At 43.1% G+C, this 144,179-nt stretch overlaps 1 protein-coding gene across 1 annotated transcript; it reads right to left on the bottom strand.

The window, feature by feature from the left end:
• Nucleotides 1-32,656: 32,656 nt before the first annotated feature.
• On the bottom strand, nucleotides 32,657-101,960 carry MEOX1 (mesenchyme homeobox 1). The gene is made up of 3 exons (XM_066586555.1): nucleotides 101,243-101,960; nucleotides 38,631-38,803; nucleotides 32,657-33,427 (listed from the first exon to the last, which is right to left on the bottom strand). The coding sequence occupies exons 1-3, from the start codon at nucleotides 101,688-101,690 to the stop codon at nucleotides 33,305-33,307; spliced, it is 744 nt and encodes a 247-aa protein (XP_066442652.1). The 5' UTR covers nucleotides 101,691-101,960; the 3' UTR covers nucleotides 32,657-33,304.
• Nucleotides 101,961-144,179: the final 42,219 nt, after the last annotated feature.

The raw sequence follows: 144,179 nt of genomic DNA, 5'->3' as shown, positions 1-144,179 counted from the left end.
TTCTATCAGCACGGAATCTCTGGGGTCACAGCTGTGGTGCAGCATACAGATGGGACAAATTTGTACCTTGATGGTGATAGCATGCAGAAAGTTATCTTATCTTAACCCATTAAAAAGCTGTTGTTCTTCCTATCTCAACACAACAAAATCCATTGAAAAGTAATTTAAAGTGTAACTAAGCCACCCTGATAGCATGGCACACCATAATCTCATAAAGCATTAGGATTAGAGATGAGCGAACGTACTCGGTTCGGGTGTTTTTGCACTTCGGCACCGCTTTTTCCGAATAACTGACTACTCGGACGAAAAGATTCGGGGGGCGCCGGGGGGCAGCGTGATGGAGCGAGGAGTAGCAGTGGGGAACAGGGGGGAGCTCTCTCTCTCCACCCCCCCACCCCCACTCCCCTCTGCAACCCCCCGCTCACCCCTGGCGCCCCCCGAATCTTTTTGTCCGAGTAGTCAGTTACTCGGAAAGAGCGATGCTCAAGTGCAAAAACACCCGAACCGAGTACACTCGCTCATCTCTAATTAGGATGCTTTTATATAGAGCTACTATCGTTCTCATGAGCGGACCAGTAAACGATGTAACGGTTTGCTCATTGACTCACACAGTCAGTTTAGGCACAACAATAAATCTTTTTTTTTTTTTTTTTTACAGGATCCTCCAGTTGCTCAGTGAATGAGAATGACAGAAGAATCAGTGTTTGAATCGAACAATTAGCGAAAAAGCCAGTGATGATTTTTATGCTTGCATGAAATGAACAATAAGCGACAAATTATCGTTCATCATTAAATTGTTGAACATTATTATTAAATGTTTACACTGAACGTTATCGTTTGTTTTCGCTTGTTTAAACTATTTTTTGAAAGATAATTGTTCCACATAAAAGGGCCTTTAAGAGTGAAGCTAAAGAGTAATCTATTTGTACCAATCCCATGGTGAGCATGTGTCATAGGTCCTTGCAGGAAATAACCACTACCTCCTAAGTACAGACTCAATACTTTACTTAACAACAAGGCCGTGTTAGAAATACCAAAGTTCAACAAAGATTGCATTCAACAATAGCCTCAATCAGTTGGCATCCTACTCTACCTTATATCTAGCACAATCTCTAGTACCCAAAGGGGTGACAGGTTGACTTGAGGTGCTTCCATTGGTACCCACAACTACTCGTCAGTCTGCTGACTCTGGCTCCATACTCTGGTTCTTTGGTTCTACCTCTCTGAGTGCTCATTTAGCATCTCCTTTAAAGACTCCACCTCCTAACTTCCTCTCGCTGTCAGGGTTCCCCAGGGTTCAGTCCTCAGCCCCCTTCTATTCTCTATCTACACAGCCGCAATCAGTCAAACTATCTGCAGATTTGGCCTCCAGTACCATCTTTATGCTGACGACACCCAGCTTTACACCTCTTCCCATGACATCTCTGCACCTTTCTTCCAAAATGTCACCGACTGCCTGTCTGCTGTCTCAAATACAATGTGCTCCCTCTTTCTCAAACTTAACCTCTCAAAAACTGACCTCCGTTTCTCTCTCCGCCCTCTGCCAGCCAACCTCCCCCCCAACATCTCTGTAACAGTATCCGGTACCATCATAAACCCTATACAGCACACCCACTGTCTTGGGGTGACATTGGATTCTGAGCTTTATTTTACCCTCCGAGATTCAATCCCTGGGCCGAACATGCCACCTGCACCTCAGGAACATTGTAAAAATCCGTCTGTTTCTCACCACAGATGCATTTGTAGTTGCCCTCATCCATTCCCAGCTGGACTACTGCAACTCGCTGCTAATTGGCCTTCCCCACACCAGACTCTCCCCTCTCCAATACATATGAAATGTGGCAGCTAGACTCATATTCCTATGCAGCCGCTTCTCGGGTGCCTCTGTCCTGTGCCAGTCACTGCACTGGCTGCCTATCCACTATAGAACTCAATTCAGACTCTTTACCTCTTGGCAACGAAGCTCTACCATGGCACCGCGCCACCATACATCACTTCCCTCCTGTCCATACATCACCCAGCCTGCGCGCTCCGATCTGGTCAAACACTCAGACTAAACGCCTCCCTAATCTGAACTGCACATTCTTGCCTCCAAGACTTCTCTAGAGCAGCACTGGTCCTCTGGAATGCACTACCCCAAACCATCTGAACAATCCCTGACGCACAGTCGTGCCCTGAAAACGCACCTCATCAAAAAAGCATACCAAATCCCCTGAACTAACTCCATCCTTTCAACCCCTACAACATCCCCCCTTCTCCCACCTATGCTGGGGCTTTGCTCTATCTTCGGCACCGCACACTTCTCCATTTTGCCTATCATGTACATCTCCCACCCCTGTGCCTCTTGCATCACACTCTCCATTTGTATGAAAGCTCATTGGAGCAGGCCCAACCTCCCCCTTTTATTCCTAATAACTGGTTACTACCTGTATTTGTTGTATTTTCTATGTCCCTCTGTGTTTTGAAAGCGCTGCGGAATACATTAACGCTATACAAATAAAGTTTATTAATATTATTATTAAACTTGCCTCCATGTGCCTTGCACCCAGATATTGACCCTGAGCGCTAAATTAACAGTAGGCCCCAGAAATGCATCAGAATTTGAGCTTCCATCTTTTAGTACACCAAGTGCCCTGTTGGTACTGGTCTTTTCCTGCAACATTTTGGTTCCTATACACACAGTGAATCTTCTGCTCACCTATGCTCTAGTACCCTCATGGATACAGGCTAACATGAGGTGCTTCCATTGGTCCCCACAATCACTCGTCAGTCTGCTGGCTCTGGCTCCACACTCTGGTATGTTCCTTGCAGTACTCCAATGCTCTCTACAGCTGACTTCCGACTCCTCTCCCCATGATGCCTTTTATTGAACTCTGCCTTCCTTCTCAGCTTCCTATTCTCACCAGAATTCTTCTTCCAGTCCCCTTTTCGTGCCCTCCGATATTACCTCCAATATTAGACTATATCAAGGAATCCTCAACAGACTGCATCCAGTTAGCATTGAAGGTCATGACCCTATAACCTATTCACCATCTGCATTTTTTGCAAACCTATGCTATAAGTTCTATATATGATCAAGGGGCTGCCGGCCCCTCTGGGCATGGGCCATTGTGCATGGCCTTAGTGCCTAAATGGTCAGTCTGTCCTTGATGATGTAATGCTGTCATATATAGACTACATATTTGGACGACATGCAGTTCTGATGTACAACTCCATTTCTATTACGTTTTCTTTCCTCAATGATGATAGGATGAGTTGCTCAATTTTTGGTCATTGAGTTTCACTTAATAATCAGTAAACGATTATTGCCAATTAATGAGGATTAAAGTCATTTCCCAGCGGCTTCTCGAATGTGGCCATAATTACAGCTGGTAATAGTTCATTTTCCTAATAGGAACCATTACGCAAGGTGTTTCCTATGTATAGAAATATCTGAGTAACGTAATGTCTCCTCCACTTAAACTGCCCAAATTGTATAAATTGTTTTGACGTTCACCCAAATCCCATATTTCACATGCTCCGTAAAACGCTGACTTTTTCTTTTTGTTATTCTGACAACTTCTTGCTTTGCAGATCTCTCTAATCTTTATGGAGAATGTAAAATTGACAAAACCACCACAATTTTCAACAACTGTACAAGCAAATTACGATATGGCTTAGTTGATAGATTTTTGACAAACTGCTTTACAATGTGCAGGTTTATTGTATAAATGGCTTCTAAAAAATAGCTGGCAAACCTAAAAAGACGACATAAAGGGGCTGTTTGAACAGATAAGTGAGAGTCAAAATCTTCTATTTTCTGCTGAATTGGAATTGAATTGAGTTATTTTGTCTCCATTGCCAAGTTGATTGCCGTAGAAATGGTCAGTTTCCGAGAATGCCTTTGAACTTCTCCTATTTTGGGATGGATCATTTTTAGGTTTACCAGTTTTTATTAAAAGTCATTTTTAAAATAAACCTACACTTAAAGACCATCTATGCTTCGATGTGGATCATTCTTCAATGTATGCAAAGTATAGGACCATATAAGAGAAAAACTAACCGAAAATTTGAGGGTAAATTTTTACTTAAAGGGTAATTCTCATTTTCAACTTCTAGGTTGGTGGTGCGGGTCAGGGATGATGTCACTACATCAGCCCCGGACCACGTGATGTGCTATGTGATACATTCTGCACTGGACATTAAGGGATCAACATTTCTCTTTGGTTCCAGCATTGATTGGCTGGCTGGGTCGTCTTTCAGAGTTGATCACTGAACCATGTCACCTCTCATACTGATTTTAACATGGTTTAACCCTTTTCAATCCACTGTCTGACGTCTGAACACATTCTGATTGAAGCCTGTACGGCTCTGATGTCGGAAGATGTCCGGCAGGGTATTCTTACTGTATACTACTGGCTGCTCTGTTGTCAGGGGCCTCTCCAGCATGTCCCATACCGCAGTACTGGCTCTAGCCAGCTGATGGTGCCATTGTATAATGGCAGAAAGAGAAAGCCCCCTAGAAAACCCTGAATTCAAAATTGGATTGCAAAGCGTTAATAACGCAAGACTTTTTATGGAATGTTGGATGTGCCAGAGTTTTATTGTCTGCCTGGGTTGTCTTTCAGCCTAGTCAGCCTATCAAGCTCTAAGTAAGGGTATTTAAACCGACCCTTTAGTTCAAGGATTGCCGGTTATACATCCTCTGTTCTGGCCAGCACTATGTGGCAGAGTGTTCTGTTCTTTGTGTCTGTAGTGCACAGTGGACCTGTGCTCAGAAGTTCTGTTTAGTGTTCTGAACCATGCTTTTGTACCACATTAGTCTGTAGATTGATATTCAGTGGCCGGTGTTACCTGTCTCGGACCAGGTCTCAGTTTCTCTCCCATAGTGGGATCGCCCATTTCATGATGCGTGCTCCACCTAAGGGGCTGGTCCTGTTTGGGCAGTTCAGGTAATGCTTGGCTGCCATTGTCACAGTTTCTTGTTGTAGTTCATTATAGCCACTTACATTTGACTGTAAATATCCTATTCATCTATCCTCCAGCTTGGCCATGCGTACAGCTACAGAATTTTTCTCAATTGTTTTTCAATCTTACATTCTATATTTTTTTAAATCTTGCAGTTTTTGCACTGACCACTAAACCTAATAATAGTCTGACACTTCCTGTTCTGTACAGATTACTTTCTGGTTTCAGGGACAGTTAAATTGCCTACTATTGATCTTCTGTGTTGATGCCCCTCTGATCCACTGGTTCCAGGTCCCATTTTCAGCTGTCCCCACAGTGCATTGATAGTGTTAAATTACCAATGAACTATATGCACTATACCTGCTCTCTGATTGGCCAACCACAGAGCAGTGCTCAGTGTGGATTAGGTAGCTAGAAAATTGCAGTGGTCATCTTGGGTAGCTGAAAAAAAGGATCCTGAACCAGAGGATCAGAGGGACATTGACACAGAAGAACAACAGCAGGTTATATATACCCTTCCCATCAGTCCAGGAATAGAATTTTGTCCCAAATCCGGAGGGTTGCTTTCATTTTTTTACATAGCAAAATGGAAAAAATAAAATAAATAATCTACAAAGAAACTTTATTTAAATATCAGTTCATTATCTCACAATAGGTTCCCTTAAGAGATGTCGGCCTTGGAGATGTATCTTTGATTTATATATAAGGATAAGTAATTTTTACAATGGGTAATATTTCCCTTCTCCGTTCTAATATAAACTGACAGACTCCTTAACAGGAGTTGAAAGGTCACCACATTGTTGGCTGTTATGGGGAATCGAATTGTACATTCAGCATCTGGTCTTCTGTTGAAAAACAGAATTTTGAGGACAAGATGAGAAGATCCATCCATATGTGATCCGTAACTTATTAATCATGTAGAACCAGTACTTGCTCATTTTTTGCCTGAAAGATGTGATTTAGGATTCTTCTAAAGCTTCCTCTTCTATGAGTCACTTTCCCCTGCAAATTTGTTAACCTTTTTCCCAAGAGTTTGAGCTGTATTTCCTGTGCAGCAGAAGGCATCTCTGTCTGTGCACCGGTAAGGAAATCCCAACATCTAACTTCCAACCGAGCGGAACAAGATCAACAAATGGCTGTACAGTAGAGACATAGTTATTAACTTAGTGGTGTCGGAGTCATCACTACATTGCTCACAAGAAAGTTCAAAACATGAAGAAAACTTATAGAAACCTTAGAATTTCTTGATCCTGAAATCTCTTAAATATGTTTTATTCTTAACCCTAGTGAGGTTTATGGAATTGATCCATAAATTGTAGTTCTCAAAATGTTCTACCTTAACATATGGAATCGGATCTAGGGTCATGTACTGCCTTCTATGTAGATGTACACATGACATTTAGGTATGAATATACAAAGATTCCTCAAGTTAAAATGGGCTCAAGATACAATATTTTCAGTGATATTTCCTGGGCCATTGTAAGTTGTAACTAGACTCAACATACAATCTCTTAAAGAGTCAACGTTGTGGCACACCGGACGCATTTAGAAGGTAGAGTCACAATGTCAGCCCCAGTCCACTTGACTGTTCCTTCAGCACTGGACACCAATGAGTGCCTGTTTCCTGTCACTGCAGAAGTTCACTTAAGTGTCATCTGTTGGGAATCCTTCAGTGTTTGATGTTCCCTTCCTTCTCTTCCCAGCTTCAATATTTCCTGTAGTATATGGTCTGTCTAGCCAACAGGGATGTATTTTCCTTAGCTGGCCAATCAGCCATAATGGAAGTGTATTAGTTCTAGGTCCACATCTAAATGGGTGCTGGTTATTTTCCTGCCTGAGGTGTCTTGTCTGGCAGCGGTTGTCTGCCAAGTACCAGTGGTGCTGCTTTTACCGTGGGGCCTATTCAGCTGTGTCTAGCTCTGTTAGCATTTCTATCTGCTATATATCCTTCATCTAGGGACAGCCTAGGTCCCCTAGGTTCAAGATGTGGGGCCGTCCTGATAGGGATGATCACCCTGTTTTTAGTCATCATTCAATGGTTGTCCTGGAACCAATTAATATTGTATCTTGGGAGACCACCATACAGCGATATGGCCATAACTACAATTCTAACAGTCATAGCAGTTACTATGGGGCCCAGTGCATCATAGAGACCACACTAAGGCAATACTTAAAAGGTTGTCTGGGACTAAGATATTGATGATCCATCCCCAGGGTAGCTAAAACTGCATTTGCTCATAAAATTTATTTGGACAGACCAGATGGTCCCATAAGGCAATGTTTCAGGCTCAAATGCCCTTTATCAAGCATATGAGGAAACTTGAAATATTAGGGGTTATAGATAACAGAATTCGGCCTGGATATGGCTAATATTCAAAAGTGAATACAGTCAAAATAAATCCTGAGACTTGTTATGAAAAAGGAGACCTCAGTCGCCTATGAGCATTCAAAAAAACTACAGTGTGTGCTGTCCAACCGTCTATCCTCATCAATATCACATTGGTGAGGTTCTGCCACTTGGGACCACTATTGATCAGTTGTTTAAAGAAGCTGCAGCATTCTCTTGAGTGCTGTGCCCTCTTCTTGGGCATGTGATGTCTTGCTCAATGATCACATAGCCTGAGAGCAGCTCAGTCCCATTCAAGTGTACGATGCTGTGCCTAGTAAGCACTGAAGCTGCCCGGTTTTCACCTGAGCACCATGGTCACTTTAAATAGCTGATCAGTGGGAGTCCTGAGCAGTGGACCTCCATTGTGATGAAATATACATAATGGGGACTTTCTACTTGTTACCTTCATGCAGGTTGTGTGAACAGCAAACTCGATGAATGTGATCTCTAGGAAAAGGCTGGATGGGAAATGGTAAGGGGTATGCACTCGAATGGACAATTACACATAAGCAGATGGGATTGCTAATAAGTACAAGGTACTTGTTTGTATTTTAGCCAGAATACATCAACTCACAAGCCCATGTCAAGGGTTCCCATGCCTACAAGCAGGACGATTGTCCTGATGGGTACGGCCCAACGCTGGAGCCTAGGGGCCACTGTCTCACTCTAGATGGTAACAGGCAGGAACAGAGCAAATACAAACAAGACAGCAAACCACAAACAAGACATCGATCACACAAGGCTTCTGCACACAAAACAAGACCCTAGCGTCTGTCTACCATTGGACAAAGGGGATAGGACAATGCTTGGATGTCTGCCCACCAACGAATGTGTAGGAATAAAAGACATAGACAGGGTGTCTGACCAATGGATGGGTAGATGAGACATAGGATGTAATTCAGACATAAACTAAAACTGAACATCAGACAGAGTTCAGACAAGGGAAATACAGACAAAAAATTAGCTGAACCGTATGCATACAGACCACAAAGAAGACTGACACAGCAAGACACAAACAGAACAATGGTCTGCACAGCATGCTTCCTAATTTCTAGGTAAGTTAGGAGATGTTAAAGGTATACATGACCAGCACCCTTCACCATTGCACAAACCAATGGTGATTGGCTGGCTGGAGAACTCCACACCATCATCAAGCCAAATCAACTATACCTGCAGCAGTGTGCTCCTGGAAACCCATGGTACTACCAGTCCCAGGAGCCCAACATGCCACTACTATTTCCACTATGAGTTTTCCTTTGCATAGATAATCTAATATATAACACAGCTATTCATCTTCAGGGAAATCTATATGGATGCAAAGGTAGTTGCTGCGCCAGGGGACTTGGTGACTACGGGCCAAGAATTCCTCTACCATATGCCATAGGAATATCCCAGTAAATGGCACATAAGAAGTTGGGGTTGGCAATAGAAAAGGCTGTGCAACATAGCAAAATGTTTAACTATACCCACCCCCGTTCCAGTATGAGCATTTACCAACCTCATCTAAAAGTTATGTAAAAGTTCATGTAAGGAAGGATCTACTTTTCTGCTGGTTTGAGTTGAAAACAAAAATATTCTGTTGAGTGTGCAGGTTGAGGAATGGTGTAAGAAAGATCTAAATACAGATATGCTCTACCAGACTAGACTCATAAATTATATTGCACACCATATATAAAAGGTGACAATATTCATATTATCACCATTCATATTACCTTCATGCTGAACCTGAATAAAACCTACTATACTAAGAGGCCTAGAATGCCAATAACACTTTATAAGGCCCAAATAATACGCCCACACTATGCTTACATGTTACCACCACATAGCCAAATAGAAATGATACCAGCAGCACAATTGGCATATATGCCCTGCTCAGGGGAGGCAAAGACTGCACAGCCACTCCTGGAAAACGAACACCACTTTTCCAATTTCCGCAAACACTCAAATGCAATATGGATGGCAGGACAACTCCAGTGCATAAAACAGGTCTTTTTATTTCATCCTTTAACCCCTTAATGACATGACCTATTTTGGGCTTAAGGACGCAACGATTTTTGGCGGATTTTAATCTCCATTTTTCAAAAGCCATAACTTATTTATTTGTTTATGTACGGAGCTCTATAAGGGCTTATTTTTTGCGAAACGAGCTGTAGTTTTTATTGGTACCATTTTGGGGAATATACGGCTTTTTTGATCACTTTTATTGCATTTTTTTGGGAGGCAAAATGCTAAAAATTAGCATTTTGCCTCTGTTTTTAGCATTGTTTTAAACGCTTTTTGCCGTACAAAATAAAAAGTGTGTTCACCTTTTTGTACACGTCGTTACGGACGTGACAATACCAAATATGTGCCATTTTAATTTTTTTTTTTACCATTTTTTATGCTAATATTAGAAAAAGCACAAAAAAGGGCTTTTTTTACATTTTTATTAGAGATGAGCGAACACCAAAATGTTCGGGTGTTCGTTATTCGGAACGAACTTCCCGCGATGCTCGAGGGTTCGTTTCGAACAACGAACCCCATTGAAGTCAATGGGCGACCAGAGCATTTTTGTATTTCGCCGATGCTCGCTAAGGTTTTCATGTGTGAAAATCTGGGCAATTCAAGAAAGTGATGGGAATGACACAGAAACGGATAGGGCAGGCGAGGGGCTACATGTTGGGCTGCATCTCAAGTTCACAGGTCCCACTATTAAGCCACAATACCAGCAAGAGTGGGCCCCCCCCCCCTCCCAACAACTTTTACTTCTGAAAAGCCCTCATTAGCATGGCATACCTTTGCTAAGCACCACACTAGCTACAACAAAGCACAATCACTGCCTGGATGACACTCCGCTGCCACTTCTCCTGGGTTACATGCTGACCAACCACCCCCCCTCCCCCCCACAGCGCACACCAAAGTGTCCCTGCGCAGCCTTCAGCTGCCCTCATGCCACGCCACACTCATGTCTATTTAGAAGTGCGTCTGCCATGAGGAGGAACCTCAGGCACACATTGCAGAGGGTTGGCATGGCTAGGCAGCGACCCTCTTTAAAAGGGGCGGGGCGATAGCCCACAATGCTGTACAGAAGCAATGAGAAATAGAATCCTGTGCCACCGCCATCAGGAGCTGCACACGTAGGCATAGCAATGGGGAACCTATGTGCCACACACTATTCATTCTGTCAAGGTGTCTGCATGCCCCAGTTAGACCGGGCTTTTTAATTCATAGACACAGGCAGGTACAACTCCCTATTGTGAAGTCCCTGTGGACCCACAGCATGGGTGGGTGCCAGGAAGCCACCGGCGGTACATAGAAATATCCCATTGCATTGCCCAACACAGCTGAGGTAGTAATGTCGTGCGTAATACAGGTGGGCTTCGGCCCACACTGCATGCCCCAGTCAGACTGGGGTTCTTTAGAAGTGTACAGATGTATTAAAAACTCCGTGTGCACCTACAGCATGGGTGGCTCCCTGGAACCCACCGGCGGTACACAAAAATATCCCATTGCATTGCCCAACACAGCTGAGGTAGTAATGTCGTGCATAATGCAGGTGGGCTTCGGCCCACACTGCATGCCCCAGTCAGACTGGGGTTCTTTACAAGTGGACACATGTAGGTTAAACTCCCTGTGGACCCACTGCCTGGGTGGGTGCCAGGAAGCCACCGGCGGTACATAGAAATATCCCATTGCATTGCCCAACACAGCTGAGGTAGTAATGTCGTGCGTAATACAGGTGGGCTTCGGCCCACACTGCATGCCCCAGTCAGACTGGGGTTCTTTAGAAGTGTACAGATGTATTAAAAACTCCGTGTGCACCTACAGCATGGGTGGCTCCCTGGAACCCACCGGCGGTATTCAAAAATATCCCATTGCATTGCCCAACACAGCTGAGGTAACGTCAGCTGTAATGCAGGTTTGCTAAAAATTAATTTGATTACACTGTAGGCGAGGGCCCACAAAAATTGCTGTATCAACAGTACTAATGTACATCCCAAAAATTGGCCATGGCCAGCCAAGAGGGCAGGTGAAACCCATTAATCGCTTTGGTTAATGTGGCTTAAGTGGTAACTCGGCCTGGAGGCAGCCCAGTGTAACGAAAAATTGGTTCAAGTTAAAGTTCCAACGCTTTTAAGCGCATTGAAACTTATAAAAATTGTTCAGAAAAATTATTTGAGTGAGCCTTGTGGCCCTAAGAAAAATTGCCCGTTCACCGTGATTACGTGAGGTTTCAGGAGGAGGAGCAGGAGGAGGAGGAGGAATATTAGACACAGATTGATGAAGCAGAAATGTCCCCGTTTTGGATGGTGAGAGAGAACGTAGCTTCCATCCGCGGGTGCAGCCTACGTATTGCTTACGTATCCTTGCTGTCCGCTGGTGGAGAACAGAAGTCTGGGGAAATCCAGCCTTTGTTCATCTTGATGAGTGTTAGCCTGTCGGCACTGTCGGTTGACAAGTGGCTACGCTTATCTGTGATGATTCCCCCAGCCGCACTAAACACCCTCTCCGACAAGACGCTAGCCGCAGGACAAGCAAGCACCTCCAGGGCATACAGCGCTAGTTCAGGCCACGTGTCCAGCTTCGACACCCAGTAGTTGTAGGGGGCAGAGGCGTCACTGAGGATGGTCGTGCGATCGGCTACGTACTCCCTCATCATCCTTTTACAGTGCTCCCGCCGACTCAGCCGTGACTGGGGAGCGGTGACACAGTCTTGGTGGGGAGCCATAAAGCTGGCCAGGCCCTTAAAGACTGTTGCACTGCCTGGGATGTACATGCTGCTCGATCTACGCACATCCCCTGCTACCTTGCCCTCGGTACTGCGCCTTCTGCCACTAGCGCTGTCGGCTGGGAATTTTACCATCAGCTTGTCCGCAAGGGTCCTGTGGTATAGCAACACTCTCGAACCCCTTTCCTCTTCGGGAATCAGAGTGGGCAGGTTCTCCTTATACCATGGATCGAGCAGTGTGTACACCCAGTAATCCGTCGTGGCCAGAATGCGTGCAACGCGAGGGTCACGAGAAAGGCATCCTAACATGAAGTCAGCCATGTGTGCCAGGGTACCTGTACGCAACACATGGCTGTCTTCACTAGGAAGATCACTTTCAGGATCCTCCTCCTCCTCCTCCTCCTCCTCAGGCCATACACGCTGAAAGGATGACAGGCAATCAGCCGGTGTACCGTCAGCAGCGGCCCAAGCTGTCTCTTCCCCCTCCTCCTCATCCTCCTCATGCTCCTCCTCCTCCTGTACGCGCTGAGAAATAGACAGGAGGGTGCCCTGACTATCCAGCGGCATACTGTCTTCCCCCGCCCCCGTTTCCGAGCGCAAAGCAGCTGCCTTTATGGTTTGCAGGGAACTTCTCAAGATGCATAGCAGAGGAATGGTGACGCTAATGATTGTAGCATCGCCGCTCACCACCTGGGTAGACTCCTCAAAATTACCAAGGACATGGCAGATGTCTGCCCACCAGGCCCACTCTTCTGAAAGGAATTGAGGAGGCTGACTCCCACTGCACCGCCCATGTTGGAGTTGGTATTCGACTATAGCTCTACGCTGTTCATAGAGCCTGGCCAACATGTGGAGCGTAGAGTTCCACCGTGTGGGCACGTCGCACAGCAGTCGGTGCACTGGCAGCTTAAAGTGATGTTGCAGGGTGCGCAGGGTGGCAGCGTCCGTGTGGGACTTGCGGAAATGTGCGCAGAGCCGGCGCGCCTTTACGAGCAGGTCTGACAAGCGTGGGTAGCTTTTCAGAAAGCGCTGAACCACCAAATTAAAGACGTGGGCCAGGCATGGCACGTGCGTGAGGCTGCCGAGCTGCAGAGCCGCCACCAGGTTACGGCCGTTGTCACACACGACCATGCCCGGTTGGAGGCTCAGCGGCGCAAGCCAGCGGTCGGTCTGCTGTGTCAGACCCTGCAGCAGTTCGTGGGCCGTGTGCCTCTTATCGCCTAAGCTGAGTAGTTTCAGCACGGCCTGCTGACGCTTGCCCACCGCTGTGCTGCCACACCGCGCGACACCGACTGCTGGCGACATGCTGCTGCTAACACATCTTGATTGCGAGACAGAGGAGGAGGAGGAGGAGGAGGAGGGTGCTTTAGTGGAGGAAGCATACACCTCCGCAGATACCACCACCGAGCTGGGGCCCGCAATTCTGGGGGTGGGTAGGACGTGAGCGGTCCCAGGCTCTGACTCTGTCCCAGCCTCCACTAAATTCACCCAATGTGCCGTCAGGGAGATGTAGTGGCCCTGCCCGCCTGTGCTTGTCCACGTGTCCGTAGTTAAGTGGACCGTGGCAGTAACCGCGTTGGTGAGGGCGCGTACAATGTTGCGGGAGACGTGGTCGTGCAGGGCTGGGACGGCACATCGGGAAAAGTAGTGGCGACTGGGAACTGAGTAGCGCGGGGCCGCCGCCTCCATGATACTTTTGAAGGACTCCGTTTCCACAACCCTATACGGCAGCATCTCAAGGCTGATGAATTTTGCTATGCGGACGGTTAACGTTTGAGCGTGCGGGTGCGTGGCGGCGTACTTGCGCTTGCGCTCCAACAGTTGCGCAAGCGACGGCTGGACGGTGCGCTGAACTACACTGCTGGATGGGGCCGAAGACAGCGGAGGTGAGGGTGTGGGTGCAGGCCAGGAGACGGTAGTGCCTGTGTCCTGAGAGGGGGGTTGCATCTCAGTGGCAGGTTGGGGCACAGGGGGAGAGGCAGGGGTGCAAACCGGAGGCGCTGAACGGCCTTCGTCCCACCTTGCGGGGTGCTTGGCCATCATATGTCTGCGCATGGTGGTGGTGGTGAGGCTGTTGGTGGTGGCTCCCCGGCTGAGCTTTGCGCGACAAAGGTTGCACACCACTGTTCGTCGGTCGTCAGGCGTCTCTGTGAAAAACTGCCAGACCTTAGAGCACCTCGGCCTCTGCAGGGTGGCATGGTGTGAGGGGGCGCTTTGGGAAACACTTGGTGGATTATTCGGTCTGGCCCTGCCTCTACCCCTGGCCACCGTACTGCCTCTTGCAACCTGCCCTGCTGATGCCCTTGACTCCCCCTCTGAAGACCTGTCCTCCTGAGTAAGCGTTGCACACCAGGTGGGGTCAGTCACCTCATCGTCCTGCTGCTCTTCCTCCGAATCCTCTGTGCGCTGCTCCCTCGGACTTACTGCCCTTACTACTACCTCACTGCAAGACAACTGTGTCTGATCGTCATCGTCCTCCTCACCCACAGAAAGTTGTTGAGACAGTTGGCGGAAGTCCCCAGCCTCTTCCCCCGGACCCGGGGAACTTTCGAATGGTTGGGCATCAGTGACGATAAACTCCTCTGGTGGGAGAGGAACCGCTGCTGCCCAATCTAAGCAGGGGCCCGAGAACAGTTCCTGGGAGTGTTCCCGCTCCTGAGCAGGTGTCATTGTAGTGGAGTGAGGAGGCTGGGAGGAAGGAGGAGCAGCAGACAGAGGATTCGGATTTGCAGCAGTGGACGGCGCAGAACTGCGGGTTGACGATAGGTTGCTCGAAGCACTTTCTGCCATCCAGGACAGGACCTGCTCACACTGCTCATTTTCTAATAACCGTCTCCCGCGTGGACCCATTAATTGGGCGATGAATGTGGGGACACCAGAAACGTGCCTCTCTCCTAATCGCGCAGCAGTCGGCTGCGACACACCTGGATCAGGAGCTCGGCCTGTGCCCACACCCTGACTTGGCCCTCCGCGTCCTCGGCCGCGTCCACGTCCTCTAGGCCTACCCCTACCCCTCAGCATGCTGTATTACCAGTGATTTGATTTCACAGGCAGCTAATAAATTGGCGCAAGACTGCAGGCCAAATATAATTTTTTCCCTTTTTTGAAAACGAAAGGCCCCACTGCCTCTAGTGAATGCATAATCTAAGTTTAATAACTGTGCTGTGTCCCTGCTAATGTGTCACAGAACGTGAGGGTAGCAGAGTTATTAACTGTGGCAGAGCAGGTATTTTTTTTCCCAATTAAGGAAAGCAAATGGCGAAGCCAGGAGTAAAACGTAGCTGGGTGCGTCTGATTTTTAAAGGTTGCACACGCAGCCGAGACGTGTCCACCGCCCTTAGGACGGACAGAGGCAGGACAAATAGAATTATTTTCCGTTTTTTTGCACCAAAAGGCAGCACTGCGTATATTCTATGAACATGAGAAGTTTAATAACTGTGCTGTGTCCCTGCTAATGTGTCACAGAACGTGAGGGTAGCAGAGTTATTAACTGTGGCAGAGAAGGTATTTTTTTTCCCAATTAAGGAAAGCAAATGGCAAAGCCAGGAGTAAAACGTAGCTGGGTGCGTCTGATTTTTAAAGGTTGCACACGCAGCCGAGACGTGTCCACCGCCCTTAGGACGGACAGAGGCAGGACAAATAGAATTATTTTCCGTTTTTTTGCACCAAAAGGCAGCACTGCGTATATTCTATGAACATGAGAAGTTTAATAACTGTGCTGTGTCCCTGCTAATGTGTCACAGAACGTGAGGGTAGCAGAGTTATTAACTGTGGCAGAGCAGGTATTTTTTTTCCCAATTAAGGAAAGCAAATGGCAAAGCCAGGAGTAAAACGTAGCTGGGTGCGTCTGATTTTTAAAGGTTGCACACGCAGCCGAGACGTGTCCACCGCCCTTAGGACGGACAGAGGCAGGACAAATAGAATTATTTTCCGTTTTTTGGCACCAAAAGGCAGCACTGCGTATATTCTATGAACATGAGAAGTTTAATAACTGTGCTGTGTCCCTGCTAATGTGTCACAGAACGTGAGGGTAGCAGAGTTATTAACTGTGGCAGAGCAGGTATTTTTTTTCCCAATTAAGGAAAGCAAATGGCAAAGCCAGGAGTAAAACGTAGCTGGGTGCGTCTGATTTTTAAAGGTTGCACACGCAGCCGACACGTGTCCACCGCCCTTAGGACGGACAGAGGCAGGACAAATAGAATTATTTTCACTTGTTTTACAAGCAAAAGGCAGCACTGCGTATATTCAATGAATAATAACTGTGTTGTGGCCCTGCCTATACAATTCTTTCCCTGCAGTATCAATGGAGGGTGCAACGCTCTGCAGAGGCGATTTTGAGAAGCAAAAAAAAAATGCAGCACAGCTAACAGCAGCCTGGACAGTACTGCACACGGTTAAATGTGGCCCTAGAAAGGACCGTTGAGGTTCTTGAAGGCTACACTCACTCCTAACACTCTCCCTGCCTATGCAGCACTTCTGTCCCTAATGCCGGGTGCAACGCTCTGCAGAGCCGATTTTGAGAAAAAAAAAATTGCCACTGCTAACAGCAGCCAACACACAGCTATCAGTGGCCCTAATAAGGACCTTTGGGGGGGTCTTGAAGCCTACACTAACTACCAATTCTTTCCCTACAGCAGCTCCGGTACAAACAGCACTGTCCCTCATCTAACTCACACGGCATCTGAGGCGAACCGCGGGAGGGGCCGACTTTTATGTTCGGGTGACACCTGATCTTCCCAGCCACTCACAGCAGGGGGGTGGTATAGGGCTTGAATGTCACAGGGGGAAGTTGTAATGCCTTCCCTGTCTTTCAATTGGCCAGAAAAGCGCGCTAACGTCTCAGGGAAGGAAGTGAAAGTAACCAGAACACCGCATGGTGTTCGTTACGAATAACGAACATCCCGAACACCCTAATATTCGCACGAATATCAAGCTTGGAAGAACACGTGCGCTCATCTCTAATTTTTATTTTTATTTTTTTTACACAATTTGAGTCCCTCTGAGGGACTTGCAGCACTGTACCTATGATCGCTGTGATAAGGCTTGGCAGGGCTACTGCCCTGCCATGCCTTATCGCTTATACAGCGATCATAGGCATTGGCACTACAGGACGCCAGTGTCTGGCTTCCTGTTGCCATGGCGACAGGCCGGGCTCTCGCGATAACATTGCGAGAGCCGGCTCGAGACACAGAGGGAGCGTGCTCTCTCTGTGAACTCTTTCCCTGCCGCGATCTACTTAGATCGTGGCAGGGAAGGGGTTAACAGCAGGGGGGAAACCCGGTGCACCCCTGCTACTGAAGCAGGAGGCCGGCTATGACTGACAGCCGGCTCCCGCTGTGGGATAGCGCAAGATCAGTCATGATCTTGCGCTATCCCGATAACGTAAGGGTACAGCATTTTGCGGGAAGTACCAGCCTGCCATGACGTACCCTTACGTCATGGAGCGGGAAGGGGTTAAAATGATACAGGCAACGCTTCGACCATTCAATGGTCTTTGTCAAGCTTGTATTACCACCAAAACAACCCCCTTAAATAATACAACATGTGCTCTTGGCCAATCATTAACCCCAATGTCACTCCTCCTTTTCTTAATTATGTAGACAGTTGTGTCAAATACCTGCCCACCAAGACCTTGAAATTAGGGGTAATGCACCTCTTTCAGTTCCCTGGTCCCAGTACCACCATCCATGACATCCACACATATCCACGGCGTTCAAGATCTTCTATGCGCTTGCGTGCGCTTACACACCCCACGTCATCACGTCAGCACGCTGCCTCCTGGCACGACGTGCAGCAAAACTACACTGTGCATGTCCATTTCCAATACTTCTCTGCCCACGCTGTCGTTCACACGTTAGCACTTCTGTGCATAACGTCATCACGTCTGCGCTCACTATCAGTGCCAATGCAATACCCGATCTCCAAAACCAGTGCGCATGCGCCCGCGTCCCTAACAACCCCCGCCGCTCTGCTAAATGTTACTACATCCATCACCACCTATAAACGCACAATCAGATGTAACCTATACAAATGTGGCTATCCATAGACTATCGCCCAAACATATCTAACCCCTAGCTTCATCAGCGAGGTACTGTGGCTTTACCTCACTTATTCTCTGCAGATATCATAAAACATAATTCTTACACTGCAATTGATAGTGTTAGGGAACCATAAGATTCCTCTCAAAGTATCCCTACAGTCCCACTCTAGCCATCAGCGTATGTGGCAGTTACTTCCTGCCGCAAGTGGTCTATAAACTTTTTATCTACATGCATATATTTCAACATAAAAAAACCAAGTACAAGGTGCATTCTAATCGCTCTTTATTATACACTTTAGCAACCTATCAAATATGCATACAAAATAGGCAATCGGCCAAAAACATTTCATCCGGCAAGGATCCAGTGGATACTGTGAATGTCATGATGTGCAAAGATACACCAGAAATCGAGAACTGGAGAGGCCCAATCCTAAAATGACAAAATAAACACTGAGTAAATTCCATCCTCTATAAAGCACATATGATTAAAAACAACTGATACTCTACCAAAGATCTTGGCTTAAATGTGCGGCAAATAACTGTACTCCATATTCAGTCCCCGAGGTGTCATGGTATCTAACATATAAATCCATTTTAATTCTTTACGTTTAAGCAACAATGCTCTATCTCCCCCTCTACTCAACTCCGGAACATGGTCAATGACCCTGAATCGTAGTTGATTGACAGCATGATTGTACTCCAAAAAATGGCGGGGAACAGGTAACTCTTTATTTTTTGTGCGAATTGTGCTTTTATGTTGAAAAATCCTCTTTTTCACTTCTTGCGTAGTCTCCCCTACATAACCTAGCCCACATGGGTAGATCAGAAGGTATACTACGTAGCTGGTATTACAAGTGAATCTCCCCCTTATGGGGAACTCCTTTCCAGTAAGCGGGTGTCTGAACGTATCCACTTTTACCAAGTTGCCACAACATGCACATCCTAGGCAGGGGAAGTTCCCCTTACGCTGGGGCTTCAACAACCCCTGCCTAGGACCTCTCTCTCCTTCCACTACTGTATGGACCAAAACATCCTTCAAGTTACTTCCCCTCTTGTACGCCATCATCGGGACCAACATAAATTCTCGTACTTCCCTGCAACCCCTCCGGACTATAGTCCAATGCTTCCTAACTATGCCAGCTATTCTCTGACTCATATTATGGTAAGTCATGACACATGGAATTCTCTCAGATTTAGTCCTGCTTTTAGGTTAAAGTAGTTCACCTCTCTCTACACCTCGGACTTCATCTTTTGCTTTTTCTAAGATGCATTCAGGGTGGCCCCTCTTTCTGAAGCTTGTGCACATTTGTTCAAGGCGTTCATCTACAATCCCCTCATTTGCAATCCTTCTTACTCTCAATAACCGACTCCACGGTAATGATGCAATCATCGGTCAAGGTCAAGGATGAAAACTCTCGTATCGCAAAAGATTGTTGCGATCCGTGGGCTTTCTAAAGATATCTGTGAACAAGGCATCCAATGTCCTAGTTACCACAACATCCAAAAATTGGATCTCTTCGGTAGAGTAAGAAAGGGTGAACTGCAGTTCAGGTTACACTGAATTCAGAGCTTTCTGAAAGACTTGAAGCTCCTCAACCGTGCCCTCCCATATCACGAAGATATTGTCTATAAATCGCCACCACGATTTCACAGACCCACCAGTACCTTGAGGTATAGATGAAGTCTTCTTCAAAGGCCCTCATATAAATGTTGGCATAAGTGGGGGCCACATGGGACCCCATAGCCGTGCCCTGTCGCTGCTGGTAATACACCCCCCCCCCCCCCAAAAACAAAATAGTTATTGGCAAGGATGTACTCCAGCAGTGACAGGGCAAAAGTACCACAACGTGTAGATATATCTGATCTATCTAAGTAACGTCCAACCGCTTCTAGACCTTTGGTATGCTTGATTGAGGTATAGAGAGCCACTACATCAAACGTTGATAAATGCGTATTGGGCACCGTCTTGAGGCTGCAAATTTTTTACTTCCATTTTCAATCAATCCCATGATGCATCAGCACAGCATTAAACTGTTTCCCCAGCAGGCTATACCATTTTTGCCTGCTGGGGGAACAGTTTAATTATCATTACTTGCTATGTTCACCTCATTAAGCTACAAGCCGTAAGTCCCCAGCCAAGAGGATTGTCTGTGATCTCCTCTAATATGACAGTTTGATCATCATCAGTAACTGTGGCAGGAGTGTCTGTCTACCCCTCTAGGCAGTTTTTGTGGTAGGATTGTGTAACAGCATCACACAAACTGAGAGTCTGACTAGAAACTGAACACATAACCCATGTAGATCAGAGCTGGTCAGAACTGAGATCACATGACCATCTGAGCTAAAAGTGGCCAGGAGTTCGAGACAGAAATAAATAAGTAGCAAAGGTAACACTAGCTCACATACATACTGGGCGGCCAACTACATAATAAATTAATTTAAAAAATTGGAATAGCTCTTTTAGTACTGTAAGTTCTTATGTGGAAGCAGTGGTAAGGTCCCTTTTACACTGCTTGATCTGAGTCATGTAATGAGTACGGATTAACAAGACTGATGTTCATTTAAATAGGCCTTCACAAAGGTTATTGCACACTCTATAAGGGATGAACGACCATTCATACAATCATTTGTCCCCTATAGAGTATCATCTCCTTTGCATGTCGTCAACCGAACACTACCCTGTGTACATGGGCTATTAGTCAAGTGAATAAGCATTATAATGAATGCTCATTCACAATTATTGGCCCATATAAAAGGGCCTTAACTGAATATGGTATCATCCCTTGGGCTATAATATTAATGGAGGTCTCAATGCAGCTGTTTATAAACCAATGCAATGGCTGTGATTGGTTCATCGAGCGCCACATTGATTAGCTGAGCAGTGCTCGAAGAGCCAATCACAGCCATCGCTTCCTGGAGGTGGGATTTATGAACTGGCTGAGCCACGGCTCAGCCAATTCATAAGTCCCACCTCCACATCGCGATGGCTCTGATTGGTTCTTCAAGTGCTGCTCAGTCAATCAATGCAGCGTTTGATGAACAAATACAATGGCTGTGATTGGTTCATCAAGCACTGCATTGATTGGCTGAGCAGAGATTGAAGAATCAATCACAGTCAGAGATTTATGTATCCCGTAACCAGAAAGTGATCTTGTATGAGCGCCCGAAGACTGCAGGAACCGCACTGATGCTTTGGAGAGCAGCGAGAGGGACCTGGACTGAGGCTGCTAGGTAATGTATTCTTTTTTTAATATAGTGCAGCTGGGCTTATTTTCAGGGTAGGGCTCATACTTAAAGCCTCCTCAAAAATCCTGAAAAATCAGAGTAGGGCTTATTCTCGGGATAGGTCTTATTTCCTGGAAAATACAGTGTTTTATCACTCAAGAAGGCCCCTCTTGAACTTTTTTAGTGAGTTTGCCATCACCACATCCTCAGGCAGAGAGTTCCATAGTCTCACTGTTCTTACAGTAAAGAACCCCCTTCTATGTTGGTGTAGAAACCTTTTTTCCTCAAGGTATAGAGGGCGCCCACTTGTTACAGTCACAGTCCTGAGTTTTTTTCATAGAGATAAGGTGCATTATTATCTGTAAATAAATATACACTTAGTGGTTGAAACAAGTGCATACTACAGATGCCGACCATGCAAATGCTATGGGGCTCTTGGAGAGAAGGGGTCTGGGTTAGTGTCATCTCCTAGAAACCCTGTCTGCAAAGCAGCTTTAGAATTTGCAAACAGCGCGGTGGTGAACTGGTCCAAAGTTAATTGAAAGGGTGTGGAAGAGGAAATCAACATCAGGTGATTCTTCCCTGGGTGGCAAAAGCAAAGCACCATAATGTGTGGGCGATTTTAATCTTTGTTATGGGGCCAACGCTCTTTTATGTATACCCCAGTGAGGAAGAAATAGAAAAACGTAAATGCCTGATTTCATGCATTGCCTGCCGGTGGCTCTGAACCTACCTGGTTTTGATTAACAAACATTTCAACTCTCCAGTTTCGGGCTCTGACTGCACAAAATAAATCGATCTAAAATATCATTAAACATGGATCATGCGCTAACATTCAAAGTTAAGAGATTATATGCAGAAAGCACTTCATTTTCAGATTTATTTAACCGCGGAGATTAAGCGAGATATTATATTGCAAACATATTTTGTTTCTTAATTGCTGGAAGACCTTCCATTATCATGTGTGTATAGATATGATCGTGTTATGGCAGCGCACGAGAAATCCCCTTTATGCTATAAAAATCATTATTCAAAGACAGAAGTAACATCACACCAGACAAAAATTGTACCCAGGGGGACCACTATCTTCCAGCATCTGGTTTTGTCCTCAGCGGAAAATCCACTGACTAGATAATAAAATATAAATGTTTCGAACTTTGAAGTAGGATTTATCAGAACACAATCGTGCAGCAGGTGGATTAGGTTTCAAAAGACGCATTAGAACTAAACCCAAGACTGTCCAAGCTTCCCATTACTCTTCTAAGGTCGATGACATATAGAGTAACTGAAAGGTTCATAGATTTAACCTGTTTATTGTTGGGTGTATGCAAGGTAATGGGGTTTATTTTTATTAGTGCCATCCGTGCTAAGATTTAAAGGGGTTGTCCATAATTAGAAAAGTATGGCCGCTTTCTTCCTTTAACAATGCCACACCTGTTCACTGGTTGTGTGTTGCGGATAGAAACATTTTTGAAGACACAAGCATCGTGAGTAGAGATGAGCGAGTATACTTGGTAAGGCACATTACTTGAGCGAGTAGTGCCTTAGCCGAGTATCTCCCCGCTCGTCTCTAAAGATTCAGGGGCCGGCGCGGGTGACAGGTGAGTTGCGGCGGGGAGCGGGGGGGAGAGAGGGAGAGAGAGATCTCCCCTCTGTTCCTCCCCCTCTCCCCCGACGCTCCCTGCCCCCCGACGCCCCCTGAATCTTTAGAGACGAGCAGGGAGATACTCGGATAGGGCACTACTCACTCGAGTAATGTGACTTAGCGAGTATACTCGCTCATCTCTAGTCGTGAGTGAGACAGATGGCAACATCGTCCAGAGCATAGCTAGAGTTAGAAGTGGTTCCAATACTTTAGATGGCGATGTTCACATTCCAAGAACAGTGTGTGATCATCCATCTTCTTCACTTGTGTGGAATACATTCATTGATATTCATTGTGCGGTGAAGATGTTATGGACATGGAAACTACGAAGGCCGAACATTATGTGAGAATGAACCAAAAGTACATTGGTCGCTGATCAGCCGGTCCAACAACATGATTGTGTGAGTGGAACAAGTGATTATGGAGGATGTTGTTCAAAATCACAAGTCTGCCCACTATAAATTATTTGCAGACCTTATGCAGCTAGCAAAGGGGTGAAGGGAATTAAATTATGCTGTGCAAAACAGGGACAATTCACAATATACAATCCATACTGTGTGGCCTTCTGTTCTCATGTATCATGCCTTGCAGGGATTTTTGCTTATTTAGTTGGCGGTGGTTTATGTTGAATGGAAAGTAAAATCAAGCAAACAGGGAAACAGCAAATACATATAGTGTGTGTCAGCAGCCTCAGACATTGTTCAAAGCCACTAGTCCAGCCGCTATGAATTATTTGCAGGCCTCACACAGCTTACAGTGGGGTTGAGGGGATTTAACTCACACTGCACAAGGCAGGAACAGATCACAATATAAAATGTGTGTTGTGTAGTCATCTGTCTCACATATCGTCCTGCCGAGGGATTATGGGCTATTTAGTTGTTGAGGTTTTTGTTGAATATGCAACAAAAAGTAACCTAAACAGGGAAACAACAAATACACATAGTGCACGTGAGCAGATTTAAACATTATTCAAAGTTCTGAGTCCAGCCACTACAAATTATTTGCAAGCCTTATGCAGTTAGTAGTGGTTATCCGCAGTGTACAAAGTTAGCTGAAAAGTTACAAAAATCCACACTAAAAAGGGAACAAAAAAAATGAAGTAAAAAAAAAAATGGAAAGATGAAGAAAGCAAGGGGTGGAGGATGTATCAGTAGTAGTGGTGGTGGTAGAGGATGGGCTAAGTTGGCATTTTAAGTGTCTCCTACTGAAGAAACAGCACTACGATCTGCAGGTGGCGAGGGGAGCCAGCTGTCTTTCTTTAGAATTGGTTCTGCCTGGGTGTTGCATCGACAGTACTACGAACAAGTAGTAGACTGGATGACATGGTATGCCTCAAGTACTACCACCCACTCTTCCCCCCCAGTCACAGGCACACATCAGTCAGTCTGCAATAGTCAGCCATGAGCTTTCCCCTCTACTTCACCCCATGCCAAATCCTCCTATGAAGCAGTTCACATGGATTAGTCTGAGGAGCTGTTTTATCATTCACTATCATGGATGCTAATGGGGTAGTCCAAACAACCTGACTGAGAAGATCAAGACATTGACTGCACTGAGGCCCAACATTTTTTCCTTCCAGAGAGGAAGATGAGGGTGGATCTTACCACCCTGACCTTCTACGAGCACAGAACCTAAACTCAAACATTGCACAGCTGCTTGCAATTGAAATGCTACTTTTCAGGCTAGTGGTCACAGACATCTCCGCAACGTGATGCTCCATGCTAACCAACATTACCCAATGCCCAGCTAACATTTCTTTGCCTAAAAAGCTGTCCCTGCCCTGCACCGCCATGTGACTGATAATGTGCTCCTTGCATTGCTGAATGCTGTCAGTGGCAGGGTGTACCTGACCTCAGACATATAGTTCAGCAAGCATGGCCAGGGGTGTTTCATATCTTTAACAGCACACTGGGTCATGTCTTGTTAGTGAGGCATGAAGCTGAACGTGGTGGCATACATTTCATGATACCCCAAAGACTTGCGGGACATTTATGCATGTCTGTCCCATCCTCAACCCCTCCTCCTGCTCTTCTTTCACTTTCTCTTCATCCAATTTTCAACACCCTCCACAATAGCACAGATATCTGTATGTGACAAACCCAGCCTCCATACAACACTGCTCGTGGTAAACGCCAATATGCTGTCCTAAAACGTACATGTGTAGAGGAGTGTGGTCACATTGCCAAAGAGCTGTTGAAGGCTTTGCAGACCCAGGCTGATACGTGGCTGACCTCACCCTATCTGAAGCCAGGCAATATTATATGTGACAATGGAGCCAGCCTGCAGGCAACCCTTCACCTCGGAAATCTCACACATGTACCTTGCCTGGCCCATATGATGAACCTGGTAGTGCAGATTTTACATCCACTCCTGGAAAAGGCCAGGAAACTGTGCTCATAGCTTTGGCATTCACACCTAGCTGTCTCTTGTCTGGCAAAGGTGCAGCAGCAGATTGGGCTACCACCCAACCACCTTATCTGTGACATGCCTACACAGCGGAATTCCACATTGCATATGCTGCAGAGGCTAAGCCAGTCGCAGAAAGCAATTTTGGAGTTCCAAATGGTGCATGCCATTAGCAAGCACTGGATGGAGATCGGTCACTTGATGTCTGTGGAGTGCCTGCAGATATGTGTGCCATTATAGTCTGCTTTCAGGAAGTGACCAAAATGGTCAGTCATGATGACGAATTGATCAGTATGACCAATCTTGTTGTCTGCCTGGTTGAACAGATGCTACAGAGCCTCAGGGACAATAACTGTTGTTGTCATAGGAGGAGGAGGAAGGGATACCAAACTCTCAACTGTCTCACCAGTCTGCAATTACTCAACATTGCAGAGAAGTTGGCTTTAGGCAAGAAAGGGAGGGGTGTCTTCTCCAACACATAGAGGAGGAAGAGCAAGAGGAGGAATAAGAGGAGGTAGAGGAGGAGGATAATATAAGTCCAAAGGCAGGAGAGGGGGCAATGCAATATTCCTCTCATCCAACACTTACCCAGCTATTCTACATGGATGGTAGGACCAGCTTGAGGACACTCTTAGGCCTGACCCAAAGGAATGTGGGCTATCTACCTTAGGCACTTTCAGGCATATGAGTGCTTTTATACTGCAGTGCTTGCAGAAGGACCGTTACATAGCCCACATCAAAACATCAGATCCTTACTGGGTTGCCACCCTGTTTGATCCTTGCTACAAGATTGAAATGACAAATGGAGAGGGACCTCAAAATTCAGCAGTATCAGGACAGATTGTTAAGCAGCTTGAGCAGAGCATTTCCTCATGTCCATTCGGATGCATCCGCAATGGATCATAGCTCTGCAGCTCATGGCGGAAACACAAGAAGCCACTGCAGCAGCACCACCACCAATGGCAGGAAAAGTCTAACAGAGGTGTATAATAGTTTTATCAGCCTGTTGCAGTAAAGCAGGTGGTGGTGTTATATAGGGGGTGGCAGTGAGAGGCAGAGGCGGCATATTTTATAAAAAACAAACTTTACTAAACAAACTGGAATTATCCGTCACTCCAAGGGAGGGTATGAATATGTTTAACGTTACATGTAATTAACTGCAATCTCATATTTGTAACATACAGTATGTCTCCTTAGAACAGTCTCCAATCAATGCACCATAGGTGCAGGATACATCTCCTCTTGCCACTATATCATTACATATAAGGGGATGAGTTTGGCGGGACAAGGCACTTCCTACTTGTTCTTATATCCTTTGTCACTTTCTACTGTTCTCGTGGTACTTCATACTCATGATTGTACTCCGCATTACCAAAGGTCCGTGGCATGTCAACCTCATGACCTATTGCATAGTAGGTGGCAGAGTATGTCACTAAATTTAGGAACACAGTGCCACTGTGGGATCACATGCACCATAGCTGAAAATATCATCTCCAATAACTTTAATCTCATATGAATCTAACATCATCTCATATAAGTATGTAGCGCTGTCTTCCCTGGAGTGCCCTGTTCCTCGTCACACCGTTTTAGACTTCACATCATATCACTGAACATCCTATATCATGTAAACATCCTATAACTCCCACTGGGAAAACATCATTATACTCCCATTATCTTACTAAACACAAAACATCACACTGTGTCATTCCAATTTTTGCACTCCCATATCACAGTCCCTGAGGAGATGCTCCTTCAGTCTGAGCTTGTCTGTCATAGTCATTATCCCTAGTGTGCGCACTTAACTCATTAGACTGGTCTTACATTTCTTACAGCTTTCGTTGATTACAAGTTCACAGTGACGTTATCTTCTTTGTGGATGATGTCCCTGCCAGAATGGAGATTCCCTCTACTTCTGTGGGGTCTGCAAACTTTTAGGCCCCAGGTCATCGGGTCCTCTCGCTGACATCTCTGCTGGTCTCTTATAATGGCTGCTGCCATCTCCTTCACAGCCCTGCATGCAGCTCTCACACTGCTGCTTCCCACACAATAGTCTGGAGTCTGCCACTCTCTGCCTCTGTGAAGCAGCTCCTGCTGTTGTCACACACACCACTGAAATCTATGGGCCAAGATGGCCACCATTACATCACCTAGGAGTGAGGTTAAGTCCTCATGCACAGATTCAGCACACAGAGCTAGTCCTAATGACTTTCAGGACCTACCTGTATTACAGTTGCTTGCCGGTTCTGCTGACAGCATGCTATCCGAAAGGGTGTTCACCACAGCTGGGGAGGTGATAACTGACAGACGTATCCGCCTTTCCACAGACAATGTGGATCACCTGAGGTTTATAAAGATGAACCAGGCATGGATTTCACCGGACTTCTGCACTACCATGGCAGATTCCACTAATCAGTTATCATGCTGACAATTTTTAGTCACATATGACTGACCATAGATTTATATCAAAGACCACACTGTGCCCTCAAGTTGCTGTTGCTAGTTGTGAGACTGCTGCTGCTCTTCTTCACCAGCTTCCATCATGTATCCTCCTCCTCCTTCTTCCAAAACAAAAATTTTCTAAAGCACAAGAAACAGTTGCAGCTCTACAGCTTTTCCTTGCAGGAGGCCCGTGCTCGGCTGTTCTGCTCACCTGGTAGAATTTGTCCTTTGTAAATATGATGACATTGGTTTTAAAACAATCATCACACGATCTAGGAGCCCCTATGTAAACCCTCTTTTGTTTTCAGTGACATCCCTATGCTATGATTGACCCCCATACTACTGTATGTTTGCCATTTTTTGGGAGGAACACAGTGTTCCCCAGATGTGTGGCTATATTCCTATGCAAGCTGGGTGACCTTGGCTGCATTGGAGACTTTTTGGAGGGCAAATTAGTAAAGCAGATTGTTACTCCCATTAACTTTAATAGGTGTCTGAATCAACCGTCCTGATTCATGATGCTTTTGGTGAAATTGGCTCAATCCCGACACAAACCGATTATTCCACTGATTGCTCATCACTAGTTACCACCAAGCTTATTCTGCAAGTATATTGTGAGTTATTTCTGCCTTCCCTGTTCTAGACTTTGATCGGGGTCATTTTGCATCGCAATACCACACAAAGTGATGGTACAGTCCGGCAACCCCACTATTTCACCGTGATAGCTGGTTTTGGGGAGCAAAACAGAAACAGTCACCATGGAATTGGAGTTGTGTGACAGCTGCTCTTCACATTCCTGGCCAACACATAGTAATCAACTCTGTATAGTTTTTGATTCATTTTGATGCATTCTCTAATTTTATTTGAGTCCTGAAAGACCATTATTGATGCATGTAGACCCTGGCCTTTGTGTACCAAAATTGTTTTGAAATATTGCTACATGTACCCAGAGGTGAACCCCTATAGTTATGCCCCTGCACATACCATTTGCACTAGATGCAATACCTGATGAAGAATGCATGGCGTATATGAAAACTAGGCTCAGCAACCATACAGGCACCTGCAAATAAAGCATAATAAGCTTCTTTTACTTGAGCCGTAATTGTGCTTGAGGTGAAAACATCTCTAATACCACTTTATTGTATTATTCCGGCCATCCTATAGGAGTCTTGTATCTTCGCCAACAACTTTATCACAAGGACCCGTATCCTGATCAAAGGCTGTTCTAGGTCAAAGTCCTGACTGGAAGTACTTGTACTGTGAGTGGAGGAAGAAGAGATCATGTTCACATGTGACCTCAAAGTGGAAACCATGTCTGTGGTATGTGTCTGAGAAATGGTACAAGTGGTGGCAAAGGGATTGAGTGTAAGTTACCGCTGAGTTGTGTGCTGGTTAAAATGGTACCCTGAAAGAGCCAACTCATCAAACATCTAAGCTCCAGCTCATCCCGTGCCGGGTTTCAGATGCAGAACTATTAAAAGGGCTCATGCATCACAATAAAGTCTATTAGTGATCATGGTAAAAGGGCATATTGGCGATCACTAATGGGTTAAAGCATCTGACTAAAGCCAATGGCACACAGGCGTAATCCAGACACATTTATGTTTCTGTAATACGTTTGAATATCCCAGTCTGACTGCAGATCTGCAGACCCGAATTGGGAGCATCAAATTGTCCTATGATGCTCAGAGTCCAGATCAAGTCTCTTGTCCGTATTACGGATGCATAAATGCCACCAGAATACTTGTGGGGCAAAGGCCTAAGAGCACCGCATCTGTTCGGAGTTGTGTCTAATAGTGAATTGCAATACCTGATTCTGCCTTTAGGTAAAAGTGGCATGGTTCCTGGAATAGAAAAATACTTTTTTTTTCTAACTCTGACCAATTTTTAGCATCCATGAAGAACTGATAGAAAAATATAAAGAATAATACATCTTTATGTTATACAATGAAAAAATCCATATATTTTAGATTACATGTTATAAAAGTATAAGCCGCATTTGTACACCTTAGTACTGACCTGGTTCATAGCAGTTATACATTCCAATAACAATCATGTATTACTAGCTGAGACTACTGATAGAATTCTATGTGTGCGAAGTGATGCACAAAGCCCCATGAAGCCCTAGTAGTGGCCTTAGTTTTACATACACTGGCAATGAGGTATTCTCTTTTTTAGGTTTAGGCTACATAGCTATTTTGGCACCAACGATCTCTGTGTAAGGCCGCCTGCACACGAGCGGAAATCCCGCCGCGGGATTTCCACCGCTGAAAGTTTGCATAGGAGTGCATTACAATACGCACTCCTATGCAGACGGCCGCGGTTTGGCCGCGCGAAATCTCGCGCAGCAAACAAACCGCCGCATGTCCTAATTTTCTGCGGGGCACGCACTCACCCGGCCACCGGCTCCGGTCTGCGCATGCGCCGGCACATGAAAGAGCTGGGGCTGCCAGGCGCGGGTGAGTACGCGCTCGTCCCTGCAGGCGCTCGGGTCGGATCGCGCGGCGAGAATTCTCACTGCCGGATCCGACCTGCTCGTCTGCAGGCGGCCTAACACTGTGACATTGCACTGCCGTTGAACTAAATGGAGTAATAGGCAGCTGCGGGTTGCTGTGATTGTGATGTCATGGTCGGAAAAAGTCCAACTTTGTTTGATATTTTGGGATCACAACATCACAGTCACGGCAATGCTTTACTCACACTGTCACTATATTGAGTTCAATGTCAGCGCAATGTTGCAGTGCTGCACAGCGATCTTTAGTCATACAACTCCCGTCATGGCCAAAGTTGCCTAGTAGACCTAGGCTTACACCACTATCACTGTGTAGTCTTGTTCACCTGCAACAGAGTATACACACTGCTTCATTATTTATATATTCAAGTGATTTAGTTATTACCCCCCCCAGCAAGCTGGGTACTAGCAACCTTCAGGTCATGAGTGTGAGCTTAGGACTGCCTTTCTGCTGCCTTCGCAGGGCTCAGTCACACGCGCGCCGATCCGCCCATGTTTCTGCACGAGAAGACAGCTGCACAGCGTCCGGATAACTCTCTGAATGACCAGCTCAATTGCCGGCCATGTGTTCTTTCACCGGCCGGTGCGGAAAGTTGTCCACACCTGCAGTGCAGCGGTCAGAATCGTACAGAAACACAGGCGGATCAGCGCCCGTGTGACTGAGCCCTCAGAGTGTTAAGGGATAAGTTGACGCTATACAAATACCAAGATTTCTTTCTTTCTTTCTTTCTTTTTATCTCTGCTCATTCTGAGTTGAACAGTCCAATGGGCGGTCTTATCAGTGATTGACAGCTTTATGTGTATGACTGTACATACAGAGGTAGTTTTCACTGATAGGACGGCCCATTGGACCGTTCAGCTCAGAGTGTGTAGAGATATAAATGAATAAAATACAAGTTAGGGTGGACACCCACTGGCAATATTTTCTTTCTTGCGCTGCGAGAGCATTGGAAAACTCGCGCCTCACAGCGAACGGGCATATCGCTAGTGCTTTCAATGGGGCCAGCGGCAGCAACATTAAAAACATAGGGAGAATGCCGCGGACATCTGCCACAGCTGTGACAGGAGTTTCCTAAGTTATAGCTAAGCTATAGCTATTCATGAATGAATACCTAAAGGCTATCTGTCAGTGGCTGAGCGCTCAGCCAATAGCTAAGCACTAGCTGCTATTGGCTGAGCCCTCAGCCAATCAGCACAGCCCTTTCAGGAGGCGGGGATTTTTAAATCCCCGCCTGCTGAAAGAGCTTAACAGCAGTGCAGGAGAGCCAGCTGGAGGACGCGTCCGAGCGCAGGAGAGGTGAGTAATTTTAAAAAATATATTTTTACCACTTACTGATGATTATCGGGGAAGGGCTTATATTTCAAGCCCTTTCCCGATAATCATACTGCGGGGCTTGCCAGAAAGCAGTGCTTTCAATGTGATCGGCAGCAGTGCCGATCCCATTGAAAGCAATGGGATAGCATGCCGCGGACTTCTGCCACAGCTGTCACAGCTATGGAAGAGGATTCCTTCCACAGCTGTGACAGAAGTCCGTGGCATTCTCTATCTCTTTTTAATGGGGCTAGCGCTGCTGCTGCTGGCCCCATTGAAAAGACTGGCGATATCCCGGCGTGATGCCGTTTGTTTTCTCGCACTGCACTCTTGAGACTTTACCTTTACTCTCGCAACGCAGTGGAGAAAAAAACGCCAGTGGGTGTGAGCCCTTATACTGGATCTTTTCCAAAGTGTCACAATCCTGTATTGCATTAACTATATGTACCTGAGAGAAGAAGAAATCATGCATAGTGAGTAATGGCAGCAATCATGTAAAGTATATCGCCCTACCATCCTCAAAAAGGAAATCATTAAATATTAGCTGTTGTTAGGCCGACTGCCCACGTCCGTATTTGCACTGTAGGATCCGGAGCGCGCGTTCGCCTCCAAATCCCACAGCAAATATTGTCAATAGGACATGCAAGGAAAATGCTTTTCCGTGGCCACAAGCAGAAATCAACTGTGATTTTCCGCTCGTGGGGGAAAATGGCAGGATGTCCTATTCTAGTGCTAGGCTTGCATGGCAATCAATGGAAGCTGTCCGTTCTGCCGCGAGTTGCGGTAGATCCGCAAAACAGAGAGAGAAGACAAGACAGGTAAGCGGTGGGGTCAATGCTGGGGCACAGGGTCTGATTCCGCTGTGAGATTTTGCAGTCGGAATCCAACCCGGCCATGGGCATTTGACCTTATAGTGGTATGGCATGCCTCTTAATGTCTATGAGTTTGTGTATTCCATCTCATCATGACTCAAGTTCAGCCACAGATTACAGTATTTTTATAAATAAATTATTACAACTACTTTGCAAACGGCACATTTTATTAATAAAAACTTGTAATAAAAGAGAAGCTTTACACAATATTTCTTGCACTTGAATGCAATTAAAAAACAATGTAAAAAAACAACATAAACAATTAACTGTCTCAAGGGTAAAACAAAAAATTACGGAATTATCCTGGCACTTTATTCAGCTGAACAGTTAAACAATATGAGATGAATGCTTGTTTGTACATTAAGAAAGACAAAGAAATTGCAAAGTGAGATCTAACGGAAGTAGAGTCATGGTATGGGTTGGTTTTTGATGCACTTTCATCTTCCTTGGGATAAAGGAGCCTTGAGGGAAAGTAGTAAAAAAATATTATTACAATAGCAATTACAATATACATTTTCTGTATACAAAGATGTCTGAGACAGCTTCATTAATATCTTACAACAAGTCGGCGAACTTTTATGATTGTCAAAACATTGAATAGTTGGATGATGCAGAATCCAAGTTCCAGTATCCTATCCGATTCGACAATTGTGAAACATATAAGTGTATCTGCAAGGGCAAGATAGTAAAAACATACTAGTTGGGTTAACCAGTATGATAGAACGTTGGAAAACCAAGACGACCAAGAATGGAGCAATGTCTTGTGAGAGTAGGAGATAATAAAGTTCACTGAGCATGGCGGAGCTATGCTATTCAGAGCTGGGAGATGCTGTAGAGTCTAAGTCATCTGCATCTTGATCATTTGGAGACACTGGTTGTCCACCTTTCACACGTTTCCACTTCATTCTTCGGTTTTGGAACCAAACTTTAACCTGCAAGAGCAAAACAAATATCTCAACACAAAGACAGTCTCAGGTATTTTCAGGACCAGCTCCAATATACTGTCTGCCCCACTCTTGGTATGACAAGTGTGCTTTCCCTTATGATATTGGCCACTCAACCCACGTTTGGTGCTGCTGAGTATGCTTAGAGGGGTTGTCATATTTGGATAATCCTTATACATAAGCCCTATTAGGACATACGGGCAACATTGAATGGATCCATGCTAGGGAGCCCTGTCTCTTAACTGCAATAGAGAGCCTCAGCAATGAGGGACTCTTGCTACGGCAGACATAGTAGGACTATGTATCAGTTGAATGGGTACCATGAAATACCATATGTCCCCTTCAGTGGTTACTGTACGGTATGACTTGCTCAAGAGACTGGATGATCTATTTAAGTCAATCCCTTTGAATAGATTTTCTGATCCTGTTTTCTTATATATTGCTGAGATAGAAAATAATATCAATGAAGATCTGTGAGCTAGAACACCTTAAAGGAAAACTAAACCTAGAAATAAACTGTAAAAGTAGACAAGAATTATAGTTCCCCTCACTGTTTGCTGAAATAAACAGTCTCATTGTAACCATGCAGAAAACCTAGGATTTGACCTACTGCGGATGTACTCCATTTTGGACTGGTGGCCAGCTGGGAGTTGGTGCTTGGCAAAGAGGTGGGGCTTAACAATCTTTTTGTTCTACTGCTGAGAGAACAGAAGGGGGGGGGGGGGGGGCTCCTGCTGCAGGGAGTTATTTTGCAGCTTACCACTGTACAGTGAGGAGGGAAGGGGCATGGCTGATCTCCTGAGACACATGGAGAAGATTTGTTTATCTGTTTCTAAGTTTAAATTGCATTATCAGATAAAATAGGATCAAAGAAATAAGGAGATCAATAGAGGAAATTGCTGGTATATTTCTTGGGTATTTCCTATGCATCATCCTCCTTTAGCAAAGCCATCCTAATCGTTGTCATGGCTCCACTGAAATCAATTATATAAGTAAGGGTTGGTGACATTTTTTAGAATATTTACCAGTATTCTTAAACCATTCAATTCTGATCTGCTCATGGATTTCACTAGTTTTTCTTGTGCATAGACAGTATTTCACTCCTCTCAAGCTTAACCTCTTAGGGATCGGGGTGTTTTAACCCTAAACGACCAGACACTTTTTACCCATATGGTGGTTTTACTGCCCTATTTTTTTCTTCATCTACCAAAATTATTTTTGCTGCATTTTTTCACCATCACATGGCTTTTTTCTTTCTGCTTTTTAGCTTTATCAGGGCTCCTACCCATTTGAGTTTTTTTTAACGCGATTGTCAATGGGATTTTCTAATGTTAAAAACACATCGCACAAAAATCACAAAGCACAAACTTGCATTGTGTTTTTAACATGTGTTTTAAAGTCCCGTTGACAATAGTGTTAAAAAAAAATGCAGCGATATAGTAGTGTTAAAAAAAAATGCAAGTGCGTAGGAGCCCTCAAGGGAAAAAACGCTAAAAAGAAAAGATTTTTTTTAATAGGTAGTGTTTATTTTTAAAATAATATTTTACGCTAAAATAAAGTAGAGGAATGGGATCCTCATTTTGTTTTGGACGTTCGGTATATAATTTGTATAATCTCGGATTACAGGGCACATGTGGTGACAGTTTTGGGTCATTTTCTTATTTATGTATATATTTTTATTTTATTCTGTAATTTTTTGCCATCTATGTCTATATAAGATCTTTGAGGGTCATTTACGTAGTCATTTTTATTTTTAATCTCACACTTTTCCTCTGGAGCTGGGGCATCCATAAGAGTCCAAGCTACAGGGAAAAACATCCCCTTAGTGTGTCAGTAGCCACTGGCAGAGCTGATCAGAGTCTGCTAGGACTCAGCATCTCTGCTGTGACAGAGGGTACCCGGCGATCACATGACTGCCGGGTTACATAGCAGAACTAACACTTGTAGCCTGGAAAGGAGAAAGCAGGAGCAGTAAAAATGCTTCTCCCTTCTCCTCTGGGTCCTCGGCTGTGTAAGACAGCTGAGGACAAGACTTGCTCCTGCTTGATTGCACAAGCAGAAACTTCAATCCTGTGCCATAACTCTACTATTGGCCAGTATTAAAGCCTAGGATCAAGCACCATATGTTTACCACAATTGGTCCTTAAGGGTTTAACGGGATTGTCTGCCTGTTTTTGTGGATAGGTCATCAGTAGTTGATGGACAGAAGTCCGCCACTCGAGACCCCATGTATCAGTAGATCATCTTGCTCACTGTCCAGTGCATCAGACATAAGTTGTCAGGGTTGGGTGTGATGTCATGACCAGTGGAGGAGCAGGAAATGCTGTATCAGCACGAATCTCCCATTGATTTCAATGGGAATGAAGCCAACACCAGCAATTTTTTCCTTGTCTGCTATTGACAATGTCCAGCCCACTGCACTAGTATGTAAGCAGGATGAAATGAGATTATATGCTCATGTCGTGGAATTGTATTCACCTCCAGTCCTTCTGGGATAAAATTTAGAATTTAATAGATTTTTTTTAGTACTATTATCTGGAATCTCTTATTGTTTGTCTGTGGGTAAAAAATTTTACAAAAATTGTTGCTCTTACATGAATGTCCTGGGACCATACCTCTAAAACATTTTGGATTAATTATTTAAATAAACTTAAGGGATAGAAAAAAATCATTATATTGAGCAAAAAAAGTCTAAATGCTCCGGAGTGATTGGAAAATGTGGATTGATGGGGGGATTTGGAATACATTAGGAAATTATGTTAGCCTAATTTATCAGAATTTTCTTTTCTTTCTCTCTTTCTGTGCCTCTACTATTATTTAGGGTGGAGGAGGATTGAGAAGGACATTTAATATTGTTGGATCCCATCACAAGGTGGCTAATTTGTAAATACTGTCTTAAAGTTAGACAGACAGTCTTAAAATGTGCCAAATTTATCATAGTGGATCTGCTGAATGATAAATCTGTATTTTAAAACTGTCTAGTCTAAGTTTAGACTATATATTAGTCTTAACTTATGCCAAAACTGCGGCAAATTTTTGAGACAATTCATGGCACAATTTTAGGAGCAATTTGGACCATGCCCGTTTTCCAGACAAGTTGGAAAAAAATGGAAGTGTCTAAAAACACATAGTAAATATGTCGCAAAGTAGACAGTTTTCTGGTGTAATCTGTGTTAGAAAACTTCCAGTTTAAATAGTAAATAGGCCCCAAAATGACTTAATGTAATGTTTATGTGATGATCTTATTGACTTAGGCAATGCCATTTTTCTATGCAGGAAAAAATTTAATAAAAAAGAATATATAAGTAAAAAGACAGACAGTGAAGTTGGTTCATGTACTAAGTGCTGGGACCATTTGGCTTAATCCTTTAACAACCTATGATAAATATATTCATCAAGGGCCACAAGGGCAGTTATAGAAAGGACAACCACCAGCAACAGCGATGATCGGAGATAACTCTGATTGCAGCTGTTTAACTGCTTAAGTGCCATGGTCAATGCTGACCATGGCATCTAGGCAGCTAGCCTGACATATTGGGATTGTATTATTGGATTGCTATGATATCCTGGGGCCCTATGAAGGCTCTCGGGGCTGCCATGTATTTCAGTGTATTGAGTCCTGCCTGTGGCATGGCTTAATAGGTTTTTATCAAAAGTACAATATGATGCAATACTGATGTATTGCAGTATATTGTAACAGAGAGTAGATGATCACAAGTTTAAGTTCTCTATGGGGACTTCAAAGGAAATTTAAGCTTAAAAATAAATAAATACTGGAAGAAAGAAAATATAATTAAAGTTAAAAAAAAACCTTTTCCAGTTTCCAGTAAAAATGTAAACAATAAAGAATTAGCATTTTTGGTATCACTGCATGTGTAAAAGTTCAAAATATCAAATGATTGTATTACTTATCATACACAGTTAATGATGTGCCAGAATTGTGCTTTCTTTGTCACCCTGCTACTCAAAAAAAAAGATTCAAGAAAAAGTGATCAAACAGTAGTATGCACCCCACATTACTACCATCAAAAAACAATCTCAGATTGGTAAAAGCAAGCTGTCATCAAGCTCCACCACTGGAAGAATAAAAAAATTATGAGGGTCAAAATGGGGTGACAAAAAGCATATTTTTACTTTTATATATATATATATATTTTTAAGTAGCAAAACATAATAAAAAGTATATAAATGGCCTATAAAACCTATATAAATTCATTAGATTTGTTTCGATTTGTATGAGTAAAATATTTTTTGCTACCTTTAAATGCATATTATTTATTTGTCACAATCAAAAATGTAGATTATGTTTGTAATTGGGAAACCTAATCATTTTTTTGCATTTTCTCTTGGATTACTAAGGGTTGATATCTAAAGTGGATGGTTTTCCATACATCAATTTGATTGGCTCTTTGTTTTTATTTATTCTTTAATCACACCGTTGTATATTATGCCATGAGCAAAAACTGTTAGTGCAAAGCCCGTTGAATTAAATGTATGAATATTGGGTTTTCCGATCATTTTTAATATTTTATGAAAAAATATGAAATAACAGTTCTTTGAATTTTATCCCTGTGCTGGAATATCCTTCATCTACTCTGTATACCTCTGTGAAGGCCAGCGCTTTTTTCAAGCAAGGATTTATAATGGAGTTGAAACCTATTAATGAAGCGGGTGAGCCTGTCTCTATATGAGCTCTGCAAATTTGGTATCGCTGTAATCATACTATCCTGCAGAATAAAGTTAACATACTATTTTTTACCACAATGTAAAGGTCATAAAAGCAACCCCCCCCCCCAAAGAATTTTTATTTTCATTTCATCCCACTTAGAAATGTTTTTCAATGCACTGTATGCTACATTCAATGATAGCATTTAAATAAACAACTTGTCCCACAAAAAACAAGCCCTCATACTACTCAGTTAATGAAAAAAATGGAGTTTTAAAAAAATTTAAGTGGCTGGCCCTTAAGGGGTTAAAGTATACCTTGTGTTTAATCAATCCCATATTCCACCAGAAATTGCAGCCCGTAACCTGAACGGGAGGTCCCATCTACATAGAGCTGTATACAGCTTCTGCTGGCCTTGACAGTAAGCTTCTAGAGAACCAATATGAAAGTACTTGAACTGATTCATATCGATAGTAGAGTGATCCACCATGTGATCCAGCTAAGAAGCCCCCAGATTGGACATACCTGTCTTTCAGTGAGATCGAGGTTCACAGCTATCTCGTATCTTCGAAGTCTGGTCAGGTAATTATGATGAGCAAATTCAGCTTCCAGCTCCCTGAGCTGCTCTTTGGTGAAAGCTGTTCTTTCTTTTCTGGCTTTGCTGTTTGTTTCTGGTTTAGTGACCGAATCTCCATTTTCTGTAAAAGAGAAATTAAAAGGACCCGTAAGAAACTATAATATTTGGTAGACGGGTTAAACTGCATTAATAAACTGCTATAATAGTGAATGAGTCATAACTTTAAATCTTGAGTAAGATGGTCCATGAAGCAGCTGAGAAATTTTTGGAAACTAAAGAAACAATAAACCATCTACGGTGGTCTGTAATTTTTCTATTAAGGACAGACGTCAGAGTATCACAGGCAGCTGAGACAGGCAGTAAGGAACTGAATTTCTCCAGCACAGCTCTGCTTCAGATCTGTTAGCATGTGTACAATATATTAGGAATATTAGCCAGTCCAGGTACTTGTGTTTTATCTCAAGCACACCTGATGCAACTAATGAAGCCCTTGATTAATTATATCAGGTGTGCTTGAGGCAACACCTGATTTGCACCTGATATTCAGGGAGTTGAATAATTCTGAGACTGCAATAGCCATTAAGGGTGCATTCACTCAGTCGATATTCACATGCGAGTTCTGTCCGATAGCGATATAGATGGAACGCGCACCTGTTAATAACACATTTATTTCAATGTGTTAATTCACGTGAACAATTTTTTTGCTTGCAGCGATGCAATGCGAGCATGAAAATAGATGAGTTCAAGCACTCTAAAATCCCCAGCACTCTCATTGAAATGAATGGAGTGGTGGCCGAACATGCACGCTGTCGCTTTATTACCTTTGCCAGTCTCTTGGGGGACATTTGGACCCCTGTTCTAGCAATCAGTGGGAGTCCCAGCAGTCGAAACCCCACTAATGAGCTAGTTATCTTCTATCCTGGGGCTAATTTAATGTCACCAGAATGTCTATTTGCTGTTGATGCAAAAGTGTGAAATAGAGTTAATACTCCTGATAGTGTCTTGAAAGTGGATTTAACCTTACAGGATAAATGGTCAAGACACTGGAAACTGCAGTTTAAGGTTTCAAAATGTAGAATAATACGCGTAGGGAGAAGAAATCCTTGCAATGAGTATGGAATTAGACTTAGGACTTCAGAAGAGAAGGATTTAGGGGTTCTGATTTCTGACAGCCTCAAAATGTGTCCACAGTGGGGTCAAGCAGCAAAGAAAGCAAGCAGCATGCTCAAGTGCACAACGAGAGGTATAACCAGCAGAAAGAGGGAGATTGTGATTCGGCTGTACAGCACTCTGGAGTATTGTGAGTACAGTAGAAAGTCCAAAAAACTATAAAAATAGTGGAAGGTCTCAAGAACAAAACATTTCACAAAAGACGTAAAGAATGTAACTGCATAACCTGGAGGTGAGTAGGGCGAAGGCAGAATGATGGGACATGATGGAAACCTTTATACATGTTACCGGAGAGATGGGAGAGAGGGGCATGATGGGAACCATTATATATATGATACAGGGGGAAAGAAGAGAGAGGGGGACATGATGGAAGTCTTTATATATGTTACAGGGGGAAAGAAGGGAGAGGGGGACATGATGGAAACCTTTATATATGTTACAGGAGGAGAGAAGGGAGAGGAGGACATGATGGAAACCTTTATATATGTTACAGGAGGAGAGAAGGGAGAGGGGGACATGATGGAAACCTTTATATATGTTACAGGAGGAGAGAAGGGAAAGGGGGAACATGATGGAAACCTTTATATATGTTACAAGAGGAGAGAAGGGAGAGGAGGACATGATGGAAACCTTTATATATGTTACAGGAGGAGAGATGGTAGAGAGGGACATGATGGAAACCTTTATATATGTTACAGGAGGAGAGATGGGAGAGGGAGGACATGATGGAAACCTTTATATATGTTACAGGAGAAGAGAAGAGAGAGGAGGACATGATGGAAACCTTTATATATGTTACAGGAGAAGAGAAGAGAGAGGGGGACATGATGGAAATCGTTATATATGTTACAGGGGGAAAGAAGAGACAGGGGGACATGATGGAAATCTTTATATATGTTACAGGAGAAGAGAAGGGAGAGGGGGGACATGATGCAAATCGTTATATATGTTACAGGGGGAAAGAAGGGAGAGGGGGACATGATGGAAACCTTTATATATGTTACAGGAGGAGAGAAGGGAGAGGGGTACATGATGGAAACCTATATATATATATGTTACAGGAGGAGAGAAGGGAAAGGGGGAACATGATGGAAACCTTTATATATGTTACAGGAGGAGAGATGGGAGAGAGGGACATGATGGAAACCTTTATATATGTTACAGTGGGAGAGAAGGGAGAGGGGGACATGATGGAAACCTTTATATATGTTACAGGAGGAGAGAAGGGAAAGGGGGAACATGATGGAAACCTTTATATATGTTACAGGAGGAGAGATGGGAGAGAGGGACATGATGGAAACCTTTATATATGTTACAGTGGGAGAGAAGGGAGAGGGGGACATGATGGAAACCTTTATATATGTGACAGGAGGAGAGAAGGGAGAGGAGGACATGATGGAAACCTTTATATATGTTACAGGAGAAGAGAAGAGAGAGGGGGGACATGATGGAAATCGTTATATATGTTACAGGGGGAAAGAAGGGAGAGGGGGACATGATTGAAACCTTTATGTATGTTACAGGAGAAGAGAAGAGAGAGGGGGACATGATGGAAACCTTCATATATGTTACAGGAGAAGAGAAGGGAGAGGGGGGACATGATGCAAATCGTTATATATGTTACAGGGGGAAAGAAGGGAGAGGGGGACATGATGGAAACCTTTATATATGTTACAGGAGGAGAGAAGGGAGAGGGGTACATGATGGAAACCTATATATATATGTTACAGGAGGAGAGAAGGGAAAGGGGGTGTTACCATACAGCGCGGCACGGGATCCCGCAGTCGGCGCGCGTCGCTCCGGCGTCGGCTCCAGCAGCCTGGAGCCCTGTGTCGAGGTTATCCCAGCAGCTTGGGACGGCCGGTGGGCGGCGGCATGGGCGTGTCCACCCGTAGGGTGCCGCCCGCACTCCTCCGTTCGTCTTATACAGCAGTGGGTGGAGTTGCCTCCTCCCACTCTCCGCCCGGGGGCGGAACCTTGTGGTTAAGAGACTGGCAGTGATGTGAGCTCACTGCCAGTTATTGGTTCTGCTTTCAGCTAGTCAGTCTGTCTGCAGTTTACCTCAGCCAGTCACTAGTTGTCTGTCAGCCCTGCTATCCTTTCTCAGCCTGTTTCTGTTGGTCCTGTTAGCCCCTAGTCTGGTCTGTCCCAGTCAGCACTAGTTGCTATTCGGGTCCTGTCTATCTGCCTGTGAGCTCCATCTCCAGCCCTGCTTGTACTTGTAAGTTTTGTTGGTTTGTTACACCTGCCTCTTCTGTCGGCACTCTGTCCCCTGTTAGTAGTTCCAGCTAGGCAGTCGCCAGGTCCCTAGCCAGTGCAGGGACTGCCGCCCAGTTGTCCGCCTGGGGTTAGCCAGGGCCGAGGCAAGTAGGCAGGGACAGTGGGGTGCAGGAGATCAGGGCACCCCAACTGGCGCTCGGGGGGCAGAGTGCCGTAACATAATAACTGGCCCTTAAAATACCTTTTTTTTCATGGCGGCGATCAGCGCCCTTGCAAACCAGCTGCAAGACCTGGTGCCGGTGATCCGGGATTTGTCAGCTCGCATGGTGGCCCAGGAGCAGTGGGCGTTGTCGCAGGGGCAGAACGCCTTTACCAGTCCCGAACCCAAGTGCCCTCTCCCCGAGGTGTTCTCTGGGGAGAGGAACAAGTTTTTCGTTTTTCAACAGGCGTGTCGCCTGTTTTTTCGGATGCGTCCCCGTTCTTCGGGCTCAGAGGCCCAGAGGGTCGGGCTTATAATGTCCCTGCTGCGGGGCTCTGCCCAGACTTGGGCCTTTTCTATTCCCGAGGGTTCCCCCTCCCTGCAGTCGGTGGACTCCTTTTTTCAGGAACTCGGGGGCATCTTCGATGAGCCGGACCGAGTGGGGTTGGCGGTTTCACGGTTGCTGGCGCTGCATCAGGGGTCGCTTTGTGTGGAGGATTATTGCTCCAGTTTCAGACGCTATGCGGGCGACACTGCATGGAACGAGAGTGCCCTGAAGGACGTTTTTCTGCAGGGTCTCTCGGACGCGGTCAAAGAGCTGTTGATCTCCCATCCCATTCCCGGGTCCTTAAAGGAGGCCATGGAGCTAGCGGTGAAGGCAGATAGGAGGCTCAGGGCTGGGAAGCAGGACAGGCAGACCAGTAGAGTCAGGGAGGTCGTTTGTCCGGTTCCTTCCTCTTCCGTACCAGTCTCTGTTCCCGAACCTATGGAACTGGACCCGCTGGACCCCAAGGAGCGACGCCGAGTTCGGTTATTGCATCATCTCTGCCTCTACTGCGGGAAAGCTGGACATCGGGTGATAACCTGCCCCCTGAGGCCTCAGCGCCCACAGTCCGAATCGGCAGAAAGACTCCCAGTCCTAGGCGATTGCAGGGAGGGTCGCCTAGGACCACAGGTACGTCCTAGACTTCTAATACCCTGCCAGGTTAGATTCCGGAACTTCTCCCGCCTAGGGCAGGCATTTATTGATTCCGGAGCAGCCGCTAACCTGGTAAGCATGCGTCTTGTTGAGCCCCTGAGGGCGGAATTTTTGGCGCTGAAGACGCCAATTCGTTTTGCTAGCATTGATGCTACTCCTCTGGCTTCGGGCTTGGTACGATGGAGGACCCCAGTGTTACAACTCACTGTGGGGGGTCGCCATTCGGAAGGTCTATCATTCCTGGTAATGGAGAAAATGTCGGTAGACATGGTACTAGGGATGCCGTGGCTGGCGTTGCATAACCCCCAATTCGATTGGGCCACTGGGGAGCTAACCCAGTGGGGCCCGTTCTGCCATAGCCATCGCGCTTCCCATCCTCCCTGCTCAGTCGAGACCGCACTCAGTCCCCGAGGTCCCACTTACCTTCACACCCCGTCCGCCTGCCCTGCTGCTGATGTCGCCACCGATGCCCTGCAGGGGGGACGGAAGAAAGGGGTGGGGTCTCGTATGCAGTTGCGTTGTGAGGAGAGTCTGTCGGTGGTTGAGCCGTACAGGGCGGGACAGAAGGGGTACCGGTCCTCTGGAAATCGCAAAAGGAGGGGTCGCAGGGGGTTCCATAAGTCTGTGTCGAAACCTGTTGTCCCTTCGGTGATGCCCACCTCCGGTCCCCCGCCGCCCACCCCGGTCCGTGATGAAGTTGAATACGAGGCCCAGGAGATCCTGGATTCTCGCCGGGCTACAGGAACCTTACAATATTTGGGGGCCCGGAAGAGTTTTTTGGAGTATGATAGCTCAGATGACAGTGATTTTAAAGTTGGAGATGCCTCAGATTTTGAAGGCAGCGTCATTGGTAGCGAGGATGGGTCAAAAGACAGTGGTGAATGGTTGGACATTGACTCGGAAGACGACCTGAAACATGACGATATGTCAACGGTTGGCCCTGAAGGAAATGGGGCAGCCACAGACTACCGAAGTCATGGACCTGAGGATCAGCCCATGGTGACCGCCCAGGTGGGTCACATTCTCGGGTTGGTACAGCGTTTTCGCAGCCGCCTCCTGGATAAGCCTGGTCGAGTTTCCGGGGGCCCGGAGGTCCCCCGTCAGAGGGGGGGTAATGTTACCATACAGCGCGGCACGGGATCCCGCAGTCGGCGCGCGTCGCTCCGGCGTCGGCTCCAGCAGCCTGGAGCCCTGTGTCGAGGTTATCCCAGCAGCTTGGGACGGCCGGTGGGCGGCGGCATGGGCGTGTCCACCCGTAGGGTGCCGCCCGCACTCCTCCGTTCGTCTTATACAGCAGTGGGTGGAGTTGCCTCCTCCCACTCTCCGCCCGGGGGCGGAACCTTGTGGTTAAGAGACTGGCAGTGATGTGAGCTCACTGCCAGTTATTGGTTCTGCTTTCAGCTAGTCAGTCTGTCTGCAGTTTACCTCAGCCAGTCACTAGTTGTCTGTCAGCCCTGCTATCCTTTCTCAGCCTGTTTCTGTTGGTCCTGTTAGCCCCTAGTCTGGTCTGTCCCAGTCAGCACTAGTTGCTATTCGGGTCCTGTCTATCTGCCTGTGAGCTCCATCTCCAGCCCTGCTTGTACTTGTAAGTTTTGTTGGTTTGTTACACCTGCCTCTTCTGTCGGCACTCTGTCCCCTGTTAGTAGTTCCAGCTAGGCAGTCGCCAGGTCCCTAGCCAGTGCAGGGACTGCCGCCCAGTTGTCCGCCTGGGGTTAGCCAGGGCCGAGGCAAGTAGGCAGGGACAGTGGGGTGCAGGAGATCAGGGCACCCCAACTGGCGCTCGGGGGGCAGAGTGCCGTAACAGGGGGAACATGATGGAAACCTTTATATATGTTACAGGAGGAGAGATGGGAGGGAGGGACATGATGGAAACCTTTATATATGTTACAGTGGGAGAGAAGGGAGAGGGGGACATGATGGAAACCTTTATATATGTTACAGGAGGAGAGAAGGGAAAAGGGGAACATGATGGATACCTTTATATATGTTACAGGAGGAGAGATGGGAGAGAGGGACATGATGGAAACCTTTATATATGTTACAGTGGGAGAGAAGGGAGAGGGGGACATGATGGAAACCTTTATATATGTTACAGGAGGAGAGAAGGGAGAGGAGGACATGATGGAAACCTTTATATATGTTACAGGAGAAGAGAAGAGAGAGGGGGGACATGATGGAAAACGTTATATATGTTACAGGGGGAAAGAAGGGAGAGGGGGACATGATTGAAACCTTTATGTATGTTACAGGAGAAGAGAAGAGAGAGGGGGACATGATGGAAACCTTCATATATGTTACAGGAGAAGAGAAGGGAGAGGGGGGACATGATGCAAATCGTTATATATGTTACAGGGGGAAAGAAGGGAGAGGGGGACATGATGGAAACCTTTATATATGTTACAGGAGGAGAGAAGGGAGAGGGGTACATGATGGAAACCTATATATTTATGTTACAGGAGGAGAGAAGGGAAAGGGGGAACATGATGGAAACCTTTATATATGTTACAGGAGGAGAGATGGGAGAGAGGGACATGATGGAAACCTTTATATATGTTACAGTGGGAGAGAAGGGAGAGGGGGACATGATGGAAACCTTTATATATGTTACAGGAGGAGAGAAGGGAAAGGGGGAACATGATGGATACCTTTATATATGTTACAGGAGGAGAGATGGGAGAGAGGGACATGATGGAAACCTTTATATATGTTACAGTGGGAGAGAAGGGAGAGGGGGACATGATGGAAACCTTTATATATGTTACAGGAGGAGAGAAGGGAGAGGAGGACATGATGGAAACCTTTATATATGTTACAGGAGAAGAGAAGAGAGAGGGGGGACATGATGGAAAACGTTATATATGTTACAGGGGGAAAGAAGGGAGAGGGGGACATGATTGAAACCTTTATGTATGTTACAGGAGAAGAGAAGAGAGAGGGGGACATGATGGAAACCTTCATATATGTTACAGGAGGAGAGAAGAGAGAGGAGAACCTGATGGAAACCTTTATATATGTTACAGGAGAAGAGAAGAGAGAGGGGGACATGATGGAAATCGGTATATATGTTACAGGGGGAAAGAAGGGAGAGGGGGACATGATGGAAATCTTTATATATGTTACAGGAGGAGAGAAGGGAGAGGAGGACATGATGGAAACCTTTATATATGTTACAGGAGGAGAGAAGGGAGAGGAGGACATGATGGAAACCTTTATATATGTTACAGGAGGAGAGATGGGAGAGAGGGGCATGATGGGAACCTTTATATATGTTACAGGGGGAAAGAAGAGAGAGGGGGACATGATGGAAGTCTTTATATATGTTACAGGGGGAAAGAAGGGAGAGGGGGACATGATGGAAACCTTTATATATGTTACAGGAGGAAAGAAGGGAGAGGAGGACATGAAGGAAACCTTTATATATGTTACAGGAGGAGAGAAGGGAGAGGGGGACATGATGGAAACCTTTATATATGTTACAGGAGGAGAGAAGGGAAAGGGGGAACATGATGGAAACCTTTATATATGTTACAGGAGGAGAGAAGGGAGAGGAGGACATGATGGAAACCTTTATATATGTTACAGGAGGAGAGATGGGAGAGGGAGGACATGATGGAAACCTTTATATATGTTACAGGAGGAGAGAAGGGAGAGGAGGACATGATGGAAACCTTTATATATGTTACAGGAGGAAAGAAGGGAGAGGAGGACATGATGGAAACCTTTATATATGTTACAGGAGAAGAGAAGAGAGAGGGGGACATGATGGAAATCGTTATATATGTTACAAGGGGAAAGAAGGGAGAGGGGGACATGATGGAAATCTTTATATATGTTACAGGAGAAGAGAAGGGAGAGGGGGGACATAATGGAAATCGTTATATATGTTACAGGGGGAAAGAAGGGAGAGGGGGACATGATGGAAATCTTTATATATGTTACAGGAGAAGAGAAGGGAGAGGGGGGACATGATGGAAATCATTATATATGTTACAGGGGGAAAGAAGGGAGAGGGGGACATGATGGAAACCTTTATATATGTTACAGGAGGAGAGAAGGGAGAGGGGGACATGATGGAAACCTTTATATATGTTACAGGAGGAGAAAAGGGAGAGGGGGTCATGATGGAAACCTTTATATATGTTACAGGAGGAGAGAAGGGAAAGGGGGAACATGATGGAAACCTTTATATATGTTACAGGAGGAGAGATGGGAGAGAGGGACATGATGGAAACCTTTATATATGTTACAGTGGGAGAGAAGGGAGAGGGGGACATGATGGAAACCTTTATATATGTTACAGGAGGAGAGAAGGGAGAGGAGGACATGATGGAAACCTTTATATATGTTACAGGAGAAGAGAAGAGAGAGGGGGGACATGATGGAAATCGTTATATATGTTACAGGGGGAAAGAAGGGAGAGGGGGACATGATTGAAACCTTTATGTATGTTACAGGAGAAGAGAAGAGAGAGGGGGACATGATGGAAACCTTCATATATGTTACAGGAGGAGAGAAGAGAGAGGAGAACATGATGGAAACCTTTATATATGTTACAGGAGAAGAGAGAAGAGAGAGGGGGACATGATGGAAATCGTTATATATGTTACAGGAGGAGAGAAGGGAGAGGGGGACATGATGGAAACCTTTATATATGTTACAGGAGAAGAGAAGGGAGAGGAGGAACATGATGGAAACCTTTATATATGTTACAGGAGGAGAGAAGGGAGAGGGGGACATGATGGAAATCTTTATATATGTTACAGGAGGAGAGAAGGGAGAGGGGGACATGATGGAAACCTTTATATATGTTACAGGAGGAGAGAAGGGAAAGGGGGAACATGATGGAAACCTTTATATATGTTACAGGAGGAGAGATGGAAGAGAGGGACATGATGGAAACCTTTATATATGTTACAGGAGGAGAGATGGGAGAGGGAGGACATGATGGAAACCTTTATATATGTTACAGGAGGAGAGAAGGGAGAGGAGGACATGATGGAAACCTTTATATATGTTACAGGAGAAGAGAAGAGAGAGGGGGACATGATGGAAATCGTTATATATGTTACAGGGGGAAAGAAGGGAGAGGGGGACATGATGGAATCGTTATATATGTTACAGGAGAAGAGAAGGGAGAGGGGGGACATGATGGAAATCGTTATATATGTTACAGGGGGAAAGAAGGGAGAGGGGGACATGATTGAAACCTTTATGTATGTTACAGGAGAAGAGAAGAGAGAGGGGGACATGATGGAAACCTTTATATATGTTACAAGAGAAGAGAAGGGAGAGGAGGAACATGATGGAAACCTTTATATATGTTACAGGAGGAAAGAAGGGAGAGGGGGGACATGATGGAAACCTTTATATATGTTACAGGAGGAAAGAAGGGAGAGGGAGACATGATAGAAACCTTCATATATGTTACAGATGGGGAGAAGAGAGAGGGGGACATGATGGAAACCTTTATATATGTGACAGGAGGAGAGAAGGGAGAGGAGGACATGATGGAAACCTTTATATATGTTACAGGAGAAGAGAAGAGAGAGGGGGGACATGATGGAAATCGTTATATATGTTACAGGGGGAAAGAAGGGAGAGGGGGACATGATTGAAACCTTTATGTATGTTACAGGAGAAGAGAAGAGAGAGGGGGACATGATGGAAACCTTCATATATGTTACAGGAGAAGAGAAGGGAGAGGGGGGACATGATGCAAATCGTTATATATGTTACAGGGGGAAAGAAGGGAGAGGGGGACATGATGGAAACCTTTATATATGTTACAGGAGGAGAGAAGGGAGAGGGGTACATGATGGAAACCTATATATATATGTTACAGGAGGAGAGAAGGGAAAGGGGGAACATGATGGAAACCTTTATATATGTTACAGGAGGAGAGATGGGAGGGAGGGACATGATGGAAACCTTTATATATGTTACAGTGGGAGAGAAGGGAGAGGGGGACATGATGGAAACCTTTATATATGTTACAGGAGGAGAGAAGGGAAAAGGGGAACATGATGGATACCTTTATATATGTTACAGGAGGAGAGATGGGAGAGAGGGACGTGATGGAAACCTTTATATATGTTACAGTGGGAGAGAAGGGAGAGGGGGACATGATGGAAACCTTTATATATGTTACAGGAGGAGAGAAGGGAGAGGAGGACATGATGGAAACCTTTATATATGTTACAGGAGAAGAGAAGAGAGAGGGGGGACATGATGGAAAACGTTATATATGTTACAGGGGGAAAGAAGGGAGAGGGGGACATGATTGAAACCTTTATGTATGTTACAGGAGAAGAGAAGAGAGAGGGGGACATGATGGAAACCTTCATATATGTTACAGGAGAAGAGAAGGGAGAGGGGGGATATGATGCAAATCGTTATATATGTTACAGGGGGAAAGAAGGGAGAGGGGGACATGATGGAAACCTTTATATATGTTACAGGAGGAGAGAAGGGAGAGGGGTACATGATGGAAACCTATATATTTATGTTACAGGAGGAGAGAAGGGAAAGGGGGAACATGATGGAAACCTTTATATATGTTACAGGAGGAGAGATGGGAGAGAGGGACATGATGGAAACCTTTATATATGTTACAGTGGGAGAGAAGGGAGAGGGGGACATGATGGAAACCTTTATATATGTTACAGGAGGAGAGAAGGGAAAGGGGGAACATGATGGATACCTTTATATATGTTACAGGAGGAGAGATGGGAGAGAGGGACATGATGGAAACCTTTATATATGTTACAGTGGGAGAGAAGGGAGAGGGGGACATGATGGAAACCTTTATATATGTTACAGGAGGAGAGAAGGGAGAGGAGGACATGATGGAAACCTTTATATATGTTACAGGAGAAGAGAAGAGAGAGGGGGGACATGATGGAAAACGTTATATATGTTACAGGGGGAAAGAAGGGAGAGGGGGACATGATTGAAACCTTTATGTATGTTACAGGAGAAGAGAAGAGAGAGGGGGACATGATGGAAACCTTCATATATGTTACAGGAGGAGAGAAGAGAGAGGAGAACCTGATGGAAACCTTTATATATGTTACAGGAGAAGAGAAGAGAGAGGGGGACATGATGGAAATCGGTATATATGTTACAGGGGGAAAGAAGGGAGAGGGGGACATGATGGAAATCTTTATATATGTTACAGGAGGAGAGAAGGGAGAGGAGGACATGATGGAAACCTTTATATATGTTACAGGAGGAGAGAAGGGAGAGGAGGACATGATGGAAACCTTTATATATGTTACAGGAGGAGAGATGGGAGAGAGGGGCATGATGGGAACCTTTATATATGTTACAGGGGGAAAGAAGAGAGAGGGGGACATGATGGAAGTCTTTATATATGTTACAGGGGGAAAGAAGGGAGAGGGGGACATGATGGAAACCTTTATATATGTTACAGGAGGAAAGAAGGGAGAGGAGGACATGAAGGAAACCTTTATATATGTTACAGGAGGAGAGAAGGGAGAGGGGGACATGATGGAAACCTTTATATATGTTACAGGAGGAGAGAAGGGAAAGGGGGAACATGATGGAAACCTTTATATATGTTACAGGAGGAGAGAAGGGAGAGGAGGACATGATGGAAACCTTTATATATGTTACAGGAGGAGAGATGGGAGAGGGAGGACATGATGGAAACCTTTATATATGTTACAGGAGGAGAGAAGGGAGAGGAGGACATGATGGAAACCTTTATATATGTTACAGGAGGAAAGAAGGGAGAGGAGGACATGATGGAAACCTTTATATATGTTACAGGAGAAGAGAAGAGAGAGGGGGACATGATGGAAATCGTTATATATGTTACAAGGGGAAAGAAGGGAGAGGGGGACATGATGGAAATCTTTATATATGTTACAGGAGAAGAGAAGGGAGAGGGGGGACATAATGGAAATCGTTATATATGTTACAGGGGGAAAGAAGGGAGAGGGGGACATGATGGAAATCTTTATATATGTTACAGGAGAAGAGAAGGGAGAGGGGGGACATGATGGAAATCATTATATATGTTACAGGGGGAAAGAAGGGAGAGGGGGACATGATGGAAACCTTTATATATGTTACAGGAGGAGAGAAGGGAGAGGGGGACATGATGGAAACCTTTATATATGTTACAGGAGGAGAAAAGGGAGAGGGGGTCATGATGGAAACCTTTATATATGTTACAGGAGGAGAGAAGGGAAAGGGGGAACATGATGGAAACCTTTATATATGTTACAGGAGGAGAGATGGGAGAGAGGGACATGATGGAAACCTTTATATATGTTACAGTGGGAGAGAAGGGAGAGGGGGACATGATGGAAACCTTTATATATGTTACAGGAGGAGAGAAGGGAGAGGAGGACATGATGGAAACCTTTATATATGTTACAGGAGAAGAGAAGAGAGAGGGGGGACATGATGGAAATCGTTATATATGTTACAGGGGGAAAGAAGGGAGAGGGGGACATGATTGAAACCTTTATGTATGTTACAGGAGAAGAGAAGAGAGAGGGGGACATGATGGAAACCTTCATATATGTTACAGGAGGAGAGAAGAGAGAGGAGAACATGATGGAAACCTTTATATATGTTACAGGAGAAGAGAAGGGAGAGGGGGGACATAATGGAAATCGTTATATATGTTACAGGGGGAAAGAAGGGAGAGGGGGACATGATGGAAATCTTTATATATGTTACAGGAGAAGAGAAGGGAGAGGGGGGACATGATGGAAATCATTATATATGTTACAGGGGGAAAGAAGGGAGAGGGGGACATGATGGAAACCTTTATATATGTTACAGGAGGAGAGAAGGGAGAGGGGGACATGATGGAAACCTTTATATATGTTACAGGAGGAGAAAAGGGAGAGGGGGTCATGATGGAAACCTTTATATATGTTACAGGAGGAGAGAAGGGAAAGGGGGAACATGATGGAAACCTTTATATATGTTACAGGAGGAGAGATGGGAGAGAGGGACATGATGGAAACCTTTATATATGTTACAGTGGGAGAGAAGGGAGAGGGGGACATGATGGAAACCTTTATATATGTTACAGGAGGAGAGAAGGGAGAGGAGGACATGATGGAAACCTTTATATATGTTACAGGAGAAGAGAAGAGAGAGGGGGGACATGATGGAAATCGTTATATATGTTACAGGGGGAAAGAAGGGAGAGGGGGACATGATTGAAACCTTTATGTATGTTACAGGAGAAGAGAAGAGAGAGGGGGACATGATGGAAACCTTCATATATGTTACAGGAGGAGAGAAGAGAGAGGAGAACATGATGGAAACCTTTATATATGTTACAGGAGAAGAGAAGAGAGAGGGGGACATGATGGAAATCGTTATATATGTTACAGGAGGAGAGAAGGGAGAGGGGGACATGATGGAAACCTTTATATATGTTACAGGAGAAGAGAAGGGAGAGGGGGGACATGATGGAAATTGTTATATATGTTACAGGGGGAAAGAAGGGAGAGGGGGACATGATGGAAATCTTTATATATGTTACAGGAGGAGAGAAGGGAGAGGAGGACATGATGGAAACCTTTATATATGTTACAGGAGGAGAGAAGGGAGAGGAGGAACATGATGGAAACCTTTATATATGTTACAGGAGGAGAGAAGGGAGAGGGGGACATGATGGAAATCTTTATATATGTTACAGGAGGAGAGAAGGGAGAGGGGGACATGATGGAAACCTTTATATATGTTACAGGAGGAGAGAAGGGAAAGGGGGAACATGATGGAAACCTTTATATATGTTACAGGAGGAGAGATGGAAGAGAGGGACATGATGGAAACCTTTATATATGTTACAGGAGGAGAGATGGGAGAGGGAGGACATGATGGAAACCTTTATATATGTTACAGGAGGAGAGAAGGGAGAGGAGGACATGATGGAAACCTTTATATATGTTACAGGAGAAGAGAAGAGAGAGGGGGACATGATGGAAATCGTTATATATGTTACAGGGGGAAAGAAGGGAGAGGGGGACATGATGGAATCGTTATATATGTTACAGGAGAAGAGAAGGGAGAGGGGGGACATGATGGAAATCGTTATATATGTTACAGGGGGAAAGAAGGGAGAGGGGGACATGATTGAAACCTTTATGTATGTTACAGGAGAAGAGAAGAGAGAGGGGGACATGATGGAAACCTTTATATATGTTACAAGAGAAGAGAAGGGAGAGGAGGAACATGATGGAAACCTTTATATATGTTACAGGAGGAAAGAAGGGAGAGGGGGGACATGATGGAAACCTTTATATATGTTACAGGAGGAAAGAAGAGAGAGGGGGACATGATGGAAACCTTTATATATGTTACAGGAGGAGAGAATGGAGAGGGGGACATGATGGAAACTTTTAAATACATTAAAGGTATGAATAAAGTTTATTAGGAAACTAAACACTAGAGCAAGGGGGCACAATTGGAGATTGGTTTGGGAAAAAATCAGAAGCAACATCAGGAAACATTTTTTTACTGAAATAGCAGTAGATGCTTGGAACAAACTTCCAGCAGACGTGGTTGGAAAATCAACAATAAATGAATTCAAGAATGCCTGGGACAAGTATAACTTTATCCTAAGAGAAAAATAAAAAGAAAACAATATAACAGCAGACTAAATAGACCATGTGGTCTTTTTCTGCCATCAATTTTCTATAAATACCCCTTTAATACTTCCCTAATACCTGCAATGAAGCCATACAGGCGAGCTCAGATGATATTGAAGAATAAAGCAGTGTAATATGCAGATACGTCAGCTTCATTACTCTGATGAATGAAAAATAGAGCAGCCCCACATAAAAATATGACATTGAGGGTTAGCAGGTTTTAAAAAATGTACTCAGACAGCCTCCCAGACGTTTGCCGTATGATATCATTACTGCATTACTATCCTTGGAACTCCTTGACATACTGCAGCCATCCTAATGGAATATTCTGTCTCATCTGGTGTTTTTTTTTCTTTAAGACATTGTTTTAAGTACGAGACTCTTTCCACTGTGTTTTCCTCATGCTCCACATGAAAAGACTCACACATTGGATCACAAATGAGGCAGCATCTGGATTCTGCACAGTAAAGCCTAGCAGAGATCACACCTCAAGCTGCTTCTTGCTGCTCGTAAACCCTGTGATAGTCATGCACCAGTAACAAAATTGCACCTTCTGTAGAGGTGGAAAGAAAAACAGTACTTTGAAGTGTGCAAAAATGAAGATCAACAAAATGTTGTAGTCAGGCCAAAGTACAGTTCAAACTAATGGACATTATGAGCACGAGCAGGTCTCTGTCCTAGTACACTAAAAACCAGACTTTTCCACTTTCTCCTGCCCTGTCCTTATATACTGTAATTTTAGACATTTACACTACTCTTCTTTCTACAGATAGTTTTTTCCGAAATATTATTACCCTAGTTGACTATGCTGGCAAGAATTACACGGGGTTCAGCCCCCAAGAAGTTTTTGAAACTTGCTCACAGTTGTGTAAAACCATAAAATAAGACCACCCTTACTCCTAAGGGAGGCCTAAGTCTTATTCACCTTACCTGATTTCCTAGTGTTTCCCTTCCACTACTGCTGGTCCCCTTCTACTTTCTATTTCCTGCTCCTTCAGCAATGACATCCCGGCAACAGCATATATGACCGCTGCAGCTAATTATCCAATGAAGGGAGCTGGTGATCGGCTGCAGCAGACATATATTCCTGGTGTCTGATCTGCAGTGGGAAGTAGTGGATGACCATCAGCAGTAGAACTAGATTAGCAAAGGGTCAGTTGAGGTGCGTAGGACTTTTTTATGTTTTTCCACTATCCTTGGCAATTTTTTTTTTTTTAAATGTGGGGCTGAATAACCCTTATAAAGGGTTTTACAGAAGTAAACTATTGATGTCTTATTTTTAGAACAGGTCATCAATAGTTAGTCAACAGGGGTCTGCTAGTTGAAACTGATTGAAGTGACAGTTTCGCTTGAGTGAGTGCCATTGTCACTTCAGTCCATACCAGGCACAACACCATATATTGAATAGGGCTATGCTGCTCTCAGGCCATTGAGTGTGACATACCTGGCCTGAAAAGAAGCTGTAGTGCTTGTCTGAGTGCTATGACCTCTTCAATCAGTTGACTGGTGGAGATCCCGAGCAGTGGATCCCCACCAATAAACTATTGATGACCTATCTTAAGGTTTACCTCTGGATTCTTGAACTATCATGGGAAAGCAGAGAGGTAGTCATTCAGATACTGCCTCCCTGCTGACTGGACCAGAGACAGAGTAATGCCACATGGGAAGTAAGGGCAAGGAAGTCAGGACATGAACTACTGGCAGAATGCTAGGCTTGCTACACTTCCACTTCCTTGAAAATGGATTGCAAACAACAGAACAGCAGAAAAATGGAGAAGTCTACCTGAAAATCAGAACTTACAGACATGAAACAGTGTGCAAACAGCAGCAAATGAGCAAGTAAGGAGAACCTGGTAAATTTTATAAAACGAGTCAAAAACTTAGGTACAATTTAACCTCTTATACACATGTCAATGCTTCTAGGGAGTATATCTCTATAATATGGCATCTGAAGGAGTATGCCATGATTCTGTATGAATCCTACAGAAAACCCTCCAGGTGCCTCCCTATAAAACCCGAGATTTCTTATGGGATTAGAGTGGCCTCATAGACTTCTTTTGAGCCATACTGCAGATGTGTGCATGAACCACAACACTCATCTAGCTGCTCTACTACTTTGGCTTTTGGGAAATTCATTCTGAATTCATTACACAAGATGAATTTTGCTTTTTTTTTTTTACCACTCCGCTCAGTTTATATAAAACAGTATGTGATATATTTGATACTTTAACACTGGCACACACTGCATAAAATGCGAACAGATTTTGCCCCTCTTTTGGCACCTGTATCAAGTTAGTACCTTGGCTCGCAACGATTCTGACTCTTAAGCACAGAATCTTAATGTAGAACACATGTTCGTGTGATTTAAGATGTTGAGTATATCATTAGCAGCAGAGAAGATGCCAATAGTATGATATGTCATGCAAGACTCTTCAGAAGGATAAGCCAGGTGGTTCTCTCCTAAGGTGTCAAATTCTAGTAGGTAGCAACTTCTCTCTACAGTGACCCTCAGCAGATCACAGGCGGAGGAGCAGACAGGAAAAGATTTTAGAAAAACAAAAGCCGATGAAATGAGACCGTAAGGTAAAAGACCATGAAAAGTAATAATAACACAAGTGGAGTTATATAAGAAGATTAAATAATATTAATAATGGACACTTTAAAAATATGGCAGGAAAATCTAGTAAAAGTACAATTTTTAAAATGAAATTCCAATTTGAATTGAGTTTGGCAAAAGAATCGACAAATATAACATCTAGCATCATTCATTTCAAGCCTTGATGTAATATGCCTATGCTTTCTAATAGAAGCAGTATTAATGGTGTGGGCATGGGATATGGTAGGCACTTCATTTACTGCTCTTTTGTTTCTCATGATATGGCAATGGTTCAAGCAAAGAACATCTGCATAATCCAGGAACGGATGGCACACATCACATATTTTCCATTAGACTCCCTATGAAAAATGTCGATTTCTACGGGTGTTATATTAAGGCTCCGTACAATTCGCAGATTAGGCCTTAAAGAAAGACCATCTACAGTGACTCTCTAAAGATCAGTTTGTTCGTACTGCTCACATGTGAATCGCAGGAGCCATTGTGTGATCTTCATAGTCAGTCATGACTCATTTACTAACATTAAGCCATGTAATATATGAGGCTAAGGCTACATTCACACTACATTAAAGCTTCCTTCCCGAGGTTCAGCCCTGGGGCTCTGTCTGAATACCCAAAAATGTCATTCAGGTATAAGCCCCCTGGATGGAACGATAGGCCTACATTAGTCAGAGATAAAATATACTCTTCCACTCATCTCCAGCATTTATATTGGACATAAAAGTTGAGTCAACTACCCGATTTTGTCTGGCACAAACAAACTGTAGCCTACTAAAATGGAGACCAAAATTGGCAGCGTTGGTCTTCAATTTAAAGGGGTTTCCTGAGCATTTACTAATGATGACCTATGCTCAAGATAGCTCATCAATAGTTCATAGGCAGGGGTACTTCACTTGAGATTCCCACCCCAGTTGATCATTCGATCCTCTGGCCCGCTATAAGTGCAGCTGAGCCAGACGCCCTCATCGGGGGTCGGAGCCAGAAGAGTAATAGTGATTTTAATGGGAGTAAAGCCTTCTATTAGACTTTCACCTGGAAGACCAGATGATTGGTGGGTATCCCAAGCAGTGGACCCCCGCAAATCAACTATCAATGACCTGTCCTGGGGATAGGTCGTCATTAGAGATGAGCGAGTATACTCGCTAAGGCACATTACTCAAGTGAGTAGTGCCTTAGCCGAGTATCTCCCCGCTCGTCTCTAAAGATTCGGGGCCGGCACGGGTGACAGATGAGTTGCGGCGGGGAGTGGGGGGGGGAGCAGGGGGGAGAGAGGGAGAGAGAGATCTCCCCTCCGTTCCTCCCCGCTCTCCCCTGCTGCTCCCCGCCCCCCGCCGGCCCCCGAATCTTTAGAGACGAGCGGGGAGATACTCGGCTAAGCCACTACTCGCTCGAGTAATGTGCCTTAGCGATTATACTCGCTCATCTCTAGTCGTCATTAGTAAATGTCCCAAAAAACCCTTAAATTAAAGCTGAAATACAGTGTGAATGTAGCCTCTGTATCGCGGTAATGAGAGCATGTGGAATCGTTGCCCATGAAGCAAATTGTTTATTAAATCCCATCAGAAATTTCCAGCAACAACTGTTGGATTGTTCTGTCACTTGCCAGAGACTTCTGCCATCGGAGGAGCAGTTTTCTTGCCCATTTGGCAAAAGCAATGGTCTATAGAGTCAACATTCTATTCAGCGGGTCTATTTACATTATTACGGCTCCGTACAACCTCTGAGTTCTACGGAGCTGTAATCCGGCACTCGTACAAGTGACAGTATGTCATATAGGAGCCAGCAACATTTCCAAAATCCTATTTTTTCCCCAAATGCACATATATATTCCATACAGCAGATCTATTTTGGTAAATGACATCACATTCTGCCTTTGTAGTCATAGACTGGTGAGAAAGACACTTCAGAACAAAATGGAATTTCCTGCATATAGATTGAGCTCGGATTGTCTTTCCTCTGCTATTTTCCGACTTGTGGTTATGTAACAAATGCAGGAAAGCTTAAATCATTTCCCGCATATAATAATATGAGGGATGTTTATTATGAGCAAGAAAGAACAGATATTCCTGCTTAGGATTTACTAGTATGGTGCGCTATTCACTACAGAGACGGAGCATTAATAATACGCGAATAGGATTTAAATACACTTCGAGTTTCTCCTGGGCCCATTTATGAAAGCTTAAGCCATATTTGATCCTTGATCTTACTTTATAATTAAAAAGCATGTATCATTGTGTTATACTAGCCCCGACTGAGGAACGTGTAACCTGACAGTGTCCGTTTCTGTACCAGAGGCTCCATAATGTTATACGAGAGCCGGCAACTGAGGAATTAATGTGTCTTTAATGAGCCGATCAAGGTTAATAGGTGCAACCAAACTAGTAAAGTGTTTCTCTCCGGCAATATATGGAAAGTAAGTCATAAACATAGTAGAACTGCAGTTTAGCCGAAGCGTCAAAAAAAGTATTTTTTGTTAATTTTGCAATTTTTTTAAATTTTATATTCAGTTTTTCGATATTGATAATTCTGTAAATGTTTTTGAAATTAAATTAGAGAATAAAGATCTCAGTACATATAAGTGTTCTTCATATTTAAGCAATGGGTGACAGAGGGGTAAGTTGATCATTTTGGGCCCAATGCAATATTGATAAAATCACTGATCGATTACCGTATGCCATTTACTATATTCTAGAGTGGCATTTGCTAAATTGGTGGCCTTGTAAATGTTTCACGTACCATAAGACTCCTTCAGGCACCAGTACTGGAATGTCATTGTTGCTTCTGTGCTTCCTATAGATAGACTCTTATTTGCTGCTGTCTATAGCATAAGTCATTTCCATGAAACTCTAATAGGGTGTACTTTATATTATATTATGCTATATATGCAAATGAGTGAAGGAATAATCCTCTACAGCCCCACTTACTGGAATGACCACTACCGGATGAGCCAATATTCAACTTTTTAACAGGCCTTGTAATATGACTAGGGATTAGAGATGAGCGAGTATACTCGCTAAAGGCAATTGCTCGAGCGAGCATTGCCTTTATCGAGTACCTGCCCGCTCGAGACAGAAGGTTCGGGTGCTGGCGTGGGGGAGCGGTAAGTAGCGGCAGTCAGCAGGGGGGAGCGGGGGAGAGAGAGAGATCTCCCCTCCGTTCCGCCCCGCTCTCCCCTGCAGCTCCCTGCCCACCGTCGGCACCCGAACCTTATGTCTCGAGCGGGCAGGTACTCGCTAAAGGCAATGCTCGCTCGAGCAATTGCCTTTAGCGAGTATACTCGCTCATCTCTACTAGGGATATAAGTCATTCCAGAATATCCAAGCACATACAGATGTTGTGGGGCTATTGCCCCTCATCAGTAGGATTCTGATTGCTTAGGTGGGAGGCCATCAATAAAAGTCCAGGGGGTAATGTTTCTCCTTGAAGAGAGCACCACAGGCATGTAGGGAGTCTTTTATACACCTTGCAATGCTCTCTGCGAGCACAAACCTTTGTGGTGGTATCCACAAAGAGAAATATTACCCCCACGAACTCGCTATGCTCTACAGTAAAGGTTACATAAACACCATTGGGTAACTGGGATGCTGGCCATAGCAACACAGCTATGAAAGATGGGCTGAAATAGAAAGAGTCTGCCTGGACTTTTTTTTAAATTTCCATCTATTTTTCTAAAAAGTAGGAACAGATTCAAGACTAGAGAAGAAGGAAACATTCTGGAAGCAGCTTACTTATCATATTGTGCTGCCCTATGTTACAGTAGCATAGTATGAGGACAGGTCTGCTCTACTAGGAACCCAAACAACCTCAAAAAGTATTTGGTTGTTTCACTAAAAGAGCCTAAAAGTTGGTTATTACACAGTATTTTATTGCTAAAGCCGTTTTTTTATGTAGGTTTCTGAGCCAAAGCCAGAAGTGGATACAGCCTCGAGAAAGGGCAGAAGTCCTTCTTTCATATGTTCCATTCCTTTTGGCTGCATATTGGTCTTTAGCTCTAAAAATTGCACAAAAACGGCATCGGTTTTTCTAAGAAGCCACCCATAAAGAGAACACAGTCAACTAATAGTTATATGGCACACTATTTTTGGGACATTTGGTCTAATAGTAGAGCAGACCTGTCCTCATAGTACCTTGCCCTTAAATAAGATACCATATTATTAGGATAGATCCCCTTTAACCCCTTAGTGACGAGCTCATTTTACGCCATAATGGTCAAACAATGTTTCAGTTTTTTTCATTCCTCGAGCTGCAACTTTTAAATTCTTTTGTCAACATAGTCAAATAAGGCTACACCAATTTTTTTTTTTTAAGATTTGTTTTTGTGTTGGTGCATTCCAAGAGCCGCAATGTTTTTATTTTTCTATTAATGGAGCTCCATGAGGGCTTGTTCTTACATCAATAACAGATTTATATAACTTTTTAATCTTGCCACTTTTTCACACTTTTTTTAAAAGCATGTATTTTTTTCTGTATTGTTGCATTCAATTTTTGCTTTCCAATCAACTGTGCAGTTTGAGATTTTTTTTGTTTTTGCAGGACAAATATTACTTTTTATCGGTACCATGACTTTTTGATTGCTTTCTTTTCCGTATCTTGCAATCTGAGATATATAAAATTAACTATTTTTGCCATGTTTTTTGTTATCTTTTGCAAATAAGGAAGATGGAACAATACCTCTGCAGCGCCACCTATAGGATGGCAGCATTCCTGCAAATCAATGTCCGACCTTTTATACAGGTCTAAGCAACAATAATGGGGAATTAAAAAAACTATTGAATGGTCTTATAAGTCTCCTCACTCACCTTATAGTTGCTCTCCTTAAGGCCTTAGGCCTTAGGGCTTAGTCACACGGGCGTTTATTGCCGCGATTTGCGCATGCGCATGCGTCCGGCGACTTTTTAAAACCATTGCTTTGCAATGGTATCGGACACATGAGCGCTTTTTATGCGCTCGTCCGATTAATTAGAGAACAGAAATCGCAGATCGCACCTATCTGCGATCTGCGATTCCTGTTCTCTTCTCTATATGCGCTCAACGGGGCCGGCGGCAGCAGCGCCGACCCCATTGAGAACATATAGAAGACAAATCATTCTTCTCTGCCACAGCTGTTCCAGCTGTGGCAGAGAAGAACGATGTTTGCCCATTGAATTCAATGGAGCGGCAATACAGCCGCTCCATTGAAAGCAATGGGCTGCCGGCGTGCGCGGGGTTAATTGTCGGGAAGGGGTTAAATATATAACCCCTTACCTGCAATGCATCCTTAAATGTGAAAAAATAAAAAAAAAAGGATGTACTCACCTGCTCCCGGCAGCTGGAGATCCCGGCGGTTGGCCTGCAGTGGGTGTGAAGGAGGTGTGACTCAGGCTTGCCCCTGATTGGCTCAGCCTGAGCCAATCAGAGGCTGAGCTCAGTCACACCCATTCATGAATTCATGAATGGGTGTGACTGAGACTTGCTTCTGATTGGCTCAGCGCTGAGCCAATCAGGGGCAAGCCTGAGTCACACCTCCTTCACACCCACTGCAGGCCGACCGCCGGGATCTCCAGCTGCCGGGAGCAGGTGAGTACATCCTTTTTTTTTTATTTTTTCACATTTAAGGATGCATTGCAGGTAAGGGGTTATATATTTAACCCCTTCCCGACAATTAACCCCGCGCACGCCGGCAGCCCATTGCTTTCAATGGAGCGGCTGTATTGCCGCTCCATTGAATTCAATGGGCAAACATCGTTCTTCTCTGCCACAGCTGGAACAGCTGTGGCAGAGAAGAATGATTTGTCTTCTATATGTTCTCAATGGGGTCGGCGCTGCTGCCGCCGGCCCCGTTGAGCGCATATAGAGAAGAGAACAGGAATCGCAGATCGCAGATAGGTGCGATCTGCGATTTCTGTTCTCTAATTAATCGGACGAGCGCATAAAAAGCGCTCATGTGTCCGATACCATTGCAAAGCAATGGTTTTAAAAAGTCGCCGGACGCATGCGCATGCGCAAATCGCGGCAATAAACGCCCGTGTGACTAAGCCCTAAGGAGTGATGATACTCCTCTTGACTCTTGTTATCTTTTTTCACAGCATGCATACTGTGTGGGTTAACGTTTTAATGTTTTAATTTGTTTATATTTTATACTTTTTTTTACACTTTACCTTTTTAATTTTGCCCCACTTTGGAACTTCAATATCTCTACCGTTAATGTTTCTTATAATACACAGCTATACACTAGTATAGCAGTGTATTATATTGGTCTATGAGGCACAGCAAGAGGCTGAGCCTCATAGAACACCATACATGGCAGACACAGAGGCCATTTTTAAGCCTCCAGATGCCGTGGCAAACCATCATGACCCAAAGATCGCATCACAGAAGTCCAATGGGTGACAGAGGGAACCCTTTCCTTCTGTCAGCCATCTACATGCCACAATCGCATTGACCATAGCATATAAAGGATTAAACAACCAGGATTGGAAGTTTTTCCGGTCCCTTTTGTTTGAGTATGTGCCAGCTGTCATTCAACAGCCAAGCATCTGCTCCCCATGGCACGGGCAACCCATGCCAGGCTTCTGACGTATGCTCTAAAAATGTGCTTACATCACAATAAGACCCCTTAACAGCTGCCGTAAAAAGGTGAATGGGTGGAAATTAAGGGGTTAAAGGAATCCCTTTGAAGTGTTCTATAAGTTATTGAAAAAGTAGAATAAATGGAATGGTGCTGAGCAGTGCCAAAAAAGCAAGTAGCTCCATTAGTATATTTTATAAAGAGGCTCTGCATTACAGCCCTGGATTGGTGCCTACTGGCCAGTTCCAGAACTGTTATCTGTTTCTGGGAAACGTAGCATCAAATATGATCTTGATTCTGTTAAGATGCACTTGCCAGTTGTGCAATGAAACATTGTCTATTCCTGTTAAAAATTATAGGGGCTGCCCAGGGAAGAAAAGTTAAAAGCTGTTCAGCATTCTGTAAAAACATAAGAAATGGCACGCTCACCTCACCCAATCACCCACTGCTCCTGTTCTGACAGTACCCGGTCCACTATACTCTCTGCTTCCTACTGCAGCCATGATATCACAATACAGGGACATGAGACTGCTGCAGTCAGTTACCTGGATTTCGATGGTCACTTCTTCCGCCTGCGATGGACATGTACCTGTGTTGGGATGTTACCACTGTAGCAGGAAGTAGAGAGAGGTGGTAGACTGGGCACCAATGGAATGGGAGAAACGGGGCATCGGGTGAGCTAAGTATGCATTTTTTATGTTTTTATACCATTATGAATAGTTTTCAATATATTTTTCTTCTTTGGAAAACCCCTTTAAACAGAGGTGCCATTTAGAAGTTCTGGGAAAACTGGTTGACAACCCATGAAAGCTGAAATGACAGTAATATGTTCCTGAAAACGTATAAAAAAGGAGATCATTAATCGAATGCTTCAAGAGTTTGCATTGGATTAGATTTTTTTTACCTTGACCATGGGCTGTGTCTGGTGTTGCAGTAACAGATCATCTCTCATTTCAGTAGGGTTGAGCTGCAATAGCAGACACAGACTGTAGACAAAAGAGGTGCTATTTGTGGAAAAAGAAAGTTTTTTTGTATTTTTTAAAATCCTATAGGATATCATTAAACAATTAAGAGTAGCAAACAGTAGCTTTATTTAAAGCGTGATGATAACACAACTACAATGTTCTCCAATGAAGTCAAGCTGTAGAGTTACGCGGCACAGTATAACCCAAAGTCACTTAAACTTTAAGCATATCAATCTGTTCACTTTGGAAGTATAAGCGATTTTGAATCCATTTCACCTGCTTTGGTGGAAATGAAAGTGACAACAGGTATACTGCAGAGGCAATAACCAAACACCCCCAAAAAGAGAATGGTTTGCTCAAACAAGCAATTATGGGTGAATGTTGGCTTGTGTAGGCTTAGCTCCCAACAAGGCGCTAAGTGAGAATTCGTTCGGTAATCCCTAGCCATTCTGTTTCATCTCACTGAAATGGAATGACTACAGAGAGACTTCTCGCTCGGTGTAAACAGGAGTCGCTCAAGTTTGAGTGACTGCCTGCTTGAAGTGAATGGAGAAGGTAGTCCGAAAGACATCTCTGCCGCTCTTCACCTCCATCCTTGGATCGGCTGTTGGGCACCTATTTGTGTTAAGATACTTTAACCTTCTCCTTATCCTTCCTAACTAATTCCTTTCTAGTTTTGTGTTTTGCTTTGTCCTTGTCATTAACGTGAGGTGGTACCTGCAGCTCAATCAGGTTGCACAGGTGGTTCTACTCCTCCAAGATAGTACGGCTATATGTATTGTTGCAAGAAGGTTTGCTGTGTTTCACAGTACAGTCTTAAGTAGTATGGATACCAGAACATGGCCAGTTACGCAAGGAGACCTGGACATGGCAGTAGAAGCGCATCAGCCATGCTCCTTTGTGCAAGGAGGAACAGGAGGAGCACTGCCATAGCCCTACAAAATGACCTTCAGTAGGCTACTGGTCAGCAAGGTTCTCATCAAACTGTCAGATATAGACTCCATGGGGGGGGGGGGGGCATGAATAGGGCCTGATGCCCTGTAGTAGCACCTGCCCTCACAACTCAGTACTTTGCAGCTCAACTGGCATTTGCAAGAGAACACCTGAATTGGCAGGTTTGTCATTAACACACAATTCCCTTCACAGATGAGACCAGGTTCATACTAAGTACATGTAATAGATGTGATGAAATCTGGTGACAATGAAAGCCACTGAGATCTGATGTGTGATTTAAAGTGACCCTTCAGTTTTGGGACAAAACTGCTTTCTGATTGGCCAGTGCTGATCACATGAGCAGCCTTGGTCAATCAGAGAAGAAGTATAGTCCATTGGTTGTCCTAACACTATCAATGCCCTGTGGGGATTAGGTAGTCTGAAGATTGCGTGGGCCATCTTGGATGACTAAATATAGATCCGAGAACTGGCCTATCGGGAGGATGGCAGAGAACAACTGCCGGTAATATAACTCCTCCCCCTACAGTCTCAAGACTGAATTTTGTCCCGAATTCAGAGGGTCGTTTTAAGTGTTTCCTTTATTTTTTTTTCAGCAGTATATACAATATATATATATATATATATATATATATATATATATATATATATATATATATATATATATATTCTATATATTCTAGTAGTATTCTTTGCTACTTTTAATGTTGAAGCTCTCATCTAATGCCATACCCAGGTCTGAGAAGAACGTTCTTTATGAAAAGCAACAAATTATTCCAAATCATTTTGTGGCCTTGGCTCGCTGCAGATCCAGAGCGGGGCTGATGGAAACAGATAAATGAAGCGTTACTTGCAATATGTGTCTTTCCTGCCAAAACTACTATGTAAAAAAATAAAAGCATGTGTAAATGGAAGATGTTTTCTAAGTAAGTGAGCTCCGGTTATTTATGTTTTGTTGACATTTTAAAAGATGAAGTTGGCAATGAACCATTTAGGATCCGGGCCATAAAATGCGGACAATTCATCCACAATAAATTACATTCAATTTGTTTGCCTAACTCTTGTAGTGTGGAGCTCTGGTAGCTAAAATGATGAGACAGATGTGTTCGTTTACTGCGGGAGCATATTCCGTCTACTAGATTAGAGTATGGTCTATTACACTAGGTTGTATTAGAACCTGGGCAAACTAACTCTGGTGTCACAGGCGCATGCACCTACACATATATTTAGATTCGTCTTACCAATATTTTCTTTGCATCGGTTTACCACTTTGATATGCCCCCCCCCCCCCCCCCCACACACACACCCCTCTTGTCTTAGCAGGGACTCTTAAATATTAATACTTAGTGGAGCAGACCAACTGCGTATCCTAACTATATAAGAGTGCCCAATTCAGCAAGAAGCATATCAATACTCATGGCTGGCGTTAGCTACGTGTGACTCATGTCGTTGCAAGGGTGCCAACCGCCAGCTTGAAGAGGGCAGCACAAGATGGGGACAAACATCCCCCTGAGGTCCATCCAGCTATATGATCTTATTTCTCCATATGAGAGTATCTCATGAAGTTACATGAATCCTTCTCCTCCTGGCTCTGTCTCCTCCCCTTTGATGTTCTGAGATGCCGCTGTCAGCCTAGCTGTGCCTATCACCTACAACAAGATCGCTACTGTGTTTAAGTTATGAGCTTGGTTCCGGTATTGTATCTATGTACTGAGGTTGGTTCATGCTGTATATATTTTACAACTGTTATTATGTTATGAGCTTGCCTCTGGTATTGTATCTCTGTACTGAGGTTGGTTTGAGCTGTATTTAGGTACTGAGCTTGGTTCTGGAGATGTATTTATGTTATGAACTTGGTTCTGGTATTATATCTATGTGCCGAAGATGGTTCTTGCTGTGTTTATGGTGTGAGCTTGGTTTTGGTGCTGTATTTATGTTAGGGGCTTGGTTCAGTGTAATATATATTGTTTTTTTTCTTATGACAAGGAGGGGGTGAAAAAATTCTGCATCGGGTTCCATCTAACCCAAGGCAGACAGTGCTGGTACATTCTTCTTCTTTCATGGGTAGAGGTGGGATATGTTATAGCTTTTATATCTAAAACCATCATATAAACAATCTACAGCTGCCACTATATTGATTGTCCATATTGTAGTTGGTAACCAGGTGGAATGTAACCTATAGTGGCCTAATACCACTGTTTTATCCATCTCCTCCACTAGCTGTGTGACCTAACAACACATGAGACGTGGAAAAGAAAGAAGAGAGTTATAGATATTTTTATTTTGCAGATTATTTTTTTTCAGAATTTTAATTATTTTTTAGATTTTTTCAACCAAAGCAAAAAAAAACAACATACTGTATTGTGTGTAGAAAAATGTTACAACCAGACACAGAAGGGTAGGCAGATGGGGACCCAGCAAATAATATGTGAACCTGGTATCTTCCTGGATTCACTCTCCTTACATTTTCAACCACAGCGAAAGAATGGTCCTCTAACTCGGCGCAGTCACTATCAAACAGTTTAAAGTTTTTCTACCTAGCTGTGATCATATAGTGCTATATAATAAAAGTGGATGAGAAATTTAAAAGTTGGCCATAGAGAGAAGTGCTGGATGTCCAATTTCAGCTTTTCTCTCAATAGTCAGAAATTAATTGGCCACATTTTTGGTGCACGAGACAAATAACAGACAGTATTTTGAGTTGTGTTGGAATTTTTCAGTCATTAGTCAACTACAACCTGAAGGGTATCTTGATAATCACTCACATAAAAAATATGCAAAACTTTTGTTATGTATGTGCAGGACTTATCCTTCTTGGCCTACAAAGACTTAAATATTATGTCCACAATACATGGATTGTTATATATAACAAAATCAAGTAGTGGGGGAAAAAGGGGTAACTGACCCAAATCTACTAATGGAAGAGAGCCCTGTATATACGCAGGGTAATCGCCCTGATAAGGGTAGCCCCATGTCAGAAACCTGTGGTGATCCTGACTTTCCCTAGATCGCAATGGAATATGGCAAAGGTTAGATGAAATATAAATGTAGATACAACGGAAGCACAGAAATAAGATGAAACCACACCCTAGATAAAGTAATCACCAGGCAGACTTATCTTACAAATATGCAGGGCAGGAACAGCAATCACTAACTTGACCAGAAACTACTACAGTCAGAGGGCCTTCAGACAGGAATCCGACAGGAGTCAGGAGTAAGCCAGGTATCAGACAGGAGTCAGATAGAGTGTCAGTCGGGATGCCATCAGGAGCCAAATAACAGTCAGACTAGACAGATCTTCAATAATGAGAGCAGACAGCAAATCAGACCAAACTAAATGAGGCAGAAGTATAACCGGCACCCTCGGAGAGGAGGGGCCAGAATAAATATATTCAGACAAATAGCAATGGACTGGCTGGGCTGTCCAACCTCCCAGTCAACCATCTTTGGTTGAAATGTCTGGTTTAAAGGCTGGATTAAGTGCAGTATACCATAGATAGGATTACTGTGAGGGCTACCGTATATGGGATAATGAATGCTGAAAAGCAGCTCAGTGAGGAGAACCTTATTGCATGGCTGTGGCGCTTTCTAGACCTTGAATTGCATTCACCTTACATATCTGGCACTGTTCACGTGCATGGTTAAGAAAGACTGGGGCTCAAGCTCCCCTTATCTCTTTGCCAGACTGCTGCTGAAACTTAAAGCGCCCTTTATATCTTTGATATTTATGAATTTATATTGTCCGGACAATTTATATACTACAACGGTCCTGTAATTGTAGAACATATAATAAAAAAGTTGATGCTTGATCAACTTGTTTAAGAAAATCCAAAACTCAGACCAACAATTACTTGTTCCTTAAGAAGGCATTGTTCTCTTCCTTTATAGCCCATATGGCAAGTGAACACCTTATAAAAGGAGTGGCAGGGGTCAGAGGTTTGAGGCCATATACAGTTCCCTCTCACATGTTTTGGTGGCAGGATTTGCACATAGTCTGCAATTAGTCGCTTGTGCTTTCATGGACGGCAGAGAGATTACACATGGCCTACATAGCAATAAAACCCTGTGGGAGAGATTTGATCTCCAAGTGAACCAGCCTATTACCTAAGGCAGAAAGAGCATGTTGAATTATTTCAGAAACTAGGTTGCTGACAACAGATACCCTTCATTGTATTCACCTTCTGGTGGTGGATACCTTCACTAGATAGTACCGAGACACTTAAAAGAAAACCCCACTTTTATAAACAAATTGAAACAATCTACATGTTAAATGACCATAAAAGACGGAATAACTTTTGCTAATAGTTTAATTTACTGATTTAAGTTTTTAAGTAATTTTTCTCTCCACTTGCTTTTAAAGCTAAATTCAGAATTCTTATAAAGAGCAGTGCATTGTGGGAGCGGAGATGAGAAATAAAGAGTTTGGAGTTATGTTATAGGGATACATGTCTGACAGTGAAGAAGTGATAAACCGGTCTTTTTCCAAGGGTGGACTGCAAAATATTGAGCAGAATTACATTTTAATATAAATCAAGTTATTAAATTCAGTTTCAGAGCATTGATGTTGGGTGTGTCTCGGAAGGTAATTTTATGGAGGGTGGAAGGAATTTTATGTAATGCATATGTTTGTATAATAAGGTAGGAAAGGAGGATGGGAGGAAGGAAAGAAGGAAGGAAGAAATGAAGGAAGGAAGGAAGGAAGGAAGGGAGTAAGGAAAAGACAGAAGGAAGAAAACGACAGAAGGAAGAAAGGAAGAAAATGACAGAAGGAAGAAGAAGAAAATGACAGAAGGAAGAAAATGACAGAAGGAAAAAAGGAAGAAAGACAGAAGGAAGAAAGGAAGAAAAAGACAGAAGGAAGAAAGGAAGAAGAACGATAGGAAGAAAGGAAGGAAAGGAAGAAAAAAATATGTTAGAGAGGATTAAATGAACAAAGGGAGAAAAGAGTGAGAGTGAAAGTAATAAAAAGTGGGAGACATAAAGTAATAAAAAAGAGGGAGGTAGAAGGGAAAAAAGGAAAGGCAGAGAAAAATTACTTACAAAGGATATGTGTATAGATCAGGGAATAAACATAAAATGGGCAGTTTGGGTTTAAGGCCTCTTTCACACAGGCAATGCAATATCACTGGAAGAAAATCCCAGCGATATTGCATCAGTAGTCTGTGCGACCACCATTTGTCGTGGCGATATTGCGGTTTTGAGTCGCTACAAAGTTACGCATGGTGCTACAAAGCCGTGCGACTTTGTAGTGCTCTTTTGTCAGGATTTTTGGGAGGGAGGGCTTGAAATATAAGCTCTACCCCAAAAATAAGCTCTAGCTGCATAAAAAAACAAAAGAAAGCAAACAAATACATCACCTAAGAAGCGCTGTCAGCTCTGCCGCATCTTCTCTCAGGCCCCTGGCACTTGTCTTCGGGCATCCCTTGCCTGTTCAGAGATTTAAAAATCCCTGCCTCCAGGAAGCGCTGCCTCTAATTGGCTCTCGAGCGCCGTGGATCAGCCAATCAGAGCCAGCGCTTGAGGAACCAATCACAGCCATACATTGTAATGTCTACAAAACATCGCTAATGTGAAGGAACCCATAGGAAAGCATGGGCTTCACATACACACGATTTTTAGAATTGTAGCATCGCAAGAAAATCGTGTGAAATGGCCTAAAATTCAGGACTTGATTGAAAGCAATAGACAGTAATATTAGGATGTAGACTTACCATTTAACAATTGAACTGATACATTGGTAAAAAAAATAAAAAATTCCCTATCCGCGCTATGAGCAAGTTATGTACACTGTATATTTAAAAATATATATTTTTCAAGGTTGGTATATAAAATAGTATTTTGTAGATTTTTAGTCTCACAGATTGAAGCACATGGCTTATTTTATAGTATGCACTATCCCACTTAAAAATATCCAATGAGTGACATCTCTGGGGCTCTGCTTGTTTTAATACATATCACTTTCACTCTGAGCTATTCCCTATGGGCTAAGAAAGGGGAGAGGAATACTTTGGATGCTGACATGGACTGGCAGACAGCCAATAAGAATGAAAGCCTAGAATGCAGGTGTCCTGGGTGATTCCTGACCTCGGCTTTCCCGCTGCTGCCCCACAGTCCCTGGGGGTGGGATGTCAGCGGCACTGATATAGATACCTACTCGGAGATTTGCTTTTTATTAATAAAGATCAAGTGAAGTTATGTTGTATTTAGTAATACATTAAATGACATTTGGCTGAAGACAGGCGTAAGAAGACAACAGGCAATGTTATACAAAATGGAGGATGAAGAATGATAAATCCCGGTATTATCCACACACAGTTTCCATTTCCTAGGCTTAATTGACATCCCTCAGAGTACATCTAAATGGAAGCTAAAAGTTTCTTTATATGTTGAACACGTTTCCTAAAATTCCTCTGGAGCTTTCAGTGGAAAAATTCAAGTTTTGGAAAACAATCAGATCCGTAAAATTCAATCTTTCATTTTAATAACTGCTGTATAAATTCCTCTAAACACAGCATCAGATGTGGGGCAGGAATTAAATGGGCCATGTCGAACAAGGGAGTAACTTTAAAACCCTTTGTGGCTATGGGATCTTTCCACTAGACTTAAAGACATGATCTCAATTCAATGTTAATAAAATACTTTGTCTAAAATGAGAACACTTGTTAAAAAAATATCTGAATTAAAAGGAATATTTGCGAGGATTGAAATTAAAAGTAAAAGACTAACCACATAATGTGACTGCTAATGCCCAGATTATCGGACCTCTCCTGCCCAATCTAATTCCTTCTGCCACGGATAATAGGACTAAGACTGTCTAGATAATGTAACTTCTTCTTCCCAGATTATCTGACTCCTTCTGCTCAGATATTGACTTCTACCTAGATAATGTAACTCCTTCTGCTCAGATATTGACTACTTCTACTTAGATAATGTAACTCCTTCTTCCTAGATAATGACTACTTTTACCAAGATAACGTAACTCCTTCTGCCCAGATATTGACTACTTCTACCAAGACAACGTAACTCCTTCTGCCCAGATATTGACTACTTCTACCAAGATAACGTAACTCCTTCTGCCCAGATATTGACTACTTCTACCAAGATAACGTAACTCCTCCTGCCCAGATATTGACTACTTCTACCAAGACAACGTAACTCCTTCTGCCTAGATATTGACTACTTCTACCAAGACAATATAACTCCTTCTGCCCAAATATTGACTACTTCTACCAAGCTAATGTAACTCCTTCTGCTCAGATATTGACTACTTCTACCTAGATAATGTAACTCCTTCCTACTAGATAATGACTACTTCTACCAAGACAACGTAACTCCTTCTGCCCAGATATTGACTACTTCTACCAAGATAACGTAACTCCTTCTGCCCAGATATTGACTACTTCTACCAAGACAACGTAACTCCTTCTGCCCAGATATTGACTACTTCTACCTAGATAACGTAACTCCTTCTGCCCAGATATTGACTACTTCTACCAAGACAACGTAACTCCTTCTGCCCAGATATTGACTACTTCTACCAAGATAATGTAACTCCTTCTGCTCAGATATTGACTACTTCTACCTAGATAATGTAACTCCTTCTGCCTAGATAATGACTACTTCTACCAAGACAACGTAACTTCTTCTGCCTAGATATTGACTACTTCTACCAAGATAACGTAACTCCTTCTGCCCAGATATTGACTACTTCTACCAAGACAACGTAACTCTTTCTGCCCAGATATTGACTACTTCTACCAAGATAACATAACTCCTTCTGCCCAGATATTGACTACTTCTACCAAGACAACGTAACTCCTTCTGCCTAGATATTGACTACTTCTACCAAGACAATATAACTCCTTCTGCCCAAATATTGACTACTTCTACCAAGCTAATGTAACTCCTTCTGCTCAGATATTGACTACTTCTACCTAGATAATGTAACTCCTTCCTACTAGATAATGACTACTTCTACCAAGACAACGTAACTCCTTCTGCCTAGATATTGACTACTTCTACCAAGACAATATAACTCCTTCTGCCCAAATATTGACTACTTCTACCAAGCTAATGTAACTCCTTCTGCTCAGATATTGACTACTTCTACCTAGATAATGTAACTCCTTCCTACTAGATAATGACTACTTCTACCAAGACAACGTAACTCCTTCTGCCCAGATATTGACTACTTCTACCAAGATAACGTAACTCCTTCTGCCCAGATATTGACTACTTCTACCAAGACAACGTAACTCCTTCTGCTCAGATATTGACTACTTCTACCTAGATAATGTAACTCCTTCCTACTAGATAATGACTACTTCTACCAAGACAATATAACTCCTTCTGCCCAGATATTGACTACTTCTACCAAGATAATGTAACTCCTTCTGCTCAGATATTGACTACTTCTACCTAGATAATGTAACTCCTTCCTACTAGATAATGACTACTTCTACCAAGACAATGTAACTCATTCTGCCTAGATAATGACTACTTCTACCTAGATAATGTAACTCCTTCTGCCTAGATAATGCCTACTTTTACCAAGATAACGTAATTCCTTCTGCTCAGATATTGACTATCTCTACCAAGACAATGTAACTCCTTCTGCTCAGATAATGACTACTTCTAGCTAGATAATGTAACTCCTGCCCACATATTGACTACTTCTACCTAGATAATGCAACTCCTTCTGCCCAGATGATGACTACTTCTACTTAGATAACATAACTCCTTCTGCCTGGACAATCTGACTCATTCTGCCTAAATAATTTAACTCCTTCTGCACAGAAAGTCTAAGGGTGGCTTTTCATGGGACAACACATAATCTGACTGCTAATGCCCAGATTATTGGACCTCTCCTGCCCAATCTAATTCCTTCTGCTCCGCATAATAAAACTAATTCTGTCTAGATATTCTGTGGCTTTTCATGGGACAACATGGGATAACTATCATCTGCATAGTCACTTCAAATAGTTACTACCGTATTTGTAGGAATGACTGCTTGTGTGCCTTTGCAGAGGAGCAATTGTTGTTCACTTGTTCAGTTTCACCAGTTGATGAACTTTGCACAGCTCACTGCAAAGTTATTGGTTAGTCATTGAAAGACAAGCAATTGGCTGTTTACACCAGACGATAATTAATCAACCAGCAACTATTTTTAGGGAAGCTGGAATGAAGCCACTAGTGAAGAATTCTCACTCATCGCCTGGTTGGTGGCAGTGTTTATATGGAACAACTGTTGCTTACATTTGCTCTATTGAGCGACTATTCGGACAATAGTTGTCCCATGTACTGCCGTCCTAACTCCTTCTGCCCAGCTAATCTGACTACAAATGCCCAGATAATCTAAGGGCTCACTCACACGTGCAATTATTTTTCCTGTGCGCCGTGGGCGTATCTCCAGTGCGGGAGCACACAGGCTGTACACAATGCATTGCATACTTGCTACATGCTGAATATCTCCATACACTGTCTTGGCATGTATGCATGCGGAATAAGCGCCAAGATAATGCATGTGGCGATCTTCTTGCATGCGCATCTGCGTGCTGTGTGTGAGGGGCACAATTAAAAGTAATGCAACCCGCGCATAGAATATGTGTTAAAAAGCCCAGATACTGTGATCTAACTCCTTCTGCTCCAATAATCAGACTGTTTCTGCCCAGATAATTTGACTCCTAAATATAGAGAATACAATTCTGAGCTAAAACAGTCAATCTAGCAATCAACAGAAATACAAATTAAGGCCTTAGTCACACGGGCGTTTTTTCACGCGATTTGCGGATCGCATGACGGATGCGCATCCGAAAATCGCGTGACCTGTACGCGCAAGTCGCCCGCAAATCTGCTCCTAGCCGCGTTTCATTAGAAACGGGCCGGAGCTGTCCAGCGCATTGCATTCAATGGAGACGGCAATAGAGCCGGCTCCATTTAAAGCAATGCGCTGCGGGCGAGCCCGGGATGAATTGTCGGGAAGGGCTTAAATATATAAGCCCTTCCCTGCAATTCATCCTAAAATGTGTAAAAATAAAAAATATATATATACTCACCTTCTCCCGGAAGCCGGAGCTCCGCGCGGCCGTCCTGCAGTGGGTGTGAAGGGGGTGTGAGTCAGACCTGCCCCCTGATTGGCTCAGCGCTGAGCCAATCAGAGGCATGTCTCACTCACACCCATTCATGAATTCATGAATGGATGTGAGTCAGACCTGCCCCTGATTGGCTCAGCGCTGAGAGGCAGCAGTCACTCACCCATTCATGAATTCATGAATGGGTGTGTGAGTGAAACCTGCCTCTGATTGGTCAGGGCTGTGACCAATCAGAGGCAGACCATTCAGCAGGTGGGGATTTTAAAGCCCCGCCGGCTAAATAGTGCCGAGAAGCAGTTCAGGAGAACTGACAGCGGCCGCGGCTGGACTCCGGCTGCAGCGGAAAGGTGAGTATACAATTTTTTTTTATTTTAACACATTTTAGGATGAATTGCAGGGAATGGCTTATATATTTAACCCCTTCCCGACAATTCACCCCGCGCACGCCGGCAGCCCATTGCTTTCAATGGAGCGGCTGTATTGCCGGCTCCATTGAATTCAATGGGCAAACATCGTTCTCTGCCACAGCTGTTACAGCTGTGGCAGAGAAGAATGATTTGTTTTCTATATGTCCTCAATGGGGTCGGCGCTGCTGCCGCCGGCCTCATTGAGCGCATATACAGAAGAGAACAGGAATCGCAGATCGCAGATAGGTGCGAGCTGCGATTTCTGTTCTATAATTTATCGGACGAGCGCATAAAAAGCGCTCATGTGTCCGATACCATTGCAAAGCAATGGTTTTATAAAATCGCCGGACGCATGCGCAAATCGCGGCTAAAAACGCCCGTCTGACTAAGGCCTAACTCTCTTCCTAATTCTAGAAGAAAAAAAACAAATGGCCCAATAATCTACATACTGTCTTGTTCTCCGTGCTGCTTTATCAAGAAAATAAATGAATTAGATAAAGGCAAAGGATACAATAAAAATATTGTTTTCTTACGCTGTTCTACCAGGGTATATTAGTACATATTCCTGGATATAATGTCGCATACTACATATTTGCAGATGTAATGACAAACCACATTTATAGTACCAACTGCGCAAGAAGTGGCTCTTAGCTTTAGCCTGGTCCAAATTTGGCCCTTTATAGTCTTGGATAATGTTTGGACTAATGGACAATGGAGTGCCTACTGCTACCAGTAGTACATTAGGACACCAGAAGGGGCTGCTTGTTATTATACCCTAATGATTGTAATCCAGAAGTACTGTATCATCATTATTCAGTATAGTTGATCTACCAATGGTAAAGCATCTATTTGAAGCTTAATGAGGAGTAAACAAGGGAATGCGGAAAAAAATGTAAACCATTATCTACATGCGTAAATTGACTGCATATTAATGCAAATGACTCTGTCATTGTTCACCCCTTCAAATGATTTCTCACACAGTTGTGTCCAGCCAAATGTTTTATGCCTGAGCCTGACATAACTGTTGACATTTCTGTGCACAAGTCCGAGGGCCATAGGTGGACAGTAGAGATGAGCGAACGTACTCGGTAAGGCCGATTTCGCAATCGAGCGCCGCGATTTTCGAGTACTTCACTACTTGGGTGAAAAGTACTCGGGGGCGCTGTGGGGCGGGGCGTGGCGTGGTGGAGCGGGGGGTAGCAGCACGGAACAGGGGGAAGCTCTCTCTCTCTCCCTCTCCCCCCCCCCCCCCACTCCCCTCTGCAACCCCCCGCTCACCCACAGCGCCCCCGAGTACTTTTCACCCGAGTAGTGAAGTACTCGAAAATCGCGGTGCTCGATTGCGAAATCGGCCTTACCGAGTACGTTCGCTCATCTCTAGTGGACAGACAAACACTGCATGTAATGATTTTGTGTCTGGTGCCGGGGAATATCCAGCATAAAAGCTAATGTGCCGGATACCAAGAAATATCCCACAGAAAATTATGGGATGAGTTCTAATATGAGTTATCCTCTAATGTTTTACTATAAAACTGGATGTGTAAAAGACGTATGGGATCCAGCCTTACATAAGGAAAGTAGGTCTGTTTTGTAATGTATCACTGTTACAAAACTTGTAGAATTCTACACCATTACTACTATTCATACTACTATGCCCTCTACTGCTACTACTACTACCACTAGTGCTACTACCCTAGTACTTTTACTATTTCTGCCCGTACTACTACTACTACTACTACTATTACCCCTTCTTTTATTACTTGTATCCCTTCTTCTTTTACTACTGCTACTACTACTTCTTCTTCTACTACTACTACTACTACTACTACTACGACTATTAACCCTACTGCTACTAGTAGTTTTACTACTATTTCTTCTACTACTACTATTACCTCTACTGCAATTAGTACTTTTACTACTACTACTTCTACCCCTACTACGACTGCTATCACCCCCACAGCTACTAGTACTTTTACTACTACTACTATTACCTCTTCTACTACTACTACTTCTTCTACTACTACTACTATTAACCCTACTACTACTAGTAGCTTTACTATTACTTCTACTACTACTACTATTTCCCCTACTGCAACTTTTACTTCTAGTTCTACTACTATCACCCCTACAGCTAATAGTACTTTTACTACTATTACCCCTTCTACTCTTCCTACTACTATTAACCCTACTTCTACTATTACTTTTAATACTACTGCTATTACCCCAACTACTGCTACTTCTACCCCTACTGCAATTATTACTTTTACTACTGCTACTACTTCTACCCTACTACTACTGCTAGCACTCCTACAGCTTCTAGTACTTTTACTACTACTATTACCCCTTCTACTACTACTACTACTACTACTACTGCCCCTACTACTTCTTCTACTACTACTATTAACCCTACAGCTATTATGGTAGTAGCTTTACCATTACTTCTCCTTCTGCTACTATTACTTCTACTACTACTATTACCCTTTCTACTAGTACTGCCTCTACTGCCACCACTATTAACAATAACCTACTGAGTAATTCCGTGAGCCTATGTGACATACAGCTGCTTGTCACCTGAGATATATATTACCTCACTGGCCTCTCATGCCTCACAGTGAGGACCATGACATCATCTGTCTAGAATGAAGACTCCAGTGGTGTGCGGAGTTTGTTAACTTCAGGTTGCACAGATTTGTAGAGGGATTTCCGTAGACTTAAATGTAAATATGTTTAGGATATAAATCAGGAAGCTGGAGGAAACTGCATTCAATAATGTTTTCAGAAATTAGAAAAAGGGCAATTCACAGTGAATCTGGTCAAATCGGAATAAGAGTTTTTAACTAGCATTAATGCTGCTTAATGTGTACAGTTTACTGCATATATATACATATATATATATATATATATATATGATAATTTGAATGATTTGTGTTTTTATAGAGCTCTGTAGAGTAAGGTCATACTGATTCTACTGTATAATCTGAACCAATTTTGGTAACCTTATGTCAGTAATGTATAGTACACACTAGAGATGAGCGAGCGTACTCAGTAAGGACAGATACTCGAGCGAGTATCGTCCTTACCGAGTACCTGCCTACTCGCCTGCAAAGATTCGAGTGCCGGCGGGGGGAGGGAGTGGCGGGGGAGAGCAGGGGGGGGGGGGGGAACAGGAGGGAGATCTCTCCCCCCCCCCCCTGCTCCCTCCTGCTCACTGCCGCAACACACCACTCACTCCCGCCGACACCCAAATCTTTGCAGGCGAGCAGGCAGTACTCGGTAAGGACGATACTCGCTTGAGTATTAAGTTCTGGTGACATAAACACTATAGATATCATATAGATGAATAGATAGAAATATATAACTATTTTAACCATTTCCACTATACAAAAGCTGTATTCCCACAGGCGATATTCCTATGCAGGTTTTTTCCCATTCCACTATCCCCAGAACATTCAAGGGAAAAGAACCTATTCATTTGAATGGTTAAGGGCTCCCACACACTTGCGTTTTTTTAATGTTGCGTTTTTTGTTAACACAATTGTCAATGGGACTTTCTAATGTTAAAAACGCAACGCACCAAAAACGCAAGTTGCATTGCGTTGTGTTTTTAACATTAGAAAGTCCCATTGACAATCGCGTTAACAAAAAATGCAGCGTTAAAAAAACGCAAGTGTGTGGGAGCCCTAATGCACAAGTGATTTTTCTCTCTGACCTATAGTTTGAATTAGTAAAATTGCTACATGTCCTATTTTTGGCCGATTTTGCAACATATAACACACAAATCGTGCCACGGATTCTGCATTGAAAATCTACAACATAAATTGACATGCTGAGCCACGTGTCATTTCCATGCAGAATTTGCACAGATTTTTTCTGCACCATGTGGATGACAGTTCTTAAAGGGAACCTGTAATGAATGCCAGGGAATGGGTAGTCCGAGGAGTGATGCTCACCGGGTGCCCTGTTCCTGCGCTGTGTCCCTGTGAAGTTGCCACAGGTACCAAGCATGACTCTTCTCAGCCCTCTCTGTGCACATGCTCTTCTATAGAGATGAATTGGAGAGTGTATGCATAGAGTGGGCTGAGAAGAGTCACTCTGTGTGCGCATGCGCAAACTTTGCAGGACACAGTACAGGAACTGGGCACCCAGTGAGTACCAAACACAGCTCTCCAGACTCCCCCTTCTCTAGCCTTTGAGCCACACAACATAGTTTATGGTGCTCAAAGGCCATGACAGGTTTCCTTTAAATCCCATCCACATGACTTGTACTATAAATTCTGTGGTTTTTTTCATGTGAAAAAGCCACAACTTTTACATATCTTAGGTAAATACCCTGACTGGCGTTAGAGCAAGTGGTCCACACAACATACCCTGACTGCTGTTGTAGGGGAGCTCTAGACTATATAACCAGATTGCTGTTCTAGGGGAGTTCTAGACTACACAACCAGACTGCTATCAGAGGGGAGCTCTAGACTACACAACCAGGTTGATGTTCTAGGTGAGCTCTAGTCTACACAATCAGACTGCTATCAGAGGGGAGTTCTAGACTACACAACCAGATTGCTGTTCTAGGGGAGCTCTAGACTACACAACCAGACTGCTATCAGAGGGGAGCTCTAGACTACACAACCAGATTGCTTTTCTAGGGGAGCTCTAGACTAAACAACCAGATTGCTGTTCTAGGGGAGATCTAGGCTACACAACCAGATTGCTGTTCTAGGGGAGCTCTAGACTACGTAACCAGACTGCTATCAGAGGGGAGCTCTAGACTACACAACCAGATTGCTTTTCTAGGGGAGCTCTAGACTAAACAACCAGATTGCTGTTCTAGGGGAGATCTAGGCTACACAACCAGACTGCTGTTATAGAGGAGCTCTAGACTACACAACCAGATTGCTGTTCTAGGGGAGCTCAAGACTACACAACCAGATTGCTGCTCTAGGGGAGCTCTAGACTGTACAACCAGATTGCTGTTCTAGGGGAGCTCTAGACTATACAACCAGATTGCTGTTCTAGGGTAGATCTGGACTGTTCAACCAGATTGCTGTTCTAAGGGAGCTCTAGACTGTATAACCAGATTGCTGTTCTAAGGGGGCTCTAGACTACACAACCAGACTGCTATTAGAGAGAGGCCTTCTGTCTTTACAACTAGACAGCTGTTAAAGACTACATATCCAGACTACATATCAAAATTGCCCTTATAGGGGGCGCTCTAAACTACTGTGACATCCCAGTTACACATCTGGAAAGAGACAGGCTAGACTACACTCCATATTTCTATCCTCATGCCAACTTGATCCCAAGTAAACAGCAAGACTGTTTTCATGGCAACGATGAGGAGGGGTCCAGACTACACAGATAGCATTGCTATTATAATGGGAAGTCTGGAATAAAAGTAGCTTTGAAAATACAGCCATGTATACATAAATTTACATTAGCTCCGTATTAGGGTCTTCAAAACCCGAACCTAAGGCGGAACAAAAATAAACTCGCCTAAATAGGTCAATCCACAAATATTATACCCTGTCCGAAGAACATTTGACATCATATAATAAAATGAGCAACACGTCTCTATTTTAATTAGAACCATCTTTTCTGATTTTTCTATGTTCCTCTTCCAGTTAATTGTTGATATATTAGTGTTCTATAAAAATCTGAGAATTCTACTGGGAAAACATCCCCAACCCGTCACAAATATGATTCTGGGCTTCAGGCGGATGAAACTTTTATGAGCCAAGATAATATTTACTATCCACACTTTGTCATAATTTACACATTGACTATTGCATTACAAACATGAGAGGCAGAAGACCCCGTTGTGCTTCTAGCTTATGTTCATCTGATATCACTATTAGCTGTGGGTTAAAGCCATAATGCAGAACATGTGCGGTGACTGTGGTGGAGGACTCGTCGGGGCTGGAATTGTGTGGTGCGGCGGTTTTAGATGCAATGGATTTTATTCTATTAAGAAATTATATATCTCTCCAGTGCAAGGAAATTGTTCAAATAAATAAAATCTTCCGTGGTTAATAGACCAATAAAACAGGGGAACATAATAATGCACGTCTCCGTTAAATCTGCCAGAAGCCTAATGTCACTTTTTGGGCTATTTTCAAAAGTTTGAGTTGCCACAGATGGGCAAGATCTTTTCCCTTACCTGCCAAATGAGTACTTTGGACATGGGTCTTTGCCCACTGGCCATAAATGAAAAAAAAAAGGCTTATATTTTTACTGGAAAAATATCTAAAACATGAGTTTATTGGAATCAGTAAGCTTCTGGTCCCTGGGTATCAAAACTATCCATACTGAGATCTTACTGTAGTTTTGGCGCAATTTTGAGTGATTTGTTGCTTTTTAACCAAACCAGTTACACCAACCTGATTTACAGGCCTAGGCCTAATAGCCTCGAAAGTTTGCATATATAATTTTTCTGATTAGCCAATAAAAGTATTACCTCTATAGTACTTTTGTCTTTTTTATACAAGAGTGCTTAACATTATAGCCAAAGCCAGGAGAAGATCCAAACAGGGACAGGACAAAGCTATGGAAGAGCTTGGCAAAGGGTAATTCGATATAGAGCTAGGGTAGAAAAATGAATCTTTTCTTCTGGGTGAGGGACTGCTTAGCAAAACTCGGTAGAGGAAAAGTATTAAATGAACACTTTTTGGTTTAAACCATGGTGTCGTTGCAAAAATATACAGGGAAGCACTTCATCAAAACAGCACTGAGTGAAAAAGTTCTAAGGTGGAACTCTCAAGAGACCTAATTAATCAAGCAATAACTTTATGTTATGTGACCAAGCGGTGGTCATCTACTTGTCCTGTGATTTAACCTTTTCCAATCCACTGTCTGACGTCTTCCTACATTCTGATTGAAGACTGTACAGCTCCAATGTCAAAAGATGTCCAATAGTGTATTCTTACCTTCTATTGGCAGCCACTCCGCTGTCGGAGCCTCTCAGGTGCACACACACTGGCTTTAGCCACCAGATGGCTCCGTTGTATAACAGCAAAAAGAGAAAGCCTTTTAGGAAACCCTGAATCCAAAATTGGATTGGAAAGGGTTAATAGTATCTGAGCATAAGAAATAGATTAACTTTCTTAGACCAATTTGGGACTACTGTAATTTACTGGGACTGCTTTGAGTACCTGGTGACCAAAGATCATTCGGTTACGGAATGGCAACATATGTATAGTGAAACCATTCCGAAGACCACCTCTTTGTAGAAGACAACCATCAACTAGACCAGATTTTTTGTGATGAATTTTCAATTCTCTCATATCTTATATAGATTGACCCTCTACAGAGCATGTGTTTTGTGCATGGTGAAAATAACTTTAAATACATTTTAAATTAACTTCATCAACGATTTTCCAATTTAAAAAAAACATGATGTGGTCAATGTTTTTGCATACTAACGAATACAGATGTGTCCAACCTTAAGGGCGGCCTCACACGGGTGTAAGAGTACACCACTGCTCCAAATACTTATATGAGATAACCGAGTGACAGTAAATGGAGTGGCAGTCATACATGTGTACTGCTACTTCTTTCACTTATTGGACGAGAGGTGAGCCCCAAAGGGTCCAGCAGTCAGACACCCAGCAAACATATATTTAGTACCGGTCCTGTCTATAGATGATGAGTTATTTTGGTGATATACCCTTTAAGGACTCCAATTTCTCACAATACAAAAAAAAAACATATTAACGTGACGTGCTAGCAAAACTCTCGACATGCTGCAATTCCCAACACAACCACTGGGTGACCACAGAAATATACAGTAAGTTCTACATCTCTTGATAGAGTGCCACAAAATTATGTGTTCTTTCCAAATCTGGTCATCTCCCACCACATGTCTTGGAACATATTCAAGAGCAAAGGTAACAAAGGCACATCAGTATTTGTGCTTTATCATTTGTAAAGTACATATATTAGCTGGACAATTGAGCGACCTTTGTGCCATGTCAAATAACTGGAAAAGGCAGAACACTGAGCTATGCTAATAGGCTCAGTAGTGAAATAAGGGTCCATTCACATCTGCAATGGAGGTTCTGTTCAGAGCTTCCAACGCAACTCAAGCAAAAAAAATCTCACATGAAATAGCACAAAATGCCAGTTTGAATGCCGAAGCCAGACAAAGCCCATTAAAGACGGTGGGGTCTATTTGGTAGTATTTGACTCCATCATGTGACGAATCCAGCAGGTTCAGCATTTTCATTGTTCAGCTTCAAGGATGGAAGGATATTCTATAGTATTGGATGTTCATAGATAAGTAGATATATGTTATTGCAAGAATAGAGGAAGATCAAAATTAAATGTTTAAGGGTTTTTCCAGGAAAAAAAACTGTAGAGGACCTATCCTCAGGGTAGGTCATCAATACTTAATCACTGGGGACCCGCTGCTAAAGATACACTAATTTCCCGGCCCACTATTAGTGCCGTGGTTCGGATATACATCCTAAGGGAGGTGAGCCGAAGTGCCACAACTAGCTTCACTGCTATTGAAATCAAGGGGAGCTAAAGCTGGCTATTAGACTTCTGGCACTTCGGATTCCAACGCAAGGGACGGACACGGAAGTGAAATAGCTGTCTATTTTAATCTTTTTAAGGCGTGTCTGCACTTCTCTTTGGGTTAAGCTGGTGACATTTAGTGAAGAGCTTATTTTATCACTGTTCATCTCATCTGACATTTCATTTTCTTCTGTGAATACATGGGAGAAGAAACTAGTTAATAGATTTGCTTTCCCCTCATCACTTTCTACAGTTTTTCCTACATTATTTTTTAAAGGGCCAAGATCTTCAGCATTAAACTTTTTACTATTTATATAATTGAAGAACAGTTTAGAGTTATGTTTACTCCCTTTAACAATATGTATTTCTGTCTCTGCCTTTGTGGCTTTTATCTGCTTTTTTCATAATTTATTTTTTTCATTGTTTATTTTTAGTGTTTCTTCACCGCCACCTTGTTTTAGTAGTTTAAACACTTCCTTTTTGATGTTCATTGTCTAATTAACCTTTAATTAGATATTTGATTATTTTAATGTAGAACTATTTGAGCCACCATGTGTATTTCAATATTTGATTTAATTTTTTTGAATAAATTAAGAATTCATTTTTTGATTTCCTAGGCAAAACTTCACAGTACTAAAAGCTAAAAATAAAAGAAACCAACTTAAATAAAGTAGTGTCACATAAAAACCCTTTACACACGTGGCATAATGAGGGAACACACAAGACTCCTGTGTCAAACATTCCTACTAGTCCTGGCTATATATATGATACTCCAGCCTATAAGATTTGTAAATGACTGTATTCCTCAGACTCTTGGCTTCTATAAGACTTTTTTTTAATTAACATGTGCCGTCTGTCAAAAAAATTTTTCAGACAGTTTTTGTCGCACACAGTTTTAGTGCCGTTGGCTCGTGGACTTTTGGGATGGATAGGCGAATGGGAAATGAGCACAGTGCAAACAGCTGGAACTGCGTCAGAAGTGTCTGCCAACTTTCTAATGTGCTCTATATCCTCCGCCAGGTTAAACTGGTGAGTTTAAATGAGGGTATTTTAACATAGCATTGGTATGTCATTCTTCCTTAAATAAAACCAATGCTCACACTGAATTGCCTTTGGAAAAAAATATTAAAAATCTATAAGGTAATTTAACATCAGAAAGTTTTACCCATATAAATAGTGCAGATGGGTTTTTCACTTTTAGGAAGAGGTCAAGATCAGCCGTGCAGACTAAAATATTGTGAAAGTTGGATCTACAATTGAGACCTTCAGCGTTAAAGGGGTATTAACATTATAACCATGTATGACATATCCATAGGATATGCTATAAATGTCTGAAATACTTAGGTTCCATTTCTATGCCCCACACCTTTCTGGAGAATAAGGTTCCATCAACGTCACCATAGAGAGTTCCACAGACGGTTGCATATAGCTATTTTCATTGTAGCTGATGTGAGTTATAAACAGAGCTGAAGGCAGTATGTCATAAATGATTAAAGGAGTATTCTTATCTCAGCCAAAAGATGGGAATCCCAGCCTGTATACCAAGGCTTCCAGTAGCCAGGTGTTATGGCACGCCAGCTGCAACCAGGAAGTAGGCTGGGGGTGACATCACAAGGTCATTCCCGGTCCATGTGACCATATCCTCAGTGCATGTGCCATGTCAACCTGTAAGCATCTCCCTGTAGTATATAGGCTGATTGGTTGGCAGGGAGGTGTCTGCCCTAGCCAGCCAATCAGTCATGGTGGAAGTGTATTTATTCCATCTCCGCCCCTGTATAGGTGCTGGTTATTATCCTGCTATTGCATTTGGTGAGCCAGCGATCTCCTGTCAGTTAAGTACCTGTGGCTATACAAACTTTGTTTGGGGCTTATTTACTATTGCCTAGTTCTGTCATTTACATTGGTCATTCCATCTGCTAAATATATCCTCCCTATTCTCCATCCAAGGACTGATTTTTATGCCCTAGGTTCCTGATGTGAGACTGCCTCTATTGGGTGTTCACTCCACTCTTTAGGCAGGGTCCACCCATATTTCGGTTACTGTTATTTTATTTTTCCTATTTTGTGTTCCCTACATTTTTGTGATAATACGAATGTCTATATGTGTCCCCAGGTGGCAATACTAATGTCTTGGTCTGATGTATCCATGGAGTCCATTAAGGGCGCTGTTCTTGCACCCTGTTCAATGCTGTGTCTGCACTTGCCATAAAGATAAATGAGAGTTACGGAAACAGCATAGCACACTGAGCTACACTGTTTCTGCATCTCAGATTATTTTCTCTCTGTCTTGTGGCATTTTGGTTTCTCAATGAGGATCTCATGCAGAAAAAGGCCAGTGTTGCCTACAGTGATCCATCGCATTCCAGTTTTTACTTTTCAGGGCAGGATGGAAGAGTAATTACGATGCAATCTCTGGGCACAGTTTTTATCACGCCTTTCGTAACATTAATTGAAGGTCTATGTTTCACTTCAGAATTACGCTGTTAAGCTCCACCTCTTTGAGTGAACCCCTTAAATTTTGTCAGTGTGTGTAGTTTCAGCAAACTTTAACTTGAAGTTTTCATTTGCCTTTCTTGTGTTAGCTGTCAATTTAAAGTTTGCTGAAAGTGTGTGCTTAATGCACCATGTGTCAAGATTGTTTTTGCTATATCTGTATGCACATGAGAGGTCCACTTTGGAAGATGAGGGACAGAGATACAGGGGAACTTTTGTATAGCTCTTGCCTCTCCTTACAAATTACTACCATCCTTTTTACAGCAATGGACGTAGAGAAGAACACACAAGAACGATGTACTGATTACTCATTTATATCGATGAGCAAACTCTTGAAAAGTTGATTCGGCCGGTTCCCTGAACTTCTGCAAAAAGTGCATTTCACTCCAAATTAATTCAAACCTAACCAGAAGGTAACCAAACCCCCTAAAACCGATGTAAAACACTGCTTAGAGCCATAAAGCCCTGTATAACTCTCTGAGAGTGTTATACAAGACTTTTATGGCTCTTAAACAGTATTATACACCAATACTCAGGAATAGGGTTGAGTGAACTCAACCAGTTGTGTGTTGAACAAAACTTTTAACAAACTCTGACCTGAAACGGGGTTTTACTGGTTTGTTTCGGTCAGCACTAGTATTTAAGAAGGGACTACTTAGCTTACAGCTAGAGTTAATATAACAGCAGGTGAAGATCTACACATTATGCTCGACAGTTACATTTTTTGAGCCGACTTTTTTCTATAGGTATGATTAAGACTATTCACTTAAGTATCAGACAGCCAGCTAGAAAATCAGCAAACTTTACTCCTATGGATTGTGTTGCACCACATATAGTGTGTAATATGAAATGCAAATAAGGAAGATGGAATAATATCTCTGCTGCGCCACCTATTGGATGGCAGCATTCCTGCAAATCAATGCCTGACCCTCTATACAGGTCTGTAGAGCAATGAGTGGGAATTGAAAACCAAGCCAGAATCCATGCACAGACAGCTGTTTCGGGGTTTTTGCTCTTCATCGGTGTGCAGTAGGTTTCTGGCTTGGTTAGTGAGACGCCTATGATGTAGGCCGTAAGGGGTATCATCTCTCCTTAGGGAGAGCACCAATAAGGTTAGAGAGGAGACTTATAAGGCCATCCATGCACCTCTGGGTAATATGCAAATAAGGAAGATGAAATAATACCTATGCAGCGCCACCTAATGGATGGCAACATTCCTTCAAATCAATGCCTGACCCTTTATGCAGGTCTGTAGAGCAATGACTGGGAATTGAAAACCAAGCCAGAATCCATACACAGACAGCTGTTTCGTGGGTTTTGCCCCTCATCAGTGTGCAGGAGGAGCCTGGCTTGATTAGTGAGAGACCTATTACGTGGGTTGGGAGAGGTAACATCACTCCTTAGGGAGAGCACCAAGAAGGTGACTTACTTTCTTGGTGCTCTTCCTAAAGAAGTACAATCCAGTGTAAAAGAAAAGAAAAATGACTCAAGCGCTTCCCAGCGCTTGAAAAAGGCCCTTTGTATGGGTTGAAACTAGAGATGAGCGAACACGTTCGGCTCCGCCCCTTTTTCGCCTGAACACCGAACTTTGCGAACACTTCAGTGTTCGGGCGAAAAAGTTCGGGGGCCGCCGTGGCAGCGCGGGGGGGTGCGGCGGGGAGTGGGGGGGAGAGGGAGAGAGAGAGGGCTCCCCCCTGTTCCCCGCTACTGCCGCCCGCGCCGCCGCGCATCTCCCCGCCCCCCGGCGGCACCCGGACACTTACGCGCGAACACTGCAGTGTTCGGCAAAGCCGGTGTCCGGGTGCGGATGTGTCCGTAACGGACACGTTCGCTCATCCCTAGTTGAAACGCATTGCAATAAACTAAGGATAAATTTTCTATATAGAGGATCTGTCTTTTCCGGGAAGCGCTTGAGTCATTTTTCTTTTCTTTTACACTGGATTGTACTACTTTTGGGTCCCCTGTTACTGGGTGGACACAAGGATCAGAGCAGCTCTCCGTTTGAGGATCGGGAATAAGAACTATCTATCTATATTATAGGCACTCCTGGACCTGGAGGTACTAGTGAGGTACCCCACGGGGGGACCTCACTAAGTACCGGGTAAGTCCAAACCCTTTTATCCTATTTTCATTTCCTATAATTTAATGTCTATTGGGGCGCTATTCTGATACCAACACATTCATCTGCTCTTCCTATAGAGTGATGTTACCCCTCCCGACCCACGTGAAATGCATACATGCGACTTTGTGAATTGTCAATGTCACAGTCACAAAGTTTTCTTCTTATATCATATTCTAAACCCCTGTGATATAAAGTCATCATATAATATGTACATTTATGAATGTTAGTCACATTATGCAAAAAGAAATGTGCACATGGAGTACAAACTGTCCGGCATTCTGTATTCTCCTTTATTCTGTCTCACAGGGGTTTCAAACATATTTTACTCCAGCAATGTTTCAGACAAACATGGGTTTCATTCAGCCGGTACCTTCCTCTTCTCCAGACTATTAATAATGCAGCGATTCCTATGTCTTTGGATATGTTTTTTCTTGAAAAACATAGCATTTATCCAAGCAAAAAGTCCTCCTGCATTAAGGTACATAACGAATCACGTGGCCCAAAGGACAACATGTCCAAAATGTAGCTGCAGTAAAATATGCTTGAAATTCCTGTGAAACAAAATAAAGTTTTATTAGCATCCAAAAGACTGTGGTGCGGACCTCATTTTTCCGTTTCTCCAAGATTGAGGTCCTAAGGCACTAAACATCTAAATTTTCACACAGCATTCTGACTTCTTGCCAAATAGATGGGTGCAACCATTGGAGTAGAAATTACTCTATTCTGTAAAGTGCAATGTCAGTTCCGAAACCAATGAAACGTGTGATCATAGTTCAAACCAGATCACTTCACAGGTTATTTAATATCTATCTATCTATCTATCTATCTATCTATTATCTATCTATCTATCTATCTATCTATCTATCTATCTATTAATCTATCTATCTATCTAATTATCATCTATCTATCTCATGTCTATCCATCTATCTATCTATCTCATATCTATCTATCTATCTATCTCTCTATCTATCTATCTATCTATTTATCTATCTATCCATCTATCTATCTATCTATCTATCTATCTATCTATCTATCTATCTTTCTATCTATCTCACATCTATCTATCTCATCTATCTATCTATATCTATTGATCTATCTATCTATCTATCTATCTATCTATCTATCTATCTAATATCAATCAATCAATCTATCTATCTATCTATCTATCTATCTATCTATCTCATATCTATCTATCTATCTACCAAATACAGATGTAGTTCTAATTTAGCTATGTTTTCTGTGGTTCGTACAAAGGATCGCAGCTAATCCTACTAAAGAACGCAAAGCATTATCATGATGCATATATACTTAACCCCAGAGCATATCTGTATGTCCTAGGTGCACAGGGTTAATATTGTGTTGGCTCGAACCGGAGCCCGCTCCATTCACAGCTGGGGTCGGTTGTCTTTTACAGCTGACACCAAGCCACAACATGGGTTTCATTCATAATGAATTCTGACAGTGCCATTTAAATGGTTTGATCAGCATTTGGCGTCTCAAACAGCCCTCCTGTGATGAGATCATGAGATGTAATCCTGGTGTCTTGGCTGCTAACACAGAGCTTCCATGTATTTCTGCCTGTTAAGATGTGGCTGTGGCATGCCTTAATACAATGCTGGCAGAAATACCATATACTGCATTACTGTAGTATTGCAGTATATAGTATAAGCAATCAAATGATCTCAAGCAGAAGTCCTTTAAGGGGATTTAATAACTAAGAAAAAATATACGTTTAAACAAATCTAGGCTAATAAAAGTTTAAAAAAACCTTTTCTAATATATACAAAAAAAAAACGTTTTTGGCATCAACATGTCTGTAAAAGCTTAAAAATCAAAGAATCAAAGTAATACATGAATTATTCTGCATGGTGAATATCATCAGAAAAAAAAATAAATAAATAAAAAAAAATATATATATATATATATATAACCAGAATTGCTCTTTTTTCAGTCACCGTGTCTCAAAGAAAAAAATGGGTAAAAAGGATGTTATGTACTCCATAATGATACCTATAGAAACCACAGGAAACCCCACAACGATCCCTCACACACCTCTATTGATAGAAAAATATATATATTTTTTTTTAATGGGGACGAGAAAGCAAAAAAATGTCCATAAGGGGTTAAATAATACATTCAGCTCTAGGAATCTGACAAATAGTATTCGTCATGTGTCTATACTGTCTTTACTATGTCCATAGTTTTATTGGATTTTTTTTTTTCGCAGTTCTAGCCACAAACCCCCCAAACACAACCCGACCATTTGGTGTGAAATGAGTTGCAAATCACATATTTCAGAAGCGACTTCAAACACTTTTCTCTGAGCAGAGACTTCTGTCCCCTTCATTTATCTAAGGTCTTGTTTTTCCAGCACCTTGTAAGCTGTGAAAACAACAGTTTATCACCTCCTCCTATCTTGTCACCTATCTTAGTCCTCTTCCCTCACTATCCAAACAGTCTCTATCCCTTTTGGTTGCTCTGGATCACAGATTCTCCATCTTCTGTATTGTAAATGACAGTTCCCGTTGGAATTCAGTCAAAATGCTGGCTTTGTTGTAAAGCAAAAAATAGTAGTAAAATGTACTAAAATACAGAATCTTGGATGAGAGCCAAAAAGAAAAGTTGGCATCCCATAACTTCATGCTGTATGTTGGTCGGAAGAACTTTACGATCATTTCATTTATAGGACAGACATCAGCATTGGAAGCGTTAAGACTAAATGCAATATTTGTATATGATATCTCAGCTATATGACATATGCATCAAAATAACTGATATCAATAGTATAAGTCCTATGGTGCACCCCTTGTAGTCCTCCGTGCTGAACTCCGTGGGATCTTCTATTGGAAGACAGGTTTCAGACGGGCGTATTTTAAGGCTGGTTGCAGTCGAATATGTAAAAATATGAATCCGTATTACAGACGTGTTTCAGAGGTGGTTCCATCTGTATGTCATCAATGTTTCAGCCATATTTGCATCCGTACTTTTATTATTTACTATTGGGTAAATACTGACTGTATTTGCCCAATAGAAAAGAATACAAATACGGAGGCATATACGCAAAACATAGATCATGCTGCCTTTTCGAAAAACGTCTGGAAATAACACGGCCATGTGATTAGTCCTATATAGATTGACATTAGCTCCATATTATAGTCCCCTCAACATGGACCTAACACAGAGAAAAATACGCTCATCTGAAGGCGGTCATACTCTATGTTATACATTTATGTATCTAGTCACATGACCGTATTTATCACATAAGTGCTATAAAGACTCAGTATTTGCTCTGTACAACCAATGACAGCAAAGACGGAGGCAATAGAGATCACTTACTGATGACATACGGCGGTAATCTGTATCACATCTGCATTAAGGATCTATATTATGGAACCTGTTACAAGACGTTGGCCAGAAAGTGGCGTAGTACAGAAAAGGCGAACGCCAAGAAATTGGCGTATCCAAGGAAAATCCATAATTTATATGCACACTCCATTGCCTTGTGTTTGCCTTTTATATGTATGTATAAAAACATATAGTAACTAAATATTTTCTTTCTGCGGTGCATTAAATGGTATTGTAAACCGTAACAATAATAAAAAAAATAACATAGTAAAGCAAATAGTAAATAGTACATAAAATAGGTTATTACTACAATAAAAGAGTGGCTGCAGTAAAGGCTCGCAGGAACACAATGAATCAGACCATGTTAGAATTCAGAGAGAGCAATGTACAGTTCAGCATTTCATATTGGCACAAAGAATTTAATATCTAGACAGAAGTTCCCCTGGAACATATACTGTAAACCAGAAACGCACTTGTAGAGTTAAGATGATATCTGACTACTTTATAGGCTGGCCCAGAATTACGTTTCCTGCTGGACAACCTGGAGAATAGGCTCTTCTACTGCCGCCTTGGTATATTCATTGCTATGATGTTTTTACTTTTTATATTATTTTCTATATTCTCTTTATTATATTTGCTTATTAGTCACATTTGTGTTTTATAAAGGTCTAAAAGGTTCAATAAATATTTCATATATTATATGGGCCTACAGCAGGACTACCGTTATATATACTGGAATGCTCTTAAATGACTCTGCTCTAAGGTGCATTCTAGGCCGGTTTCAGACAAGCGTATTTGAATATGTCCGTCATACAGATCCATATTACTTACGTGTTACATTAAACTGTATGTCATCGGTATCTGCCGCTGTATTGCTTTTATTTTTTTTCTGGGCAGATACTGATTTATATTTGCCCAAAAGAAAAAAAATTGGCAATACGGAGGCAGAAAGGCAAAAATTAGGTCATGCTGCGCCTAAAATTTTTAAAAAAGGGCCTGTTAAAAAAAATATGGCCTTGTGAATATGTACATAGATTTATATTAGTGCCGTATGTATTATGGTTCCCAATACACAGGCCAAGTATGGAGCTAAAATAGGCACTTCTGAAACCAACCTTACACTGACAGGCTTTCCAGCATATTGATATTGTTTATATCCATCATCATATCTTGCCTTTATGAGCTATTTTATATATTGTCTATTTTTTATTACACTTTTGATACACCACTCATCGTGGATATACAATATGATAATATCTAAGAAATAGATAGATAGATAGATAGATAGATAGATAGATAGATGGATAGATGGATAGATAGATAGATAGATAGATAGATATGAGATAGATAGATAGATATGAGATAGATACACAGATAGATAGATAGATAGATAGATAGATAGATAGATAGATATGAGATAGATAGATAGATAGATAGATAGATATGAGATAGATAGATAGATATGAGATAGATACACAGATAGATAGATAGATAGATAGATATGAGATAGATAGATAGATAGATAGATAGATATGAGATAGATACACAGATAGATAGATAGATAGATAGATAGATAGATAGATATGAGATAGATACATAGATAGATAGATAGATAGTATATAGATAGATATTAGATAGATAGATAGATAGATATGAGAGAGATAGATAGATAGGTAGATACAAGATAGATAGATAGATAGTATATAGATAGATATGAGATAGATAGATAGATAGATAAATAGATAGATATGAGATAGATAGATAGATAGATAGATAGATATGAGATAGATAGATAGATAGATAGATAGATAAATAGATATTAGATAGATAGATAGATAGATATGAGATAGATAGATAGATAGATAGATAGATAGATAGATAGATAGATAGATAGATAGATATGAGATAGATAGATAGATAGAGAGATAGATACAAGATAGATAGATAGTATATAGATAGATATGAGATAGATAGATAGATAGATAGATAGATAGATAGATATGAGATAAATAGATAGATAGATAGATAGATAGATATGAGATAGATAGATAGATAGATAGATAGATAGATAGATAGATAGATAGATATGAGATAGATAGATAGATAGATAGATAGATAGATAGATAGATATGAGATAGATAGATAGATAGATAGATATGAGATAAATAGATAGATAGATAGATATGAGATAGATAGATAGATAGATAGATATGAGATAGATAGATAGATAGATAGATAGATATGAGATAGATAGATAGATAGATAGATATGAGATAGATAGATAGATAGATAGATATGAGATAGATAGAGAAATAGATACAAGATAGATAGATAAAAAAATGTTTAAACATTGATAAACCAAACTTATTTTTTAGAAGTGGGAACCCAGGTTCGTTACCCTATTAATGGAGCTTTAGTCACTAAATCCCATTAAGACACATATGTGACTCAAAGCTCACACCAGCCTGTTAATGGTAATCTGTGATTTACCAAGAGTAATAAAGCAAATCCACAGAAAGTTATGTCTGTTCTCAGTTAAACCAATGTCATGTCACTTTCTCTGCTGTGAGAAGTTTATTGGACCAAGTGCAGAGGGGGTTGGGGGGGGAGGGAATCTAAAAGTAATTGCTAGCCTGATGGTATGGGGCAAGCATGAAAACAGAGGATATTGCAGATTTTACTGGTTTTGCTGCAGTTATGAGTTGGCAGCACTAGGGTCCCAGGGCCAATAATACCTGTTATAGAGGGGGGCACAACATTGTACAGGAAAAAGTTAATCAGGGGGGGGGGGGGGGGGGAATGAATTGATGAAAAAAGGACAAAAAAGATACAAAAAGTGACCATAACGGAGCAGATTACTACATACAATAAATGAACTCCCATAATCTGGCAGCAGTAATCTCTATTGCTGGAGGTTAGAGGTCAAGTCTTTTTATTTCTCGGAGGTTCTTGGATGCACAGAAATCACGCGTGAAAAGAGTCCATTGCTCTTAATGGAATAATTTGCATGAGCGATGTTGTATTTGCTCACACCGATAGTGCGAAAAAGAAAAATTGCAGCATGTCCTAATTTTGGGCGATTCTGTTCAATAATCATCCATTTTTCCTATGGAAGTCAAGAAAAAAAAAATCACATAACACTCGCACATAAATGTTATTTTCATGCCAGTGCTATACGATTTTTCCTGAAAAATGCGTGTGAAAATCGCATGTGCTAGCAAAACGCATTGCAGTCGCAGCCAAAGTCACAAGCGTAATATCAGTCCAATATTAGTTTCTCGGACCCATGTGGCATTCGCCCATGTAAATACACCTTGGAAGTCTGAAAGCATGAGATGAAGAAGATTGCAAGATGCCCCTCTGATCTTTGGTGCATATATACCACTTATACAATATATTACAGCTTCCGATATACAGAAATACACGGTCTGCAGCTGACGTCCAGGCGTTCGGTAAGTCAGTAGTATGGATCAGCGAACTTTTCAAAAAAGTTTGGTTCGGTCCCAATGAGTTTGAACCGAAGTGGAAGTTCATCAAAACTTCTAAAACTGGTGTATAACTCTATCTAAGAGGCATGAAAGCCCTATATAACGCTCTTAGAGTGTAATAGAGGGCTCTTAGTGTTGTACACCAGTGTTCAGGACTAATGTTGAGCAAACCAAATCAGTAGAGTTCTGTTTCGGGTAGAGGCAACTAATATATTTCCCAGAATGCACTACTATGGAAACTGTTGACTTCCTGAAGCCTCTGTATCCGTAGATGTAGGGTCAGCTTTGATGTGTCCAGGCTACTGATTTAATGACTTCATAGATTTGCTTAATAGCTTTTGCCAACATGAGTGCAATTGACTGTGAAGAGAAAATGTTTTTCTAAGGGTTGGTGTATTTCCTATTAACCTCTGCACAGATGACACCATTTCCATGAAGATATACAATGGCACGTAATTCTGGGGTTGGCGTAATACTATCTTATGACGGTCAGATCTAATATAGAATATAGATATCTGTGTGTATACAGAGTAAGAGGTAGGAAGGTAACTGCGGGTAAAAAAGGGGCGATTTTAACACTTACATCGTTTCTAATTGCAAAGTTTATAAAATGGTCCTCGCAATAACCAGGAGTGTAATTATAGGGGGTGCAGAGGTTGCAGTCACACCCAAGTCCTGGAGTTTGGGGACCCAAAAGGTCCCTTAGCATGGTGCAGCTTTTATTTCTTATACTGTTGAGGCAAAATGAAGGCTGCGCTGTGATTGGTTGATATAAGTAATAAAGACAGATTTTCTTTTAGACAGCTTTCATAAGAGTGCGATGCCAGGCTACTTTTTCGTGGCCCACCCTGTAGTATATGTGTCTTTACATGGGGCAAAGGGACCTTTTGTGTCCTCAAACTCCACGACTTGGGCATGGTGCTGAACTACTTTTCCATGGACCACCCTGTAGTATATGTGCCCTTATAGGAGGCAAAGGGTCTTTTTGAGTCCTCACACTCCAGGACTTGGCCGTGGTTCCGAGCTACTTCTCCGTGCTGTAAAGATAATATGTGGTAGTTGTGTGGCGTGTTGCAGATTTTGGGAGCTTCAAGTTATACCTCTGCCTGATACAAAGGTGTTCAGCAAACTACTATGGAGGGGGGCTAATTTCACGGCCCGATTATACCTGCAGCGCATTTATTTCAGTATTATATCTCTGTGTAGAATATAATGAGTTTTAATATAATAATATTTAAAGGGGTTATGCCAAGTTTAAAACTTATCCCCCTAGGTAGGAGATAGGGAATAAGTATCTGATCGGCAGGGGTCCAGCCGTTGGGATCCTCATGATGATGAGAACAGTAGTCCTGTGTTCCATATGAATGGAGCGAGCATGCGTGTTCTCACCCCATTCATCTCTATGGGACTAATGGAGATAGCTTTCTAAAGATTTCCCAGACTGTATCCTACAATTCCTATAAAGTTAATACCTTGGGGCAGATTTCTGAAACTGTTTAAAGGGAAAACTGTCTTTGTCGCCCATATCAACCAATCACAGTGCAGCTTTTATTTCACCACCGCACTGTAAGAAACGTGAGCTGCGCTGTGATTGGTTGCCGAGGGCAACAAAGACAGATTTTCTTTTAGATGGTATCATAAATCTGCCCTATAATATTTTTAATTATATCACAATATTTTTAATAATATAATCCAGATTTGCAAACTGTATATGACTTTTTCACCATCGATTCTACTGTATAATCCATACAGCACTGTATATACACATTATATACTCATGCAGAACTATTACATACTCATTGATTACAAATATATAAGTACAGCATACCTCCCAACTGGCTCTCTCTTTTGACCTAAGTGTCTTCTTTGACCTTTAAATATCCTTATTTTTGACCTTGGAAATAGATTTGCATTCATAAATTTACCCCATTGCTCCATAAACTATCTGTCTGGTTCCTAACTGTATTTGAGACCCACATTTTCCGATTATTCCATCATATGGTGCAATTTGGATCATAAAAATTTCTATATTCCGATGATTTTTGTGCTATTTTTTAAATTAAAAGCTTTCAAGTGTATAGATACGGAAGGAAAAATATATCTGCCATACAATGAGAAATAAGTGCACCTCTCTGACCGTCCAACAAGTTGTGAGGTATGGTGCATACTCAACCAGCTGCATTATATACTCATATAGTAAATATACATACTTACATAAATTATCAATATATACTCATACAGTAGTGGTATGTACCCATTCAGGGCTAATATATACTCATACAGTAGTGATATGTACCCATTCACAGCTAATATATACTCATACAGTAGTGATATGTACCCATTCACAGCTAATATATACTCATACAGTAGTGATATGCACCCATTCAGGGCTAATATATACTCATACAGTAGTAGTATGCACCCATTCAGGGCTAATATATACTCATACAGTAGTGATATGCACCCATTCAGGGCTAATATATACTCATACAGTATATATTATTCCTAAAGTAATAGTATATGCTCATACAGAACTATTTTATACTCATACAGTAGCATTATATACCATTGCAGTAGTAATATATACTCATACAGTAGTAGTGTTTGTGGCTGGTAGCCCACTCATTCAGCTTTATGTATACATACTATCCTATCTATATAAGATCGTTGGACCTTTGTATAAGCACTGGTATCTCTTGCGTCACCCATTTTTCCTAATAGATTGCAAGCTCTTGGGCGCAGGGGCCTCACCCCTACTGTTCAGTTTGCTTATTAGTTTGATACTATGTATGATGTCTGACTTCGTCTTTAAATGGACCTTCTGATTTGTAAGCTGCTGTGGAATGTGTTGGCGCTATATAACTTAAAATACTATTAGTAGTAGAAATATATACTCATGCAGAACTATTATATACTCATACAGTAATAGTATATACTCATATAGTTGTAGTATATACTCATGCAGAACTATTATATACTCATACAGTAATAGTATATACTCATATAGTTGTAGTATATACTCATATAGTTGTAGTGTATACTCATGCAGAACCATTTTATACTCATACGGTGGTAGTATTTACCCATGCAGAACTATTATATACTCATACAGCGGTAGTATATACTCATAGTTGTAGTATATACCCGTGCAGAACTATTTTATACTCATACAGTGGTAGTGTAGACTCATATAGTTGTAGTATATACCCGTGCAGAACTATTATATACTCATACAGCGGTAGTATATACTCATATAGTTGTAGTATATACTCATGCAGAACCATTATATACTCATACGGTGGTAGTATATACCCATGCAGAACTATTATATACTCATACAGCGGTAGTATATACTCATAGTTGTAGTATATACCCGTGCAGAACTATTTTATACTCATACAGTGGTAGTATATACTCATATAGTTGTAGTATATACCCGTGCAGAACTATTATATACTCATACAGCGGTAGTATATACTCATACGTTGGTAGTATATACTCATGCAGAACTATTATATACTCATACAGTGGTAGTATATACTCATATAGTTGTAGTATATACTCATGCAGAACCATTATATACTCATACAGCGGTAGTATATACTCATATAGTTGTAGTATATACTCATGCAGAACCATTATATACTCATACGTTGGTAGTATATACCCATGCAGAACTATTATATACTCATACAGCGGTAGTATATACTCATATAGTTGTAGTATATACTCACGCAGAACTATTTTATACTCATACAGTGGTAGTATAGACTCATATAGTTGTAGTATATACTCGTGCAGAACTATTATATACCCATACAGTGGTATATATATATATTCATACAGTAGTATTGCATACTCATGCAGAACTATTATATATTCATACAGTAAGAGTATATACTCATAGTTGCAGTATATATTCACGGAGAATTATTATATACTCATACTGTAGTAGTATATATTCAAACATTAGCATTATGTACTCATACAGAACAACTATATACTCATATAGAACTATTATATACTCACAGAGTATTAATATACACTCTTATAGTAGTAGTACATAGTCATATAGTAGTAGTATATATTCATAAAGACCTATAATTTACTCATACAGTGGTAGTATATACTCATATAGTTGTAATACATACTCACGCAGAACTATTATATACTCATACAGTAGTAGTATATATGCAAGCAGAACTATTATATGCTCATACCGTGATAGTATATACTCATGCAGAACTATTATATACTGATACAATAGTAGTATATAGTCATGAAGTGGTAGTATATATTCATACAGTAGTAGTATATACTCATATAGTAGTATATACTCATGCAGCGGTAGTATATACTTAAGCAGAACTCCAATCATTCATTGCTGTCATTGCCACAAATATAGTGCTTAGCAACAAATAAGAATTTCCCATGTGCAGTAAGTCATAAAAAAGTAATTGTTGTAGTTTTTGGAACAATTTTCCAAAAAGAATTTTAATTGACATCCCAATTTAATAGAATGATGTAAGCTAGGAAACGCTTTGATAAAATATTGGAGAGAACAGAAGAAAAAGTCAAAATGATCATAACACATATATAATACGGCGTATCCATAAAGTTTAAGTAAGTGTAGAAACTCTTTAGAAGGTTTTATATGGAAACTGAACTTTCCTTGCAGTGGAAGAGAACGTATGTGATCAGATCAATGCTTAGGGTCAGTGACAAGAGGATGAAGCCTTATCCACAGGTAAGATCTCTGCTTCCTGGCTGCGGGACAATAGGATCCTGCTGCTGAAATATTCAGTATGATGAATCCTATTGTGTAAGTTATATTATTGTGATATTTGTATACTTTTCTGATAATGTATCCGTTATAATCAACTCAACTTTCATGATTCAAATCTTGTATATGAAGGACCTGCACTATGATGCACCTCTATTATCCTCACCCCTACCAATGCCTGAAGGGTCACCTATAAGAGGAGGATTATTTGGACCAGTCTTCAACAGGTTAGCCTCTGTTTACATCAGATCTGAGCCTTCCAGATTTCCCAATGTGTCCCTCCCACAGAGGGCTCCTACATACGATATTGTATTAGGTATAGATTGGCATATATTGCCCAGGCTCAAGTGTTAAAATGTATATATAGTCAACCAGGCTTTTCTATGCAGCTTAGCAAAAAAGTATTCCAACATAAAAGAGCCTGAAGGCATTCTAAAAGGCACTCTTCTGGCACCTGTTGAGTAAATGGGGGCCTATAGATACATTTTCAGCTTGCATTGGGAGCTTCCTTGGCACATATGCCCAGTGTATGGCATAAGATTGGTACATTGTACAAAACAGTTACTTTAGTTCTCAAGACTGTCTTACTCAAAATGTTACAAACAAATCATCTGGGTTGAAACCTTTTTACGATCCAAATCGCATCAAATTATGAAATAATATACAAGTTGGGGTGCAATGTCAAAAAGAAGGAGCGAAGAGGGACAAAGTGTCAAAAATAGGGAGATTTAGTAGTTGAGTTATCATAACACATTAAATGTCAAGTTCATATTTGCTTCATCCGTATGAGTATATATCTCCTTATAACTTTTCCGGCCACAGCTGTGGCAAACTTTAACTTGGCATTTCCCACAAAAAAAGCCATTGAAAAGGTCAAGTTAAAGTTTGCTGCAATCGACGCGTAAAGTGTCAAGTTAACATTTGCTTCAACCGTCTACTTAATTTGTTAAGTGTCAAGTTAACATTTGCTACCTCTGAACACGACGTGACGTATTACCGCGTGACCTCCTTCTCGTAAGTTACGTTTCCTCTTACCTGCGATGTCTTTTTTCCGCTTTAGAGTTTTCTTCTCGGTGTCTTGAGACGCTGCACCTGACGCCGCGTATTCTTCATTGATGCACCCCGAGCCGTCAACCAAATTTGGACTGCTGCTTTCTATTTCTCCAGAGCTCAAGCCCAGTTCAGGGTTCAGTCGCCTCCGGGCTTCTGTCGCTGGAAAGTGCCAATCTGAGTGATGAAACGTGTGATGCTGTTCTGCATACAACCTCTCCTCTCGAGGGAAGCTGTGGGGTGCCGTCGCTAGGCATGACGCAGAGAAATCTGAGTATGCCGCATAGTCCGGCTTCTGATGAAAGAATGATACTTGTTGGTAAGGATGCAAGGGAGACGTCGAATTCAGATCTCCTTGCGGATTCCGCATACAGCCCCAGAGGGGGGCACCAGAGTGGCTGCTTCTCATACAGCTACTTGCTGATGGATCCATGGGTAGAAGCGTTGGGTCAGTCACTTGCACCAGGCCACCAATAAATGTCCAAGTCCTCCAAGAAACTCAAAGAAATTCAAAAGTTTCTTCTTCTTCACTAACTTTAAATGTCTTGGCTTCCAAAGTCGAAATCTACAGAGAGCGGTCCTTCATTCATAAGACACAAGCATCTTCCCTGCACACGTGTGCTGGCCAGTCTGACAGGCTGTATAATATGGTGCCTAAACACTGTGTTGTACTGTATATCCAGAGGGGGCAGATCCACTGTTTAAATACTATGCAGGCAGAGAGAGTGACAAGTTTGTGAAGTGAAATATGAGAGAGGGGAGGGAGGGGTTAACGACACACATTGCATCCCTCCAACCAAAGCAAACCAGGGCTACTATTAATCATCAGTAACCTTATATCCGCATCTAATGGGATTTGCAGATGCAGACCTTTTTTTTTTTTTTTTTAAAGATACATTGTCTGTACTATGAAATAGTCAAAACTGCACACACACAGAAAAGGGGGCTCTATATCCCCCACCCCAGTAATTCTGCAATTTTTATTGCACTGTTAACAAAATTCTTTGAATTTAAGGGAAGGGGGGGGAAGAGTTGTATAACCGGGCTGTCTGGTTAGAAGGGGTCAAAGCTTGACAAACAGACACATGGCAAATTAACCCCTCTACGCCCACGAGTATACGAGGCAACTACTAATGTAGGAAAATAAATAGATGTGTGTATATATATATTCAGCACAGTATACTTGGTAATAAATAGTTTTTTTTAAACACACCACAGGTAGAGATGATGTTGGTACTATACCTAGAGCGGAGATTTTGCTGTACGGATGTGTTGTGTCCATAATTAACTTTTCTGGAATTTCATTAAGAACTCCAATTACTCGGTATTTAAGCTCAATATTATCTAGCGCCATTCAGTAACAAAAAATATATATGTGTGTGTGTGTATATATATATATATATATATATATATATATATATATACACACATATAGGAGATATATTTGATATATATATATTTGTATATATATATATATATATACATATATATATACACATGTGTGTGTATATAGTCAAGTCTGGTAAAACCAGCTAGAACTACTGGAGGTGACAAGTTCCAAATTTAAATAAGCTGTCATGCGCAGTGTGACTTGTTTCTTTTTTTATTATTTCCCAATGCAATATATTGAATATGGACAGCATTGAATATGCAACCCATAGAGAACACTAGGGCTGTCCACGCGTAGTATGCGGTAAAATAGAACATGCTGCAGTCTTTATCTTGTGCTTATTACACACAATGTATATACGCTAGATACAATGGATCACTGAAAATCAATGTACATCACGAACGTAATACGCTGCAAAATCACGCTCGTGCGAATGAGCCCTCACTAAGAGAACTTTTGGCAAAATGCAACTAGATGCAGAGAAAAATGGTGACCTAATTTACTAGAACCACCCAAAATGGATTGGACTAGTAAACAGACTATCTGCCCTAAAAGTAGTGGGGCAGAAACTGAAAACCAGTTTGAGGCACACTGGCGATATCTAGAACTCTGTACTAAATTATGTAGACTTTAGGGAACAAGGTAGAAGGCTAACTCTAACAAAAATATTGGACACTGAACCACTAAGCACTAAAGCCCTGAACACACTGGCACAGCATGATGACCAGTATTCAGAATGTATAACTGGTAACCCTTGTACCAAGGCGCCGGTTTAAATACCTTTACATGGAAACTGATAGGCTGACTGGGCTGAATGAGAACATAGCCAGCCTATCAGCGCTGGAACCAGAGGGACCTCAGTGTCCAGTGTAGACTGAACTGGGGCTGATGACAATGTTAGGGCCAGCACGTATATATATATATATATATATATATATATATATATATATATATATATATATATATATATATATATATATATATATATATATATTGATTGATTGATTGTAGTGAAGTAAGGGGTAGAGTCATTGATAATATGTAATAGATTGCTAGACTCCGTGATATAACTTCAGAGTTTGCGGGTGACTATGGCTGTCAGGATTACTCATATAATCCAGTCCAGGAGTTGCCTGAACCTTGAACAGCTGTAGCCTAACTTACAAAGGAGTAGTCGAAAACTCAGTAAGAGAGAGGTGTGTTGCTGAGTAAGAAGCAAGTCCAGAGATACTGAGTGAGAAGAATAGTCTCTGTGCAGAAGCTCTGGAAAGCTGGGTGGAACTGACCTGGGAGAGCTCAATAAAGTTAACTCTGCGGAAAGGTTGGGTAAGAACCACTCTTTAAAGTTACAAGGACTGTAAAACTGATTGGAATTGTGGACATTGTTCTTGCTGAATAAAGTGTGTTTAAGTTTATTATTAAAGGGGTTGTCCCGAGGCAGCAAGTGGGTCTATACACTTCTGTATGGCCATAATAATGCACTTTGTAATATACATTGTGCATTAATTATGAGCCATACAGAAGTTATAAAAAGTTTTTTACTTACCTGCTCCGTTGCTAGCGTCCTCGTCTCCATGGTGCCGACTAATTTTTGGCCTCCGATGGCCAAATTAGCCGCGCTTGCGCAGTCCGGGTCTTCAGCAGTCTTCTATGGAGCCGCTCGTGCCAGAGAGCGGCTCCGTGTAGCTCCGCCCCGTCACGTGCCGATTCCAGCCAATCAGGAGGCTGGAATCGGCAGTGGACCGCACAGAAGAGCTGCGGTCCACGAAGACAGAGGATCCCGGCGGCCATCTTCAGCGGTAAGTATTGAAGTCACCGGAGCGCGGGGATTAAGGTAAGCGCTCCGGTAAACTTTCTTTACTTCCCTGCATCGGGGTTGTCTCGCGCCGAACGGGGGGGGGGTTGAAAAAAAAAAAAAACCGTTTCGGCGCGGGACAACCCCTTTAAGACTCTTGCAATTAACTATCCTTAGTTACAGTCACTTCCCTCTGCTACCGCCTGATTTCTGACTTGGAAAGAGACCTTTTATAGGATCCTGCTTACATATGGTGGAAGATGCGGGCATAAGTTTATATTACATCGGTGAATGTCCTGGGTCAAAACAGCAGTGGAAATGCAAAAAGCCTCCACAAGTATGGGGGGGTTCATGAAGCAGTTAGTGCAAATGAATGTACAGCATCACGAGACAGTTGACCAGCATCAAAAAGCCCACATGGAGGCTATACAGGTGCAGCAGGAGACAATTCAACTCCTTGTGAGGCAGATTGCCATGCTGACAGTCAGTCAGGGTAAAAGAGACTGCAGTCCACTCTGACCAGGGTACTTGTGTAGATGCTTTGAAAGCAGGGAGAGGGAGTTTACAAAACATGACCCCAGAGGACAATGGACATTGGACTCCCTCCGATACTATCTCCTGGATAGCAAATTCAAATGAGTCTCTGGCCATGTCCCACTTAAATGGATGAACGAGTGAAAAAGAAATAATGCTAGTGTAATGCGGTGGTTCTTAGCATTACAGGACTTTAATTTCCATGTGGAACACGGGTCAGGGAAACTACAGGGGAATGCAGATGCCCTGTCAAGGGTGCATTGCAGGGTGGCAGTAGATGCTCAGCCCCTTGGCTTCTGGCAGAGGGGTATGTAGTTAAGTAAGGGGCCATTGCTAGACTCCGTGATATAACTCCAGAGTTTGCGGGTAGCTATAGCTGTCAGGATTACTCGTATACTGCAGTCCAGGCATTGCCTGGACCTGGAACAGTTGAAGCCTAATTTGTTCACTAATGAGCTGTAGATACCATGACTTCCTGGTTCTTGGTTCATTAGCATAGCACCCTGGACCACATGATGCACCCGGCAGCGCATGCATGCTGTCATTCAGCGCTGGACACCGAGAGGTAACATTTCCTTCTGCTGTCAGTGCTGATAGGCTGGCTTGGTTATCTTATAACACAGTCAGCCTATCAGTTGGCACTGAATAGTTTATAAACTGGCGCATTAGTCCTAAGGGCACTGGTTATACTGTCTGTGTACTGGCCACACTCTGCCAGAGTCTGTTAAAGTCCTCTGTCATTCTAGTGTTCAGCCACAAGGTTTTAGTCAGCTTAGTACATTTGGGTCAGTTAGGTTTTTGGGTTTAACCCCCTAGTGACCAAGCCTGTTTGCGCTTTAATGACCAGGCAAAATTTTGGAAATCTGACGTATCATTTTAACATACAATAACTCCGAAAAAGGTTTTGCATATCCAACTGATTCTGACAATGTTTGGTTGCCACATATTGTACTTCATTTAGGTGGTAAAAATAGACTGTGAGAATTTGTGTATATTTATTAAAAGCGCCAAAATTGGGAAAATTTTGAAAAAAATATTTTTTAACATTTTCAACTGCAATATCTCAAATATGTGCAAACATAATAGAGACGTTTTTGATAAGATATGTATTTCCATCTGTTTACTTTATTCTGGGCGCGCATTGGAAAAACGTTTTTTTTTTAACCATTTAGGAGACGTGCAAATTTAACATTAATTGACATTTTGAGGAATAGTTTGTTTTCCTACACCAAGTCAAGATTGCAAAGGCTCATAGGTGTCAGAATGATAGAGACCCCACAAATAACCACATTTTAAAAACTACACCCCTTAATATATTTACTGAAGGGGGTCATGAGTATTTTGACCCCACAGTTTCTTTTCAGGAATTGATGCAGTTTAGAGGAGAAAAAATAAAATTTCATATTTTTGCAAATACAGTGATACCTTGGGTTAAGAGTGCCTCAGCTTACAAGCTTTTTGACTTGAGAGCAGGCTCTCTCCTGAATTTTTGCTCTGATTTAAGAGTAAAAACTTGGGTTTAGAGCCTTGCTCTTATGGGGCCGCCGATGCTGCCGGTGGCTTAATTGAAAGCAATGGCCTGCTGGCAACCCCTGCAGTGATTTTTTGAGGAAGGGCTTTTAATATAAGCTTTAAATATGGCACCTCAGCCAATCACAGGCAGGTCTTGCTGAATGAATGACAGGCGAGAACTGCCTGTGATTGGCTGAGCGCCTCAGCCAATTAGAAGCAGCTCTCTCAGCAGGCGGGGATTTTAAATTCCCGCCTGCTCAAAGAACTGCTTTGAAGAGTCGGGGATAGTGCAGAGAGGATGCGGCTGAACCCTGGCAGCTGAAGGAAGGTGAGTGTTTTTTCTTTCTTTAACACCACTTTTCCTTGTTTTTCAGGAAAGGGCTTATATTTAAAGCCCTTCCCTGAAAAACAATTACAGGATGCCGGCAGCTGGATCCCCTACCGCAGCTGTCATGTGTGACAGCTGTGGTAGGGAACTCTTTATTCCCCGCAGGGATGAAGAATTCCTTTGCTGCATCTGTCACAGATGTGGCAGGTGCAGCAGGGAAGTCTTTTTCCTCGTGGGAATGAAGGAAACATCTGCCGCATGCGGCAGATATGTTCTTCATCCCCTTGGGGGACAAGGTAGCGGCGGACAGGTAAGTATTTTTTTTTTACACCAAAATTCTTGTTTTTCAGGGAAGGGCTTATATGTAAAGCCATCAGACCATTGTCTTCAATGGAGTTGCCGGCAGCAGCTGCGGCTCCAGTGAAGGCAATGTACGGACCTTCATACACACGGGTTTTTGCACGTACAGGGATGCGCACCTATGTCCGCAAAAAAACACGCTTGTGTGAAGCCACCCTTAATTTAAAAGACGTCCCCTATATTAGACAAAAAGTGACTTGATCTCTTCTATAATCCAACGTGCATTGGAATGTACTGATGACTGTAAAAGGGTTTAATGTTCATTTAGTGTTGGTCAGCAAAATAGTTAGCAGTGTAACTAATCCTGGCCATGTACTATAGATAGCACTACAGATACTGCTACAAGATGAGGCTACTTCTTGCCCAGTTACAACAATATTTCAACTAGTAATAAGATTTTCTTTTCTGTATACATTTTTTATGGATAGCTGTAATGATGTAAGTGTTCTATGTATGAGCTGAGGTGAAACAATAATTAACTAGAATGCTTCATGCACACTACTGTATTATGACTCTACACACCCTCTGAGTTGTACGGAGTCATAAGCCATAATGCACAGAAGTCTATGGGGCTATGCTCTAACTACCATACCATCTGACGTCGCATGGAGGCATACAAAGATATTGAGGCACATTTATTACTGGCATTGAGCCAGAATTCTGAAGTTAAGTTGCATGTTTTAAAAACCAACTTCACTATTTATTTGTGCCGAAAATAACAGATACTACGCCTCTTAATCCACTTTTCAAAAGTGTCTAGAAAAGGGGGTGGGTTTTGAGCCTCACGAGGCTTTAAGGCTGGATTCACACGAACGTATATCGGCTCGTTTTTCACGCCCAGCCGATATACGTCGTCTCTCTCTGCAGGGGGGGGGGGATGGAAGAGCCAGGAGCAGTGCACTGAGCTCCCGCCCCCTCTCTGCCTCCTCTCCGCCCCTCTGTACTATTTGCAATGAGGAGAGGCGGGGAGGGGGCGAGGCTAATTCTCGGAACTTAGCCCCGCCCTGTCCCGCCTTCTTTCATTGCAAATAGTGCAGAGGGGCGGACAGGAGGCAGAGAGGGGGCGGGAACTCAGTTCCTGCTCCTGGCTCTTCCATCCTCCCCTCCCTGCAGATGAGGACACTGTATATTGGTTCGGCGTGAAAACCGAGCCGATATACGTTCGTGTGAATCCAGCCTAAGACAGATTTTTCAGTTGAAAAAAATCACAGCATTTTTCGGCAAAAGTGTTCCACTAGCTGGATGGCAATAAGCAGTGTAGAAACCTCTCTAAACATATTCAGGAATGCAATAAATATATCAACATCATGTAACATATTGATAAATTTGTTGAAAAACCAAGAAAATGTTACCGCCAGGAAAAACTGACTTAAAAATACCAGAAATTATAAATTCTTTCCATTAAATTTTTCAAAGAATCAGTGGCTTAGTGGGTGCAGAATAATACCCAAAAAGTAGCAAATTGTGCAAAGAATTCACTATTTATGCCACACTTGCAAAAAATTTTCTTTGAAAATATAAGTAGTTTATCAAGAGGGGCTGTGATCAACAATGTTTAGACAGATTTATTAGGCCTCAAGCTAAAAAATTGGGAAAATGTTGGCAAAAATTTACACCTGCACATAGCAAATTTAAGACTTAGTAGAAGCTTTTATGTGTATATTATATTTTACCCCATTCCCTCGCATGAATTAATCTAGAACTAACTTGTATTTCCAATTTCAGTAATTTGTGTCAGTAATTCCGGTAATTGTAGCCATGTACTATAATTGCCTGTTCAGCAATATATTATTTTGCATCCTTAGTTGTGACTGCTACAGTCATATTACCACTGGCTGCATTTCATGTCTTGACTACAACATTTTCTAATGACAGCATTACCCAAATGATCAGAAATCTAGTATTACTTTTGAAATCTAAATTCTGATTTTCTTTCCAAGTCTTACATAAGCAGAAAGCTCTAATGTCCTTTTATAATTGGTGACATCACTGCTCCCATTACAGCAATATAACTTTAAGAAGCCAGAACTAGACATGAGAGCCTCAATAAAAACAAACTGGGATTTCTAATATGAACTTTTAAAATTAGTTCAAGACCCGATGGATCTATATTTGGATCCGTATGTTCATTTGTCTGAGATGAAATTCCAAAAACGTTAATATTTTGTGGGCATGGGGCAAGAATCGTCTGCAGGATTCTGGCTTTTGGCCATTTGAAGACATTATTAAAGACGACAAAGTAACAGCAGAGTAAAAATGCTGCTAAACAACTCAAAATTACTTTTAAAAGCCAAAAGTGCATTTAGAAAACCCATTTTCAAATACCCTAATAGAAATAGACACAGCTCTGCTACATAGCATGCGCGGCACAGAAACAACTCTGCTACATGACGTGCGTGTCACAGACTCAGCTTTGGTACATGACATGCGTCTGACATACATGACCTGCGCATGGTACAAGCACAGCTCTGCTACATTATATGCGCTTGACAGACACAGCTGTGCCACAGTACGTGCGCATGTTACAAACTCAGCTCTGCTACATGACATGCGTGTCACAGCATAACAACAAAAAAGTTTGGTACCGTGTTAGCCAGTAGAGCAAAGTGTGATTGTTCTCAGTGAGAGAAACCAAGTAATCTTGTAGATATGATACCTTTTAATGGCTAACAAAAATACATGATGTTAATGCGAGCTTTCAGATCTTCTATTCATCCTTCCTCAGGTAAAATGGAACTGGTTTGGATGGGGCACATATATAATACACAAATGCAGAGAGGACACCCCTCTTGATTGAAATACAAATGTTCACACATAGAAATTTGTGACTGTTTTGCGCTCAAAACTTAAAACAACAAACAAACTGAGCTGAGACATAAATACTTAATCAGTCCACGGAGCTCAGAAATGTTACCGTTTTATGATGTGTGTTATCTCTCCTTCAACCTGCACATGGAAGGAGATGCAGCACCACCTATTGGATGGCAACATTATTACAAGTCAAGTTCTGAATTTTTGTGAAGTTAAAAAAAAATGATTGGGAAGAGGACATCCTTCTTGACCTCCTTCAGACCTTTCATATTTTCCTCTTATGCAAGAATCCCGGGCTGAGGTTCATTCCATTCTTGAGGGTATCAAACATGGCCATAAATTTATACTCCTAAATTCTTCTGTGACGCTGCGACTTGAACTTGCCCTTCAGTATGATAACTGCCATCTGCTCTATTCTGTGTCCTTGACCACAAAAATGTTGCGCTACAGGTAATTCAGTTTTTCCCTCTCTAATTGAGTGGCGATGAGATCTCATCCTGGCTCTCAGTTTTTGTTCTGTTTCCACGATATAGAAGTCCCCCAACAGGATATTTACTGCACAAGATCAGGTACACAGTATTGGAAGTGGAACATGTCAATGTCCCAGAGATCTTATAGTCCTGCTGTGTTGGGGATCCGTAACCTGTCCGCAGTCAGTACATGTGAGCAGGTCTTGCAGCTCCTTACATTACAGGGATAAGTTCCTTTTTGTATGTCAGAAGGCAATACACTACTGATTATAAAGTTCCTCAAATTAGGAGGTTGCCTGTAACATAGTAGGGGAGGTTTTGGGAATATGGTTTTCAGACGGTCATCCTTGTGTAGGGTATGATAGAGTTTCTTTGCAGTCTTCCTTAGTACCTCTAGCTGTGGATTGTAGGTCACTACTAGAGGCACACGTCTATTTCTTTCTTTCTCCTTGCATTAGTGTAGTTGATTCCTGGGTATCCTGGTGGCTCTGGTGATTTGGTCATCAATTCAGGTGGGATGGCAGCCCTGATTTAAAAATGTCTTTTTAAGATGGTAGAAATGTTTCTTTCTGTCTGTTGGGTTGGAGCAGATCTGATTGTTGAGGAACAGAACATCTTCAAAAACGTGGTCACTGGGGACAAGACATGGACATACATGTATGATCTGCAGAGTAAGGTTTAGTCTAAGGAATGGTGCCATAGTCATTCCCTCTTCTCAAAAAATTCAAGTCTACCAGATCACCAATATAACTGGTAATATAATTCCTTACAAATTTTGAAAAATGTGTCTCTATTATTACATGTTGCAATGCAGAGAAAAACTGGTACTCTCCAGCAGTATTACACCAAACCCAGAAAACTTTGGGGTGTCGAGCAACAAATAAAGTAAGTCTCTTACTGTGAAAGAGGGTACTTGGTTTATATAGTGAGGTGGTTTATGCAAAAGTATCATCTACATGAATGCCAAGGCCTAAGATCTCCCAGCAGAACATTGCCCAGAATTAGAGATGAGCGAGCACCAAAATGCTCGGGTGCTCGTTACTCGGGACGAAATTATCGCGATGCTCGAGGGTTCGTTTCGAGTAACGAACCCCATTGAAGTCAATGGGCGACTCGAGCATTTTTGTATATCACCAATGCACGCTAAGGTTTCCATTTGTGAAAATCTGGGCAATTCAAGAAAGTGATGGGAGCGACACAGCAACGGATAGGGCAGGAGAGGGGCCACATGTTGGGCTGCATCTCAAGTTCCCAGGTCCCACTATTAAGCCACAATAGCGGCAAGAGTGCCCCCCCCAACAATTTTTACTTCTGAAATGCCCTCATTAGCAATGCATACCTTAGCTAAGCACCACACTACCTCCAACAAAGCACAATCACTGCCTGCATGACACTCCGCTGCCACTTCTCCTGGGTTACATGCTGCCCAACCTCGCCCCCCCCCCCCGCACGACCCAGTGTCCACAGCGCACACCAAACTGTCCCTGTGCAACCTTCAGCTGCCCTCATGCCATGCCACACTCATGTCTATTTATAAGTGCGTCTGCCATGAGGAGGAACCACAGGCACACACTGCAGAGGGTTGGCACGGCTAGGCAGCAACCCTCTTTAAAAGGGGCGGGGCGATAGCCCACAATGCTGTACAGAAGCAATGAGAAATCCAATCCTGTGCCACCTCCATCAGGAGCTGCACACGTGGGCATAGCAATGGGGAACCTATGTGCCACACACTATTCATTCTGTCAAGGTGTCTGCATGCCCCAGTCAGACCGCGGTTTTTTATAAATAGTCACAGCCAGGTACAACTCCGCAATGGGAATTCCGTGTGCACCCACAGCATGGGTGGCTTTCTGGAACCCACCGGCGGTACATAAATATATCCCATTGCATTGCCCATCACAGCTGAGGTAATGTCATGTTTAATGCAGGTGGGCTTCGGCCCACACTGCATGCCCCAGTCAGACTGGAGTTCTTTAGAAGTGGACACATGCAGTTACAACTCCGTGTGGTCCCACGGCATGGGTGGCTCCCTGGAACCCACCGGCTGTACATAAATGTATCCCATTGCAGTGCCCAACACAGCTGATGTAACATCAGCTTTAATGCAGGTGGGCAAAAAATTAATTGGATTACACTGTAGGCGAGGGCCCCAAAAAACTGGTGTACCAACAGTACTAATGTACGTCAGAAAAATTGCCCATGCCAAGAGGGCAGGTGAAACCCATTAATCGCTTTGGTTAATGTGGCTTAATTTGTAACTAGGCCTGGAGGCAGCCCAGTTAAAATAAAAATTGGTTCAGGTGAAAGTTTCAACGCTTTAATGAGCATTGAAACGTATAAAAATTGTTTACAAAAATTATATGACTGAGCCTTGTGGGCCTAAGAAAAATTGCCCGTTCGGCGTGATTACGTCAGGTTTCAGGAGGAGGAGGATGAATATTATACACAGATTGATGAAGCTAAAAGGTCCCCGTTTTTGATGGTGATAGAGAACGATGCTTCCATCCGCGGGTGCAGCCTACGTATTGCTTAGGTATCGCTGCTGTCCGCTGGTGGAGAAGAGAAGTCTGGGGAAATCCAGGCTTTGTTCATCTTGATGAGTGTAAGCCTGTCGGCACTGTCGGTTGACAGGCGGGTACGCTTATCTGTGATGATTCCCCCAGCCGCACTAAACACCCTCTCTGACAAGACGCTAGCCGCAGGACAAGCAAGCACCTCCAGGGCATACAGCGCGAGTTCAGGCCACGTGTCCAGCTTCGACACCCAGTAGTTGTAGGGGGCAGAGGCGTCACGGAGGACGGTCGTGCGATCGGCTACGTACTCTCTCACCATCCTTTTACAGTGCTCCCGCCGACTCAGCCTTGACTGGGGAGCGGTGACACAGTCTTGCTGGGGAGCCAGAAAGCTGTCAAAGGCCTTAGAGAGTGTTCCCCTGCCTGTGCTGTACATGCTGCCTGATCTCTGCGCCTCCCCTGCTACCTGGCCCTCGGAACTGCGCCTTCGGCCACTAGCGCTGTCGGATGGGAATTTTACCATCAGTTTGTCCACCAGGGTCCTGTGGTATAGCATCACTCTCGAACCCCTTTCCTCTTCGGGTATGAGAGTGGAAAGGTTCTCCTTATACCGTGGGTCGAGCAGTGTGTACACCCAGTAATCCGTAGTGGCCAGAATGCGTGTAACGCGAGGGTCACGAGAAAGGCATCCTAACATGAAGTCAGCCATGTGTGCCAGGGTAACTCACTAGGAAAATCACTTTCAGGATCCTCCTCCTCCTCCTCAGGCCATGCACACTGAAAGGATGACAGGCAAGCAGCATGTGTACCCTCAGCAGTGGGCCAAGCTGTCTCTTCCCCCTCCTCCTTATCCTCCTCATGCTCCTCCTCCTCCTCCTCAAAACGCTGAGATATAGACAGGAGGGTGCTCTGACTATCCAGCGACATACTGTCTTCCCCCGCCTCTGTTTCCGAGCGCAAAGCGTCTGCCTTTATGCTTTGCAGGGAACTTCTCAAGAGGCATAGCAGAGGAATGGTGACGCTAATGATTGCAGCATCGCCGCTCACCATCTGGGTAGACTCCTCAAAGTTTCCAAGGACCTGGCAGATGTCTGCCAACCAGGCCCACTCTTCTGTAAAGAATTGAGGAGGCTGACTCCCACTGCGCCGCCCATGTTGGAGTTGGTATTCCACTATAGCTCTACGCTGCTCATAGAGCCTGGCCAACATGTGGAGCGTAGAGTTCCACCGTGTGGGCACGTCGCACAGCAGTCGGTGCACTGGCAGATGAAACCGATGTTGCAGGGTGCGCAGGGTGGCAACGTCCGTGTGGGACTTGCAGAAATGTGCGCAGAGCCGGCGCACCTTTCCGAGCAGGTCTGACAAGCGTGGGTAGCTTTTCAGAAAGAGCTGAACCACCAAATTAAAGACGTGGGCCAGGCATGGCACGTGCGTGAGGCTGCCGAGCTGCAGAGCTGCCACCAGGTTACGGCCATTGTCACACACGACCATGCCCAGTTGGAGGCTCAGCGGCGCAAGCCAGCGGTCGGTCTGCTCTGTCAGACCATGCAGCAGTTCGTGGGCCGTGTGCCTCTTATCTCCTAAGCTGAGTAGTTTCAGCACGGCCTGCTGACGCTTGCCCACCGCTGTGCTGCCATGCCGCGCGACACCGACTGCTGGCGACGTGCTGCTGCTGACACATCTTGATTGCGAGACAGAGGTTGCGTAGGAGGAGGAGGGTGGTTTAGTGGAGGAAGCATACACCGCCGCAGATACCACCACCGAGCTGGGGCCCGCAATTCTGGGGGTGGGTAGGACGTGAGCGGTCCCAGGCTCTGACTCGGTCCCAGCCTCCACTAAATTCACCCAATGTGCCGTCAGGGAGATATAGTGGCCCTGTCCACCTGTGCTTGTCCACGTGTCCGTTTTTAAGTGGACCTTGCCAGTAACTGCGTTGGTGAGGGCGCGTACAATGTTGCGGGAGACGTGGTCGTGCAGGGCTGGGACAGCACATCGTGAAAAGTAGTGGCGACTGGGAACTGAGTAGCGCGGGGCCGCCGCCGCCATCATACTTTTGAAAGACTCCGTTTCCACAACCCTATACGGCAGCATCTCCAGGCTGATCAATTTGGCTATGTGCATGTTTAACGCTTGAGCGTGCGGGTGCGTGGTGGCGTACTTGCGCTTGCGCTCCAACACTTGCGCTAGCAACGGCTGGACGGTGCGCTGACAGACATTGGTGGATGGGGCCGAGGACCGCGGAGGTGAGGGTGTGGGTGCAGGCCAGGAGACGGTAGTGCCTGTGTCCTGAGAGGGGGGTTGGATCTCAGTGGCAGGTTGGGGCACAGGGGGAGAGGCAGCGGTGCAAACCGGAGGCGGTGAACGGCCCTCGTCCCACCTTGTGGGGTGCTTGGCCATCATATGTCTGCGCATGCTGGTGGTGGTGAGGCTGGTGGTGGTGGCTCCCCGGCTGATTTTGGCGCGACAAAGTTTGCACACCACTGTTCGTCGGTCGTCTGCACTCTCTGCCAGACCTTTGAGCACCTCGGCCTCTGCAGGGTGGCATGGCGCGAGGGGGCGCTTTGGGAAACAGTTGGTGGATTATTCGGTCTGGCCCTGCCTCTACCCCTGGACACCGCACTGCCTCTTGCAACCTGCCCTGCTGCTGCCCTTGCCTCCCCCTCTGAAGACCTGTCCTCAGTAGGCGTAGCAAACCAGGTGGGGTCAGTCACCTCATCGTCCTGCTGCTCTTCCTCCGAATCCTCTGTGCGCTCCTCCCTCGGACTTACTGCCCTTACTACTACCTCACTGATAGACAACTGTGTCTCATCGTCATCGTCCTCCTCACCCACTGAAAGGTCTTGAGACAGTTGCCGGAAGTCCCCAGCCTCATCCCCCGGACCCCGGGAACTTTCCAAAGGTTGGGCATCAGTCACGATAAACTCCTCTGGTGGGAGAGGAACCATTGCTGCCCAATCTGAGCAGGGGCCCGAGAACAGTTCCTGGGAGTCTGCCCGCTCCTCAGAATGTGTCATTGTAATGGAGTGAGGAGGCTGGGAGGAAGGAGGAGCAGCAGCCAGAGGATTCAGAGTTGCAGCAGTGGACGGCGCAGAACTCTGGGTGAACGATAGATTGCTGGATGCACTTTCTGCCATCCACGACAGGACCTGCTCACACTGCTCATTTTCTAATAAAGGTCTACCGCGTGGACCCATTAATTGTGAGATGAATGTGGGGATGCCAGAAACGTGCCTCTCTCCTAATCCCGCAGCAGTCGGCTGCGATACACCTGGATCAGGAGCTCGGCCTGTGCCCACACCCTGACTTGGGCCTCCGCATCCTCGCCCGCGTCCACGTCCTCTAGGCCTACCCCTACCCCTCAGCATGCTGTATTACCAGTAGTGCAGAAACAGAACGCTGTAATTAAATGTGCTGCTTATTGGCCTGTGGTTGGAGGCTGACTTCGCTTACGGAACGCCAGGAAATAATTTTGCGCAAGCCTGCTGTAACACTTAGCTGGCTGCGTATGAATTAGGAAGGCAACTACACCCAGCACAGACCCAGTACACTGAGGACAGTCACAGGCAGTCCAAATAGATTTTTTTCCCCAAATGTTTTTGCTAAGGCCCACTGCCTATATTCAATAAATATGTCTTCTGTCCCTGCCTCACAATATATGTCTTCTGTCCCTGCCTCACCACCACTACTGGCCCTGGAGTATGAATAATTACTGCAGGGCGCAATGCTCTGCACGGCCGATATACAAGAAAAAAAAATGTGCAACACTGCAAAAAGCAGCCTCCACACTACTGCACACGATTAGATGTGGCCCTAAGAAGGACCGTTGGGGTTCTTGAAGCCTAAAATAACTCCTAACGCTCTCCCTATAGCAGCTTCGGCACCAACAGCACTTTCCCTCCTCTATGTCAGAACAAATCTGTGGCGAGCCGCGGGAGGGGCCGATTTTTATACTCGGGTGACACCTGATCTCGCCAGCCACTCACTGTAGGGGGTGGTATAGGGCTTGAACGTCGCAGGGGAAGTTGTAATGCCTTTCCTGTCTTTCTATTGGCCAGAAAAGCGTGCTAACGTCTCAGAGATGAAAGTGAAAGTAACTCGAACATCGCATGGTACTCGTCACGAGTAACGAGCATCTCGAACACGCTAATACTCGAACGAGTATCAAGCTCGGACGAGTACGTTCGCTCATCTCTACCCAGAATAGCATACTACCATCACCATCTTGTCTTCTCCCTATAGTGCTTTCTGGTATCATCTTTTCCTCAGGTAAGCAACATCTGGCTAACACATGATGATCAGACCAGGTCATGTGCTTCTACAGCTCTATGGTCCAGTTCTGATGCTCATGGGCCCATTATAGGCAATTTTGGTGGTAGACAACAGTGAGCATAGGCACTATGATCGGTGTGCAGCTACATATACAGAAAGCTGAGATGCACTGTGTGTTCGGACACCTACGGTACCATAGCCAGCAGTAACTCATTGTTATGTGCACTGTTCAGACACAATCCTCTGCTTCTGTGTCTGGCAGGCATGGGCGTCGTCCTGCTTTCCCTGTTCATTGAACTTACATTTTTCTCTTCCAACACTCCAGGGTTAAAAGCTTCTGGGCCTCCTGCTCAGCTGATGCATCTTTTCCAATCAGCACCCTATATAGCTGCCCTGGGCCTTTCAGTCAGTGCTGTAGTGTTGTTGTGTGATTCATGTCCATAACTCCATGTTTAGCCTCTGCTCCGGCAGTTTCCTTGCTACCTTGCTTTCTGCTCGTGTTCTGTGTCTTCCGTTTGTGTATCCTGCTGTCTGTTATCCTCATGAGTCTGCTTCTCTGTTTATCCGTGTCAGCCTGTACCTCCTTTGTTCCTGTACGCCCCAGTATTGTTCTGTCATTTGTTTTATAGGTGTTCTGTACTGCCAGGGTCGGTCAGCGCCTAGAAGAAGACTGTGGGGTCATCCTTATTGGGATGAGTGCTCCGCCTATAGGCTGGGGTTTCACTTTCCTGGTTATTAGTTCAGGGCAAGATACTTTCCCTAGTTTCATCTGTATGGGGTTCATACATCCGGTATCTTACCTCCCACGCTGGGGTCAGCTGTCAACCATGCTGGACTGGATCATCACCTACCCGGTAGGTTGACACAGTGGTGTCACATCCTCAGTCGTTACAATCATTCATCAATTTATACTACAGAAGCTCTTCAGTCTAATCATAAGGGCTAGTCTTTGCTCTCCACAAGCAACTGTGATCTTTGGGCGCCCATGGCCCTGTTGCTAGCTCACTAATTCTTATCTTGGACCACTTTTGGTCGGTACTAGCCACTACATCCTGGAAACACCTCACAAGACCTGTTGTTTTGAAAATGTTCTGACGCAGTCATTCCACCATCGCAATTTGGCCTTGCACATTTTTCCTGCTTCCAGCACATCAACTTCAAGAACTGACTGACCTCTTGCTTCCTAATGTATACAAATATCAGATAGCCGATCCCAGAATGGTGACTGTAATAGAAAATGCATCCACTTAAGGGCAAGTTCTTGAACTAGGACAACGACTACAATCTATGTATGTAAATACCCATGCTAATTACTTAGTGGAATTAGAAATAATATTTGTAATGCAAAGGCATCAGCTGCATTGCCCCCCTTGTGCTTGCTAGCCCCTATATCATGCTCTGCATTCCTATACAGCACTTCAATGTGGGTGCAGAACACAGCAAGAACCGCTGGGGACAAGCAATGAGCACCAACCCCTGGTTTGGTACCACCCACATCATGCTGTACATCGTTGTACAATGCTTCGATGTGGGCACTGAATGCAACAGGAGCTGCCAGCCACAAGTGCGTGAAGCAGAAGCCGCTGAGCCAAATGTGCAGGTCAGTGTAGCGGGAGGCGTTCTACACTGATGAGTGCAGAGCACAGGGGAGTCAGTTCAGATGAAACAGCTTCCACCCAATTGGTACCACCCACATCATGCTGTACATTTCTGTAAAGTGCTTTGATGTAGGATCTGCTCTCTTCTACACTGGTCAGTGTGTGGCCTGGCATCATTTTCCCTTAACCATCAACCTCTATCCTTTGGCTGGTGCGTGCGACCCACACTGTCCTCTACAGTATAAAGAATTAGGTGTCAAGTCCCCCTCTATTGGCCCCCATATAAAAATATCTTAGCAAGTCATGTGGTTATCTAACCACATGGTGGCAGTATTTCGGTTACAAACCAATACAGGAAATCCGAAGGCATATACTGCATATATGAGATTCATCTATCTATCTTAGGCCGGGCTCACACAGCCATTAGCGTAAAACGCTGCGGGGGTCATGCATATCTCAAGCATGCTGCCATACCCAGTAACCTGTTTTTTTTTATAGTTCCTACGCGGTCACTGTAATTGCAAATGGGCGTGCATATACACGCGCCCACAGTGAACAATGGTCTCTCTCTCCATATATATGGGGCAAAATAGAACATGAGGCGTTCTTTTTTGCGTTAGTGTATTACGCAATTCCGACATAAAGGGCCCGTGTAACCACAGTAATCATAGGCCCCTTTAAGCCCGGCCTTAATGTGAGAAGGATGTTTTATACTGCTTTAGCAAGAAAAATAGTTCGTGGAATTTTGTATATCGAAGTAACAGAAAATTATAATCCAGTTTTCACATCGCACATTAGAAAACACACACAATACACAATCGGCGTTCTGCCAAGAAATGTCCCAGCATTGTAAAGATCATACAGGTTACGAGTAGCATATTTCTTTTAGTATTGTTCTCATACATAGATCAAAGGAGAAAGGGAAATCCTCTGACATGTAGTAATAGCCGGCTCAATGTTAAGGATCTGGGTGTTTTCTTCTCCTGGGAACTGAATCTGACACAAGTTTCTGAATGGGACAAAAGATATTGTAGAAGCATCACAACAATTCCATAATCATCCTCAGATCTCTAGTAAATGATTCCCATCCCCTTGTCCACCAAGCAGTGTACACTCATAGTCTCCGCCTGGTTTGGTTTACTACTTGGAATGATTTAATGGATATATATCTTTCACATTGACACTTTAAGTGCTATAGTCAGAAACAGCAGGGTATTCCAAAAATCTAATGTGTTTGGGGTCATCATACATTACACCCAATATAGAACAACAACTGTATGTGCAGTCAACACTGGAACTCCACTGCCAACCCCACTATTACAAAGCACAGCAGCTGACATGAAGCAAAGGATCATAGATAAACAAGCTACAGTCCACCCTAGAGGCCGATTACCAAGACTTAGCAGAGAAGTACCATCAGATAGTATGCTATAACATGCTAACCAAGCCATCACAACAAGCCCTACTACCACCATAACTCAAGCCAATGAACTGATAAACACTACAGCTACCGTGATCCTGGAAATGCTTGGAAGAAGAGTACTACATACCCCCATGGAAAATGAGATTAGAAGCTAAGATCAAGGCAACCTCTAAGAATGTAAAAATTAAGGATAAGATTTGGCTTCTAGACAAATATAAGGACCTGACTTCATCTGAAACCCTAGATATTGCCAAGCAAAGGCTGGCACAGCACTGGCCAACAGATTAAGGAGATTCACTAGAGAAACAGAGACCAAAAAGATAACTGCCCTTTTTTTCCAAAGAACTATCCAAGTTATACTGTAATGCACCATTCTAGTAACAGCGGAACCACCAAGAGAAGAGACTGAACAATACTGGAGGAGCATATGGAAGAAAGAGTTGGCCCATAGCAAGAGAGAAAAGTTGCTGCAGGACCTGAGAGCAGAGCGCAGCAATCTCCCAGAACAGGAACCAGTTACCATCACAGACATCCAACAGCAAACCAAGAATATGAAGAGCTGGACAGCACCCAACTGGAACTTGATCCACAACTACTTGCTAAAGGAACTAACAGCAGTACGTGAGTGCTTAGTAGCACAGATGAACCACCTGACAGTGGCAGGCTCCCACTCAGACTGTCTAACACAAGGAAGGAGAATGCTGATCATGAAAGATCCCCACAAGGAAACAGCACCATCCAATGTTCAAAAACTTGTCTCCCCCACAACATGGAAAGTCCTATCAGGCATTATAGGTGCCAAGCTATAGAACAATATGGATCAGTACATGAGCACAGCTAATGGAGGAGCAAAACACCAGTTACTCATGGATAGTGCAGTCGCCCAAGACTCAAGATCCAGGCAAACGGACCTCAGAACTAGCATTGAGCGAATATTGAAACATTTGGGTCAGGAGTATCTGATCCTATTTTCCAAAAATAATCGTGAATTTAAATAGTCAATTCAAACTCCCATTGATTGATGGCTAATGTACATACATGTTCTTTGAATGTGATTCAGTTGTTAACATGGTTTTCTTTTAGTGTTGGGGTCCTAGGTTCATCAAGTGTAATATCTGCATGGACTTTGAAAAACTCCATCCAGATGATAAGGCCCATTTACACAGGATGAATGTTGGGCAAACGATGCCCGACACTCGTCCCTGTGTTTCCTCACTCCTGCATGGGAGCTACTGGTGTTGGCTCGCTCACAGAGCAGCCAGCAGGGGGGCAGGGCAGTGCAGGAGATCTCTCTCCTATTGCTCCCTGCCCCCCTCCATTCACATAACACAGCAGGAGATTTCTCTCCTCTCGCTCCCCCGCCTCCCTCAATTCACATAACACAACGGCCATTCAGATGTTGTTCTTGTTCTCATTATTCCTTCTTGTTCTTCTTACTTCTTGTTCTTCTTTCTTCTCCTTCTTTCTCTTTCTTCCTCCTCCTCTTGAGGAGATAGAGAATAAGAAGAAATGAAAGAGAAGAATAATGGGGGAAGGAGAAGAAAGAGGAAAAGGAGTAGAGAAAAGGAAAGAAAGCGATGAAGGAGAATAGATCTCCTCATTTATTTTTCTTCTTCTCAGTAGAAGGAGAATTAAGGAAGGAGCTTGTTGGTTCAGTGACTAGCACTGTTTCCTTGTAGTACTGGGGCTCTAGGTTCACAGCTGAATATTGACAACATCTGCATGGAGTTTGTATATTCTCTTTTTGTTTATTGTTCTTCTCTATCTTCTCCTCTGGGGAAGGGAGGAGAAAAAAGTGTGGTGGCTCGATTGTTAGCATTGCTGCATTGCAGTACTGGAGTTCTAGGTACAGATCTGTACAAGGCAACATCTGGAGGTGGGTTATATGTTCACTTCTTGTTTGTTCTTCCTGTTCTCTCTTTCCTCCTCCACAAAAGGAAAAGATGTGGTAGCTCAGTTGTTAGCACTGCCGCCTTGTAGGACTAGAGTTCTCAGTTCAAATGTGTACAAGTACAACATTTGGAGTTTTTTTAATGTTCTTTTTGTGTTTATTCTTTCTGTTCTTCTCCTCCTCTGGAGCAGAAAGGGAAGGTGTGGTGGCTCAGTTGTTAGCACTGCTGCTTTCTATTGCTGGAGTTCCAGGTTCACATCTGGTCAAGAGCAACATCTGATAGTTTTTTTTTCTGTTCTCTTTGTGTTTATTTTCCCTGTTGTCCTTCTCTTCCTCGGACATAGAACAAACAATGTGGTGGCTCAATTCTTAGTGCTGCTGCGTTGCAGTGCTGGAGTTGTAGGTTCAAATTTGATTGAGGACAACATCTGGATGGAGGTTTTGAAAGTCTATTCAGATGTTATCCTTGATGGGATTTGAACATAGGGCCCCAGCACTGAAAGGCAACCATACTAATTACTGAGCCACGTTAATAGAAAAGTGCACATACTATAAATAGGATCAGGAATATCCGATCCGTTCAAGATTAGCAACAATACTCAGTACAGCCTGTATTGAATACAAGAAAGCCTATGACTCAATGCCACACACATGGATCTGTGAAGGCCTTGTGCTCTTCAAAGTCAAGATGATACTAAGGACCTACCTCAAAAACTCAGTGAGACTGTGGAAGACAACACTGGAAGTCTACTCAAGACAGCTAGCAAAAGTAACCATCAAATGTGGCATATACCAAGGTGATCCACTGTCTCTGTTCTACAGAAGCTTGAACCCTCAAAATTGAATAATCGCAAGAACTGGATATGGATACAAGTTCTAGAGTGAAACTACCATCAGCCACCTCTGATGATGTTTAGAGCAAACGAGACATCAACTCACTGACCCACCTGACATGGATTTACAGTGAGGACACTGGGATGTCATTTGGACTGGGGAACTGTGGCCGGATGGTAGTAAAGAGAGCGAAGGTGTTAGAACCGATGGGAATTGCCAGCAGGGCACATAGCTTGGTATCCCACAATCTCATGGGGGCTATGATGAAAAGGAAATAAAGACAGCAACATTCAATTACCATTAAAAAGTAAGACAGGTCCAAAAGAGCCAACGCAGTGGAAAGAAAAAGATCCATGTAATCTACATGTACGCCATGCCAGTCATCAGATACCCTGCTGGAAAAGTAAGCTGGCCAAAAGAAGACATGGAGGCTGCCAATGTGAAAAACTAGAAGCTCCTCACAATGTAAAGAGGTTTCAACCACAAGTCCAACACCACGAGACTATACTCCAAGTGGATGGGGTCTGATGGGGGTCAAACCCATCATCCTAAATGAAACTCAGAGCATCCAAAAATACATCAATAAGATGGCACTCTAAGATGAACTGTTGAGAGAATACCTGAGGCTGCAGCAACAAGATGAGTCCTTGCATGAGATGTACCATCAACAAATAGTTGAAGTAGCTGTCATTAAGAAATCCTACCAGGGGCTAGAGAAGGCTGGACTCAAAGACAGCATAGAGGCCATGAGTATAGTAGCACAAGAACAGGCACTAAGTACCAGATCCATAGAAGCATGGATCTACTACACTAGACAGGATCCAAGGTACAGACTGTACAGAGAGATCTCAGAGACAGTCCCACAAATAGTGGCAGGATGAAAGATGCAATCGGGAACAGCATACACTGAATGGCACAACCAAGTAGTAGGCACTGAGTACAGGAACATCGACCCAGTGTATGAGCTAAACCCTCCCAAATCCAGATGCGAGCCTCCACAGAAAACAGTAGAGAATAATAGGGCCAAGATCCTGTGGGACTTCTAAATATGAATGGACCAACAGGTACTGGCCAACAACCAGACATTGTGGTAATAGACAAGTACCAGAAGACCACAGTGGTGATAGAAATAGCAGTACAACGCAACAGCAACTTCAGAAAGAAGGAGTAGGAGGAGCTGGAAAAGAACCAATTTTTGATAAGATATATATTTTCATCTGTTTACTTTATTCTGGAAGCACATTGGAAAAACTTTAGTTTTTTAAAAACCATTTAGGAGACATACAAATTTAACATTGCTTATTAACATTTTGAGAAACACTTTGTTTTCCTACACCAAGCCAAGACTGCAAAGGCTCATAGATATCAGAATAATAGATACCCCCACAAATGACCCCATTAAAAAAACTACACCCCTTAATGCATTTACTGAGGGGTGTCATTAGTATTTTGACCCCACATTTTTTTTCCAGGAATTAATGCAATTTAGAGGAGAAAAAATAAAATGTTATATTTTTGCAAATATGTCATTTATAAAGTCAGGATTTTTTTCTAAAGTGCACATGAAAATGAGGATTTGCATATGAAAATGGATACCCCTGTTTGTCCTGTGTTGAGAAACATACTGGCTGTGGCTCTAATCTTATGTCCGGATGCACAACAGGGCCCAAATTGCACACTTGCAGAGCCCTTGAGCGGCCAAAATGATAAAGAAGCCCAACAAATGACCCCATTTTGAAAGCTAGACCCCTTAACGAATTCATCTAGGGCTGTACTGCGTATTTTGACCCCACAGTTTTTAAATAAATCTAAGCAAAGCAGAAGAAAAAATTAAATTTTTCATTTTTTTGTCAATTGTGTCATTTTAAAAACAGTTATTTTTGTACAGCACACATATGAATGAAGACTTTCACTCCAAATGGATACCCCTGTTTGTGCTGTGCTCAGAGACATACCCATTGTGGCCCTAATCTTATGTCCGTATGCACAATGGGGCCAAAACCGAAAAGAGCATTACACTTCATTTCTTTTTTAACTTTTACATTATCGCCGTTATCCATTGGATAACAGCGATCACGTGACCAGGGACTGCGTACTGTGGCCCTCGGTCACTGCTCCAGGCTCTCGGCTACCTTCAGTAGGCAGGAGCAAGGAGATTTTAAATTTCCCAGGTTCTCCCAAGCTTCTGCGCTTGTGTCCACTAGTTTGGCGACAGGCGCATGCACCGAAGTTAGGGAAAGGTTCGCGGATAAGGATCCCATTGGGGGACATCGCCAGTAATTTCACCTCCCCTCACAGTTTGGATCTGTGACGGGAGGTGAAACTTTACCTTTTTTTTACTTTTACTTTTCACGTGACCAAGAACCGCGTACCGCAGCCCCCCATGAGTTCTCCATGCTCACTGCTACATTTAATAGCCTGGAGCAGGGAGATTTTAAATTACCCTTGCAATCTTTGGCTTTTGCTCTCGCTACGCCATTTTGGAGACAGGCACCTGTGCAGAAGCCATGGTAATGTCTGCAGATAAATCTGTGGCCCTTAGGTACGTAATTTCATCTCCCCTCATGGATACGACCAGTGAAGGCAGATGAAACGTGAACTTTTCTATACCTTTTTAACTTTAAATGAACACCAATATCCATTGCATAACAGCAATCATGTGACCGGAAAGCGCATACAGGAGCCCCCAGTGATATCTCTCTGCTCTTGGCTACACATGGTAGCCGGGAGCAGAAGGATTTTAAATTTCTGGGGCCGCAAGCCCTTCTGTGCATGCGCCCAACGTATGATGTCTGGCACGCATGCGCAGATGGAGACATAAGTTCCCTGGAAGGACCAGAACATCGCTGGACATCACAGAGGATTGGGGGAAGCACTTTCAGCTCCCCTCATGGATCTGATCCAAGAGGGGAGCAGAATCTTTACTTTTCATTTACTTTTTTTTACACTTTTATGTGATCGCTCGTATCCGGTGAATCCATAGCCCAGGTGGCTTTAAGCCGAAGATCAAGTGTATTTTTACGGCCCTGGGGAATAAAGCCCACTAAAGCTGGATGTAAAAAGTCTATGGGGTGGTCACTAAGTGGCTAATCAATTTTTGTCAAATCACAAAATTCGTGAATGAGCAAAAGTAGAATCTAAATCAAATCAACTTTTGGTGTGACCACAGTTTGCCTTCAAAATAGCATCAATTCTTCTATGTACACAGTTTTTGAAGGAACTCAGTAGGGAGATTGTTCCAGACAACTTGGAGAACTAACCACAGATCGATCTATCTATCTATCTATCTATCTATCTATCTCATATCTAGCCCGTTAAATACAGAATTCAATTTAAACTCGCCACCTCCATCCACAAAGCCCTCCACAGTGCAGCGCCCCCCTACATCGCCTCCCTCATCTCAATCCATCAACCAGCCCGGGCTCTCCGCTCTGCTAACGAAACCAGATCGAGCGCCCCTTTAATTTGAACTTCTCTTTCCCGCCTCCAAGACTTCTCCAGAGCAGCACTGGTCCTCTGGAACGCACTACCAAAGGATACCCGAGCAATCCAGGACTCGCAGAACCTCAGGCGTGCTCTAAAAACGCAGCTCTTCAGGGAGGCATACCGCATTCCCTAAACAAACCCCTTTGTACTCCGCCTGATAACATTGCTCCCTGACCTACTGACTGCAATCCCTGCTAGCCATCATAAACCGCTCCTGCAGTCATACTGTTTCTGCCGTCACACGGCTAAATGTCTGACCATTGTCTGTGTGTATATCACCCCCCACTCTCCCCTTCCCCATACTGTGCACATCTCCAGCCCTTTACCTTCTGTATCACCCCATTACTTGTAGTATGTAAGCTCGTTGGAGCAGGACCCGCACCCCTATTGTTTCCATCAACTGATTACTATGTAACCGTGGTTCTGTAATGTTTGTACTTTTGTCTTTCTGTATCCCCTGTCTATTTAAGCGCTGCGGAATATGTTGGTGCTATACAAATAATGATTATTATTATTATTATTATCTATCTATCTCCTATGTATCTATCTCCTATCTATCTATCTATCTATCTATCTATCTATCTATCTATCTATCTATCTATCTCATATCTATCTATTTATCTATCTCATATCTATCTATCTATCCATCCATCCATCCCTGTACATCAGTATGTTTGACCAGTCCTTGCGCCAGAATGTGAAATCTTTTGGTTTCTGGTTCAAATTACCTTATAGTAAATCTCTTGAACTGGAAGAGGCATTTATGTAGCAAGCGTGACTCTGGACTTTTTTTACGCCAGAAAGCTGTTGCAGTTCAATACATAGGATCCTCAGTATGGGCAACCTTCCAGGGAACTTTTTTTCCCTTCTCCAGTTCAAAGATGCAACAAATTTATTAAATGTCACATGACATTGATACATTTGTTGAATCTTTAAATTTGTCTAGAGATGTGGAGTCTATTTGTACACCCCCAGATACTGGAGTGAGATAGCAGTAACATAGTTTAGGTGGAAAAAAGAGATATGGCCATCCAGTTCAGCCTATTTCCCCTACAATGTTGTTCCAGAGGAAAGCAAAAAGAACCTCAATGAGGTAGAAGTCAATTTTACCCATTTAAGGGGAAAAAATCCTTCCTGACTCTAATCTGGCAATCAGAATAATCCCTGGATCACAAACGTAATCACAGACTGAAGTAATTAGTGATTATAACATGTAATATTGTAACGCTCAAGTAAGGCATTCAGATCCTTTTTAAGCCCCTTTATCAAGTTCGCCATCACCACGTCCTCAGGCAGAAAGTTCCATAGCCTCACTGCTCTTACAGTAAAGAATCTCCTTTTATGTTGGTGTAGAAACCTTCTTTCTTCTATCTGTAGAGAATGCCCCCCTGTTACAGTCACAGTCCTGGGTATAAATAGATGATGGGAGAGACCTCTGTATTGTACACTGATATATTTATACATAGTTATCAGGTCACCACTCAGCGGTCTTTTTTCTAAACGAAATAATCCCAATTTCGATAACCTCTCTGGGTGTTGTAGTCCATCCATTCCATTTATTAATTTAGTTGCCCACCTTTGTACCTGCTCAAGATATGATATGTCCTTCTTAAGTGCTAGTGCCTAAAATGTCCACAATATTCCCTGTCCTTTTTCATGTCAGTGTTTCCTAGTGGTTTCCCATTTAGCATGTAATGGTGACATGTATTTCCCTGCAAATGTGCAGAGCCTTACTTTTATCAGTGTTAAACCCCATTTGCAGCTCTTCTGCCCCCAATTTAACCAGATCTATTTGCAACTGCATTCAGTCCTCTTTTGTGTTAATAACTTTACAGTTTTTTATTATTTGCAAATATTGCTATTTTACTGTGCAATCCTTCCACCAGGTCCTTAGTAAATATATTAGATAGAATAGGGCCCAGTACCGACCCCTGTGGTACCCAAGCAGTATGTACCATTAATAACCACTCCCTACTTTCTATCACTGACCAGTTATTTACCCACTTACACTCATTCTTCCCCAGACCAAGCATTCTCATTTTATACACCAACCTTTTATGCAGTACAGTATCAAACGCTTTGGAAACGTCCAGATACATAAGATCCAGTGACTCTCCCCGGTCCAGCCTAGAATTGATCTACTTGTAAAAGTTGAACAGATTGGTTTGACAGGAGCGACCCCTCATAAACACATGTTGATATGGAGTTATATAGCTATTTACTTTGAGGTACTCCAGGATGATACTGTCAAAGCTGATACTGGCATGGATATCAACAAAAGGAAAGAAGCAGTACAAAACCGAAAAACATGGAGGCAGCTCGCCTTTAGGGTCACCAAGGGTTGTGAACGACTAAGTGGCTAACAACAACAACACTCCAGGATGGCATCTCTTAGAAACCCTTCAAACATTTTACCCACAATAGAATGAAGCCTTACCAGCCTGTAGTTTCCAGGTTCACTTTTTGACCATTTTTTGATTATAGGCACCACATTGGATATGCGCCAATCCAGTGGAACAGACCCCGTCACTATAGAATTCTTAAATATAAGAAATAACAGTCTGTCTATCACATTACTTACCTCCCTTAAGACCTGGGAGTCTATGCCATCGATTTGTCTATTTTAGTCTTTTTAAGGTGGCTCTGCACTTCTTCCTGGTGACACTTAGTGGAGAGTTTACTTTATCACTCTGCATCTCACCTGACATTTCATTTTCCTCTGTGAATACACTGGAGAAAAAAACTATTTAATAGATTTGCTTTCTCCTCATCACTCTCTGCAATTTTTCCTACATTAAAGTGCCAACACTATAAATATTTATCTTTTTACTATTTATATAATTGAAAAACAGTTCAGGGTTCGTTTTACTCCCCTTGTCAATACGTCTCCGTGTCTCCACCTTTACTGCTTTTATCTGATTTTTACAGAATTTATTTTTTCCTTATAGGTTTTTAGTGCTTCTTCGCTGCCTTTTTGTTTTAGTAGTTTAAATTCTTCTTTTTGCTGTTTATTTCCCCCTCAACATCCCTATTGAACCACGTTAGTTTTCTCCAATTTCTAATCCTTTTATTTCTGTAAGGTGTGAACCGCTCACGATAAGTATTTAAGATGTTTAAAACATTTACTGTTTGTACTCTTATTTTTGAGGACATTGTCCCAGTCAATATAGTTAAGGGCATCTCTAAGCTGGTCGATCTTTGCCTTCCTAAAGTTTAGTATTTTCATAGCTCCCTTGTAGAACCCTCTCTTGAAAGACAAGTGGAAATGTATTATATTATGGTCACTATTTCCCAGGTGCCCCCAACCTGCACATTTCTTATACTATCAGGTCTGTTGCTTAATATTAAGTTCAAAATGGCCGTCTCTTGTTGGGTCCTGTACAAGTTAGGCAAGAAATTTATCTCTAGATATTGACATGAATGTATTACCTTTATGAGATCCAGAAGTTTCAGCTTCCCAGTTTATATCTGGATAGTTAAAGTTACCCATAATATTTACCTCATTGTGATTTGTTGCTTCATTTATTTGCCTCAGTATTATATTTTCTGTAGTTTCTGTTATTTTTGGTGGCCTATAGAACCCCCTATGAGGATTTTATTAGTGTTTTTCCCTCCATGTAGCTCTACCCTTAGAAACTCCACATGTTCATCTCCCTCACGTATATCTTCCCATAATGTGGGCTTTAAAGAGGATTTTACATAAAGACAAACCCCTCCCCTTTTAAGTTTTTAATCTCCGCTGAACAGACTGTAACCCTGTAAATTCATCATGTAGATTTTGTAACTTTTAAAAAGTTCAATGTCAAATATGTCTAAAAATCTCACTCCACTCAAACCCCGCCCACTTTTAGACACACTTAAAAAGTAACATTTGTTTTGTTGCGTAAAGTTTGTTCTTTTTGGTGCAAATTAACAGTGAATCTTTTTAGGTAGATTTGCATAAAAAGGGCACAATTTACTCCAGAAGTCATTTCCGCAACACAATAGAGGAGCTCCCAAATATCTATCACAGATATCCTTGTAACAGTGTCCACTAACCACAGGTGCTCATAGAACAACCTACTTGCCATTAAGAGCTCCATAGAAATGTGCTTGCCTCAAATGCATGCAAATGACCCCCCATGACCGCGAGCCTGTCATAAATGGATACATGAAGAGTGGCGTATGCAGAGTCGTATACGTAGAGGGATATATGCAGAAGGCAATATGTAGACAGGTATATGTAGAAGGATGCATGTAGAGTGGTATATATAAAACAGTATAGGTAGAGGGTCATTTGTTGAGTTGTACCTGTTGAGCAGTATATGCCGAAGGGTTTGTGCAGTAAATATTTTACAAAACGGTGGATGCAATTGCCGCTTTTAGTTGAACTTTTTTTAGACCGCTGATCATAATTAATGGCGTCACATTCGCTTTAACCTAAGTATGATCTTGAGTTCTTATTATGGAAGGAAACAAATATACTCCATATATCTTTACTTGTAGAAAATTCTTAATAGCAATTAATTAGCAGCTTTGAACCTATTCCAAATATCACACAAGCACCGGTAAAGTCCATCACAGAAGTTCATTAGAAAGTTCCTGGCCGTACCCTATAATTGTATCAGTAATCTACCCAACAGCAACAAAGCAGCCCGAAATGAAACACATGCTCCATCCAACAAACCAGAAATTGCTGAGCAGTCTCCCAAATGTCTCTTGGGCCATGGAAGTTTTGTTAAGTCGACTCTCGCATAAATTCGGACTATTTCATTTTCCAATATTTTCCTTCTGATTGAATCTCTGCCATATGAAACAATAACTCATTCAAAACAAGCATATAACTCATGTGCCGAGCTCGCTTTCCCCCCAAGAAGCAAATTGTGAATGAATTCCCTTTTTCTTGTGGCCCTGAAATTTCTATTTACAGAAAATTAATTGGTTTGCTCGATGACATCAGCAGTAGGTAAAAAGAAAAGTCGCAGATCAGTAAAAATCTAGTAAGTAAAGTAGTTTATTACTGAAAAGTAACAAGCAAAAAGGAATTTTAAACTTTATTGCATTTTCCTATTCTGCTAGAAAATGTACGGCTCACAGTCCTCGAATGTAAAAAATTGAAGGGGAGATTGTAACGTGTGATAATATAAGCTTTTCATGCTGCCGGTCATTTGGAGATGGAGACAAATATTCTACCCTTTTGGCTTGCTGCGTTGGTTTCACAGCTCATGTGTCTCATTTATTTATTACCTAGAGGCACGACAGGCTGTAGCCACAAGTAAAGGAAGGGATTGCCTAGGGCAGCGCATACCTAAAGGCAGCAGCTAGTATTGATTCCTTCGTAAAAATGCAGCAATGTGGTTGTAATTTTATGATGAGGATATTTAATTCACTTTCCTTTTTCCATAGCTCCAAAATAAAAAAAATATCCTTCAAGTATAAGCAGCATCATTAGGACCAGTTTTATAGAAAAGAGGCCCTTGAGCGGCAAATAAAGTAGACCGCCCATTCGCTATTCGTTACTCCTGTTATTTCAAAATATAGCCACTTTATTACAGCCCCCCCATCTAGTTGTGTGTTGGACCTCCTTTAGTCTTCAGAATCACAGCTATTACCTGTGGTGTTCATTCCAGTAGGTGTATTCTGCAGGAATATTGGCCCATGTGGACAGGAAGTTTCTTGCTGCAAATTAAATGGAGGTACTGCTATACTCTGAACAGCTGGTTCATCGATTCAGGCTGCTTGTACCAAATACCCTCCCAGTGCATGGTGCAACAAGATTCTGGATTCATCTGACCAGGCAATGCTTTTCCACTGCTTAATGATCCAATTTTTGCACCCTTTTGCCCACCATTCTGTTTCTCTTAGACGGTAATGGCATCCAAGCTAGTTGTCTACTGTTATAGCTCATCCATGATAAGGATACATTAGTTGGAGCACCAGCATTATATTTGGCTGGGACTTGCTTGACTATGCTCCCCCTTCCCCCTGTTTGATCCCCATAGATGTTTTTCCTCGATCACATCATTCTTAGCATATGCTTTACACTATTGGACAAGAAAATCACAGAAGGTTGGTAGTTTTTGAAATATTGGCTAGTCTAGCACTGATGGCCAGGCCTAACTAAAAATGGCTCAATTGTCCCATTCTAATGTGGATTCACACTGAAACTGATCCAAGGAAAACTTGCTGATTTGATTGTATGCTGCACTCTGGGGTCATCCATCTAATTTCCATACAAGAAAGTTCCAAATGTGAAAGGGCCGGAGTTTCTAAGAAAGTGACCATTCAGTGTACACAAGACATATATACATTCTGTATACATTTTTAGCTCAAATGTTCATACTCTAATGCTGCCCAATGATGCCAAATAATACTTCCAATAATCTCCATAAAATACAATGATTCAGTGCTTACATACCATCTTTCCCCCAAAATAGGTCCCACCCCAGTAGAAAACCTATCGGGTTTTTGGGGAGGCTTGAAATATAAGACCTCCCCTGACAATAGGACCTAGCTAAAGTGCCCAGAAAACTCACCTGGTCCACTGCATCCCGATGGTCTCTGGTGGCGTTGCGGTAAACTGCATCCTCCTCGTCTCACAGCTGAGCTTCTGCTAGTGATAGAGGTTTGAATACCCCGCCTCCAGCAAAGCAAGCGCTGTGATTGGCTCATCGAGCTCCAGCAACCAATCACAGCTGGCGCTCAATGAGCCAATCACAGCCATTCAGTGAAGACCATCGGGAGGCATCGGGTCGCCGCAGACGAGGTGAGTATAAGGCCCCTCCCCCCTGAAAATAGGACACTGTGCCCTTTTTGGGGCAAAAATTAATATAAGACTGTCTTATTTTCGGGGAAATGTGGTAATATATTAAATGCCTAAATAACACCTATATATGATATCTAAATAACACCACATAATACTGCCATATATCTTCCGTACAAGATGGCCATAGAATACCCAACTAAAACTGAGAGTCACTAGCAAGCAGCACATGGCCATATACTTTTTAAATGGGTGAGTGTCAAAATCACTAGTGATGTTTTACATGTTTCACTCCACGTTTGCTCCAAGGGCCCAAACTTTGGAGGACATTGGGCAATTACCCAGTTTTCCCCTCCCTAAAACTGACTTTCCTCATCATTTAACGCTGTGCTGTATGATAGACATTGAGGATGTGCCAATGTAAACTTATTAGGAAAAATATGATGCATGAGAAGGAGTGAGCATGATCAGAAGAGCAGGAGCGTCACCTTGACCACGACCACAGCTTCTATGAGTTGCACACAATATATCAATGCATTTTTATCGATTAGATATGAAGCTACAGCCAGGATAGTTTCAGGTTTTATTTTTTTGGCTCACGTTCCTTTGCTGGGATCAAGTCATATTGGGGTCTCTTCTGATCTTTCACTGCGGTTGCCAGATTTTAGTGGAGAAAGCTCTATGGATTTTATGTATTCAGAACTTTGCATGTGCACAGGTTGTGCAGATGTACGAAAGTTAAAGGTGTTAGCCTACTTCTAGCTGTGCTGGTACTGCAGGCTGAGTCCTATTGAAGTAAATGGGTCTTGGCCTGCAGTACCAGCCTGGGCCACTGTGCAATGTACAAAGCTATTTGCTTCCTGCTAAAAGTGGGAAAACCCCTTTAACTTGAGTGTCATAACTTAATCTGATGATTATCTTTTCTTAAGCCAGTTAACCAATTGAAATTGCGAATTAGCCCTGGATTAGAACTTTTTCTTAACACGTCATTCTCAAGTTAACCCCTTAAAGGGGTTGTCCCGCGCCGAAACGGGGTTTTTTTAATCAACCCCCCCCCCCCCCCGTTCAGCGCGAGACAATCCCGATGCAGGGACGTAAAAAAAAAACCGCTCAGCGCTTACCTTAATCCCCGCGCTCCGGTGACTTCTATACTTACCGGTGAAGATGGCCGCCGGGATCCTCTTCCTCCGTGGACCGCAGCTCTTCTGTGCGGTCCATTGCCGATTCCAGCCTCCTGATTGGCTGGAATCGGCACGTGACGGGGCGGAGCTACACGGAGCTACACGGAGCCCCATTGAAGAAAGCAGAAGACCCGGACTGCGCAAGCGCGTCTAATTTGGCCATTAGACCATTTTAGACGGCGAAAATTAGTCGGCTCCATGGAGACGAGGACGCCAGCAGCGGAGCAGGTAAGTGAAAAACTTCTTATAACTTCTGTATGGCTCATAATTAATGCACAATGTACATTACAAAGTGCATTAATATGGCCATACAGAAGTGTATAGACCCACTTGCTGCCGCGGGACAACCCCTTTAAGGACCAGGCTGTTTTGTACTTTAAAGACCAGACATTTTTTAGGAATTGTACCCATGTGTTAGTTTTTCTACCCTATTTTTTTTTCCTTCAGCTAACAAAATTATTTTCTCTGTGTTTTTTTTTCTGCGACATATAGGGCGATTTTTTAATATCTTTTAATATCACCAATTTTTTCCCCCGTTTTTCAGTTTTATTGGGGGTAAAAAGCTAAAAAAATGATTTTTAAACAGTTATAGTTTTTTTTATTAGCATATTTATGCTAAAATGAAGTATGGGAACAGGTTCCTCAATTTGTTTCAGACGTTTTGATATATGATATGTATGGGTTTTGGTTTAGAGGGCGCATACAGTGACTGTTTTGGTTGACGTCGGCTTTGTGTTATTTTCTTTCTTATGTATGTATATATATATATATATATATATATATATATATATATATATATATTTATTTTTTTTTTTATTCTGCAATTTTTTTTACGTATTTATGTAATTATGTTTTTTACTATCGATGTTCCCCATGACATCATATAAGACCTCTTAGGGGACATTTGCATTGTTTTTATTTGCTCTTTTTCTACTGTAGCTGGCGCATCCATAGGAGCCCCAGTACAGGGAAAAACATCCCCTGTAGTGACATTAGTCACTACAGAGGTGATCAGGGTCTTATAGGACCCTGCAGCTCTGCTATAGCAGGGAATACCGGCAGCCACCTGACCCCCCGGCTCCCGTAGTGGAAGTTACACTTCTGCTTTCACATTTCAGTACATAGCGCTCATTGAACACTGTGTACTCGGGGAAGGAGAAGGCAGAAAGGGTTAAAAACCCCTCCTGCCTTCTCCTCCGTGTTATCAGCTGTCACTAACAGCTGATAACCCATCCTGCCTCTGATTGACTGCAGAGCTGTAAGCCTAGGGCCAGGTGTCATAAATTTACAGTGCCTGGTCCTAAATGGGTTAAAGTTTGCTACATCAGTACTTCCGTCTGATTTAAATATGGAGTACTTTGATTTGTTACTCTATAGAACATTCTTCCATTGCTCAACTGTCCGATGATGGCGCTCCTTGCATCACTGTAGGCAGGTCAATGCATTGCACTTTGCGATGGATGACTAGTGTGTGGCGGCATAACCCATATATCAAATACCATGCACTTCCAATCACAAACACCTCCAAGGCATGGTTTAGGACATGTTACATGCTAATAAAACATGACTCACTCTATTAATTGGGATGCCCAAATACTTTTGGTAGGATAGTTTATACATACAGTACATACCACCACTATACAGAGTATGAATACGGTATGCCTCAACACTATAGACCGGTGCATATAGTACATCACTGTGCTATAAAACGTAAGAATGGTCTTGACGGGCTGGTCATTTCTTGGCATGAAATGAATAAGAAAAATGAGAGTTTGGTACTAAAAGCATAAGTTATCATATACTGTAGAAGAAACGTTGAATTAGGATAAAAGTGGTTATTTCGCGGCCCTCCTCACATTTTATGCGTGTGCACATTCCTAACAGAAGTAATCATTCATTATTTTCTGCTCATTATATGGAGGAAGCATTGCCCTAATGATATAGATGCACTTACCGTATTTCATTTTAAAATGATTTAGTTTATTCATAACTATAAGAAGAGAGAAGACCAGAAACTAATTTTAGTTGAAAGTTCTTCCAAGATTCAATTAGTTTCGATGAATTTATATTGCCCACTTTGTTTTTAAAGTCACATTCGGGGGAAAATGGCAGATTCAGGGTTAACATTTTGGCAAGAATTCACCAATTTGTAAAAAGCTGCATGGTAAAGAGCGGGGAGTAGGGAATTGCCGGGGAGGGGGTGACAACAAATTACTCTACTGTGGCTAGAGTATTTAGATACAAGGATAGGGCAGCAAACAAACCTTTGCCCCTGGTGAAGGAAAACCCAGCTATTACTCTATAGCTGGTTTCAGATAAGCATATTATAACACGTCCATAAAACAGATCCATAATAAGAACGTGTTTCAGATGACATTACAACTATATGTCATTAGTATTTGATCTGTATTTGCCTCTGTGTTTGCTGTCCTTGGTGTTATTTTCTATGGGGCAAATACTGATCTGTACTTGCACAATAGAATAGAATACCAATATGGAGACAAAAACAGGCACCGAAGAGACAACAGGTTTCGACAAAGACTTATGGCACCCCGTGCGACCCCTCCTTTTGCGATTTCCAGAGGACCGGTACCCCTTCTGTTCGACTGAGCAGGGGGGAGGGGGAGCACGATGGCTATGGCAGGACGGCCCCCACTGGGTTAGCTCCCCAGTGGCCCAATCGAATTGGGGGTTGTGCAACGCCAGCCACGGCATCCCTAGTACCATGTCTACTGACATTTTCTCCATCACCAGGAATGATAGACCTTCCGAATGGCGACCCCCCACCATGAGTTGTAACACTGGGGTCCTCCATCGAACCAAGCCCGAAGCAAGAGGAGTAGCATCAATGCTAGCAAAACGAATTGGCGTCTTCAGCGCCACAAATTCAGCCCTCAGGGGCTCAACGAGACGCATGCTTATCAGGTTAGCAGCTGCTCCGGGATCAATAAACGCCTGCCCTAGGCGGGAGAAGTTCCGGAATCTAACCTGGCAGGGTATCAGAAGTCTAGGACGTACCTGAGGTCCTAGGCGACCCTCCCTAACTCTATGGGTCGGTCTATCTTGCTTCCCAGCCCTGAGCCTCCTATCTGCCTTCACTGCTAACTCCATAGCCTCCTTTAAGGACCCGGGAACGGGATGGGAGATCAACAGTTCTTTGACCGCGTCTGAGAGACCTTGCATAAAAACGTCTTTCAGGGCACTATCGTTCCATGCAGTATCACCCGCATAGCGTCTGAAATTGGAGCAATAATCCTCCACACGAAGCGACCCCTGATGCAGCGCCAGCAACCGCGCAACCGCCAACCCCACTCGGTCCGGTTCATCGAAGATACCCCCGAGTTCCTGAAAAAAGGAGTCCACCGACCGCAGGGAGGGGGAACCCTCGGGAATGGAAAAGGCCCAAGTCTGGGCAGAGCCCCGCAGCAGGGACATTATAAGCCCGACCCTCTGGACCTCCGAGCCGGAAGAGCGGGGACGCATCTGAAAAAACAGGCGACACGCCTGTTGAAAAACGAAAAACTTGTTCCTCTCCCCAGAGAACACCTCAGGAAGAGGGCATTTGGGTTCGGGACAGGTAGAGGCGTTCTGCCCCTGCGACAACACCCACTGCTCCTGGGCCACCATGCGAGCTGACAAATCCTGGATCACCGGCACCAGGTCTTGCAGCTGGTTTGCAAGGGCGCTGATCGCAGCCATGAAAAGAAAAACAGTATTTGAATGGCCAGTTATTATGTTACGGCACTCTGCCCCCCGAGCGCCAGTTGGGGTGCCCTGATCTCCCGCACCCCCACTGTCCCTGCCTACTTGCCTCGGCCCTGGCTAACCCCAGGCGGACAACTGGACGGCGGTCCCTGCCCTGGCTAGGGACCTGGCGACTGACAAGCAGGAAACTACCTAATGGGGGAAACAGAGTGCCGACAGAGGAGGCAGATGAATGAGACCAACAAAACTTGCAAGGCTGGAGATGGGACTCACAGGCAAACTGGCAGGGTGCTGGATAGCAACTAGTGCTGACTGGGCCAGACTAGATTAGAGGCAAACAGAACCAACACAAACAGACAGAGTAATAGGGGACCAGAGGGAGCTGACCGACAACTAGGGACTGGCTGAGGAGAACCGCAGACAGACTGGCTAGGTGCATGCAGAACCAATAACTGGCAATGAGCTCAGTTCACTGCCAGTCTTTTAACCACAAGGTTCCGCCCAGGGGCGGAGAGTGGGAGGAGGCAACTCCACCCACTGCTGTATAAGAAGCACAGAGGAGTGCGGGCGGTACCCTACGGGCGGGCACGCCCACGCCGCCGCCCACTGGCCAACCCAAGCTGCTGGGATGACCTCGACACAGGGCTCCAGGCTGCTGGAGCCGACGCCGGAGCGACGCGCGCCGACCGCGGGACCCCATGCCGCACTGTATGGTAACAGCTCTGTACTCCTGTATGTAGTGGCAATGACAGCAGGTGCCGAATTAGCTGATCGTTGGCATCCCAAGCAGCAGACCTCAGCCAATCAACTATTTATGACCTAACCTGGGGGCCCCGGAACATGAATTTCAGTTTTGTTTTGTGGCTCCTGTAAGGGATAGAGAGTAAAACCCAATAGCAAACTTGAAGAGTTGCATGTGAGAAGCAGAAATGTGTTTTCTGCATCTCTCTATGTCCCGTGGGACCGCTGTTATGACGGAAGTAAGAAAAGTGTACTCGAAGTGGCCTCCTTCTGTTATGATACATCTATTCCTGGCAGACATGGGTGTCGCCCTGCTCCCACTGTATGAATGAATTGCTGTTTACTTTCTGTCAGCACTGCAGGAGTTAATCCTCCCAAGTGCTCTCAGCCCAGCTGCAGGGTAATAGGCTATTACCTCCCTATTTAGCTGAGCTGGGGATCCTCCTTGCTTGCCTGAGTGTTGGTGTGTGTTTGCTTTTGTCACTCAACACAGGTCTTCTGACTCTCTGTCTTGTTTGTCTGCCCTCATTCCTACACCTGTCCTTATCTGTTTCTTCTCTCTCTGTCCCGAATCTGATCCATTTTCCGGTTAGCATTCAGCCTGCTGCATGGTGCCCTGCACTGGTGCTTCTGGACTCTGTGGATCAGCTGCTAACCACACCGGGACTACTCAAAGAGGTAGTGGCCTGCTTGGCTCCCCATGGCGAAGTCTAGATCCCTGTAGCGAGAGCCAGCAAGATAACGCCCTCAAGTTTAGCCCAAAGCCAAAATGGTTGGTTGGCACAGTGGGTCTACACTCTCTATCCAAAACACTGATGGTAATATTACGGTTGTGTTAGTGAATGGCGAAGTGCTGATTCACTGCAGATGCAATACAGATTTCTAGTAAGAGCATGACCCAATTAGAAGACAATGCAAATGTCAGCATGAACATGTAGGTTGGAATTTGGTGCAATGGCCTTGTTGGATCTGTGTTCATTCCAGGGACTCTCAACAAGAATTCGTACCTGAATCTCCTGTAGACGATGGTGGATAACTTTCTGGATGATCTACCCCTATCGTAGCAGGAGGCCATTTCAAGAACGCTTTCCCTACCTCAGTCATAGCAAATAAACACTGAAAGTGGATTTCTGTTTCTTGCATGCTACTCTTAAACTTTACAATTGGGTTATACTCTCTTATCTCTTACAGGGGTCACAACACAAAAAAGAAATATGTGTTTTGGGACCCTCAGAGGCCCATGCACCATAGCATTGTGTAGCTCATCCATGCCTTCCTATTTAAGTACACTATTTTTATTTCAGTATAGGACACTAGTATTGAGGGATGGTGCTGGATCAGTCTTTTTGACCACACTCTGTATTTAGATAACACAGGATCCACCATTCACAATAGGTGATGGTCACAACTCACCTCCTCCTCCTCTGCTCAGTGACCTCTGTATTGGTCACAAAGCATACCCATAAGACTCTCCCATAAATGTCAACTTATCTCCAGTCTATTATATATATGGGGTTTCAGTAATAGTTCACACTGCAGAAATGTAAGTATAGACCCTGTAGGGCAGCACATAGAACCCATAGTAGAGCCCATGGGCTGTAGTATGAATCCATAAACACACAGCATACCACCATATGGTGCCTTAGCAATATGGCATGCAAAGCAGAATGCCATGCTTTACTGTCATGTGAAGTAAAAATAATGTCAGGTTTCTTTGCAGAGTCAGAAAGGTCTGGTACACCTTCAAACTCACTATAAATTTACTGATGTATAAGTTGGAAGTTAAGATGCCCATATGTGAACTACGTATTAACCCTTTCCAATCCACTGTCTGATGTCTGAAGACATTCTGATTGAAGACTGTACAGCTCCGATGTCGGAAGACGTCCGGCAGGGTATTCTTACTGTATATTACTGTTGTCGGGGGCCTCTCCAGCATGCCCCATACTGCAGTACTGACTCTAGCCAGCAGATGGCGCCATTGTATAATGGCAAAAAGAGAGAGCCCCCTAGGAAACCCGAAATCTAAAATTGGATTGCAAAGGGTTAATGTTTAAGAGAGGTCTTGTTTTTGACTTTTTTTTTAAAGTTACTCGTAAGTCTGTAGTTGATTCCTGTCATTATTTCCCAAGATTTATCTGTGTGGACATCTTATACAGTCAATAATAATGAGTGAACCGAAACAGACAAATCCTGTTGTGAGTCGAACTTTGCTAAAAGTTTGGTTCAACTCGAACCCAAACCTCAGGCAATTTATTTTGGCCAAACCCACTAAAATTGTTGGAGATGGAGTTATCACCGGAAGGGATAGGGGATGAGACAGACACCCAACAACGTCATGGCAGTGATGAGGTTGATGAATAACAATGGCAGTATAGGGTGAAGTTGGAAACAACCGGGCCCTTGGAAACACTGGCAAGGATGGTGAGCTTTATGCTTTGTCGCTTGCACACTGATAGCCGTATTGTTAGCGTGAAGCATAGAGATGACTACTGGATAGCCACACTTTTAAACACTTGGTAGAAAACTAAAATGAGGGAGTTTTTTCCACCTTCTGAGAGGGAGGCAAACTTGGCTGATTATTGAGAGTAGCTTGACAAGGCTTTCAAATAGCAGACACCTTCCGCAAGTATGTATGATGTCAACTCACTACCACTACACCACCCCTGCCATGTCCATTCTAGAATACTGTGCCGCTGCTGATGTAGCTACTTCTTCCACCACACCTGCTGCTGCTACCAGGCTTACACAACCGCAGATCTACCAGATGATCCCAAAAAAGGGATAATTTTTTGCTTTTCATTTGTAAAAGAAAAAGCTATTTCTTCTTCACTTTCCAGGACGCCAATCCTGTTGCTATTTCATAAAATGGGATAATTTTCTGACAGCTTGTAAAAAGTCATTGCTTCATATTAAATTCCCAGGAGCAAAACATGTTGCTACTCCCAAAAAGGAATCATTTCTTGAATTCATTGGAAAAAACGACTGCTTCTTCCATTGCCACCGTGCATGTATAAACATCAGCAGGCATCTGCTACCAAAAAAGGTCACTTTTTAGACCTAATTTACTTTTAATAAGAATATATTGGGAAGTGATGGAATTTTCACTAAGTAGATAATTTACATACACAATCAAATGAAGTTCTACTCCCAGAAGACCCCTTGATGAGAATTGTATTACTGCGCACTCCCATCGCGGCTCACCTGCCCAAGGGGTTGCTGCTGTGCTCCTTCTTCTGTTCATTCCCTTAGATCTTCCTGTAGGGCTCATGCACACATCCACGCAGTTTTTTGAAAAGCAGCACATGCTCCCTTATTCTATCCCTCACCAATCACGAGCCAGCATCTGTTATACTAGACATCCACACCCTAGGGTGTGACAAAGTCCCTGTTTGTGTATTCCTGATTCCCGATTCTGACCTGTGCTTTTGTTGATGTCTCTGACTTCTGTGCTCCTTGACCTCAGGTCTATTTCTAGACTCTGCTTTATTTGCTGCCTGCCCTGATCTATAACTCTGGACCTACCTTGCTTGTGCGCCTGTGCCGCCAGCCATGATTCAAGCCTGTCTCACTAAGCGCTTGTCCAGACCTGAAGGTACTGTGCCTTGGCTGAGTGCAGCATCAGCTGCCCACAACCAGGCCTATCTGTGCATGTAACAGCCTGGGGATCCCACAGCAAAGCAGGTATTCCACTTAAAGAGGTTGAGCGCGAAAACCAGTCTTCCCAAGGTGCTACCACTTTAGATAGCTGAAAGCCAAACCAGTGTGTGGCAAAACGGATCCACATGCACCTATCTGACAGTCTCCAGACTGGTAGGGAAGTCATAGAAATCAAAATCGGCTATGGACAACCACTGGGGTTGCCACCTTTATCACCAAAAAATACAAGCCAAGGTAAAATGGGATGTGGTTTGAGCCATGGCTTATAACGGTATATGATGTTACCTCCATTATTCCACCTAGCAATGTATGAATAAACTGACACTGGCTATTCCTCTTCTTATATTATAGTACTTTGCTCTAAGACATCTTGTACTCTGTAAGAGCTAAAATTTTAATAAGAGGCTGATGACTTTAATGGGAGTGAAGCTATTTATTACATTTTCGGCCCTGACCACTAACATAGTAACATAGTATGCTAGTCTGAATGAAAACAATTGTCCATCTAGTTCAGCCTATTTCCACCCCACCCCTGTTGATCCAGAGGAAGGCAAAAAAAAACAATGAGGCAGAATCAAATTTACCCCAACCCAGGGAAAAAAAATCCTTCCCGACTCCATAGTGGCAGTCAGACACTAAAGATGACGTTTGGCCCAGACCAACAGAACCCAATGATCAACTACTGATGGCCTATCCTGAGGATAGGTCATAAATAGTAAAAGTCCCAGAATACCTGATTATAGGATAAACGAGGAAAGGTCAGGATAGGTCACTGACCAGAAGTAATGGTCAAATATGCAAGTTGGGTCAATACCAAATAAGACAGAACCAGAATAATAAGCCTTAACAGTGTACAGAAACAAAATGGACCTTATTGTTCAGGCCTAGAGTAATGAGGGAGGGTCCCTTATAAAGCTCACGGTACTGGACATTAGTTAAAGTCAGAGGAATTATTAAGTACTGTCTTTTTAAGAGGCTGAAGTCCATACATGAACATGACCTAGATGGAGCAGTGTGATGCAGTGACAGCCGGGAGAAAGATCCAAGCACCACAGGGGGTGAGTTGGTGATATCCAATTTATGTAATACCTTATATTATGAAGAACACAAAAGAATTTAATTAAGGGTGTGACTGCCCTCCAAAGTAGCAGATGATCCTTTAATGGGCCCATATTTCAATATGGTAGAGTCCTAATCTCCACCAGGAAACAACCCTATTCAGAGTTGATGTTGGAGCCAATCTTTTCCAATTAACCCTTTCCAATCCAATTTTGGATTCAGGGGTTCCTAAAAGGCTTTCTCTTTTTGCTGTTATACAACGGTGCCATCTCCTGGCTAAAGTCAGTGTGTGTGCGCCAGAGTGGCTGGCAATAGACGGTAAGAATACCCTGTCAGACGTCTTCTGACATTGGAGCTGTTCAAGCTTCAATCAGAATGTAGGAAGACGTCAGACAGGGGATTGGAAAGGATTAAAATGGTCTTCTGGGTGAATACTGTTGATGACCTATCCTCAGAATAGATCATGGAGTCGATCGCTGGGGATCCTCTCAGAATCTCCACCGATAAACTAATTGTATGGTCAGCTGTCAGTGCTGGGTCAGCTGTCATTGCTGGATATTGCCATTGGGGTCAAAGCAGGAAGTATCAGAGGTGGCTTAAGTCCCCTTGAAATCAATTGG

The sequence above is a fragment of the Eleutherodactylus coqui genome, chromosome 13 (genome assembly GCF_035609145.1).
Source record: "Eleutherodactylus coqui strain aEleCoq1 chromosome 13, aEleCoq1.hap1, whole genome shotgun sequence".
Taxonomy (NCBI): domain Eukaryota; kingdom Metazoa; phylum Chordata; class Amphibia; order Anura; family Eleutherodactylidae; genus Eleutherodactylus; species Eleutherodactylus coqui.
The sequence above is the reverse complement of the archived record's forward strand: the minus strand, read 5'-3'. Positions and strand labels throughout refer to the sequence as shown.

What these genes read in the sequence shown, in the direction of transcription:
- MEOX1 (XM_066586555.1), bottom strand. Translation starts at nt 101,690, where the DNA reads ATGGATCCATCAGCAAGTAGCTGTATGAGAAGCAGCCACTCTGGTGCC. An exon ending in GCGGAAAAAAGACATCGCAG is followed by an intron (nt 38,804 to 101,242) that starts GTAAGAGGAAAC and finishes TCTCTTTTACAG; the next exon opens with AAAATGGAGATTCGGTCACT. An exon ending in TCGATCTCACTGAAAGACAG is followed by an intron (nt 33,428 to 38,630) that starts GTATGTCCAATC and finishes TTGCTCTTGCAG; the next exon opens with GTTAAAGTTTGGTTCCAAAA.